The 121896-nt window shown below is 39.2% G+C and overlaps 1 protein-coding gene across 2 annotated transcripts; it reads left to right on the top strand.

The window, feature by feature from the left end:
- Positions 1-1174: 1174 nt before the first annotated feature.
- Positions 1175-82355, top strand: CEP192 (centrosomal protein 192). Of its 2 annotated transcripts, XM_086608548.1 has the most exons (44): positions 1175-1375; positions 2238-2360; positions 3946-4100; positions 5946-6013; positions 7091-7220; positions 8620-8774; positions 11215-11355; positions 11608-11941; positions 12267-12404; positions 14834-14898; positions 14980-15171; positions 17456-17579; positions 19545-19675; positions 21531-22566; positions 22677-22803; positions 24277-24448; positions 29020-29920; positions 33447-33595; positions 35410-35640; positions 37871-37996; positions 38960-39103; positions 39306-39369; positions 39915-40054; positions 40179-40271; positions 44428-44543; positions 46669-46845; positions 48696-48786; positions 49800-49976; positions 50538-50798; positions 51016-51134; positions 53169-53278; positions 56168-56309; positions 59829-59986; positions 60343-60466; positions 63619-63724; positions 65141-65181; positions 65239-65345; positions 67012-67091; positions 67985-68080; positions 69621-69740; positions 73539-73660; positions 74572-74695; positions 75157-75215; positions 82020-82355. In XM_086608548.1, exons 1-44 carry the CDS (start codon positions 1206-1208, stop codon positions 82156-82158), a joined length of 7578 nt encoding a protein of 2525 aa, XP_086464674.1. In that variant the 5' UTR covers positions 1175-1205; the 3' UTR covers positions 82159-82355. The 2 variants fall into 2 exon arrangements, with proteins under 2 accessions (XP_086464674.1, XP_086464673.1); XM_086608547.1 differs by having other exon boundaries at positions 5946-5992; positions 59817-59986; positions 65141-65345.
- Positions 82356-121896: the final 39541 nt, after the last annotated feature.

Here is a 121896-nt window from a genome sequence, read left to right as displayed (position 1 = left end):
AGCGCCCCGCCGGCGGGCGGGGTGGGCGGTGCCGCGCGGCCCTCGCCCAATCAGCATCCTCCTCTCTCGGCGCCCCGCCCCCCGCTCCTTTTTTCCCCCGCCTCCTGTCGTGCCCCGCCGGCCAATCGCCGGTTCTGGTTGGGGCTCGTCTATTGGCTGGCGGCGCGGCGCGGGCGGCAGGGGGAAGCGGGAAGCGCGCGCGGGTTCGGGAAAGTTTGGGAGGCGAGCGGCGGCGCCGCGCACGCGCTCCTCGCCGGGGGTTGGTCTACGGGCTGGCGGCGGCGGCTGCGGCTGCGGTCGTTTCTACGGCGCGCCGGGTGAGCCGGTGGGGCCCGCCCGCCCTCTGAGGGGCGCTGCGCGGCGGAGCGGCGTGGGCGGGGCAAGGCAGGGCAGGGCAGGGCAGTGCGGCGGGCGCGGGACGGCGCGTACGGAGGGCGCCGGAGTTTGAAGTTTTGGCGGTTGGGCCGCGGTTCCTCCCTCCCTCCCTCCCTCTCCTCTCCTGTCCTCTCAGGCGAGTAGCGGCGGGACGGTTGGGAGCGTGGTCCCCTCGGTCGTGGTCGCGGCAGCTCCGGGAAGGGCAGCGCCGATCCCCATCCCTTTGGGGAAAAGGAGTCGCTGGCGTCGTAGCGCCGCTTCCTGTCCCGGCGGAGCCGCCGTGCCGCGCTCGGACCGCGGCGGGTGGTGGGGTGGAGGTGGTGGTGCCTGCACGGAGTGCTGGGGTGGGGTGAGGCCCGGGCCGTCCGTGTTGAGATCGGCAGCGTTAGGCTGTAGCCTGCCGAGCAGCGGCCCGAGAGGGTCGCGTCCCGGAGTTCCCAGCTCCCCAGGTGCTCGCTGCCGTGGAAATGGAGGAAGGCTGTCTTAGTCCAAGCAGCTTTACAGGCTAAATATAGGTTGGCACGTCTTGCGGCGTCGGTACTCTCGCTTGCAGGAGTGCTGCTCTTTTTAGAAAGCCCAAGAAGGCTGTAAAACTCTGTGGCCCCCAAAAGGATTGTGGGAGAGGACTGGAAGTAATTTTTGAGCACGTTTGTGGACCAGGTGTTGTGATTGCCAAAGAATATTGGCTGTGATGCATAAGTAACGCATTTTTGACAGCATTACTGTGACTTGTGTAACTGCATAGTTGTTTTGTTCCTGCTCTCAGATGCTGCTGGACCAGGGCTGATCGTGTTGCCAGGCAGAGTGCTATTTTAAGCAACTTGTGCAGGATGATGGAAGACTTCAGAAATATTGCCGATGAGACATTTCCAAGCTTCTTGGGCCATTCGTTGAGTAGCAATGCAAGCGTTGTTTTTGAAAATGTTACTCTTTCCTCAAACCCTGGCTTACCTGTTGCGGCTTCAACTGTTGCCAGGAGTAAAATGATCTGTGACAACAGGTGAGACTATCAGTTAATGCTACTTAATAATATAAAAAAACAGTTGACTGGTTTGAAACATTTAACTTTGGAGAGGAAATTTTTTTTTGAAAGATTATTTGGTAGACAATAAAACTGTGTGCTAATCAGCAGCGTACTAATTAGCCAGCACACATAGGACTGATTGTATTGGAGAAGAAAAATCTGCATTAAATTCATAACTCATAAATACTTAACTTTTACTAAATTACCCTTTAAAAGAATAGTTTAGCTTTTGGACTGATAACAATCAAATTTCTTTTAACTCAGCTGTTCAGCTTAGTGTACTTGAGTTTGAAGTCATATAGAGAATAATATATTTTTTACATGTGTGTTCTCTTAGCTCTATTAACTGCTTATTTAATTTATCTGAATCTGGCTCATTTTAGAAAGAGTAGCGTAAGAACTAATGTTATGGGTACGAATTAAAATTTAACAGATTTATAATGATTTGTTCAGTGAGGAGTGTAGAACAAAGAGTAACAATTAGAAGTCTTTGCTCACTTATCTGCTGTCCTGTGACTCAACAAGAAGTAAGATCAGACTTTTGTGCTCTGTCTTTCCAGAACTGTGCGTTTCAAGTGAGGCAGCACTAGCCACTAAAAATGACGGTGTGATATTTCTCTAAAGAGCTACAGAAGACTAGAGAGGATCATTCTGGGTGCATATGTGTACCTGTAACTACAGAACAGCTAGAAAATGCCAAAATATTCAAATAATTGAACTTGTAGGAGATGAGTGGCCATCAATATGGTTTTATTTTTTCCAATTCTTTGGAAAACAGGAGAGGGTGTGTATTAGAATTATTCTGCTGTGTGTTTTTTTTTCCTCCTCACCTTTACAGGCTTTCTGATACCTGCGCATCCTATTTAGAAGGGAAGCATTCACCTCTGTCAGGATCTTCTCACAGTAGTCAGTCAGATCCTGAGCCAATGGGGAGACTTCCTCTCAGCTTTTGTGGTGACATGTAAGTGAGATGGTTAAAATCTAATTCTGTCCTAAAATTCACATACCAGTAAGTAGTGTGTAGATTTACATATACTATAAGCTAATTATGGAATACTTCAGGATTGAATTGCCCCCCTCAGCAGCGGCTTTTACCACTGGCTTTTTGATGGCAGTAACCGGAGAGGTCAGCTGTGCGTTAGCCTTTTAACTTAGTGTTTGGCAACCTGGACAGCTTTTCCTACTGAAACAACTCCATGTCTTCTGAAGAAGGATACTGGCAGGCTATGTGGAAGCAATGTGCAATGCTACCACTTAGCCTGTACAGCCCTACGTGAACAACATTGTTTAATTGACTAATTTGGCTTCATGTACATAACAGGAATGAATCTTTAGAAGTGTTTGTGGTTTGTTTTTTTTTTTTAAGCTATGATGTTTCGTTGTCACACAAATCAAAACTTTCCTAAGCATGATTAATTAATTGACTTGAATCTGGCTTGTATTTACCTAGTTCATGTTACATAGTCTAGAATTAAGCTGATGTATCTGGTTCGTGTTGTGTGTGAGTAATAGTTTACAGTGATTTAAGTCTGTTCCAAGTAAGTATCATGCAGTTTGGGTACAGAAATTTATATTAAATTTAGCTTCCTTGTAGCCTCAGTGATTGCTATTTCTTAGGAAATAACTAGTGTTAGTGAAATAATTTAGAGAGCATTAATAAGTGGTGGAAGTGTTGGAAGCTGTTGGATAGGTCAGTCTAACCAAGGTCAAATTTGTTCCTGTTGTTGCGACAGAAACTGCAATGTGCATCTTTCTCACTGATAAAATTGCCCGGTAGTCAATATGTCCCTAAAAAAACAAAGAAGATAAGATTTAAAAGGAGTCAGTGTCTTCACTGTGCTGAAGTAAGAAAAATACAAAACATAAAATAATTGCATTTTAGACTTTCAAATGTTAGTTTTATTTAGATATCTAAAATATTAAGGCAAAAATATGGTTCATTTCACTCAATGTGGAAATTTTAACATCTTATGTGATTAGCTTATCTGCCTGTGTTGAAGTCCTGTGAAACCAGAAGTGAAAAATAACTTTCCTGCAGAGTTATAAAAGCTGTTATTTAACAGAACTGTGTGAAATTTCAGTAAGTCGTGTTCTTTATGACTTAGTCCCTAATTTAATGTTACAAAAGGCACGCTGATATTGTGGACTTAAGAAAGTCTTGTCTAGGGTTTGACTTGCTCCAAATGGATCATGGAACTTACGTGGAATAGACCCTTTCCCTCTTACTCTTTTCCCTTTTTTCAGAAATGAAAGAGAAAAGAACAGACAGAAAAAAGTAGAGAGGCATATGTTACATTAAATTTCACTAGTTGTTTCGTAGTTTGGATTGTGAAACTGAAGCCCTTGTAATCTTGATATTTATTCCTTTATTGTAATAGGTCTGTAGAATCTATGTTAATGGGAACAGCTGACTTCCTAGAGACAGAGGAATTAGGATTGGAGAATTTATTGAATCTTTATTTAGAGAGATATTGTATGCTAATGTTGATCTATATATTTCAGAGTGTGTTGTTTTTTTTTTTTTACTGAAATAATTCTCTTTCTAGGGAAGTTGCTACACAAGTTAAAGAACCTCAGGCACCTTCTGTTAGTTTGAAAGAATCCCACTCAGCATACGGAGAGCAAGCTCAGAATGTCATTGAGCATTCAAATCGCAGTCAAGATACCTTGCATGAGGTATTGCGACTTGAACGATTGGAAGGTATTAAAATTTAAGAAAAATTGTGTACTTATTCTGGGTGTAATTAGCTTTTTATGCTATAGATGTCTTCTCCTGACCTTTTCACTGTTTTATGGCATAGTGTAAAAGGGTTTCGAAAAAGAATCTCTTTGACTTAAACAAACTAAAACCACAGAAAGCTTATGGTTGACATTGCTTTCTGTGTTTTCAGTTTAGTTTTCAGTTTTTGACATTAGATTTCTGCCTGACGTACAAAGCTAGACAAGAAGCTGATGAAAATAATGTTTGCTATGAAATACCGTAATTAGAATGTTAGTAGTAGGAATCTGAATTAATTTCAGAAACTTGTAGAAAAAGTGTATGTAGGTTGTTTTCTATGCCTTCTCTTTCAGTAGGTGTAAGTCTATGAGATGATATTTTAACTGTCTCTTTTCTTGACCTATTCCAACCTGTAATAGGTGATCTTTAACTGCAATTATAGAAGGTAGAAACCTGCTTTTCTAGTGAGGTGATGCATGAAGAAGTAGTTTGGAATACTTGCTGCGAAAACTATGCTTTTTTGAAATATGAATACAATAGTGGAAGCAAAATAATATGCTGTAAATTATTTTAAAAGCATGACTCTTGGTATTAAACTGTTTTGGGTTTTTTTGCTAATGCCAGTCCTGTGATTAAATTCTGGTCATTCCTTAAAATTCAGTAAATTTTCTTAGTAAGTATATACTTCTAGTCATTACCCTTTTCTAAACTTTATCTGAATATTTGCATAGATTTTCATGAGATAAGGATTAACTGTTTAATAGAGAACATGTTCAACTAGAAAGTATGATGGTTTGTAATATAAATAGACCCTTATAAAACACACTTCTAACAGTGAAATGTTGACTTTAGTCACTTACTGTAGTATTGAGGAAGTAGCAGTAACTATGGGAACAAAAATAATGATGCTTTGAAAAACTGAGACTTGATCATGCCTGACCATATTTAGTTAATTAGTTTTATCTTGTTTATTCAAGGTTTAGGGTTCTAGTCCAGAAATTGCCTTTTATTCCCATCTATTATTTAAGAATTATAAACCTTTTTTGCTAAAATTTGCATGTGCATGTCTAAGATGTTCTCTGTCTTGTGGGACTTGCACAAGATATAACACGAAGACAAGTGGAAGCTGCTTACAAGAGGTCCAAAAAAGAATTGGCCCAATAGCTGAAATGCAACAATGGAACAGAACACTTGTTCTTACTTCCGCTAATGGGACCTGGGACTCTGTCGTGGGTTAGGCCGCTCCGGCAGCCGAACCCTACACAGTTGCTCACTCCCCCTCCCCCACCCCCAGGGATGAGGGAGAGAATTAAAGGAGAAACGGGAAACCTGTGGGTTGAGATAAGAACAATTTAATACAGATAAGTACTACACAGTGTAGATGCTCACCACCCCCTCTTATCCGAAGCCAGTCTTGTCCTGAAGCTGCAATCCCGGATGAACGTGAGGCCCCGAATAAAACCAAAACACGGAGCTCTTCTAGCTGCTAAAAAGAAGAGCTAACTCTGTCCCAGCTAAAACCAGGACAGACTCCTTAATTTTTTGCCCTGCCTTATGTAAGTCCTCAAGGCAGTAATTGTCTTTCATAATTTTTATGGTTCTAGCCCTGATGAAGCCCTGGCTTTTTAATTATTCCCAGATACTTTTGATCATGTTATAAGAACATGTAAACTTTGGTATTGTGATAACAGGTGTGTTTCAGGGTTATTTCTATGGTGTATGCCGAACCTTCAAGAGGCTCAGTCTGCTGTCTTATAGAATAGTTAGCACTTAGTATAACACAAGAACGTAATAAAATACTGATTACACTACATTCTTTTGTTCCAGATTTGTCAACCGGAATACGTCTTCTTCCAGACAGTAAGAATAACAAGGTGAAAACTTTTCTAAATACAGTGAAAGTGAAAATGTTCTAATATTAATTGTACTAGACTTAATTCTGTGAGAAGAGGAGGGAGGGAATTGAACCGTTTTATTGTGTTATGTTGTATATCCATTAAGTTTGTGACAGTACTAGTATCCTTTTGGCAGATCACTTAACATAATTAGTACCATGGGAGCATGACTCCACTTGATCTTTCTCAGTTGTGAAAATCGTTGTTCACTCCTAGTCTCTGCTGTCTCATAGTTCTGTATCTGTGTAAGGACCTTACATTTTATCCCAATTGTAGTTTAGCTTAGTGAAAAGCCTTTGAAGAACATTTTGGAAAGCTTTTGGAGTAAACAATATCAACCTGATTTGACTTGCCCCTGTACTCATTAATTACTTTGAGGGATGTTAGTTCAGATGACATCTTCAGTGTCCTCCATATTAAAAACTGCACCATTTGTAAGAACACAATATTCCTGCTGCCTCTATATTTTTTTTGTTTTGTTTTTTTGGGTATCTGTCCCCAAGCTAGCAAACAGCTGCAGGTATTGACAGGCAGGGCTATGCTTCAACTGCTTTTATTTACTGTGTTAGAGAAGCTGACAGTTATGGGCACAGAGATACAAGGCACACAGGAGTGGGAGAACTTTTGGACCTTATAGAAAATAAAAAAAACCCAAAAGGTTTATCTGAGTGTATGATTTCTGAAGAAGCACTGTTTTAGCAGCACAGGAAACTATTGAGAGTTGTCTTTGTACTTTTTAAGTTGGGATTGCAGCTTAATGAATGGGGGGACAATTTTTTCAACTGTAAACTCTTTAATGCAATTGTTCAGTATTTTATTTTTGAGGGTATTTAAGTTTGGTGCCATTCAGATGCTTTTTGCCTTGTTGCCCTTTATGGTCCCTGTATTTCTTGCGTTTATCTGTTCTGGAAGCTAGCAGGCAAAGTCCATTGGAACTAGAATGTTTGTGGGGATAAGTAGGAAAAAATAAGGAAGAGTTTTGGAATACTATCTACCTCATTAACTGTTTATTATTCACTGAATTTATACAATAGCTAGTAACTCCTAGAAACATTTCTATATGGATGCTTTTCACAGGCTGATCCATCTGAACCTTCTGAAAAGCTGATAGAAGGTGAAATCTTAAGTGATGATCTTAGCAATAGCCTTTCAAGTTTCTTGGAAAATGAGAAACTCTCATCTCTTGCAAGCTCAGAAGATTCCACTGGTAAGTGTATTTATAACTCTGAGTAGTTGAGTCTGGAATTCTGAAACAATGCTAACGCATACTTGAGAGGAAAGGTATTGTTTTACTGAGATATTTAATCTAGGATTATGCTTGATCCAAAACTACTATTAGGAATATTAAAGAAAACTGCGTTCATTGGGAAACTGGCTGTTTTAAAATTGTAATAGGAGTAGGTGGCTATGCAATTTGTCAGAGAAAATCACAATTGGAAGTTTAATCTAAACAAATTAAACAACAGTCCTCAGTTACTATGAATCCAAAATAGAGATAGAGATGTGGACAGTCATTTAATAAAGTGGAAACCCCAGCTACAGCTTCAATTTAGATTAATAGAGAGAAACTTTTATAATGAAGAACATATCCGTGCAGTTAGAATTAACTTTTACTTAAGTTTGAGTTCTTTATAGATGTCACACATGCATGGTGACACCCAAGTCGGAAGTCTAGTTTACCTGTAGGGATAAAAATGAAAGCTTGAGTTCTGTATAGCTGAACAAGAGTTTTGAAACTTCTGTGCCCTTCCAGTGGCTGCTGCTGAAGGACAAACATGCTCTTCTTTATTAATGCAGTTGACTTTGCACATAATGCGAAGGATGACAGAGTGTGTCCTCAGATGCACCAAAAATGAGGAAGGCAGAGTGATAAAGAGGTATACTGTTATCTTGAGATCAAGCAGCCCTGCATTCAAGTAGGGTTACTGAACAAACAGGATGCTTTTTCCTGGAAATAATAAAAAGTAAAGATGTCAGACTTCTTGGTGTATGTTTTACAGTCGTTTTAAGAGTGCATTTAACCATGCCCTAAAAAGCTGATAGATGTTTGGGTCTTTAAAAACAAACAGAAGCCCTGTAAACTCTCATCTTCTGCCAGCCCCCACAAATTAAAAAAAAAAAGCCCAAACCAAGAAAAATTATGTCTTGGAAAACTTCTCACTTGGCAAATAGGAATAGTACTGTTCTTAGTAATAGCACTCAACATTTTTTTCTGTTGAAATATAGAACTGTGCTTCAGTCGCTTTCTGTGAAGTTTGAAAAATGTTACATGTATACATACCCATAAATTAAAAGTAAAATATGATTTGCTAGTTGAAATGTGTGATGTATAGATCATTTGAAAGAAGATGAGTCACTTGATGGCCTAGGAGTTAACATGCTAGCTTATAGTCATCTTATTTTGCTGTATATCACTAGTCATGGAGTAATACAATTACACATTTCTGTGACCCAGTTATTTTAAGGGAAAAACAGGATAATTCTGTTCTGTGTGATTGTATTGTGAGACTCTAGGTATTAAAAATTATGGAGTTGCTCTGATATTATGCCAGGTGATATAAAATGTCCGTGAAAGATGAATACGTTATCTTCTTCTGTTTCTATAGATGATGATATCGATGATGAAGAGTTCTTTGATAACCAACTGGAAGCTTATTTTGAGCAGCTGATACAACCAGAAATGATAAGAGGAGACACCAACATACAGAACCTCTCAGAATGCTGCGCCGCGCTGAAGCTTTCCGAAAATGGCTTATTTCCAGTAGGTTTAAAGTTCCAAGCTTAGCATGCCCAGTGGCCCTTAAACATGGTGGAATCGTTGAGGGTTATTTGCCAGAGTGAACTAGGTTTTATTTCTTTCCTGACAAACCTGAATACTGTCCAACAGGTAGCCTGTACAGCAAAGGATTCCCTTTAAATTTAAAGATAGTAAATACAGCTCTAAACTAAAAACAAAGCAATTTGAGTGAGCTTCTGACTTTTTCTGTTCCCCCTGCAACAATTTCCTTGGAAAAAAAAAAAGAGAAAAGGAAGAAGCTAGGTATCTATTTCTGTATTTATTTTCCTGTTCCTTGTAGTGCTGAGCTAGTAGCTGATTCATCTGCTTGTTACAAAAGGTCTTACTATTTATGAGATAAGGTGGGATTAGGTAAGTCACTGGCTGTCCCAAGAGACACTTGTCAGGAAGGCTTGAAGCAAAGCTGAAGGGTTTCCTACTATGATGTTGTCTTTATTGAAGTCTCCATTAAGGTTTCTCACCCCTTTCTAACCCTGCTCTTAACACTCCTCTTCGTCCTATGCATAGCCTTTTCCTTTCTCCTGGTAAGCAGCTCTGATAGACAACCATGTGCAGTCAATTCTATTAATTGGTCTTGCAAAGGGAAAAAAACCCAAACCAACAAAACCCTGAACTCCTAAGACTGAATTTCTGTCCCTTCTCTGGGATGATGGAGACTTGTCCTCAGAGAAATCCTGCAATAACTGATACAGCATCAGTAGTATTTCCTGAAGAGGGACTTTTTCTGCTGGACTACTTAATACTGCATTTCTTAATCCTTATTACAAAAGTAAAAATTGCTTTTAGAGTTTTGGATTGTTTATGGTAGTTCTGACCTTATCGTACCTCTGTGGCATTCTCTTGAATGCTTTAAGGTATGAATGTTTCTTATGTACCTTGCTTCCCTTCTAACCTTCCTAGTGGTGGTTTTTAGTGTCAGAGATGGTAAGGTGTTTATAGATAAGCATTTGAGAACCTCTCAAGTCCACTAAGGGAAATTATATCATTGGTAACTAAATAGAAGTTTCTACTGATACCATTGTCTTGTGATGTCATGATTTTGATTTTGATTTCCAGCCTCTGAATGCAAAGAAAACTAATGCCCCTAAAATGCTTGCTTTACGCTGTCCTCTTCAGACCCAGCAAGCTGGTCAGCTGAACTGGAACTGAGGCCATTTTTCAATCTGTCTTGTAACTTGCCTGTAATATCCAGGAGATGGGCCTGTTGTCTGTGTAGGAATTGCTTAATTTTAATCTGATGGTTCTGTGACAAAACTACTTTCAGTGGTTTAATTTGTTGCTATTCTTAATCAGTCTTACAGTTTTAACTGCAACAAGATTTAAAGAACTGAATGGAATTTTCTTTGAAGACATTGATTAAACTTGTTGAAAAGAAATTTAATTCACTCCCGACAAAAGATTCTCTCTTATTTTTTGTTTCTGTCAATATTAAGGTAACAAGCTGGCACTTATTTTCTATCATACAACTAGTTTATAAAATCTTTTTGATCACTGGCTTATTATCTTGGATAGCAATCTTCAAGGTTTTATTAAGTGTATAGTATCAGAGACTTATTTTTCCAGAAGAGTAATTAAGTCTCTTAATTAAGTAGTCAGTGTGTGAAAGGTAAGGGTGGAGCAGCAACTGGCTGACGGGTGGTTTATCTTTGAGCAGCGGTTGGCTCCGTTACAAACAGAGTGCCAGGGATTAACTGCCTTTCCATTTTCTTGGCTTTGCAATGATGGATGTGATCCTGGCAGTTGCATGCTTGACCAGAATGGGAAAGTGTGATTGATTTAAACAGCTAAATGAACTGTAGCTTCTGAAATTTCCCAACTGATGTTAGAGTTTTCAAGCTGTAGGAACTGATATGTTGACCCTGTAAAAGTGGTCTACATAGGCTGCCAGTTGCTGATCTGCAGCTGTATGTGAAGAAAAGAGGAGGTGGTTGTTTGAAGAGTTAGGGTAACACAGTTCTGCTCTCTGACCTCAGGCCTTCTCTACTTCTGTAAGGTGTTCCGACTTCACTGCCATTGTAGATAGGCAGTGGGGTCGGTACAACAGGTTCTGAGTTGGGTTTGGAGTCCTTATCCAGCAGTGGGTCAATCAGAATGGGAAGAGGAGTAGCATGGTGCCCTTGTTAAAGGGAATGAAAGGATGTAGTAGGAATAAGAAGAGATCCTCCATCTTCTTGCTTTATATGCCCTTGGAGGCAGATGCATGGATTGGCATAACCAGGAACTGTTGTCCTTGGTGGTGCTGGCGCTAGCAGCTAGAGATGCCTCTGACGGTGGCACATGAGTGAACAAAGTACAATAATCTCTTTACCAGAGAATTTTTTAACATTGTAGAAACAAGTGTAGTGTTATTTTTTTTCCTTCGATATATCTGTTCTAGCGTAACATATATTTTATTTTTTAAAAGGAGAACTTTCAGGTTCCTGACGCTTACCAGGCTGTGACAGGAGTAGACTCAGGAAATGTTAGTGATGAAGATTCACAAAATCAAGGGATAACTGGATGTTCTGTTCAAAGAGAAATGCTGCCCAGAACAGTACAGCAGCTGGTATGAAATTTTCATTTAAATTTCTGTTTATCATATAGAGTAAGACTGTAGTAGATGTCAGTGCATTTGAAAACTTGTTAGAGATTGAACTAACAACCCAAACTTCCTTTACAAAAAATTAATAACAATGCTTTGTTTTCAGATATATTTTTCAAACATAGTTAACTTGGACTATTTTGTATCTAGAACTACTAGCACGAACAGTTAACAACTGTACTTCTGACACTTTAAAAATGATTGTTGTTTTCTAAGAATTCCATGACTACTGGAGATGTGATAGATTCCACTGCTGCTGAGTTGCAATTAGATTCATTATATCTTCAGTGCATGGACAGTCATAAAGCTGATGTATCGGATGTACTTCCAAAGCAAGAAATACAGTCCTCTGAGTGTCAGGATGCTTCTTCTGATGCAGAAGTACTACACACAGCAGGAGGATTTTTGGGGCACTACGCAACTTCTGAAGTTCTTAGTGCAAATGGTCCTCAAACAGATGCAACCGAATGTGAAGTCGCTCTTGCTGATGCTTACCTGTCTCCGACTGCAGACAGCTCTGAAAACATAAGTTCAGCTACAACAGACAAAGGTAGGTTGTTTTAGATGTAAACCATCTGTACAATTGTGACCAGGTTCCGTTGCATGGCAAAGAAATAAAATTTTAAGCTATGCGTTTTTCTTCAGTTGCGCAAGTTGGTAATAAAAATGTAGCATGAATAAGTTTTGACTTTTTTTTTTAAATTCTGACTGTTGTATATTGCACTTAAGAGTTGTTATTTGATGATGAAACTAGTTTAAACCTGCAGTTGCAGCAACTTAATCTATGGTTTTTTAACTCCTCAATCTAAACTTAAGAGAGTTTGCATGTTTCTTTTTATTTTAATCAACAGTACAGCGTTTGATGTATCTTTCAGGTGATTTACCACACAGTGTTGTCTATCAAAATGAAGAGGGCAAATGGGTGACTGATCTTGCGTATTATACTTCATTTGATGAAGAACAAGATTTAAATCTGTCTGAAGATAAAATAAATGAGGAGTTCATTACTGGATGTATGTAATCTTTCTCCTTTTTAGATAGCTGTTGTTATCTGTAGTAGTGTTAAGTAAACTTTCTTCTTTTTTTTTTTTTCCCACTTCGACGAATGAGTATTTGGTGTTGCAAAGCCTTGAGGCTTTGGATACTACAAATTATTTGAAAGCTGATGTCGATGGTAGCCTATAATGATATTATCATTAGTTGTAGTTGATAGCTTCTTTCCATGCTTCCTACTCTTCCCATGAGTCTTTTGTTTTGTTTCAAAAAGCATTCTAACATATGTCACTGGTTCCTGTTGTATGAGCAAAAGTAACTCCTGTAGCTATCATTTCCACCATTTTTCTTTTGGACTTTAATTATTGTTATTTGCTCTTTCAAGAAGAGGAAACAGTAGTTATTCTGGGTTGCGTGATGGTTATAAGACAGGAAATAACTAAGCACTAAGCTTCTACAAAATCAACTAGAATCTGAAAAGAGCTGCTGAATTCACTAGCTGGTGATTTTTTTTGTGGCCCACTTGGGAACATCTTGATGCTGAAAAATGGTAGTGGTACTGAAAAATGTTGGAGCTTATTGAGGGGCTTTACTGGACTGTCATCTTCTAACAAATTCCAGGCTTTTTGAATGTTTGTTTACTTAAATTTGTTTTCCTTCAGCTGTCTCAGACTTATCTTCATGAGAGCCTGTGTTTATCACACAGGCTTGGATAACATGCATGTAGTACTGTAGACAAATCAGTTCCGTAGCACCAAAATGTCATCTGTTTGACTAGACAGAGTCAAGCAATATGTGCAACAGTATTTCTCCTAGTCCCTTCTAGTTTCTTAAGTTGACGTATGGATGCGCTAATGTGTTCTGAAGAAATCTACAGTCCACTCAGGGTTCCTCTTTCTTTCAGAGAGAATGCTCTATATGTTGCTGTGTAGAATTGTTTATTTTGAATAAGTGATTAAACAGGGTTGATTAGTGGTTTTCTGCTGAAACAAGCAAATATCATCCAGTTTGGTAGAAACTTCCCTATCTACTATGTCAGTAAAGCAGAGCTTCTCCATTATTTTCCAAACACCGGGATATTTCAGACACTTTACTGCATCTCAGACCCTTGAGTGACTAGAATATTTGATTGTTGTAAATTTTTCTGAGGCTGTTTAGCTTTTTCCCCACCTGATGGGTTTTTAAAGGAATTCTGCTTTAGGGCTGATTGGTTTACCTGTTCACATGGTAGAAGTCATGCTTATGGAGTCAATGTGGCTAGCATTTTTCTGGCTGCTCGTTTCCCTGTCTGTTTGCAATGCTCAGGTGTGATGTTTGACAGCTGAGAGATTTTATTTGTAGGGACAGGAAGGAAATACTACATCTGACATGTGAGTCTCGTTCATGACATATCTGTCTCTATCAGTAAACTGTGCACACTGTATTCTTGTATAGAATAGTGCAGGATTGCCCACTTGACAGATTTGGTGCTTCAGGAAGTCTTTAGAAAGCTGTATGGCTTCTACAGAGGGTTAAGGAAGAACTGGTATTGACTTAAAGTTCAACTGGATGTCACAATGTGTCATTGGTAGTGCTAGGTTGCTTTTATGAAACACAGTTGGATTGCTCAATAAAGGTGTATTCCAACTTTGTTTCTTTCATCAGAGTGTATACTGTGACTTCCCATAAGTAATTTTATGGGCAACAGCTGTATTCACTTTACAAGTTTGTGTCTGTTCTAAACATATTTCCCCATTTCCCCTGTGTCCTCTATGATTGGGGATGCTGTGTGTACAAGGCCATGTATTTTCTAAGTTTTGGTGGGCTGAATGATAGACTTACCTTGAAACGAGGTGGTAGAGCAATGTCTCTTTATCAGCAGTTTTTCACATCATTTCGGTGAAGATACTGTAAGTGTTCATTGCTCTGTAAATAGTAATTGTGAAAATAACATAAGCATTCGAATTTAAAAGTAGTATTGATTTATTTGGCCTGTTAATTTGCACACGTATTTCATGAACAGGTGCAAACTAGTCTGTTTCTTTTGCTCCAATTCACAGGTACCACCTTGATGAAATTTTCAAAACCAAATGTAGTAAAAGTTTTGGTTTTTTGGAAGTAGCCATTTGATACTCAATGCCAGCTAGTATGGATAGCATAACCTGTGAAAAGTTAGTTTGATTTGAGGTTAAGGCCATAAGAGACTTTCTTTGTTCACCACTAAGTTAGCTAAATGCTGATTTTGCTCTGACTCCTAAAGTTACAGGGAGTACTCTTTTAAAACAAATTTCATAGGAACTTTTCACACCATAATGGGATGGAATAACTCCTAGTGTGTCCCGAACTGTCTCAGATGTAGAATTAAATATTGCATTATCTGTCCCTCAAAATGTAGTTGTGATGCAAAATAATAATGACAGCACTTAATAACTTAAACCTTATTTTAATAAACGTTCTCTTTGGTTTTAAGCTGAAGCAGCAGCTATGATTGCACAAGACCAGGAAGAGTTTGAAAAAGAACACAGACTTGTGCAGGTAACTGATTATCTCAACCTAAACGGAATAGTTCTCTAATTTATTTGCAAGTTACAACTTCTGAAATGTCTTTGTCTGCAGACAGGAAAAGTAGACAGTCTAAATGCATCGGAATTAGCAGATACTTCATGGAAATCTGCCAATAGCTGCCTTCTGCTGAGAACATCTGATCTTGATAAAGATGCCAGTTATTTACGTTTGTCTTTGGGGGAGTTCTTTGGTCAGAGATCTGAAGCTCTTGGTTGTCTTGGTGGAGGCAGTGATGTGAAACGGGTATGTATCTTAATGTTAATATTAAGACACAAGGAAAGGACAAGAGCAATGACAGCTAGCACTACTTTGTTTTTTTATATTGCAACTAATTCCTTCTGAGAACTGCTTTTCTAATTTCACTTGGGAAGGTGTCCTGGTTTCAGCTGGGACGGAGTTAGTTCTTCTTTTTAGCAGCTAGAAGAGCCCTGTGTTTTGGTTTCAGTCTGAGACTCCTTACGAGAAAAATGCTGACAGCGCACTGATGTTTGTAGTTGGCCCTAAGACCTCAAGGACTTTTCAGCTGCCATGTTCCTGCCAGTGTGCAGGAACGCAACAGGATAGGGGGGAGCATGGCCAGGACAGAGGGGTCCATGACTCTCCTCATGATTTGAACTTAAATTTAGGATTGAGGGCCAAATTAGCCGAAGTATTCCATATCATGCAGTGTCATGCCCAGTATAAAAGTGAGGGACAGCCAGAAAGAAGGGCCTTTGCTCTTCTGGGGGCTCTCACTCTGGGACTCTCGGAGTGCTGTCTCTCGCTCTCTTTTTGGGTCTCTCACTCATCTGGGATTGCGGTGTCAGGACTTGTGTGTTTCAGAATCGTTAGTCCAGGACGGGCCTTGGTCAGTGGATGGTGAGCAATTACATTGTGCATCACTTGTTTGTATATATTATTATCATTATACATATATATATATTTTCATATATTATTATTAATAGTGTTAATTTGTTCTTATCTTCACCCACGGGTCTCCTTCCCTTTTCCCCTTTAATTATCTTCCCCATCCCTTGAGGGTGGGAGAGGGTGAGTGAGCAACTGTGTAGAGTTTAGTTGCCGGCTGGCCTAAACCACGACAGAAATTTCCTACACTTGGCAGATCTGGATTGGCTTTTGTTTCCCACTTGGAATTTCTGATGTGAAGGGCTGACTGGTGTTATTGATAAATCCTGATCTTCACCTTTTGGTCAGGAACTAATTATATGTAGGATTAGAGAGAGAAAAGTACGCCATATACAGGGTGCACGTTGGAGGTCCAAGCCAGTGATCCACATAGTAGTTGAAGAAAATGCTGGTTGGACAGGGGTATTTGAGCAGTGAGTGTATCTTTGAATGGTTGTTGGTAGTTCATGTGCTGTCTAGACAAATGCCCAACTTCAGTAAAAATGTATTAATCTAGACTCAAACTTACCAACATACTTCTGTATGCTTCTTGCATCTATCCGATACCTGTCTCTTTTCTGCTTTTGGTAGACCATATCTCATCTGTGTTGCAGACAAAAAAAAAAAAGCAGGGCAGTGTGTACAATGTGAGAAAGAAATCAAATATGCTTGTGTAATTCATTTGTGTCCTGATCAATTGGTAGAGTTGGCATGTTCTGTCCTGGTGCATTTAGAAGCTGGGCAGCAGAGCATGCCTCCAGGCAGAGATCACAGAATCATGGAATAGTTTGGGTTGGAAAGGACTTTAAAGATCATCTAGTTCCAACTCCCCTGCCATGGACAGGGTCACCCTCCACTACACCAGGTTGCTCAAAGCCTCTTCCAACCTGGCCTTGAAGACAGATAAGACGAGACATCCCCAGCTTCTCTAGGCAACCTGTTCCAGTGTTTCACCACCCTCAGAGTAATGATTTCTTGTTTGTATCTAATCGAAATCTGTCCTCTTTCAGTTTAAAGCCATTGCCCCTTGTCCTATCACCACATGCCCTTGCAAAAAGTCCCTCTCCAGCTTTCTTGTAGGCCCCCTTTAGGTACTGGAAGGCTGCTAGAAGGCCTCCCCTGAGCCTTCTTTTCTCCAGGCTGAACAACTTCAACTCTCAGCCTGTCTCCGTAGGAGAGGTGCTCCAGCCCTCGGGTCATCTTCGTGGCCCTCCTCTGGACCTGCTCCAACAGCTCCGTGTCCTTCCTGTGTTGGAGACTCCAGAGCTGAATGCAGTATTCCAGGTGGGGTCTCATGAGAGCTGAGTAGAGGGGCAGAATCACCTCCTTGACCTGCTGACCACGCTTCTTTGGATGCAGCCCAGGAGATGGTTGGCTTTCTGGGCTGCAAATATGATGAGATCATGTGTACTTTCTTTGGTTGAAGTGGTATAAATAAGTTGTTAGTTTAGTTCATGTATCTATTGGAAGTGTATGTATTTGGTTTAGACATTTGCAATGCTACGAGACATGGGTTGCTGCTCAGTAGTATGAGCCAAACACCAACTGGGGAGGCACTGTGGCTGAAACTGCTTTGCAAGCCTACTGGACTTATTTATTAATGATTAAATTTACTCATGCTGAGGTATTTTTTTTTTTATAGCCATCTTTTGGTTACTATATTACATCTCCAAAGAAGAGGCAACCTATTGCTTTGCTAAGGCAATCTGATTCATCAGGAGGTGACACCCGCCAAGAGATTTCGCAATTGTCTGAGGTATTTCCAGGTAATTAAAGAACAGAAGGGTCAGCCCTGGGCAGTGGTTACAACAGTATTTTAAAATTAATTGTATGTAGCTATTAAAGATTATTAGGAGTAATCTGTGGTGGAAAGACTCTAGTTTTCATTCACCAAATATTTTTTTTTTTTTGCTGTGAGCACCTGCCTCCCCCCGCCTTCCCCCTGAAAAAGACAGAACCTAAACACAAGAGAGAATATTGTAATACCAAGTACAACTCTAAATTGTCTTGGATATTTCAGCATTTCCTGATACTGGATAGCTACCAGAGTGTCTTGTAGCAATTAAAGTCTGTTCAGAGTTTTCCTTTTGGAAAAAGCTGTATAAATATGTTGCCAACAAACAAACAGCCCAGAAAATTGGTCTGTTTGCTCACATAGGTATAGAGGATATAGGGAAAGAAGGAAAACATTTTGAGTTATAGCTGGGCTGACAGTGTGTGCATAAAATATAGTCTACTTTTTTCCTTCCATCTTCAAAAAAAAAGTTACACTCCCATACTATCTGCTTAATTTAAAGTAATAATTCAGGAAATTTCTCCAAAATTTTATATGTAAAGATCACAGCATGCGTTTTGGTGTGTATATATGCCTATCAACTTAACAGGGTATGTTTAGGAAAGGGCGAGTGCCCTTTAAAGCATCTCTGCTGCTCTTGATAGAACTGTGGCAACACCAGTCTTGGGGAACCTGCTTGTACAGTCAGCGCAGTGAGTGAATAGAATACTTTTTTACCTTAGTGAAAAATATCCATTAAGGTTTTCTGGAGCCTGCTTCCCTGATACAGCTTTACAGCTGTAATTTTCCTCATGCTGGGACCTTGCAGATATGTTTAAAGGGTGTCTAATGGTTATTATATTTTTTAAAATCTAGTGTTAGTGTACTTAAATTCACTATACAATAGTGTGGATTTTTGTCAAAAAATACCAGGAATTCATTGAGTTAATGATCTCTATTCACTTAAGTTATACTTGTAGTTGTTGCTTTGAATAATAGAAAAATACTCTAATGTGTTCTGCAGTTCTTTTGGTAGGAGAGTTGCTATAAATGCTAGAGAAAGTATGTATTTGGGTCACTTTGTGACCAAGATACTAATAGTCATTACCATCTGATTTTCAGTAGTGCTGGCAATAATAACCTTTATTAGCAATACCAGTGTGCAATTCCTGCTTAAGGAGCAGCAGATAGAGAGGAAACTTGAGAGGAGCAACCTGAGGGGGATGTTACTTGAAATACGAAGTATATCCAAACTCCAGATATCTACTATAAGAACAAAAGTCAAAAGAAAACAAACACCTACCCCCCCCCCCAAAAAAAAACCAAACCAAAACAAAAGTGTGTGTTTGCTTCATGCTTGTTTTCTCACTGATCAAAGCAGATGTTTTTCCTTCAAGCAGGAACTCATTTGTTGAAATGGTAGCCTCTAGATCTTATATGAACAATATCTCCTAGTTTGGATTTGATCTCCTAATAAAGATTATTTGTGGTTTTGATGGTTTCAGAAACATACCTGTCCCTCCTAAACATAATTGTTCAAAATCACCAGTTCACTGATACCTTCCTCAGTCAAACCCTGTCTCCAGCACAAGAAAATTTGCTTTACTCAGATTTAACTCTTCTAGTTTTCTACTGGAGTTTGATCTATGTTCATGTTATCTTGCAAACAATGTTTTATGAAAAGGTTTGTTTAACTTATGCTAATATGATAAACTACCTGAAAACAAAATTTGAAGTGTATGAGCATGGTATTCTTAATGCCAGCTGATCTCGGGACTTGGATGTAAACTTTGAGTACTGTACGGGAAACAATTGATGCTTGTGGTGTCTGGATTTGTGCCATTTTGGCAGCTCTTTTTCTGTAGAGCTTTAAGGGAGCACGTGTATCCCAAGAATGCAGATGTTTAGACAATTTACTTATTGTAAATTAATTCCCTGTCTCTTTCTTTGGTCTTAGATGACACAGAAGCACAAATGAGAGAACATGCAAATTCTACCAGCTGTGAAGGTGCATGGCATAGGATGGATACTTCAGCTGGAATACATAAAAGCCTTAATGTAGAAGCTGCCTCCAAAAGTAAAGCAAAGGTATTTCTCTTGTATTTTTCTATTAAGTGCAACTGTGAACCCAAACAAAATTAATATAGCTCCAATTATTATTGTTTCTTTGAATATGGCTAAATTTGGACTTTCATATCATCTCACTGTTTTTTATATTGATTATTTAAATCCTAGCAGCCGTCACTGTTTGTTAGGATAGATCATTAGAATATCATGATCCTGTAGTGAGTCAGGTGTTACTGTCACCGTCTCATTTTCATTTTTTCCCTACTTCACTTTTGAACTTACTTGGTCTGTCAGCCCATAGTTTTTCAGATTCCTAGGCTACTGATGTTCTGCAATCAAGCTTCTGAATTTCAGCTGTCTTCCCCTTCTATTTTTTTAAATGAAACAATTTTGTCTTCAGCATGTGAATCAAGTCTTTTACTTGATAAAATTCAAAAATATTGATGCAGTGTAAGTCTGAAAGGGATGTATTTTCAGTTTGGTAATCCTAGACACCTACCTTTTCTGCCTTAATGGGTCGTGTTCTTTTTCTGATCAGATAGAACACGTACAGACCCATCCAGTTACAGTAGCAGCCCTTCTACATGATCATTGAGAGGAATCGGTAGCTAGCCAGTTTGACTTAATTTAGCTGATCAAATGATGAAGGCTGCAGACTTAAATACAGAAGGACTGGTTGGATTGCTCATCTGACTGTGTACTGTTATAATTTATCTTTCTTGTCTTCTTTCTAATTTATCCTTATCCCTATTGTTCTAGATACAAAATGAGTGATTTAAGGTTTTGATAATGTATATCCCAATTCTAATCTACACTGCTCTCAATTTGTACAAGTTTAGGTCACCCTCAGTCTGATATGAATGCTAAAATGTTCTCAAACACAGACAAGTCACAGAATGGTTGAGGTCAGAAGGCCCTCCTGGAGATCATCTAGTCCGTCTCTTCTTTTTCAAAGCCAGGTCAAATAGAGCAGGTTGATCAAGGTCCAGTCATGTTTTCAGTATCTCCAAGGATGGAGACTCTTTAGCATCTCTGATTCCTCTCTGAGCAACCTGTTCTGGGGTTTGATCATGTTGACATTTAAAATCTTTTTTTATGTTTAAATAGAATTTCCTGTGTTTAAAATTGTGCCCGTTGCCTCTTTTCTTTTCACTGGATACCTTAGAGAATAGTCTGGGTCCATCTTCTCCACTCCTACCTGGCACTCTCCTCTCCCTATCGAGCATTTATACACATGGATAAAATTTCCTCTTGAGCCTTGTCTTCTTGAGGCTAAACAATTCCAGCTTTCTCCTCATATGACAGTTACTCCAAGTTCTTACTCATGTTTGTGAGATTGTGGTCTAGACATAACTGTCTACTTATTCCATGCCCTTTGCTAAGAATAGCCAATGTGAAAACTACGGAAGAAATCAGAGTTGAGTGATAGAGAAAACTGTAGAAATAGCTTTGTCTTCCCCTTATAGAGAAGCAAATGGTTTAAAGTCAATTGGGAAGATACTGTGTATTTGGTCATGGTAGTTTCTTTTCTGCTGTGTTTGTTCTTGATGGCATTTTACTCTCAGTTCTTCCAACTGAATTAAAACATTTTAGGATTTTAAAAGTTTTATAGGAACTAAGGCTTCATTTATTTAATCTTTTGAAAAAAATTTTTAGAGTAGACTTAAAAAATCAGTACAGTGAGAATTGCACCTATTGCAGTATTTCTTCTTGACAGTTGATTAAATATGTGACAAGTAGAAATGTTAATATATTACCGTATACCGAAATGCAAAATTATTTAAGAAAACCCCACCCAAACCACAAAAACACAAAACCCAGAACACTAAACAAAAAATTCTTGATTTGGTGCTTAACTCATTTTGGTTTGTTGTAGGATGTAATTCATAAAGACAAGTTTGAAGACGGCTTATCTAATCATTCTGACTCTGTCCTGAGTATTAGCACAATTGCCTCTGCTATTGCTAATGCTTCCTCCAGTGCTGATCCTTCCCAGCTAGCTGCTATGATGATGGCACTCTCTAATAAAAGAACATGTTTCCTTCCTGGAATTGATAAAGAGGTGGAACTCTCTGCTAATCAGGTACTATCCAGCAATGTGGAAAATAGTGCATTTGATATGGAAAAATACCTCAAAAAAACAGATGAGCTTGGACATGAAAGTGACTATGAGAGTATTGTGAAACATGAAGCATCTGTCCAGAACCTTTTGCCTGAATCCTTTTTACTGGGTAAAAATAAAAATAAAAATAAGGATACTTTTGCAGAAGACTTGATAAATAATCATAGCAAGCAGCAGAAAATAGAGAAGCAGTTTCTGGATTATTTTAATGAAGAAAATGATATTCAGAATTTCTCTAGTCTGTCTGGTGCTCTCAACCATGAAGATGCAACTGCAAATGTTAAATATTCAGAAAAGTTGTCAGATTTAGTAAATAGTAAACATTTAGAGTCAGCGAATGCTGATCTTAGATCAGATATGCATAATACCCAAACCTCACCTACTGGAAAAGAAGCACAGATGTGTGGAATTCCTCTAGCAGCAAAAATGGAAGTGGCACAGAGAAGTCCGCTTGCTTACCAGACCAATGTTCTCACTAGTAGATGCTGTATCAAGGAAGACACAGAAACAGTAGATCAAGCAACAAATGCTGTTCTTGAACCACATAATGATTTGGTGGAAAGAAGTACAGGAAACACCCTGTCACTCAGCAACTTAAAACCTGCCAAGCAATCTAGTGAACACATCTCAGTATGTCCTACAAAAGCAAAGCCTGTGCAGAAATTGAACATTGAAAAGAAGCAAAATGCAAAAGCAGAGAAGAGAGACAAAGATGCAAGTACTGCTTGTGATGGGAATGCAAAACACGTAACTTTTGAGAACCTCTCCCCAACTTCCCAGAATAGTACTGGTGAGTATATCTATATAAATGTCATCAGTTGTTGAAAAGGCTTTTCTTGACAGTAGATTTATTCCCTGTGCTTAAATAAATACTGTTATTAAATTCTGTTTATTTGCCAGAGCATAAACCCATTCTACCTGAATGTGACTTGCAACCTCTAGAGGATGAGCAGTATAGCTTCAGACCTTCAACTTCACCACTAATCCACTCTTCTCCTAGTGAGACTTCTGGAACAGCATTTTCAGGGTAAATTTCTTGGTGCAGGTTATAAGAATTATTAATGCTTCATGAGGATTTTTGAGGCATCAAGTTTTAGTTTGAAGGCTGTACTTGATCTCACTTTGTAGAAAATCTTTATTAGGCTAAGACTTCATTCTTAGACAAAGCTTTCTGTTTGCTTTTATTACATGCATGGGGAAGCAGTCTTAAGCAATTGTTAACTTATTTTCCTCAGTGGCCTGATGAGACACAAAAGCTGGATAGGAACTTTGCTGTTTCTGCTCAGGATTATCCAGTAGTGCAAGAATACAATATATGCAACCTGTTAGCTAGTCATATACCTCAGATGCCTAAAACTTTGTGTTGGTGGAGCTGTAAAATCCCATATTTATCAATTGTTGTTCTAGTGTAACATCATCTTTTTTTTTCTAGTGTTGTTCATCTTTTACAGATCTATTTAGTTGGGGGTTATGATGTTAATTATGTGGTAACAAAGCTTCACATTGTATAGACCAATGAAGATGTGTTTTTTTTTTTAAACTTAGAAGTATTTCACTCAGTTTGGTTCTCTGATTCATACCACTGCTTGTTTTGAGAGAGCAAGGGTAGAAATATTTGTACTGCTTTTGACCACATGATGTTTTGAAACTGACTTGTGTCTGAGACTTAAGGCTTTCTTAGCAACTGGAAAGGGCAATGTTTTTAAACGAGCTCCCATAACAATAAGTGTTATATAAACTATATAATTACAGCTAAGTTGATTGCGTAGTCTTAAACTTACAAACATGGCCAGTGGCCAATGGCTAAACATGTTCTCATGAATAGAGGTGGCAACTGGTTTCTTTGCTGTAGCTTTTAAGTTCACCGTTTGATATTTAACTACAGTTATTGTGTTGTACATGATATTAGAATTACAGGCTGTCTGGCATTTTTCAGAAGTTAAAATATGTAGAAGTGTGTGTATTTTTGCAAGTGTGTTATATAGACATTAGGATTTCCAATTAAAATTGTAAGTGTCTTTAATTATTTTCACATTGTCTCTTCTTGTTTGACCAAGTGGTGAGGGATTCTGTGTTTTCAGGTGTGTGAAATGAGGAGAATCACAGCAATGAGTGTAGGAAATACTAATATATGGTGCCTGGGATGTTGAATGATTTCATTTGGCATTCTTCCATCTAGTTAGATACAAGTATATTGATTCACTTTTTTCCTTTTAGTAAGTTGTGTTGTTTCTGTGACCTTAGTGTCTGAGTTCAATTGTGGAACTCTGATGCTTTGCCTTACAGATTTATATCTGATGAAAATGAGTTTTATATATGTCAAAGCCAGAACTTGTAAAGATTAATTGAGAGCTGATTTCTTATTTCCACTGACTGTACTAAACAATGTCTAAGTAAGTTGGTTTTTAGAATAGTATAGCTAATGTGTGGCATTGATTTTTCTTGAGGGCAGCATTAGAAATATATTCTAATACTGACGTACTTCGAATCTGTTTTTCAGGTCTGAAATTGACTTTACTTGCCCATCACGTTATCAGGAATCTTCTTGCAAGGAGAGTGTGCTACCTCAGTCGGTTTACTCAAGTCCTAGCATGAGCAGATTAACATATGTCTCTGCATCTGACAGCACCCTTAAGAACACAGCTGTAATACATAATCCGGAGACATACTGGGTAAGAAAATCTTGAACTGTAAATATATCTTAATTCCCTTTTTTAAAAAAAAAACAACCAACCAAACAAAACAGCACCTTTCCCTCACCCCCATACTAAACTCTTAAATGGTCAAAATAATGCTAAATTAAAAAAGCCTTAAGGGTTTTGGACCAGTTTAGGACATGCTGTGCATTGGGAAAAGGTATTCTGCTTCTCTCCTGTTCCTGAGTTTCAGAAATTTGAATTCTGAAATAGATTGTGTTAAATTCACAAACCTTAATGAGTGTAAACATAGGAAAACATTCAAAGAACTGTTGACTTTTTCAAAGTTAGAGTTGGTGTATTTTTCTCCTTTGAATGTTTTTTTTTTTCTTTTTTCCCCCTCAATTGCCTGTTAGGTCATTCTGTTCTTGGAATGCAGTGCAATATTCCAGTAGTAGTTTGTAGGATCTATACCTGCTTTCATCACCCTTGAGACTCCATTTCTGCTCAGCTTCAGCTATTAGAAGAATATTTTTTTTTTTTCCTGGAGAAATGTTTATAAATACATATTTTAGCTTTAGGTTCCTTTTTCAGGACTGAAGCTATCATTTTCTACCTCTGACAGTCATTCTGACTGTTCTTACCACTTAAGCAAAGAGTGTGCCCTGAGAGTGAAACTTTTGTTCAGACTTGCAGTCTTATGCTGATTAAGATAATTGACATTCTTTTATCTAAATCCATGAGTTCCTTGGAGTCTGGAATCTTTCTGTTATGCCTCCCACCTTCCAAAGTGTGTGGAAATGTGTATGGAACTTCAAAAAACAAACAAACAAAAGCTGAAAAACCTCTCTGACTCATCCATACCTGTGTAAATCTGAGTGGTTATGTTTATTTTGTAATGTCTTTACCAGTTGTGGATTCCTCTAACACAGGAAATAGAAATGGTCTCTACTATGGATTTTTTTTCTCCGTTTGCAGAGGATGAGGCTTTTCGGGACTGGTGACTAGTGAAACCTTAGTGAAGCCTCCTCTTCCTTCTGTAGGAACACCAGCAGCAATGTTCCTTCGTGCTCAAAGCATCAGGAAGTGTGTGTTCTGACCTATAGCTTGTTTTGTTCTATGTCTAATTGCTCAAGTTACTTGGAGAATATCTGTTCTTTTCCATCTTGATGTGTCCAGTGGGAATTGCAGTCCTGTAGGAAGGAACCCAAGGGCAAATTTAAATGAGTATTTGCTTGCAGTCAGTGCTGTCTTAGTATCAGCTCTTGAGTCTATTTCATGTTCAAAATGCGTATGCTTCTAGACTCCTGTCATCTCATGCAAATGGGTGGCTTTTGGTGCTTTGCTGTAACTGACTACATGCTAGTTTGCCCCTTGTGTCTTGAAGAGATGTTATGATTTAGTAGTCTTTGTTCTCCAGGGTAGTTTAGCAAGGAGATCCTCAAGTACTTTGCCAAAATTTTACATTTATATTATGAGTATGTTTATAAGTCTCATTTATAAGGCTGCAGTGTTAATTTATTCCTTTAGGATAGTAATCTCTTATACTGAGGGAGAGAGACCAAGGGATCTTCATTTCATTTGTAATGTTAAAAGCCACTTTAATGTCTCTTGCCTGAAGGTTCTTGCAGACAACAAGAATGTTTGTATTGGTGTTATCTTCAGATTTGAATACTTCCTGTAGCACAACCTATTTAACCAGTGGTGCTCTCTCCTTTTAACACTAGGATCAGGTTGTCAAAGGTGCATGATTTTTTTGTTTTGTTTTAATTTCTTGTTTGGTTGATTTGGGCTGGTGAGCCATCTCACCTCAGGCAGCCCTTTTTAAAGGCTTATAACTTGTAGCTTACTTCTCTACAGCAATCTGAACAGCTACTTTATTGTTTTTTTCCATTCTTTTGCATGCCTTTCCCTGCTTCCCAAGTCCTATTTACTTAAGCTGAACAATTGCTTTATACCGTAGATACTCTTCATCCTTCTATGTAGCTCTCTTGTTCTTGTGTCAGTTCTCTAGGTACACCTGTCCTGAGCTGATGTTTGATTGCTTTGACACCACGCTGTCTAGTTTTGGTTTTGAAACTTTTAAAAATTGTTTTGAAACTCGATTTTTGAAAATGGAATCTGTGATCTGGATGTACTTCACAAGAAAAAAATTAAAGAACATTTTAGTTTTTCAGATTGGTAAGGGAAGTACCTGGAGTTCCATCCACTGTATTATGGAGACTGCCAAGTATGATTCCAGTTGTGGGAGGAATGGTCAATCTCCCATGGTCAGTCCTCCTCCACGGATTAGTGCCAATGCTATTGTTAGTAGCTATGAACAGTTTGAGAGGATGTAATCACTTCTGCTCTTGACAGTTAACCCAATAGGAGATTCCTTGAAACACATTTGCGTGTATGCATATTTATGGCTCGTACTTTTTTTCTCCTGGTTTGATTTCAAAGTACAAAAATTCCAAGACTCTGAGGATAAAGTGTGCTCATTCCACCTGCACCATGCACACCTGCCAAAATGGAAGGTCTTTGGGCTTGAAAGATTTCTTTGTATGAGTGCACGAAGGAAGTGTTTGTATCAATGTGTTTTTTCATCAATGATTTGGTTCAAGACCACTGAGCTTTTTAGTTTTTAGTTAGTTTAGTTTTTTTTAGTTTCTATCTTAAAAAGCTGGCAAGTATGTATCTAGTGATGTGTTGTGGTTGTGGTTTTTTTTTTTTAAAACAACAAAAATACATCTGCGGTGATGTTACTGTAACTTACTGCTTCTAGGTCCTTAGCTTTTACTAAGAACCCGAAGTACAGATTTGATACCTAACCATATCTGCTTTTTGTTAGTGGACTCTTAATTCCTGGGGATTCTTGTTTCTTAGAAGACACTTAGACCTTAGTAAGCACCTTTGCATTCAAGCAAGTTGTAAAGAATAGAGAGAAATAACCTGTGCCACACTTGGATGCTGTTATTTAGGTTCGATCCTATCAGAAATAGGATTGATTAGGATTGATTGTACGAAAAATAGTGTGGCCAGCAGGACTAGGGAAGTGATTGTCTCCCTGTACTTGGCACTGGTGAGGCCACACCTCGAATACTGTGTCTGTTTTTGGGCCCACACTACAAGACAGACATTGAGGTGCTGGAGTGTGCCCAAAGAAGGGAGACGAAGCTGATGAAGTATCTAGAGCACGAGTCTTCTGAGGAGCAGCTGAGGGAACTGGGGTTGTTTAGCCTGGAGAAAAGGAGGCTGAGGGGAGACCTTGTCACTCTCTACAACTACCTGAAAGGAGGTTGTAGCCATGTGAGTGTCAGTCTCTTCCTGAGTAACAAGTGATAGGACAAGAGCAAATAGCCTCAAGTTGTGCCAGGGAATGTATAGATTGTATATTAGGAAAAATTTCTTCATCAAAGGTTTGTCAAGCACTGGAACAGACTGCCTAGGGAAGTAGTTGAGTCACCATCCCTGGAGGTGTTTAAAAGACTGTAGATGTGGTGCTTAGGGACATGGTTTAGTGACAGACTTAGCAGTGTTAGATTGACAGTTGGACTCAATGATCTTAAAGATGTTTTCCAGACTAAATGGTTCTGATTCATGCACTTTTAAACATGAAAATCTTTGTGGTATTGGATCCAAACACAATAAATAAGAAAATTCACTGCAGGTCTCTGATTTTTAGAATAATAATGTGAACCTGTCAGTGAGTTTAGGAATCTGCTCCATTAGGGTTTTTTTCATAGTATGGTTACTTTCTCACAGAATGACTTTATAAAATCATAGAAAGTAAAATATTTTTAGCTCTATGGAAGCTCTCTTAGTCGGTGGTAACCTCAGAGAGCAGAGCATTCTTGTGGTTTTAATGCCTAGTGTGGTAGGTTGACCCTAACTGCTGACTAGTCCCCCTCTGGCAATTGCTCGCTCACACCCCACAGTGGGATGGAGGAGAGAATTGGAAGGGCAAAAGAGTCAGGTAGGGGATTGGTGAGTTGAAATAAAGACAGTTTGATAAGTCAAGGGGAAGGAGAGGAGGGGAAAGTGATGCAAAAGCAATCACTTGCTACCAGCAGACTGATGCCCAGCCAGTCTCCAGGCAACAGCTACTTTGGAAAAATTCCCTCACAGTTTTATTGCTGAAGATGATATTACACGGTATGAATTCTCTCTTTGGTCAGTTGACATCAGCTGTCCTGACTGTGTCCCCTCCCTACCTCTTGCCCACCCCCAGCCTACTCTCTGGAGTGACAGAGTGAGAAATGTAGGCAGCCTTGATGCTCTGCAAACACTGCTCAGCGATAGCCAAAGCACTGGGGTGTTATCAACATTGTTTTGGTCACAAATCTAAAAATACAGCACCTTTACAGAGAAAACTAACTCCATCCCAGCCAGACCCAGTACACCTAGCTTGAAATGTGACTTTAGACAGCAAACAGGTTGAAATCACAGATTTACTTTTTCAATGTGAGGAGCAGCAGATGTTACAAAAGCAAAACTTAAGACAAGACTTGACAAACTTGATTATTTATGTTGGATGACAGTACCAGTATTAAGGCTGTCTTGTTTTATGTACCCGATTTGCTTTTCCAAGATTTGTAATACTGCGTATTTTATTTCTTTACTAGAGTGAAAATGCTTGTGAACTGAGCACAACAATAATTCGAGCCAGCCCAACTCCTTTGCAGGAACATACAAATGAAAATCTAGAAGACCACTCATGTCAAAGAAATAGAAAAGAAACTCTGCTTAGTATTGACCAAAAAACAGAAGAAAATGAACTTGCAGGTCTTAAAAGAAAGCTCGATGATGTACTGGGTCAAGAACTCTCCAAAGAAGGTTTTCCAAAGAATGAAAAGCAGCTTGCATCTATTCCTTCAAATGTAGCAGCAAATGATAAAGAGCTAGACCATGTTAAATCAGCTTTACCAAGTAAATTCTGCGTCTTTCAGCCGCTTTCTGTTAATGTTGATGCACAAGAAGTGTGGCAGGATCAAATAAGCAAAGCACAGAGACAAGGATTACCATCCTTGAATGCGTTACCCATGTATCCTGGATTGAGTGCTTATATGCCATTCATTCAAAACTCATCTGGTGAACAATATGTTCCTATTTCAAGCTTTAAATCTCATGTCACTACCTCTGAGAGTCAAGCAATTTCTTCTTCTGTTCCCACGTTGCTTACAGGACGTTCTCTTGCAACGACTCCGTTTGCACAACAGCATCTGGGAAATATACCATTTACTGGAAATACAGTTTTGTCTCAGTTTCATGGCTGCAACTCTGCGGGTTTTGGTCTTCCAGCAGGGCTTCCTTCTTCTGGTATCCCAGCAGGACATGTTGAGAATCCACTTATGGTGGGAATTCCTTTAGGTCCAAATATTGGTCCTGGCTCTTTGGGTGCAGCTTCACTTTATAATCCACATTCTACTTCCTGGAACAAGAATATCTTAAATGTAAAATCATGTACTGGACAACCTCTTGGAGCTGGTAGAAACGAGTGGGAATTGCCAAAGTCACCTGGTATTGGTAAGTGTGTTTTTTAGAGTGTGTTTAAAATACAACTGTGGACAACAATAGTGATAATATTTTACAACAATAATATATTACAACAATAGTAATTAATGATGCTAATATAGCAAATAAATTTAAGATGATTTAAAGTGTAACCACAATTATTCTTCATGCAAGCTTTTTTATTTTAAAAAAAGATATTAGTAATTTCCCTGATTTAATGATGATCTCTGGATACAATGTCTATTCTTATAGTCACCTTAATGGTCTTAAAAGGAATTTTCCATAATCTAGAAGAATTTCAGCATTCAGTGGTTTCATTTTTGTTTAAAGGATCTAGAACTGTCTTTCATAGGAGGAAGAGAAATGCTAGCTGGAGTTCATGTTAGGCAAGACAAGTCATGCTCTGGAAATTCAGTTGTATTTTATCTGGAAAGTAAATGACACTTCTCCAGCCTAACTTGGTATTAGCAGTCAGTTAAGACAAAAAGTCCAAGGAGGAGAGTGGAGGGCTTAAGCTGTTTTCTGGTTATGAAGGGGAAAGACAAGCTGCCAAGTTCCTTCTGTACTTTGTTCTATTGCTCTGTATCTTGACTGACTTCTAAATCTAAGCAATGCAAATTAGCATTTCATTTTAAAGACTTCTTTTAACCTATGATATCTTTAGTTGTTTTTGGCTATACTTTTTTCTTGATAATTCTTTCAGACAAAATGATAAGCTAGTAGGGTTGAAGATTTGAATTTGTGACAGTTTATAGGTTATTAGGTTATAATAACCCGGGATATGGAGAAGGCTGAGGTTCTCAATGACTTCTTTGCCTCAGTCTTCACTGGCAAGAGCTCCAGCTGCATGGCGCAAGTTACAGAAGGCAAAGGGAGAGACTGTGAGAATGAAGAACCGCCCACTGTAGGAGAAGATCAGGTTTGAGACCATCTTAAGAACCTGAAGATGGACAAGTCCATGGGACCAGACGAGGTGCATCTGCGGGTCCTGAGGGAACTGGCAGATGAAGTTGCTAAGCCACTATCCATCATATTTCAGAAGTTGTGGCCATCTGGTGAAGTTCCCACTGACTGGAAAAGGGGAAATATAGCCCCCGTCTTGAAAAAGCGGAAAAAAAGACCGAGGGAACTACAGGCCAGTCAGTCTCACCTCTGTGCCCAACAAGATCATGGAACAGATCCTCCTGGCGACTATGCTAAGGCACATAGAAAATAAGGAGGTGATTGGTGACAGCCAACATGGCTTCACTAAGGGCAAATCCTGCCTGACTAATTTGGTGGCCTTCTATGATGAGGTTACAGCATTGATGAATAGGGGAAGAGCAACTGACATCATCTACCTGGACTTATCCAAAGCATTTGATACTGTCCCACATGACATCCTTGTCTCTAAACTGGAAAGACATGGTTTTGATGGATGGACCACTTGATGGATAAGGAACTGGCTGGATGGTCGCACTCAGAGTTGTGGTCAACGGTTCAATGTCCAAGTGGAGGCCAGTGACGAGTGGTGTTCCTCATGGGTCAGTACTGGGACCAGTGCTATTTAACATCTTTGTTGGAGACATGGACAGTGGGATCGAGTGCACCCTCAGCAAGTTTGCAGATGACACCAAGTTGTGTGGTGTTGTGGACACGCTGGAGGGAAGGGATGCCATCCAGAGGGACCTTGACAGGCTGGAGAGGTGGGCCTGTGAGAACCTCATAAAGTTGGGGCAATCCCAAGCACAAGTCCAGGCTGGGCAGAGAATGGATTGAGAGCAGCCCTGAGGAAAAGGACTTGGGAGTGCTGGTGGATGAGAAGCTCAACATGAGCCTGGCAGCTCAACAATGTGTGCTGGCAGCCCAGAAAGCAAATCATATCCTGGGCTGTATCAAAAGAAGTGTGGCCAGCAGGTCAAGGGAGAGGTGATTCTGCCCCTCTACTCAGCTCTCGTGAGACTCCACCTGGAATACTGCATTCAGCTCTGGAGTCTCCAACACAAGAAGGACATGGAGCTACTGGAACGAGTCCAGAGGAGGGCCATGAAGATGATCAGAGGGCTGGAGCACCTCTGCTATGAAGACAGGCTGAGAGAGTTGGGGCTGTTCAGCCTGGAGAAGAGAAGGCTCTGGGATGATCTTGGAGCAGCTTTCCAGTACCTAAAGGGAGCCTACAGGAAGACTGGAGAGGGACTTTTTACAAGGGCATGTAGTGATAGGACAAGGGGCAATGGCTTTAAACTGAAAGAGGGCAGATTTCGATTAGATGTAAAGAAGAAATTTTTCTCTCATAGGGTGGTGTGAGGCACAGGTTGCCCAGAGAAGTTGTGGCTGCCCCGTCCCTGGAAGTGTTCAAGGCCAGGCTGGATGAGGCTTTGGGCAACCTGGTGTAGCGGAGGGTGTCCCTGGCCATCGCAGGGGGGTTGGAACTAGATGATGTTTGAGGTCCCTTCCAACCCTAACCATGCTATGATTCTAATAATTTAGAACAATCAATAAACAGAAAATCATAATCTTGTTTGTTCAAATTTTGCTATTTTAAAATGAACTATTTTACCCTTTGCCTGTTATTAATATACAGAATTTCTAGGGTTTGGTACCTGTTTTTGAACCCTGACTATCTGTGTAGTCTAAACTTGATTTTTTGCAAACTTCGGTTTTTGAACTTAATTTCCAGTGATGCTAGTCTTGGTTTGTATTTTCACCTTCATACTTGTGCTAAATTTCTTTTTTGGAGGGGAATAAGAGTGTGTGGCTTTAAAATAAAGCTTGTTGCTCAAGTAACGAAAACTACTTCAGGTGATTATGTGTGTCTGGGAGAGGTCAGATTTTTAATTCGATATGAGTACCCGTTAGTGGGTTTCTGGATGTAGTGAAGATTGTTTCTTCGTGTGCCAGAGAACTCTTATCTCTATTAGAGTTTTGAGTTGACGTAATGTTGCAATTTCTCTGAAAGAGTTATTTTGAATATTTTTAGATGTAAGAACTTCCTGGAAGTAAAATACTTGCAGCAGGATGTCTTTTTGATTTAGTGATAACTTTTGATGACTGCACTTCTACAGCAAAAATCTATTCTAGGAGTACTGGGTGTTTTCTATAGCTAAAAATGCCTGAACGCCTTTTTAAGTATCAGTTATACTCTGGTGAAAAAAAAAGATTTTCCTTTTGGTTGGTGTAAGTATTCTAAAGATGTTGTAATACTGATATTCGCATTTTCTGACTTGGGCTGGTACTGATTAAATGATGAACACTGAGTATTTTATATCAGGTGTATGTATATAGCTTGTGAGTTAGTGTCTGCATGGAATGCTATTTCCCTAAGTGTTTTTGTTTGTGACCGTAGAACTCCAAGTAAAATGCAAGTTAGAAACCGTTGATTGGAATTCTGAGTATCAGGCTTGCGGAAAACATTCTTATGAAAACTGGAGGAGTCAAACATTTCCTTGCCGTAACAAAGCATTTGTCAAATGAGTTTATAAACTTGGCATGGTGGAAGCCTGAGTGCTGATTTGCTTCTGGGTACTTGGAGCTAACAGGAGCATATTTTCTTCCAAAGGACATGTCAAAGTACCAGAAGAATTGAAGTTCCCTAACGCCTGTTGTGTGGGAATTGCATCTCAGACGGTTCTTAGCATTTTTAATCCAACTGAACGGTGGTTGCAGGTCAGCATTGGAATACTCAGTGTTTCAGTTAACGGGGAAAAGGTAAGAGATTTTTTTTAATAAAGCTATAGGAATAATACTGCAATCTTGCCAGATGTCATATGTAAAATTAGAGCCCTCTGTACAGATTTGTAGTTTTTCCCGATTTTTAGAGTTAACATGCACAAAAGCAGTGCTGCCCTCTTTCAGCCAGGCCACCTGACTTATTCCAACAAGTAGGCGTAGGGAGGTAAACGCCACATGATGGGATTGACTCGTGGATTCGTTTTGTGTGCGTAAAGTGTGGTAGGTTTGAATTCCCTGCTTACTCATTCCCACCTTTGTATGCAAGAAGTCAGGCCTAGAAAAGAAAGCATCCGCACTGAGGACTGTTACTACTGAAACATTTTGTGCAGTTTGCTCCCATTTTTCTTGACATCAGGAGATGTTATGTGACAGAGAATGAGAAATATTTGGAGCAGACTTCAAGCTAGGCTGGTTGTTCTGTGGGTTGTAGGCCATAGATTGGGCATCTTGCACTTCAGTTTTGTGAAATTCTATCTGCTTCAGTCATCACAGTAATAGTTCCAGAGGTAAAAGATCTCCAGAACATGAGAATGAGTTAGAGTAAACATCAATCAGTATAATTTAATTTCCTTTACTGATGAATACTCCTAGTAGAGAAGAATATTGTAACAGAATAAACATATACTTGAGTTTCTGGCAGTTTGATGCTTGGGAACTTTTGAACTAGATGTTATTTCTGTTTTTACTAGTTTTTGATGGACTGCTCTTTATCTAGTTAATCTTTTGAAATTGTGTAGTGTGATCCACAGTTCGGTTCAGTTGCAGATTCTATGCACTACTGGCTTTTTTCCTTGTTTTTTTAAATCTGATTCTTGCTGCTTTTGTTTGGTCCTTATCACTGAGAATTAATGGACAATAATTCACTTTATAAATTGCTGCTCTTAAGTCCTATAAATCCTTATCATATCCCTCCTTAGGTATATTTTTCCAGCAGATGTAGCATGTGTCTTTCCAGGAGCATGACTTCTGGTTTTGCTCTTGTTTTCTCTGAATATCTCCTCTTTTAAAACCACCAAACCACAATTCTGTGTTTGTGTATATATACACATGTATATGAGAGTTAAGATTTCTTACGTGTTTTTCTAGTTACTCAGTATCTTGGGGCAGCTTTTCACACCTGAAAGTCTGCTGTACCTACTTTTTTGATGAAATTACTTTACATTAGACAGTCTCATTTACAATTGTTTCCATGAATAAATATACATGTTTGTGTGCTACACAATGTAATTAAAGACTTTTTTCAGTCAAGTTAACTGAGATACACTGAGTATGTCTGTCACTCCTGCTTGAAGATTATTTATGAGTACGTTCACAACAGAAACTTCAAGGCATCTACACTAAGATTTACTGGTGACCTCCATCCACTGACCTTTCCATTACTCTTCCACAATACCTTTTCCTCCCAGCTTTGATGTCAGGAAGCACTAAGTAGAGTTTGCTTTGCTTATTTATTTTTGCTGCAGTTCTTTCTCAAAAATCAGAGTTTTATTTATGAATTCACTTTCAAATATAATAAATATTTTAATCTTAGTGTTAATTTTTCACTAGATGCTGGAAAGAAACCTCAGCAACTTTCAGGCTTATGTATCTAACTCTTTAAATTAAAAGAAAATGCCTACAGTTGAGTGAGATCAAGTGGGACATGAATATGAAAATGCAGTAATTAATATTGAGCAAAAATATATACAAAATGTCTGTGTTCAGCAGTGGTGCCAGATAAATGTGGTATTTGGAAAGAAGCTGTCCTTGGCAAGAGGCCTGTTGAAAATGACAGAGGTTTTGTTTTTCAGATGGATCCTGTGAATTATCAGTGTCTGGTTTTCAAGAACAAAACCATCGTAGGATCCTATTCTACCAATGATCTGAAAATACTCTTCTTACCTTGTCATTCGGGGATATTTCAGTGTATTCTCAATGTTTCATCTTGGCCAGTTTCTGCAGATGCCGAGACAATTGTTCAGGCAGAAGCTTTGGCAAGTAGGGTAGTTCTGACAGCAGTTGCTGAGAATCCTAATTTAGAGGTAAGTAGCTGCATATGGTGGTTTTTTTTTCTTTTTTTGGTTGGGATTTTACGAATAGTTTAATGATGCTGGAAAAATATAGAAATGCAAAGGCGTTCCTCAAAGGAACCTGGGATTTCTTATTTTTGGAGAGGGGAGCGAATATAGGAAAATGTTTATGAGAATTTTATGTAACTATCTGGGACGTTTTAGTTGTGGAAAAGCACATAGCTGGAAATGAAGAGTTATTATGCAACTATCTGAAAAGAAGAAATTAAAAGGTATTGTTTTTTCATTATTAAAATTATGGATGAGATCTTAAACATCTAATGCATCCAAGTGCAAAGTCCTGCACGTGAGTCAGGGCAATCCCAAGCATAAGTACAGGCTGGGCGGAGAATGGATTGAGAGCAGCCCTGAGGAGAAGGACTTGGGAGTGCTGGTGGATGAGAAGCTCAACATGAGCCAGCAATGTGCACTGGCAGCCCAGAAAGCAAATCGTATCCTGGGCTGTATTAAAAGCAGCATGGCCAACAGGTCGAGGGAAGTGATTCTGCCCCTCTACTCAGCTCTCGTGAGACCCCACCTGGAATACTACATTCAGCTCTGGAGTCCCCAACATAAGAAGGACATGGAGCTGCTGGAGCGGGTCCAGAGGAGGGCCACGAGGATGATCCGAGGGCTGGAGCACCTCTCCTATGAAGCCAGGCTGAGAGAGTTGGGGCTGTTCATCCTGGAGAAGAGAAGACTCTGGGGTGATCTTACTGCAGCCTTCTAGTACTTAAAGAGGGCCTACAAGAAAGCTGGAGAGGGACTTTTTACAAAGGCATGTAGTGATAGGACAAGGGGCAATGGCTTTAAACTGAAAGAGGACAGATTTCGATTAGATGTAAGGAAGAAATTTTTCACTCAGAGGGTGGTGAGGCACTGGCTCAGGTTGCCCAGCGAAGTTGTGGCTGCCCCATCCCTGGAGGTGTTCAAGGCCAGGTTGGATGAGGCTTTGGGCAACCTGGTGTAGTGGAGGGTTTCCCTGGCCATGGCAGGGGGGTTGGAACTAGATGATGTTTGAGGTCCCTTCCAACCCTAACCATTCTATGATTCTTTCTAAGTATCTGCTATGTTGGGTACCATTGGGTATTAAAATATCACAAAAAGCATTTGTTTCCAATTGTAAGGATTTCTTTTTCTTTTTATATCAGTGGGCGTTTTCTTGGTTTCATGCTACTTTCAGCTTATTTATGATTCTAGAAAATATTTTCTTACTTTAAACTCATTGAAAATTAAAAGTAAGCGGATGTATAAAGTGCTTTGTATTGTGTCTTGTCATGAAGAACAACCACATGAGAGACAAGTGTGACATTAACAATTAAATCTGGCTTTATGTAGTCCTAAATTTAAGAGTATGGACAGGCAAAAATGGGCTTGATGGTGCTTTTGGAGGTTATCGAACAAAATACGTGGTAGTCTGTTGTTACTGATAAAAGTAAAATTTTCAGTCATTAACCACAGCTAATATTTAAGGTGGACTGTTAACTTGCTTTGAGCTAAGTACATTTTTTACAGTAATGATATTCTGGTTGAATACATGTGAATGGATGTAATTTTTTTTTAATGCTTCTTCTATAAATTATAATTTAATTTTTAATGCGTAGTTTTAGACGTAGTTTGGCAAAATCCATTATTCTCCATGTTCTTCATGGTATAGTTTATTCAGACTTGCTTCATATTTAAATTAAAATTAAACCCTATGCTATATCTGCGTGTCTTATGTTCCTGAGATTGGAAAAAGTACCAAATAAAAGCTGTATTTTGCTGCAGATCATGACACTTAAGTGTTTTTATGCTAACAAAATTAACTACTACTTAGTTATTTTCTTAACTTTTAACTTGCTAAAATGACATTTCAACAATATATCTAAACCTGACATTTCTTACTTGCTAGCAATAATCATAGTTTAATTTTTATTTTAAATTAACCAAAATAATTTGGTTGTGTACTGGATTTTGGTTGGTAAATATTGCACTAAGATTGGCTTAATTGTTTGAGGCAAAATACGTGGGAGATAGCCAACTGAATGTAACTGCTTTTGATAGCTAAGGAAACATGTTTCTTAGACTCCTAGCCCTGGTAGGAGGTGTGTAGTGTATGTGGGTATAGCATTAAGAGGATGGAATAGGTGATTTTCTGGTGCTTTTGTGTGGTATTTTGGAGATTTTCCTGCCTTTAAGTTCTGCTTTGCCTTAAAAACAGGTGGAAACAGGAAAAAAAGATTATCTGGATTTTGGTGACTTGACTTGTGGCAGTTGGAAGGCTCTACCACTAAAACTTACCAACAAAACCCATGCTTTTGTGCCAATTAGGCTTATTATTAATGCTGTAAGTACAGTAAACTTCCTGTATGTGAAAGTTAGCTTCTTGTGATACTGAATTTTAATACTGAAATATTTTGCTATATAACATTAAGAAACATACCCTGGACACTAGATGAAAGATTCCTAAGGGATGTTTGGTTAGTCAGGAAATAAACTTGTTTTACAGGGTGGTAATCTGATTCAAATTAATGGTACCAAGAAAAGTACTTCTGGAATAGGTGTGGGGTTTTGTTTAGTGGGTTTTTGTTGTGTTGTGGGTTTTTTTTGTGTGTGTTTTTTTCTTTAATTTTTTTTTTTTACAGCCCAGCCATGGACTGTTGCCTCATTTGAGAGCCCAGGGCAGCAGATAGCAAAAGGGTTGTTACCTAATCCTTCCCTCTGAAAAGATGGAGACATATTCCACTGTTCAAACAAGCAGCCAAACTTGCTTCACATCAAGTTTAACATATTGTCTCTTCCTCTGCAGGAAGAGCAGCACTCTTTACTCTAAACACTTTGTCTCCCACTAAACAATAATAGACTGTATTACAGGCTACAGTATGCTCCTCTGCATCTCTGTGGCCATGCAAATTATAAAATTTTGGCTAGACTGGCTGCTGTTTTGTGCTGTGGGAAGAGCTGGTCTTGTTTCCTTATGTGGGGGGGACAAGAAAGAACTGACCTTACATTGATTGGATCAGGTCATCTTGGTGACTCATGAGATCTGATCTTGAACAGCCAAACTTCTTGGAGGCTTAAACTAAGCAGTTCCAACTTGTCTCCTTTTACTGCAGAAGAGTTTCTCTCTCTATTTTGAGAAGGTTTGCTGGACTATCACGTACCAACTGAAACTACAGGCTAATCTTGGATTGTTTTTTCCAAACTGCTTAGATCATTCAGAACATGCCTTGTATTTCTCAGCTTTGTTGGCATTATTGTTAGTGACAGTAAGAGATTTAGTATTTTTAATACTTTATTTGTTTGACAGAATGCAGTAGCTTGGCGTTGCTTCACATTTTCCAAAGAACCAGTTAATCCTTCTAATGAACAATCGCTTCAAATGGATACAGTTTCTCAGATAGCAGCTCCGTCAGTTGTAAATCATGTGATACATGCGAGCTATGATGGGCAAGTGAGTAGTTTGTAGTTGACTGATTCTTCCTGTAACTTGCTGTCAGAAATGATGATTCTGAATATCTGGATTGACAGTAATGATATTTTGGGGACTCTACCTCTGTTTGAGTAGTAGAGTTTTGTTGCTATTTTGTTTTTTTTTTCTCTTCAGTAATTCTCTTCCCCCTCCATTAAGATTAGTCAACCAATTTATTTTTCAGGATCCTGAAGCTTTAACAGTTTGGGTTCTGTTCCATGCACCTAAGAAACAAATTTCTTGTTCAGGTATAGCAATTTGATTTTCATTTCAATTAAAACAAATTTGACTTTTTGTCTTAATCTTAGATGTTAGCAGGGGTATTCATACTTCAGTATCTAGCTGCACAAAGTGGTTGTCTACTGTAAGATGTGTGGAATTTGCTTTACTCCTTTTGCTGAGGGAATTACATCATCACTTAAGAAAACATTGCACTAGTTGTAAAATAGATAAGAAATTTGAAGAAACCGCTTGAATTTTTCTGACTTCCTAAACAGGAAATAGTATGTATATCAACTAGGCTGGCTAGTATGTTAGGTTGTGTTTTTTTGTTTGCGTTAGGGACAGTTTCAGCCACATTTGACAAAGATAAAAATCTTAAATAAGATCCTGTGAGCCTTTAAAAGAAAAAAAAAAAAGTGTTGCCAGGGTAATGGGGAGAGTTTCTGTTAATATCACCACAACATTAATATGTTAAGATTAGACAGTAGCTAAAGCGAAACACGCATCCATAGGAATGGCCGTTACTGCTAGCAGACTTGTTTGCATTTGTTACTCATTGAGTTGTTCCTAGATTCCTTGGGTCCAGCAGATGAATTCTTGGCAAGAGTCGATGTGGAGGTGGATAGTCCAGGACCTAGCAGTGTAATTAAAAGTATACCTCTGCGAGCAAGAGCTGGAACAGCAAGGATACATGCTCCAAAGGACTTACAGGTTTGCATGTATTTACAAAGTGTGTTTTAGTAACAGTTTACCTCTCCTAGCCTACTTCTGTTGTAACGTTTGGTTTTATTATTATGTGTATATATACATACACATAAGCTTCTTTGTTTTCCAGACAATATATCTGTCTACTAGTGTGGGTTCAACAGCCAAACAGCAGCTGCCATTGAAAAATGCTGGAAACATTGGTGTATATTTGAAAGTTAAGGTAGGTTGGCTCCTCCCTCTTGAAGTCATAAGTTTTGTTCTGTTAATGTTGTATTGAAGCTAAAGCTGAGCCTTAGGATCCTTAACTTAACTCTGTGGTTTGACAAAAGGTTTACAAGCTTACATAGGGAATGTGAAGCGCAGGTTATTGTTTCCTCTAGCCTTCCAGTTGTGGGCAGCAACATTGGAAGAAACAGATGGACCCAGTCCATGGCTCTGTGGCTGGTGTCACTGCCACAATTTTGGATTTTTTGTTAACTGAATGCCCTACACAGCATGGGGCTTGCTGGCATCAAATGGGATTCATCTTTCTTAAAGGAGGAAGACGGTTTTTGCTCACAAGCTAGTGAGGCTCATTGATAGACCTTTAAACTAGACTTGAAGGGTGAACGGGATAATATCAGGCTTGCCTGTGACAAGCTGTGGGATGACATGCCAAGGTTAGAGGGACAGAGTGCTAGCTAGGGCCCTCAGCCTGTTGCTTTGAGACAAGTTGGCTACACTGGAGCACACTTGAAGTCTTACAGAGATGAGCCAGGGGCTCCTGAGGTGGTAGGAGACAACTGGGAAACAATGGTGATATACTTCAAAGGAATTAAGAGGTGTTCCTCTAAGAAGGAGACACAGCTAACAGCCCAGCTAAGTGCCACTACACCAATGCACACAGTGTGGGCAACAAACAGGAGCTGGAAGCCACTGTGCTGCTAGAAGGCTATGGCTGAGTTGCTATTACTGAAACTTGGTGAGATGAATCCCATGACTGGAGTGTGGCTATTGATGGCTACAGGCTGTTCAGACGGGACAGCTGAGGAAGGAGGGGCGGAGGTGCTGCTCTCTATGTCAAAAAATGGGTAGAGTGTGAAGAGCTGTCTCTGAAGAATAGCCACGATGAGGTTGAAAGCTTGTGGGTAAGAATTAGAGACCGAGGCAACAAAGGGAACCTTGTGGTTGGTGTCTACTACAGGCCATCAGATCAAGGGGAGCCTATTGACGAAGCCTTCTTGCTCTAGCTGCAGGAGGCATCGCACTCGCTGGCTCTTGTCCTGCTGGGGGACTTCAACCGCCTTGACATATGCTGGAAAAGTAGAGCACAGTGAGCTGTAGGTTATCCAGGAGCCTCCTGGAGCGCATTGAGGTTAATTTCTTAACCAGGTAATAGACAGCCTTACCAGAGGGAATGTGATACTGGACCTGATGGTCACCAATGCAAGTGAGCTAATTGGTAATATCAAGATTGGAGGCAGCCTGAGCTGCAGTGATCATGCACTGGTGAAGTTTACAGCCCTGAGGGATACGGGTCAGGCAAAAAGTAAAGTCAGGACCCTGAATTTTAGGAAGTGAGCTTCCATCTCTCCAAGGAATTAGTCAATGGGACCCCCTGGGAAACTGCCCTCAGAGCCAAGGGAGGGGAACAGGGCTGGCTAATCTTGATCCCCACGTGTAAGAAACCAGGCAAGGAAGGCAGGAGACTGGCATGGCTGAGTCGAGACCTGCTGTTCAAACTAAAGGACAAGAAGGAAATGCACAGGCAGTGGAAGCAGGGACAGCTATCCTGGGAAGAGTATAGGGACACTGCTGGGCTGTGTAGGGATCGGGTCAGGAAGGCCAAGGAGTGGATGGAGCTGAACTTGGCAAGGGAGACACAGAGTCATAAGAAGAGCTTCTACAAGTCTGTCAGCCAGAAAAGGAAGGTCAAAGAATGTGTACTCCCCCAATGAACATGACTGGCAAACTGGTAACAACGGAGATGGAGAAGGCTGAGGTACTCAACAACACTTTTTGCCTCAGTCTTCACTGGCAGCTACTCTTCCCACACCTCTCGAGTGGACAGACTGAAAGGCAGGGACTGGAGGACCAAAGTCCCTCCCGCTGTAAGAGAAGATCAAGTTTGTGACCACTTGAGGAACCTGAACGTACATAAGTCTATGGGATCCGACCAGATGCATCCCAGAGTCCTGAGGGAATTGGCTGATGTAGTTGCCAAGCCACTCTCCGTGATACTTGAAAAGTCCCGGCAGTCGGGTGAAGTCCCTGGTGACTGGAAAAAAGGAAACGTTGCACCCATTTTTGAAAAAGGTAGAAAGGAGTCCCCTGGGAACCACCGACCTGTCAGCCTCCCCTCTGTGCCTGGGAAGGTCATGGAACAGGTCCTCCTAGAAGCTGTGCTAAGGCACATATTGGACAGGGAGGTGATACAAGACAGCCAGCATGGCTTCAGCAAGAGTGAGTCCTGCCTGACCAACCTAGTGGCCTTCTGTGATGGGATGACTGCATCAGTGGACAAGAGAAGAGCTATGGATGTCATCTCTCTGGACTTCTGTAAGGCCTTTGACACAGTCCCACACAACATCCTTCTCTCTAAACTGGAGACATATGGACATATGAGTGGACCATTTGGTGGAATTGGTTGGATGGTTGCATCTAGAGGGTAGTGGTCAACAGCTCAATGTCCAGATGGAGATCTGTGACAAGTGGTGTCCCTCAGAGGTCCGTATTGGGACCAATACTGTTTAGTATCTTCATCAATGACACAGTGGGATTGAGTGCACCCTCAGCAAGTTTTTGCAGACAACACCAAGCTGAGTGGTGCGTTTGACATGCCTGAGGGACACGATGCCATCCAGAGGGACCTGGACTAGCTTCGGAAGTGGGCCCATGTGAACCTCCTGAGGTTCAACAAGGCCAAGTGCAAGGTCCTGCTCCTGGGTCAGGGCAACTCCCAGTATCAATGCAGGCTGGGAGATGATGGGATTGAGAGCAGCCCTCAGGAAAAGGACTTGAGGTTACTGGTGGAGGACAAGCTGAACATGAGCCGGCAGCGTGTGCTCACAGCCCAGGAAGCCAATTGTATGCAGGCTGCATCAAAAGAAGAGTGGCCAGCAGGTTGAGGGAGGTGATTCTGCCCCTCTGCTCCATGCTGGTGAGACCCCACCTGGAGTACTGGGTCCATCTTGGGAGTCTTCAGCACAGGAAAGACATGGAGCTGTTGAAGTGGGTCCAGAGGATGGCCACAAAGATGATCAGAGAGATGGAACACCTCTGCTATGAGGACGGGCCTGAGAGAGTTAAGATTTTTCAGACTGGAGAAGAAAAGGCTGCAGGGAGACCTTACTGAGGCCTGTAAGAAAGATGGGGACAAACTTTTTAGCAGGGCCTGTTGTGATAGGGCAGGGGGGTTGGGCTAGATGACCTTTAAAGGTCTCTTCCAACACAAATTATTTTATGATTATGTGATTATATAAAGAGAATGAGTGATAGCAAAGAGATTAGCTCATGTTATTGGAAAAAGCATATGGGAATTTTGTTGCTCAGGTTCAATTCTGTTAATAAAACTATGTTTGTTAAAATAATTTTTAACAAATAGATTTTTAACAAGTATGTAGAAATATGTAAAAGTAATGAATCCTATGCTGCACAGAATTAATTAGCTAGTGGAATAAAGCCCTTTTAGAGAAATGTGGAATTAATATCATTGGGAAACATCTTTATTTTCTAACAAAGCTACATTAGTTTTTGATGGACCTGTTGCCAACTCAAGCATGAAGTGAGTTCTTTGAGATACATCAGCTGTTTACTTGAGTTTAATTTTCTTGAAAATCCTTGGAAAGTATAGTCCCAGACTGAAAGGTAGCATTTCAAAGTCAATAGAAGGAGCAGTCAGTCTCCTTTTACTTAAAAAAATAAAATAAAAATTGAGGGTTGTGAGCCCATCTTTCTTGGAGCACTGGCCATGGAAATAGGATGTATGACTAGTATCACAAATGGCACATAACGGGGTGATACTGGATACTAATTGATACCAGTAATGGTTGGTACTACCGTTGAGACTAGTGATTGATGTTACTTCACTAGTGGTGTACTGTTGCCATGTGGTACTTACTGTTAAATTCTTCGAAGCTCTTTGTGGCTCCTTCAGTGTTGTATACACAGTTGATGTCTTAAGATGCCTCTTTTAGAGGTATTTATACTATACTGTCCAACTTTTTAGATGACTTTAATGCAGGGTTATGGGAGGGTTCTGAAGATGCCGGGTGCATTTGAATTGTCTGTACTGCATAAACAGCAGATGCACAACCAAATTGTATTATATGTTGTAAAAATGCTTATTCCCTTAAAATAAGTAACCAACCCTCCCTTTTCCCCTTGCCCACCTTCAGACATCTAATCAGGACAGCTGCTTTGCTGTTGAACCTGAGGATCTTTTCCTTCTTCCTGGAGAAGAAAGAGAAGTGACTGTCCTGTTTTTTCCAAAAAACGTAACAACTACAGAAAGGTAACATAACTAATTTCACGCTACCTGTTTTAAACAGCTACTTTTGACCTTGAAGTCATGAGCAAATTGAAAGTTTTACCCACAAGGGTAACTTTGACTTCAGTTGTTTTCATGAGAGTCCTTATTCATTACAAAGTAGATTTTTTGCTAGAGTTCACCTGTTCCATAGATTCCCTGTCTCTTTTGCTGTACCTAGCTTAATAAGTAGCTAACATTTCCCATCACAGATCAACAGATGTCCCTAGACTTATTTAGTGTAAATAAATGGTGAAGCCCTTTATAAGGTGCTTATTTCTAAAGTACGGCAAAGCTTTACAATACTTCTCTTCAGCAGCTCCTTCAATTGCTTCTCTTTTCTTCACTCCACTGGGACAAGAGAAATGTTACTTCTATATTACATATGAAAAAACTCAAGCGCAGCTCAGGATCAAAAAGTATTCATTAATTTTGGCTGCCATAATCAAATAGAAGTTCAGCTGTAAATCCTGTACAACACTGATGTGCATGTTCCACTTGCAGATGTAAGCATTCCTATTTTTGCACATTAGCACCTGTTGAACTTCATTTAGTGAAATAGACATGATTGGTTCAGGTGACCATTCTGGTGTCATGTAAGAGTTTTTTTGCCAATGCCAGGAGTCAGACTCGCTTCTCCAGACCAGCTTTTCCTCTTTTGTTACACGTTTTCCAGTTTCTGCTGTAACAGAGCAAGAACAGATAAAGGAATCTGTCCAAAATACGTTCAGCTTCACTGTCTAGCTTAACTGGGCCTACCCAGTGCACTAAATTAAACAATTAGAAGTTCTGTGCTAATGACAGTGTGATGCTAATGGATGGGCATGCAAAATGATTAATCATTGCTTTCTTGTGGCTTTATGTGTAACTGCTTTGCTTTACAGGCTCAAGGTACTCAGTAAGGTTGGAAACTTTGCAGTCCACTTGCAAATGCTGCCGAAATACTAATAAACTAACTAAACCAAGTAACAAGAGTTCATGTTCCTTACTGATGGGATGCTGAGCTCTATCAGTAGGCATCATAGGAATTCAGTGACAGCTAGAGTGGAGGTTCTTGAGTTTCATTCCTGGCTCTAAGTGAGTCTGTGCTATAACAAATGTTTCAGCCTAATTTTTAAAAGCTTGATTTCCTTCATACCTTATGCCTTTTTTCCTATCTCTTTTTTTCCTGTTTTCTTTTTCTGATTGTTTTTTCTCTCGTTCCCTGTATCGCTAGTTAGATATTTCCAATCTATACTTCCTTCCTTGTATACTTTAGCCTTTTGTTTTCTTTCTCTGTTGGCTTCTGTCTCTTAGTTAGGCAGCACTTTCTTGTTCCTGGTTCCTCTTCTGTATGTGTTTTTTTTTTTTGTGTGTCTAGTTTCTGCTCTGTTTTCTTTACTGGTTAGGTCCAGCTTTCCTATTCGTTATTAGCCCAGTTCTTTCCACTTCATTATTTGAATCTGTATTCCTGATGCTCTCATTCACCTGTTTCTCTGCTCTGCCTGAAGAAGGCAATAGTCACCTGCCCTGTGCTTGTGTCCTATAGGGCAGAGACCGTATCATGAAAAGCCAGCTGTAGGTGGTCTGGTTCCCTGCCTGTGGGCCCAGTGTTCTTTCTCACAGCAATCGTGGGAAACAAAGTGAGGAAAAAATCTTGAGTTTGTGGATAGAACACAAGTGTTGTTAACAGGACTCAGAGTTTAATTTTGACCCTCCTGGGTATCTCACACTTGCAAAACTTCATTGATGTTTCATAGGTATTTAAGTGCATCTTTCTAATGCATATAGAGACAGGCAGACTTTGTTTCTCTCCAAAATTAGCCTGTCAAAATAATCAGAAGTTATGGGCAAAAAATAATTTGCCTCGCTGTAGTCTCTGAAATACTTATCTGAACCATTTCCAGATGAAATAGTTCAGAAGATTGCTTGAGGTGCATGTGGCATGCATATTTACAAACCAAAGGATTTGAATTTTGCTATGCCTAAAGCTGGCCTTTGTAATAAAATAAAACTATTTGTTTTTTTCTCTTAAGAAGATAGTTTAAAAAGCTGTATTAATAATTTTTTTTCCCCCGGTTATATTTTGTTTTCATTGGCTGATCTTATTCTTATTTCTTTCTTTCTGAAGTACTTTGAAAATCCTTGTGCTGCCCTCTGGACCTCAGTATGAAGTGGTGATAAAAGGAGAGGTGGAGTCCGAGGAAAACAGACCTGTGTCTACAGCTGCTGGCTGCTCAGACATTCCCCCCATTCTCTCCAACAAGCAGTTCATTGCCTGGGGAGGAGTAACACTTGGAGCATCAGTGTAAGTATAAGCTGGGCAGCAGTTCATATAGAATATCCAGTTGAGTATTTTATATTGCACTTATTTGAAGTAAAACTTCTTTACTGTCCCTAATCTACAGGTGATAAGCTAAGCTGTTTTGTGACCCAAGTGAGAGAAGCAGTATACTACAATTATTTTTTTGTGCAAGAAATTTCGGGAAACAAACTATGATCTTATTTGAGCTTTTTGTATTCTTCAGGACTCTTTAGTTATTATTAGAATAATATCTGATTCTGTAAGATTAGTGTGTTATGTAAGTAGAAACGTTGTGGAAATTATTTTCCAAGCCAGTTAATGGAAAAATTCTATTGGTTCTTTTGACACTGGCCCCTTGCTAGAAATAAATCTCTATGCTTGTTTTTCTTCAGTTCATCCATTAAGACTAGAAGAATCCAGTCTGGCAATGTAATTTGACCATCTGAATAGCACAGGCTATTTGGACTTCCCTGAATTAATTTATTTTAATTTGATTATGTTCCAGTGTGAAAACTTTCAGTGATGGAGAATCCATTGCAACCCTAATCATGATTACTTTACCTTTCAGACTAGCTCTTGTCTGAAATTTTTTAGTTTCAAGTTTACAACTTCAGTATTCCATGATTTAGTGAAACTGTTCGTAATTGTCTAGATATATCGTTCTTCTTTTGTATGTAAAGGCTGCAAGTTTTGCAGATCTCTGGACTTCTAGTAAGTATTATTTTTAGGGACTAATCCACTGTTGTTTTGATACTGAACTTTTTGAGCAGTTCTAGTAGTGTTCCGGGTTGTTTAAAAGTGATTAATTTGTGTAGCCAAGAACTTTCTAGTGGCTATATTCCAATTTTTCTGTTTTGTTAGGATAGTGTGTCTCTAACATAGTAGTTTTGGCTGTTTGGTGTTTGGGAATCACTTTCTCTTCTCTGTATGCTGCTACCTTTTTACTTTCTGTTCCTCTTGAAAAATAGTTTTGATTCACCGTTATTCTTAGGAAGCTGAAATTATTTTTAAAATTTTTGTTCCAACAGAGTACAAAACAATGTCTGCCACTGAAAACTGGAGAGGGGCTTTGCTCTATCTCTCCATCCTTCTCTTTGATTCTAACTCTATGATCTTTCTTCTTCATGTTTTTACCAGTTTTAGGGATTGTCACATCCTCTGTGATTGTTTTTTGACTTGTTAAAATGACAAATATACTCACTCTTCTACTGCAGAGGTTTCTTTCCTCTGTCAAGGAAGGATCTGAGAACCAGAAGCCTGGTCAATGCCAGGAAATATCAGAGAGAAAAAAATTTACTTTGTGATCAACCTGATGCTGCCAAGGGGCCATAACTTTCTGTGCTACTATCATGTTGAAAAGTACATGAAAAGGAGAAGTTATCCTTAATTCTTTTTAACTGTTGCAGTGGATTTAGGCCACACTACTCGCAAGTCTCTGTTTCTGCATAACTCAAATGGCTCTAGATAATCTAATTATAACTATGTTTTAAAGTGGTTTTTTTTAAGGCATTTTTGTATTGACAAAATTGCTGCTTGCTTTAAATGTTCAGGCTGTTCACCTGAATTTCAGAAAAGCTGTGTGTGTATATATATTCTTTTTTTTTGTGGGGTGGAGGTTGTTTTGCTGTCTAAGGATTGATGTGTAATGGTGTATAGTATTGCAAGGTCTGTAGGTTTCAGAACACAGAAGTACTTTGTAGCTAATGTATTCTCTTGTACCAAGAGGTGACTTTCTTTTTCAAATTAAATTACTTCAGAATTGACTATCCCTTTTTCCTTGTTTCCTGTATGAATACACATATGCAGTTAACTTACATTTGCTGTAAAATATAAGTAAACTTCATATTTTTCAGCCAGCAGAAATTAACTCTAAGAAATGACTCTTTATCTGTGACTCAGCATTTAAGACTGTTGATAAGAGGCCAGGATCAAGACTGCTTTCAGGTAACCGTCATGAATATTTCTCTTTAGTATTTATGACAACTATCAGGATACATTTGTAATAAAAATGTCTTTTCCCTGAAGGGTGGTTCCTTTATAAATGTCAGTGACTAGCAGGCTGTGTATTTGTTTTGAGACTGTCAAGATGGACATGGAGAGAGCTTAAGCTACACTGGCCACCTTAGGAAGACTTGAAACCATAACAGTGCTGCAGGAAGCTGGAGCTCAGTTTACAGCTCTTTAAGCTGCTGTAGCACAACAGAGTCCCTTGGAGAGGGACTTTTTACAAGGGCATGTAGTGATAGGACAAGGGGCAATGGCTTTAAACTGAAAGAGGGCAGATTTAGATTAGATGTAAGGAAGAAATTTTTCACTCAGAGGGTGGTGAGGCAGTGGCACAGGTTGCCCAGAGAAGTTGTGGCTGCCCCATCCCTGGAAGTGTTCAAGGCCAGGTTGGATGAGGCTTTGGGCAACTGGTGTAGTGGAGGGTTTCCCTGGCCATGGCAGAGGGGTTGGAACTAGATGATCTTTCAGGTCCCTTCCAACCCTAACCATTCTATGATTCTATGATTCAATACCTGGTGGATTAAACAGTGCTTCTTGCAGGAGGGATTCCAGACCTTGCTCCAGGGAACTCAGTGTGCATGAGGGAGGGAGAAAAGAAAAACTGGAATTAACTTTTCGGAATTACCATAACTAGATTTTTTTTGTTATGTAATTCATATACTTTTGTATTTCCTTTTTTCCTCAGATATTCAGATCTGATATCTGAAATCTTCAACTAAGAGAGAATTAATATAGTGCTGGTTAAGTTCAGCCTTCCTATATTGTGGATTGAAAGCAAAAAACTCTGGTCTAAAATGAGATGCATTGATATGCTTATTGTGGGAATATAAATGATTTTGAAGTTGTATCTTTTCTATTACGTATTAAGCATTGCAACCTTAAACATGTGCCATTGTCAACCGAGTTATTCCTGTTGTAATCACTCACTTCTGATGTCTTCGTTTTTATAGCTGCAAAGTATATTTGGATCAGAAGAACGCTTAACTAGTAATTGGGAACTCAAAATCCGTCCCAAAGAAGATACTAACATATACTTGATGTTTACACCCACTCGAATAACTTGCTTCTTTGCAAAACTGGAAATCAAACAGCTGGGGATTCGATCACAGCCAGGAATTAAGTTTACTGTAAGAGTCCCAACTTAACTTCTAATAATTTTAAACATACATTTTTCATAATTATTTAAAATTTAGCACTGAATAGCTGTTTCTATTGAAAAACTGAAACTTTTCAAGATATACACTATGCATATCTGTATACTTATTAAAGATTGTACGGACACTACATTTTAGTTTGAACATTAGTCTCAGTTTTGCTTGTTCTTTTTTCCCTTGAGAAGGAAGAAGAAAGATTTTTCTGTACTGTGTTAAAAGTAGACTGAGATTTTTAACTCTAGAACCGTCAGAAAAATCTGAACTTGTCTTGTTTTATAGGTAGGCCTTAAATTAATTTTCAGCAGAAATTGAAAAAGGTTGAGTAAACCTTTCTTATTTCTTGTTAAGTCTTTTCGGTTCACATTTTAAGCATTTTCAAGTTCACATTTTAAGCATTTTCATTTGTCTTTCTATGACTCTTTGTAATAGTTTACCATAGTTGTACAGAAGTTTTACTAAGAAGCTTTCTTTTAATTACTGTACTATGTTTTTTTTGTGGTGTTTTTTTATTCTTTTTCTTTCCCCTGCCCCTAGATACCATTATCTGGATATGGAGGAACAAGCAATGTAACTTTAGAAAATGTTAAAAAACTGTCAGATAGTTACATGGTAACACTGGGTGGATTATTGCCTGCAAGATTAAGGAAAACTTCTTTCCGCATAAGAAATACGGGTTCTCGGGCTGCCTATGTTAAAGCACTGTGCTTTGCAAACCTGCAGACAAAAACAGTTATGGATCCTCGGGTGATGATGGTATCTCCAGAGAAGTTTGTCCTAAGAGAAGGAACACACAAAGTAAGTATGATACCTGATTCTGAGAAAGTTTTATTAATTTAAATTAAAACAAATGTGATCAATGAGACTGTCTGACTAGTTCTCTGTTAAAATCTCACTTAACTTGTGTTAAATCTGATTTCACTTGTATTGCAATATTTATTGATTCATATCCTAAACGTTAGTACTAACAATAAGATTTTTTTTTCCTGAATATGTTGTCTATTTATTTTATCAGGTGATTACTATAACATGGAATCCACTGGAAAAGGAAAAGGGCTTCCATAAAACAAAAACATTGCTATCAACAGTATTGTTTTTTTGTGGAGATGAAGTTTCTAGGCAGCAGTATCGTAGGTAAGATGTACGTTGACACGTATTTAATAAAAGATTAAAACTAGAGATGTATGCTACCATGAGTATGTTTTTAACATGCTTCCAAAACTAGCAAGAACAAACCAAAGGGCATTGATGATATGGAGAGATCTAGTAAGTCTTGCGTCTGGTAGGTTGTTTCCTGGGCATTTGGCTTGTTTATTTGTGGTTTTGTTTACATACAGTAGCTACAATCGTAGTTAAAGGTTTTGTTTTCTTTTTACATTCTTGAATGTTTTTGTGTTGGGTTTTGGGGATAATTTTTTTTGTATTGGAGGAAAGTGTTTTTCTATCTTAATATCTGTCTTTCCAATATGTGTATAGCTTTAATTTTTAAAGAAAAGTCTCATGAAAGGAGTAGTACTGAAATTCTCTAGTATTAGTTTTTGAAAAAGATTCGCATCTTGGTCTGCTGAATTTTGTTGACAAAGACAGTGTTTGAATAGATGTGCATGTGAGAGAAATAACATCAGCGTATGCTGGTAACGCACTGATGAAATTAGTAGAATATGTCTTACTGACCTTAAATAGAGCGCATGTTACTCTGCATTTCAATTTGCTTAGCTCAAATGCACACAAGTGGCATAGTCTGCTTTTAATGACATAAGTGGCACTTTTGACTTGTGCTGTTTGTGATGTATAGTGATAATGCAAAATGTTAAGAATAGACAGAGCACTAAGATGCTCATGATCACCATTCAGTGCAAAATTTCAGAATGGCAGTATTTCACTATTGCTTTTAAATGTGGTTGCCTGAAACTTTATGAAAGTAATTGTTATCCAAATGAAGTATTAAACATAGCTGAATTTAATTGTGTGACTTTGAATAAAAAGCTAATGGAATAGCTACATTTGTAACCTTCTTGGTAGGAAATTGGCTTACGTTAGATATCTTGGAAGACGCTTGTTACTGATTTTTGTATGAACTCTTTTGTCTGAGGCGATGCTTGCTATCATTGATTCCTTCTCAAAGGGCACAAATACTTAAGTAAAAGTTTGATCTACTGATCAACAGCAAACCCATTGGGAAGCTTGATAAACCTATATGGTTAGTGTTGGAAACTTTATTCAGACTCTGGACATAGGTACATGAGTGAAATTATTTGCTGATGATTTTATTAGTCAGCAAGTATGGCATTTATTTCTTGAACATGGTGGTCTAGTTGGTTGTTTCTTGATATGAGCTTCTCTGAAGTCTCCCTTGATAATTTGAAAGAGATGCCTATTTCTTGAAATGACTGAGCACTGTAAGCCACTTGAACTCCGTTCTAGTAATTGTGTACTAGAATGAGAACATGATTTGGGGCATAGGGACAGGAATGTGAAATGAGTAATCTGCCTAGTCTGCCAACTTGCGGCTCAAGTTCTTTACTCCAAAAATATACACAGTCAGCAGCCTGGTAGGTAGCTTAGAGCTGAGAGTTAGTGCTGAGGTATGCTTTCCACCTCTGTGGCTCTGACACTATCTGAGTGCCAGGTTTCCTCTTACTGACCTGTAGCTTCCCATTTTTCCCAGGACTATTTATATCCCTATGCCTCCTAGTCTTTTCTGTCCTGTTGGCAGTCATACTCCTTGGCTCCATGTTCCTGCTGTGGGCTGGCGTCTGCTGCCACTCTGCCATTGACTAGTCAATTTTTCCCCTCAAAAGGCTTTCACTCGTGACCAAAATAGCATTCTCCTGCTTCCTGTGGTGATTGAAAAATCACTGAGATGCCTGATGTTCTTACCAGAAATCTAGGTAGGTGTGACTGACAGCAGAGAACAAGTGTCTTGGAAAGGCCAGTGTATGGTAGCCATTATTTCAGTGGTTCCTTTTACTGTGCAGCAGTAGAGCACATATTTCTTTAACCATTTTAGAATTAGAAAATATTTCCATTTTAAATGAATGCTCACAGATTTGAGCTTGGTGTAATCAATAAGTGAAAGTTATGCTGGATTCTTACCAATCTTTTCAAGTTATCATTTCCAATACTTTGTGTAGTTTAGTGACTCTTGTTTCTTTATCTCTTTAACAGAGCTATGATGTATGAACCTGAGGTAGAAAAACACATAATCCCAGAAAAGAGTTTATTGAGAAACATTGTATTTGATGAAGAATTTCAAGGGGAGCAGCTTGTGACAGAAGGTAAGCCTATGACTTGCTGAAAGAAAAATGTAATACTTGTTTTCAGGTGGAAAAATGTGCTTTTAGACTTGACTCTTAGTTATTTTTCCACTACTTGTTTTTGATAAATGGACAAGCAAAACTCTCAATTTGGATGGAACTTGTTGATTCTTTCATTCAATGCCTATCTATTTAAACAACATATTGTAGTTTTCTCCTAGCAAAATGAAACCCCAGTCTGAATGTTATAGAGTTAAAAATGCTTAGTTTATTTGGAGAGTTTTTACCTTATTAATAATTGAGAAAGATTCAGTTTCTCATACGCAGGTATATCTTATATTTGAAATTGAGAGGCAGACAAGTTTGCTGACATGAAAATACATATTTCCCTTCCCAGATTAAATAACTTCATAATTTTTTTGTACTTCTGCTTGTGTTAGCAAGGAACTTATTGAAAAAGAATGCAATATATTGTAAAGATGTCCTTAAAAAACCCCAACAAACCCAAACCCCCTTAAAAAAAAACCACAAACCACCAAAAATCCAAACAAACCAACTCACCCCTCCCAAAAATGTTCTGTGGAACCCCGTTTCTTCAACTAGCTCTATTCATATATGGAATGATTCTACTGTTCTCGGCTACTACACCTGAGTAAATATTGTAGTCTGATTATTTCCCTATAGATCGTATGTTGTCTTTACTTGGAAAAGTAAAGATTGTTGATCGTTCCGCTTGCTTGAGGTGAAATCCTGGTGAAGATAAGATACGTGCATTCTGGAGTATGCTTTGAAGTTGTTAAGCCAGTGTTAGACCCTGAACATCCTTGATTATCTCTTATTGCCTTGTTACTAGAGTTTTGCTAATGATAGCTTATTTTTTTTTCTTTCTGTAGAAAATAAGGCCTATTGCTTGCATCTTAATGTTTTTCTGTCTCTTTTTGAGAGTGTACTTTCCTGAATTTGTGAAATACAGCTTATTGTCCTATTTGATCACAATTGGTTTATTTACGCAAATACTTTGCGGGAATTAATAGTAGTAACTAGAACTATGAAATCTGGTGTGTGGGTTTTTTTTACTTTCTGTAAGAAAAGTCTGTAAGAAACTGTCTTTTAGGTGAAAAGCTACTTATTTTTTCAACATCTAAATGCTTTTTTACTTTTTAGCCTCTTTAACAGTCTTTAATGAAAGAGATGATGCTAAAAAAAAGCTCAAAGAGCAGAATATCTTGGCTATAAGAATTGCTTTTAGTGTAAAGTTATATCCCTAGACTGTTTTGTTTGGACTCAATTTTTCATTGCCTTAATCCACAGGGGTATTTGAAAAACCTATCTAGAAGTTACATATGAACGTTAGTATTTGAAATAGTTTGGTGTCAGTTTTTCACCAATCTGCTCACTTGATGCATCAGTGTGGTATGGTCCAGGGCCAGCAGCTGGAGGGATCCATGTTGTATGTATGTATGTTCCCCGTAATGAGCCTTCATCCTGATCAGTCAGAGAGGGGAACAGGATGAGGCCACTGGTGCCATTTGTGTTTCCCTGAGTGTTGAGTGTTTCTGCCTGGATTGGTCTGTGTGGCTGCCTGTGTGGAGGTAACCAAATCAGTAACCAAATTCAGCTGCTCCCTAGCACTAATGTGGTGTGCTGCACTAATGGAACATATTTTATATACTGGTGTAAGCATCTAGTTGCCAAGGTATGCTTCAATTACTAATTGAACAGGGACAGTGGTTGTTGATATTTAACATCTAGCAACTTTTCATTCTAAAGCAATCTGAAATGTTTTGTGACTTATGAGAGTGGAAGCATGGACAGGTAGCCTGGGAAGAATACAGAGCAATTGTCCGAGCAACCAGAGATCAGGTTAGGAAAGCTAAAGCCCTGAGAGTGTTAAATCTGGCCAGGGACATCAAGGGCAACAAGAAAAACTTCTATAGATATGTCAGTGATAAAAAGAGATCTAGGGAAAACATAGGCCCTCTCCGGAAGGAAACGGGGCACCTGGCTACCTGGGATATGGAGAAGGCTGAGTTACTCAATGACTTCTTTGTCTCTGTCTTCACTGGCAAGAGCTCCAGCTGCACAACCCAAGTCACAGAAGGCAAAGGGAGGGACTGTGAGAATGAAGAACCGCCCACTGTAGGAGAAGATCAGGTTTGAGACCATCTAAAGAACCTGAAGGTGGACAAGTCATAGAATCGTAGAATGGTTAGGGTTGGAAGGGACCTCGAAGATCATCTAGTTCCAGCCCCCCTGCCATGGTTGGTTGTAGAAGCTATATACAAATATTAAAAATTCTTCCTAGTATCTACTGTGCAGCAAAGGAAATAAGGGTTGGATCAAATGTATCTTGTATGAGAGATGTTCGCTTCATTTTGTCTATTCAACATGAAATGGCTCAAAGCAAGGGAGAAAACCTTGACTTTAATAATAAACATTTTGATTAAACATTTTATTTTAAATCATTCTCTGATAGTCCTGACCTTTTGTACATTTACAGATATAATGAATTAAATAATGATATATTAGATTGAACAGACTGAGTAATTGAAAAATAACTTCTCTCAAGTTGAACCTTTGTGAAGCCTTATGAATGTAGTGGTTGTCTTTGTCAGGGCAGAAAAAAGCAAAACTTTAATTTGGCGTAGAATTGGATTAGTATATACTATTTGTATAAAGGTGGAAAATATCTCTCTTAAAAAGGTAAAATCGACATGTATTTAGATTTGTGTTACATCTCATGTTAATGTTGATATGTGCCTGATAACTGAACTTGTAGTAAGTATTTTTTTGAATTATGTAGGTTCTTAGCCGACAGATTATTAACTAGGTCTATATCCCAAATCTGTTGTGTAATTTCTGAGTATTATAGATTTAGAATTAGAATTGTTCTGTTACTCTCATTTTTAGTATGTGATATCCCACGGGGGACAAATGATATCCATCTCTTCTATGCAAATATGCGAAAGGTTATCCTTTCTGTGGTTGGATATTCCACTTTTGATTGCGATGGATTTCAGCAGTCTCCTGGATGTCATCTGGAATTGAACAGGTAATGTAACTGTAGGATAACTGTCAAGTAACACCTGACTGAAATGCATCTCCTTTCACTTAAAATCGTGAAGATTTTAATGTCAGTGGTGAAAATTGACTTGCTTTACAAGTGAAAGAGCTGGCTCTGTAATGAGAATGGCTCCAATGAATATCTAGGTGGCTCTTCTCACTGTTTTTCTCTATGTAGTCTGTTTAAACTGTTACAATAACTTTTAAACTGTTCCCTCAACTGGCATAATTCACTTGATCTGCAGCTTCCTATTCTTCAACTGAAGAAACTATTCTTGTTTCCATAGGCACTTTCAAATTGCATTTGTTGTTATAGTTCAGTAGGACTAAGCCACTTCATTCCTTGTAATGAATTCTTGATATCTGTGATGGAAATAGAGATATATTACAAAGGTTTAGTGGCCTTTCCTTTGTCCAGCCCGTACGCCAGCCTTTCCATGTAGTGTGTACTGTATTCATCAAAAAAATGATCGGTGCTGAGGCTATCCACTCCCTCGAATGAAGTGGCCCATTTCTGGGAGGATTTCTTTGGAGGACTGTTAGAGACCTGACCTTCAAAATGGACCTGTCACTTTTATTTATGCAGGTTGCTGTAGCATTTGGAGCCCTGAAAAGGGAAAGAAAAATAGAAATTCTATTTAAGTCCTACTTACTAAGATAGATGAGTTAACATTAACACTATAAGGAAAATATTTGCATAGGTTGTTGTTGTGGTTTTAGGCTGATCCAGCAACTAAAACTCACACAGTCTCTCCTTCTTCAGTAAAGTAGAGAGGAGAGAAAAAAAAAAAAAACAAAGGGACTGAGGGTTGAGACAAGAACAGAGGGAGCACCCACCAACCATGGTCCTGGGCAAAACAGGCAGAGCTTTTCTCAAAGCAAAACAGTTTATTAATGATTGCTTAGAAGGACAAAGGGAAACAAAAAAACTGATTACTTGAGAGGACAGAAAGAAACAAAACCAGATCTTAAAACCGACACCTTCCCCCCCGCTTTGCTTTTCCTCCCGGCTCTACCTCCTCCCCCCAGCAGCACAGGGGGCAGGGACTGGGGGAGTGCAGGTCAGTTCATTCCGTGCTGTTACTGCTGCTTCTTTCTTAAAGGAGGAGGAGTCCTTACACCCTTTTCCCCTGCTCCAATGGATCCCCTACCCATGAGGAAAAATCCACAAACTTCTCCAACGTGAGTCCAGCCCACTGGAAACAATCCTTCCCCACAGATTGCTCCGGTGTGGGCTTTACCACAGTCTCGGGTACTTAGGGAGCTGTAGCCACTCGCTCCAGCGTGGGTCGTCACGAAGACTCCAGATGCCTCTCTGCCTTGTCGTGCACCCCAACACGACCATCCTCAGGCTCAGGCATCTTCTCCCCACGGGCTGCGAGTGGGTCTCTGCTCCACCGAGGCCGTCCTGGTTGCAGGGGGGCCGCCTGCCATCTCACCATCAGCCGCAGGGGAAACTCGGCTCCGGCACACCTCCTCCCGCTCCATCCTCACTGACCTGCTGTCGATGCGGCTGTTTCTCTCAGATCTCAGTCCTCTCCAGGTGAACTCAGCCCAGTGGGCACCCCGGGAGTGGGGTGCCCCCGAGTTCCCCAGCTGGCTCCGCCGCCGCTATTCTCCGTGGGCGGTGCCGGCCCGACGCAGGCAGCTGCCCGGCCAGGAGCCAGGGAGCGGGGGCAGTGCCCTCCTCCCTTCTCTGCTCGATCCTGGGTGAAGCACCTTTTCTGGTTCCTTTGTCCTGACTTAAATAGGGCAATTCGCAGAGGCGCCCTATTGGCTCAACCCCGAGGGGGATGGGAGTCTGATCTGGTGGCCAGAACTAAGCCTAACCCGGTTCCAAAACCGGGGAGGTCGCAGGGAGCAAAACCCCTCTCCTGCCACCAGAACCACCCCCCCTCCACATCAAACCATGACAGTTGTTTCTTGAGTCTGCGTGTTTTTTCTTCTCAAGATCCTGTTACATAGGTGAAGAAAGGGTTCTGTCTAGTCCTGTTGCGTTTAACATGTGTAGGTGTTGTCCTGGAATTGCTTGTACCTGTTGAATTCCAGATGCTGAATGCTTTGGAACACTTGACAGACTTATCAATAGCAATGCGTTTGTCAGGCATAGTGGGATTGGGAAGCTGGAAACAAATATCTGCAGCGGCAAGCAGGATAATTCCTCTTATTTGATGGTTGTAATTTGTTTGTTTTTTCCACTTCTTATAGATTTGAATATCTTATCACTTCTTCTAGATTTGAATTTATTCCCTGGCTAAGCATCATGAGGATCTTCATTTTCTGAGTAGACCTGTAATTCTTAGGAGATATCCGAATGTGTTAACTACTAATCTGACTGTTAGGAAATTCCATGTCAAGGAATATGTGAATTGGTTTACTTCCTGGTTTCATTGCTATTTTTAGGGATGAGTTCTCAAACGTACTAGTTCAGCTGTCCTGAACTGAGTCAGGAGTCTCAGAAGCATTAAAAGTAGAAGCAGAAATAATAGGAAGAAGAGCCGTATGTTTGCACAAATTATATGGAGCAAAAGTTATCTGTTTTTCCTGTAACTGTTAATTTCTGCTTTTATTTTATTATTTAAAATCAAACTTGTTGTGAGTAAGCTTTTAATTTAAGAGAATATGCTGAAACCTAAAGTAACAGCTTCACAGCTTTTGTATATAAGCTTATCTGCCATGTATTTTACAAGCAAAGATGTGAAATGCTAGGCCATGGAGAGGAAAGGATTGGAGCATCTGTCTTGCAGGGATAGGTGGAGAGCTGGATTTGTTTAGTCTTCAGCAGAGAAGGCTTGAGTGGATGGGGCCAGGGAGGGAATCTTATCAATGTGAATAAATACTGACAGAAGAGTAAAGAAGAGGAAGCCAGAGTCTTCCTAGAAGTGTCCAGTGACAGGATAAGAGGCAATGGACACAAACTGAAATGCAAGAAACTCGATTTAAACATGAGGAGAAAAAACCTTTGCTGGTGAGGGTGGTCAGGCACTTGAAGAGATTGCCCAGAGAGGTTGTAGAGTTTCCATCTGTGGAGAAATTCAAAACCCGACTGGACAATGTCCTGAGCAACCTGCTGTAGCTGACCCTGCTTTGAGCTGGAGTGTTCAACTAGGTGATCTCCAGAAGTCCCTCCTGACCTCCAGTATTCTGTGATTCTGTGAAGCACAGTCTGCATGGCCTTATGTCTCTCTTTCATGCCTTCTTAATTTGAATAAAATATATATGTAAAAAGCATTTCACTTCATTATCACCTGAAGATCATTTGTCTATTTTGGTACCTTCCATTCTAAATGGTACCTTCCACTTCTAAACATTGTGTGAAAAAGCTGTGTCATGATATAGCTACTAAATTGATTTTCTTTATTAATAACGGAGAATTGAATTAAATTGAAGGTACATGTAAAGAACACTATTTCAGTATTAAATTTTAAGAAATAGTAAGAGTAGACTATTATAGTTACTCATAAGTAATTTTCTATTACTACTTTTGATAATACAATTTTATTTTCAGATTTGAGAACGCTGACAGAAATATCAATGCAACTTTGGATGTTCTTCCTGTTAAAGGACCTCAGGGTCCTCCATTACCTGTAAAAACTGATGATCTGGTCACTCAACAGACTTGGACTGTTAAGCCTGAACACTTGACTTTGACATCTCCTTCTATTAGTAAGTATTTTTTTAAATGAATAAAATAACCATTCTAGTATTAAAATAACTGTACTGCATACTATGTTTGTAATCATTTTGTGTTTGTAGGTGTGGCTTGGCCAATAATCTTGCTGCAGTAGCGTTGCATCTAAACAATAAACTTGTTTTGCCTGTGGTTTTGGTTAAATTGTCAGAGGTAGTGTACTCTGTGTGTGTATATGTATGATATGCACTGCATAGCATAAAGATTTTAAAGCATTGTGAAGGTAAAAATAGGGCAGAAAATGTTTTATCTTAGTTGTTGTGTCTCTGAATCTTGGGCACTTCTGTGGATTTTTGTATACGTTAGCTTTTATAGTTTTTTTGTATTACAGGTGGGACAGCGGATACTGGACATGCACAGATTGTCAATAATTCTAGTAGGACATTGACATTTGAGCTTTCATGGCCAGCTCACTGCCTTACTATAACCCCACAACATGGAATTATTGAACCAGAGTAAGTTTCTTTTCGTAGGTTCCTTTACATGTGGAAGTGTAGTGAGGCTTTGGAGGAATTTATTTTTAGTTAGTTTAGGAATTTAGTTAATTTAGGAATTTTAGTTTTAGTTAGCTTGTAGGAGTTTATTTTAGTTTGTTTAGGCTATACCCTGAACCTAACTAAAATAGTCTTTTTGTCAGCGAACATGCAAATTAGCTTTTATATTTTAGGACCTTATCTTTTTCTTATTCTGTATAAGGGGGAATGTTCTTCTGCCACCTACAAAGTTACCTGGAGGCCAGGAGTTTTCTATGCCTGGAAATACTATTATTCTTGCATAATTTTCCAGGAGCTGGATGGTCAACAAAGCTGAAGTTTTAAAAATCATCTTTCACAATAGTTTTTTATTTAAAAAAGACCTGTGTGTTTAGAAAGAAAAAAGACTTCCCTCTTCCCTGAAAGAAACAAAAAAATAACCCCAAAATACCAGTTCTTATAGAATGCTTCTCTTCTAGGAACTTAGCATTTTCTTTTACAAATGTGCTGGTATTCATCAGAACTTGATTTGTGAGTGGGTTGTGTGTGGGGTTTTTTTTGTATTCTGACAAAACTGTTTTTTGCCACTCAACTCTGGCTTTGGAATAATTTACCAGGAGGGGACAGGCTCACTGATGTCAGTGAAGTCTTTCACAATAAAATATCTGGAAGATCTGACCGTTTCTCATTTCTGAATTTTTTTTGTAAGGTCAGTTCAGAAAGACTTTTAAGACCCTATTACTCAACTATTCTCATCTTCAAAAAAAGAAAAAAAGTCTCATGTTCCACACAAAAAAGTTTTGTTTTCTGAGTTTTATTTAAGTAGTTGCTTCAACTTTGTAGATGTTTTCTCAAAGTAGGTCCTTTCTTTTCAGTCCTGCACTACTGTGCAAGATGTGATACATTTAAACACTTAATTCCATGTTCATATAGATGTAAATTTTTGTATGTATTGCTAGGGAACTTTTTCATTGCTAATGAGAACAAAATAAAGAGGATTCTCTGGAAGGGCTAGGATATCTGCCACTCCTTGCAGGTTCAATCAGTGCCAAGAACAACAGTTTCAAAAAGAGATAACAATGAATAGCTTTCCAGTAGCTGTAAAAGTAAGGACATCTTGAGTGTCTCATACTGTAGACTCAGGACAGTTTGTGGAATGGTGTTGTAAAAAGAGGGAGTTGAAGGCCTTCTGCAAGCAATTTTCTTGCACTGCATAATTTTAAAATGTGTTCCCTTCCCTGGAAAACGATGAACGGAAGTCTTACATGCTGGGTCCAAGTAAGTAGTGTGGATCAAGAACAGAGGCCTGCAAGTAGGAAGCAGACCTGTGGGAACATCTGACTTAAGCGCAGCAAGCTATGCTTGCCCAGTTTTCTGCTTTTCATGACCATCTCCCTGCAGTGCCAAGAGCAGTCATCCTGTCAGGCCAGGAGCCAGCCAGAATCTCTTGTACTAAGCACTGTGATGAGTGGAGCTGACAGAATTCTTAAACTGATTTAGGCTAGGAAAGGAGAAGGTCTGATTTATCAATGATGGTGAAAGAAGGTCCTAAGACCAAGGACTGATTCTGCCATGCTAGAGCAAGCAGGCCACCCCATTTCACCTTGACTAAATCCTCTAAGTTCCGTGGAATGAGCTAAAGGCAACCTCTAACCTACCTGAATGTGGAATAATAAAGCCTGGAGTCCCAATGGAATTTGGTAGCATTACAAGAGATTTTCACATAGAGGTGAACTGAAACTAGCCTCTGGTATGTTGTTGTGCTACAGTGTTGGGAGTATTGATAAGTGCTGTGAATAGAATTGCGTTTTTGGAGCAGGGACTGTTGGAATCTCCAAAGGCTGCAAGAGCTGCCTTTGGAAAGTGTTTCTTCCCTGGGCTCTGCTACTTTCCATGGTAATGAAAGTACTGAGAGGTGATGTTTTCAGTTTGAATATGACTTTTCGGACAGACACACATGGTTTTTGACCCCATGCAAGTTGGATTTGCATGAGAAGTTTGCTGTGAACATCAAAAACAATCTAGTTGGAGCAAGGACAGTGGAATGGTTTGTGGTAACAGGTGGGGTGTGTGCTTAGTAAATCGTATTCTCACATACGCAGCTAGCTTGTAAATGAGAGAGAGAACCATGAGTGAAAAGATTCTGGAAAACTATGGAGATTCAAAAAAACCCCACAATTTTTAAAGGAAATATCGGTATCCTGGTTTAATATTTTTAGGGCGATTAACATCTGTTAGTTGAAGTTTGTAGAGATGGTCATATTGTGATGATGATTATGGAACTGACTTTCCTATGGGACTGATCTTGTTCCTACACTAAGCTTTCCAAATGCAAAGTGCTGCACTAATGACATCTTAAGCTAATTCTTCAGGTGTAGCTTGAGTGCATTTGCTGACATACAACCAATGACCTTTACTTCAGCGAACTTTTTTGTAGTCGTTTCTTAAATACTTCATTGCTTGCTTTCTCCCCTTCTTTATTTAAATGTCTCTAGTATGGAATATGGAACATTGTAAATCAGAATTTATGTTGTCACTGATCAAATTACTGTTTGATGCCAGAACTGCTTCAAGTGAGTTTAGACTTTTCAGTGTCCCCTACTCTAAATAACTATAGAAAGCATCGATAACATTGAAAGACTTTTCTCTTTTCCAAGATCATTTCTGCATGGGAGAAGGAAAGCAGACTGCTTCTCTAAAACTAGAATTAGTTTAAAAGATTCTTGTAATGCAATTTGTGCAGTGTACTTTGTTTGAACAGTACAGTTCCCTTGTTGACTAGTATGAAAGCTTATTTTTCTGAAACGTGTAGTTATGTCTGCTTTACATGGCCTGACTGATCGTGCGTATTAACAAGAGGAGGGATTTACACTTTCCCTGTGGCCCCTTATACAACCATCAATGACAAGTTTATAAAGTGTGTTAGGGTTAAGTTTCTGACTACTAAAGCTTGATAATATATTGGATGTCTAAATACCTTAAATTTAACTCTCTCTAGATTATCTTCACTTATTTACTGTCTTGAAAGTGCATCCTTTTTGTGGGGAGGGCGGGGGGGGGCGGGGCTAGTAAGATCTGTTGTAGATAGTTGTTCTAATATAAGGATCACACTCATTTTTTTTTTCTTTTGTTAGGAGCACTACACTGATTTTGGTGAGTCCTAATCCATCACTTGCCACAAAGCCTTCATTAATTCCTTGGAGTGGCCTAATCTATATCCATTGTGATAATAGGCAAAAGGTATGTGACTTACTCGAGAGCTGAGATTGCAACTGTTTATTTTGCTTTGCTGGATAAGGTCTCGTAATGTTTCTAAAACTTTTTAGGTATGAGACAGCAGTTCTGTCAACTTCCATTATGTTCTCTAATTTGTAAAGTTCTCATAAGAAAAAAAAATGTAGTTAAGATGCTGTTTTGCAAACTGAGATTCTTAGTTTATTCATCTCTGAAGAAACGCTATGATGTGAACTCTTAGACTGAATTGCCAACAAAATTGCATCTGTATACCCACCACTGCCTCACGCATCATTTTCTAGAAAAGCTAAATATATATATATATGTACACGTGCATATATAAATGTAGTCTATATAATATTTTAAAAGAAGTTCAAGGAGGTTATTGGATAAGTCTCCATAGCTGCGTTTGAGCTTCCTTACAGTAAACTTATGCATCTGGTCATCAAGTCTGTGATAAAGAATTTCTAGAACAAGTTCTTGTTCTTCATGCATTTTAATCCAAGACTGTTCTCTGATTAAATTAAGGCATATAAATGAAACTTATGAAACCAACAGTTTCTTCTTTCATCAGTGTAAAATCAGAAAGACTCCTTGGTGATCTCCCCTAGTGAAATAAACACCTGTTTTTTTATTTTTACAGCCAGTATGTATTTTGGGTTACTTGTAACAGTGCATGGAGAGAGAAATAAAAGACACTTAAAGGATAGAACAGAATATCTACCTACTTTCCTTCTTGATGGAGGAAGGTGAGGTATGATACAGAATTGGAAACTGCCTTAAAAAAACACTGGACAAACAGGGAAGTTGTTGAAAAGAGTGAGTTGAGAAGGAAAGGGAGACTGTGCACATAGTTAACTACCTTGCGTTCTGCAAGGATTTAAGAGAGGAAACCTACTAGGACAAATGTAGAGAATGTAGCCAAAACAAACAAGTTGTAAGAGACCTGGTAGTTGATAATGCTTCTGCCATTTCTTTGCTACCTATCCAATGAAGCAAAAAGCATACTAAGATTTTACTAGCATTAACTGAAGTTTTTAGAAGTATTGATTATGTAACAGAATTGAACATAAAGCTCTGTGTGAGACTGCCCTGTTCCCCATTCTCTGTGAGCAGAGAGTTGTCAATTAAACTTAACTTGTTTAAATTATTATTCCTATTGGATTAAAATGTCTAGATAGCAGATTTTTCAGTAAATTTTTTTGTTCTTCTAAATTAAACTTGTCCTAAAATCTTTAAACTTTGTGAACTGAAGTTAGAGAAGACCCAGTGATTTAATGTATGAAGCTCTTTCTCTGTTGGAATGTAAAGCTGAAAACATGAGCTCTTAACAGCTCAAGGAAATAGAGCTAAGTAGTTTGACTTGTTAATATGTCGATGTTCACTATTTAAATCTTTCTTTTTCTCCAAATTGTGAAAAAGTTTATTAAAGTGCGGATTCGAGAGGCAGTTACACAGAGTGTGTCTGGAGCAGACTTTCCGTCTAGAAGACATGATATATTTACTCCACAGTCTGAAAGCCCTGCTGTTCATGTGGCAAAACCTCTCTCAGCTCTTCCTCTAACAAAAATGGAAATAAAGAACAGAACCATTGTTTTTCCTAAAACAAGACCTGGCCAAAGCTCCGGTAATACTGTTTACTTAGTAAATGCAACATCTGTAGTATCTTGTGTTCAGAGTTTTTGTTTACTGTATTGCATGTTTGGGAACTCGAATGCCTTGACTTTGTTTTTGTTCTTTTATTCTGGGAAGTGTGGTTGACCAGTTCCCCTCTTCTGACTATAGCCACACTTTTTGCCATAGATAGGTTTGCATACAGACAAGTTGCTAATTTTGTAAGCAGCTGTTATGATTGCAACCATACTATGCCTGGTTAGGAGGACACCATGAGGTTACTGCATTTTGTTGAAGGTCTTTTGAGTCCATTTTTGCAGTATACTCATTCTCCTCATCTGTGTATGTGTCCCTAAAACGTGAGATAACTCTGTCTGCGTGTAGCAAAGAAAGAAATGTTCTTCCTTAAGGCAATAGGAATGTCAGCTAAGAGTCTGGCTTTCCTTATCTTGTACTTAATGATCGAGGAGAACACTGTTGATAATAGTCTCAAATCCTCAGTCTGTACTTTTAATTCCAGTAATGCTTAAAATTCTCCAAATTACTGTATGAAACTGTCATTCTGTTATCTAGATACAGATTTTTTTTTGGTAGTGCTTAGTTTCGTTTTCTAGGTAATGTCAATTATTTTCTTTTTAATGATTCACTGATGCTACATTTTTATTAAACAGATTTTAGAACTTTCAAGGCTTAATTCATCACTTATATCTGTTGGTTTTTTTTGCCACACTTAAAGAGGAGGGTAATGTAATACTCCTTTCCTTTCCTATTTTTATAAATGTCCTATATAATATATAGGCAGCTAAACTTCCTGAAGTGCTACTCTAGACTGAGATGATCTTGTGAAAGTCCTGTTGATTCTTGGCAGGAAACACATTTCAAGATGTGAAATATACTTATTGATACTGCCAAAATTGGGATTTTCTAATAATGTCAGTGAGTTGTTCTTTCTGCAAGTCAAGCATAACCTTTTTGTTGAGGTTTCATATATATGTATATATATACACACACATATATTTTTAATATACATATATATGTATCCTGAATAACAAATCCATACTAGGATGAGAACAGATTTTATTTGATGCGACTTTAGTTGATTTTGTCCCAAACAAGAATGCTGTCAATGTGTTTTACCTGAACAGTCTAATATCTTGGGAGGGACTTGGGTATCTTGTGGGGTTTTTTTGGTGTTTTTTTTTTGTACATTGGTATGTGAAGGTATCTGCCAAAAATCTGAATGCAATAAACTGAGACTGTTGGAGGTGATTTAGATCTCTGCTGTTTGTCATATTCTGCATTTATAAGAAGCTTCCTGCTACCAGCAATACGTTCACATAAAATCCCATTATATGCTTCAGGTTCTTTTAGAGGATTATCTATTATTGTTTTAGGATTATTGAGGCAAGATTTAGTTCTCACTTTGTTTCTTGTAAGCATCTTCAATGTGATTCTTCACTAGAAGACTTTACTTCCAAATTTCTTTTCTATAAGCTTTCAAGAATTTTAGGACATCATGCTTTGTTTGAGTCTGCTCTTGGAGTTGGCAACATGAGAACTGTTTCCCTTAACCTTCTGTGCCTCTCGAAACATAGTTTCTGTTTAAACTCTTTCCACTAAATATACTTGAATACTTGAACAAAGAAATGTAGTAAACTAGTCTGATGTTTCTATTCCAGAGAGTTACCTGGAAATAGAGAATAAAGGGGATGAAAATGTGAAGTGGCATTTGTCATCTTTTGCACCACCCTATGTTAAAGTGAGTGAATGCTTGCATTGACGATTTTATACAAATATCTTTTTTTTTTTTTCCTTCTCTCTCCCTTCATCCTCTCCAGAAAGAATATATATTTGAGCATGAACTCAGTTACAAAGTTGTTTTTTGCCTCTGTCCGTATCAGGGAAATGTTTTACTCCTTTTTTCATCTCTAATGTGCTCCCTGACTGTGAATCAATCAGTGCTCTGTGGGACAACTTCTGGTTCAGTTACTGGTTTATAGAGTTTGCTTGTGCTTATCTAGTATCATCATCCAGATTGTATTAAGTAGTCAAGCATGTATGAAAGATGTGTGTCTCTTTTGGCTTCAGAATGCTAGACTTGCCTTGTTTTGAGTCATGCTGCTGGAATTATGCTGTACATGCTATCTCTGCAGTTAATTTAAGTTGGGTCAGGGATGTTTGTATTACACTGCTGTCCCTGGTGCAATTACTGTAGCTGTACCATTGATATTTGTAAATGCTTCCCTATTTTTTTGATAGTCTGAAGTGCTGTGATGGACAGTTTGATTTTTGTGCCAGAATTATTGTGGTCTATTGTCACGAAATGATGAAAAATGGTTATGTAGCACTCTCAGCTGTAGTCCAGAAAACTGAGTGTGCCGTGTTCCAGCCAGTGCACCACCTCTAAACCGAAGTCAGTAGTCATGGTGACTGCATAGATGTTGTAGCAGTTTTAGTCTTTATTCATTTGCTTTTAGGGAGTTAATATTATTTGTGCATTTGAAAGCAGCTTGATTGGGTGTATTTTCTTCAGTCCTTTATAAGGATCATGTATGTGGGAGCGTATTGTGTGGTGGGTGGGTTTTGTTTGGGTTTTTTTATTATTTTTTTTTTCTCCCCCCTTCTGAAGCTGACTCATAACTTTATTTGCAGGATGTGGATGGATCTGGTTGTGTTTATAGGGTTACTTACTCCGCTTTCAGATGTTCCCGTGTTTCTGGTACTCTTGAAGCTTATGGAGAAGAGAAGGTAAACTGACATTTATAAATATTTCAAGCATATTATATTATCTCAGTTGTGAAATAGGATCTTACATGAGAAATTGTCTGAAATAACAGTTGAATTTTTGAAGCTGGTCATACTTTATATGATAATGATGAAATGTTGGCCTTCCAAAATTGGGTTCTGGGGTGTATCAGGTAGTCAGTACCTACTTACCACAGCTATTAGTGTCAGCTGAGCTGGTTCTAAGAATTCATGCAGTCCATAGTTTGATTTGACATGGTAGTGGTTTTTTTGGTTTTGTTTGTTTGGGGGTTTTGGGTGTTTTTTAAAGATAAATTATTCTAGAACAGAAGATTGTTTTAAAAGGTTTTGTAAAAATCCACAAGAAAATCGCAAATAATACTGAGTTCTTACAAAACTGGTGTGAGAACTGGTTTCCCTTCTTTAGAAGTAGTCTTGTCATACCAAGAACAGTTGTCATTTCTTAAAGTTGATTTCATTTGACTTACAGTTTTATTTCCTGGCCAGTAGAGGGTTTCATAACCACAATTATAAAGCACATCCAAAGACATACTTGAATGGGTTTCTATGGGGCTTTTGTCCCTCACCTTCTCCCTCAATTCTACTTTAGTTTTATCTGTTCATCTTCGTGGTTTATTATGACATTCCTTAACTACATTATTTCTGTGACTATGCAACTTGTAATCTATTTACAAGACCTAAAAAACGTACTCCTGTCCAGTTTCATAGTTATTTCATAATATTGAAAATCATTATTTGAATTCAAACAATTGTCTTTGCCTTAGCCGTGCTAGTTCAGGCCCACTTGAGTAACATTTACTTTAATGGCATGTCAGGCTGTTGGCTGGAGCTGATAAGGTACAGTGCTATCATGATTTGCTGTTTTTTTGCTATGGATATGATAATGTTTGACTAATTAGATATAGTTGTAGTATCTATTTTACTCTGCTGCTCCTCTTCTTTTTCTTCCCCCAACCTCAACTCTGAAAACAATGCAAGTTTACTCTTGAATTAACCTGGTACAGCACTGTATGGAGACAAGCCATTGTTACATAGGTGACCTTTAAGGATGATGAAATGCATAGCCTGCAAGTTGGTTTAAATTTCAGGCCTTCCAGTAATTCTAGCACAATGTGCTTACAGACTTGAAGCTGGAGGAATACGGTTTTTGACAGCTTAGCTGACAGGTGAAGGAAGGTATTGCTGCCTTTCAGTTGCTCATATTTCCCCTCCTGGTCCCCTTCCCCATTTTACTAATAGAAATAAGTGTGCAAGCACTTGCTGACTTTGCTTAAAGCAGATTAGCTGAACTGAAATTTTGTTCAAGATTGCTTGCACAACCTATTTCATTAGAACTTTCTGTTTTGTGGGCAAGGGAGGATGAGCTGTATTGGTTTCTGCAAGATCACCTATGTGGGGAATGTGTCTTCTGTAGTGTGTAGATTTTGTGCTGGCTTGACTGTAACTTTGTGTAGGTAAAACTGGGAAGAATGTATAGATTGTTCTAATAAGGTTCTGCAAAATTTTTCTCTTGTTTTGGTAGGTTGCTGTGATCTTTTTACCAAGAGATAAAGGGGATTACTCCCAGTTCTGGGACCTTGAGTGTCACCCAGTTGAAAAACCTAGTTGGAAACATAAATTAAGATTTCAGCTTTCTGGAGCAGTGAGTATATAAATGCTATAAACGCTGTCCTGAGCACAAATATTTGATAACATCTTTATTTTACTATACAGTACACTTTCTCATATGCACTGACGTATTCTGAAAAAAACTTGCTGATATTTTGGTTGGACTCAACTGTACTGTTTTTCTTATGTTACAAAAATAATTTTCACATCTTACCTATGTGATAATGTATTATCTTTTGCCATTTACGACATAATTTTATTTTGCTCAAAGAAAGCAGAGACAAACTTGCCTTCTGTGGTAGTTGTTTCTGTAGATGCAGAGTTGTTTGTATCAGACACAAGTGGATTGGTTTTATTTTTGTAAATAAATAGCGAAGTAACTGACCTTTGCTATAATATGTAACTTAATGCAATATTGGTATTTTCAAATATCCATATTGGAGATACGGATGTGTCTTTGATAGAATCTGTTTGAGTATTTTATCAGAGTAACAACATAGATGGGGGTGATTTTTGATACTTGTACGTGCGAGTGATTGGATTTGAGCTCTCCTTTGCTCCCCTCTTGTTCCTCAGCTCTAACTTTATGGTGAGGCTTGGAAGGAGGGATTTGGTGTTCTGTGCACTCTCTCCTTAACTTGCTTTTAATCCCTACGTCACCGTCTATACAAGAGGAGTCTACATAGGACAATGAATCTATTACTGTTAGGAAGGGTTCATTGTAATGATTAATTAAATGAGCTGAATGTGAAGAGCTTTGGACATTCAGTATTGTGCGATTGCTATGTATGCTTTGCTGTCCTTTCCAGAGAGTTTGACTTGATTTTTCTAAGAAGCCCAGACAAGGATTTTGGATCTTTCTTTAGAGTACCAAGCCTGTTTTTGTAGTAGGAACCTTACTTACGCTTTGTGCTGGGGTGCCTTACCTTTTATTTTGTAGGGTTCATGTTCTTCCTAGTAGTTAATTGTGTTGAAAAGGGTGCCTGTTAAAAAAGTGCACATTAAATGACTTCCAGTTTTGGCATGAAGAACGAGACCTGTGTAATGTTCGGTTTGGGAGGGTTTTTTATTCAGCTTTCATCTAATTCTTTGAACATAATTTTCGTTAAAATGAGGAAAACATCTATGTCATTTGTCTGTTTAAAGCTAGTTGAAATTGAGAGAAGAATGCTTTATCTGAAATCTAGAGTTTTGAAGAATTCTCTTAAAACGTGACTAGTTGTCAGAGTTGTGGAAGTCTTTGAGCAGCACAACGTGATATTCATGTTTGAGCTACTGTGTCAGATTTGTTCCTCTTGATTTTTTTCAAAGCTGTTAACAATTAGATCTTTCCAGCATCTCTTTGTGCAAATGGGAAAAAATTTGTAGAAAATACTTGAAATGTCATGATCATTTTGAAAAAGTGTTGAAAGGGAAATACTTTGTTTACCAACTAGCTAAGGAGCTACACATCTGTTTGGAAGAGAGGTCAGCACACAACCTTTGCTTAGATTGTTGCAGCTCTTCAATCAGATGCTCTTTTAGTCAAGAAGACAAGTCAGTTATAATCTGTTATGTCCTAGGCATCAAGAGTTTAGACTGTGTTACTACAACTTCGAAAAGGGCTTGGATCCTGCTGGGTTTGCTGAGACAGGGGGCTACGGCTCTGGTTAATGTGACTTTTGATAGAATGAAGTGGGAAGACTGACTGACTGTCACTCAGAGTGACTGAGTGATATTTATTTATAGCACCACTTCAAAAGAAATGAAAAATTTGGAAGAGCTCAGGAAAGAACTAAAAGAACAAGGTGAAGTTAGGAAAATCAGTGGCACTTAACACTTTCATTTTTTCCTGAAAAACCAATTAACTGTGACTTCAATTATTATCTGCATGCGTTTGCAGTCCCCACTGCTAGAAACCATAGTCAGAATATCACGTTTCCAGAACTGATCCCCGAGACAAAAGGAGGTGTTCTACACGTGCTTTGCAGCCCCAGCCTCTCAATACTGGCCATTCAAACTTGTTTTTTTCTTTTCCTGAGAACCATTTGTTAGGTGTTCTAAGATAACCGAGCTAAGAATGAGTATCACCATTGTGCACAGAAGACTTGGACTGGTATTTCGGTCTAATTATTGGTCCCTTCTGGGTGAAATGGGGAACTAGCAAGGACTCGCCAGAAGGCTGAGGCAGCACCTAAATTCTGATTGCTCCTTTAGCACGTAGAAAGTTGAGGATTACGTGAAGAATCCCGGCTGCTGTTTGAAGATGCTACAAATGTTAAGTGCATACCACTTTTTAATATACATGGTTTATGTACTTCAGCTGTGTAACCGCCTAACTTTTTTAATGTGTTGTTTTGCAGCAAACTGAGCTGAATTTCTTAACACAAAACATACTGCTAACTAAAAGTCCTGGTTTGATAATTATTATCAGCAGTACAGAGCTTGATCTTTTGGTATCCTGGAAGTGAGAGGAGGGAAAAATCTTTTTGAACTGTGTGAGCAAAATAATTTCAATTTTAAAGCAAAACAAATTTCTGTGCTCCTGAGGTTGCTTTGGAACAACAGCACTCAGTTGTAACTGGACCCATTTGGACAGAGTTAACATACAGCTTTCATTTAAAACAGGAAAAGTCAGTACAGGGTATGGTAAAGCGTGCAGTACTTTAAAATGCCCTTAGAAAGGCAGGAGAACTTCTGATCATTCTCTATAATGCGCCTTGTTCTCATGCAGTAAACTTGCCTTATTGATAAATTAGAATTTGAATGATGATACTGAGGCATGGCACTCATCATTTTTCACTACATGGAAAATCAAAAGCTCTTGAAAAAAAGACACACGTAGAAATCCTTTCTTGTCTTTATATATTGGGTTCTACTGTGGTTCATGGGTTATTTGCAACTGAAAAATATTCTATAAAATCAAGATTTTTTTTTTTGGCTGCTGCTATTTCTGACAGACTGATTAGCAGCTCTTTCAATAGAAGAAATGAATGTCTGAAAGACAAGTTTGTCATAGCAGCTCTATTGAAGAAGAATCTATTTTTTTAATCTTCCCTGCATAAGGGAATGAACTGCTTGTCTAAAACGTCAGTATCGTTTCAAAAATTGAGATAATGTTGTACGACCGTAAGTGTAGGAGGTTCTTTTGGTTCTTTAACTTAGTTTAAGATGTTGTGACCCAAGGGGCTCTAAACAGTATCTGGCTAGATTTGTTAAACAATGCAGAACTTGGCTATTTGGTGAAGCATTCCCTTAGAGTGATCTGGTCTCCTTATGTTAGAATACACTGAATAGAGGTCCTGACTGTGGTGAATATTTTGGCTGATTTCTGAATGTAACAACTTGCAATGCATTATCAGATTCTGTTTCTCTTGGAGAGACCTTTCTTTGAGAAGGATAATACAAAATACATTTCGTAATACAAAATTATTACAAAGTTTTTTGCTGTTGTGAAAATTCAAACTGTAATTATGACTTACACTGGCCTTCTTTCTGAGCAGTTGTTTAGCCAACTGCTGTTCTTGAGGCGTATGGGCAGAATATCTGTAGAGGAATTGTTTTCTGTTTTGGCTTTTAGTAAAATCTTGGTTGCTAGCAGCCCTCTTGAGATTCCACTTCCACTGATAGTGTGTTGTGAACTGGCTTGTAACAAAGTATTCATAAGACACAGCCTGTTAAAATATTCCTCCTAAATCATTGCTTCTGTCTCAATGGTCCAGACTCTACTGTTCCTGAAAGATTATACTTTAAATAAAAAGTCTGGGATAGGGTAAGGGAAATGACTTGTGTACTTGAATACTTAAATGCTTTTGAATATGAAGTTTAAAGGCTTCTCTATTTTTACCAATAGGGTACTAAAACAGAAAATGAAACTTCAATTGTGAAAGCTTCTGCAAGTGCCCTCACAAAAACTGAGCTTCCAGTTATACCAGAAGTGAAGACTTACCCTGAAGGATGTACAATTAAAGCAGGGTATGTATGAACAAAACTTGAAATGAGGGCATCTGCAGCTGGGTAAAAGGGAAGGAAAAAACCCAGCAACCCAAGCCCACAACCAAAACCTTTTTGACCATTAGAACATCTGTGTGGTGGAACAGGCTGTGCAGTCTCTGCCTGTGAAAGTTTTTGGGATCTGACTGGACAAAGCCCTGAGCAGCCTGATCTGTACTCACAGCTGACCCTGACTGGAGCAAGAGGTTGAACTAGAGACCTCCTGAGTCTCTTCTGACCTGAATTCTCATGATTCTATGTTAAAGAGTAAACAGCTGCAAAAAAACAGACTTGCCCAACCTCTTAATGGCTTTGTATTGTTCAGTCTCCCATGCTTTTTCTTTTCAATTGGGTTTCTGAGTTGCCTAACCATGATTTGCTGTTGTAAATGAACTGGTATCAGCAGTAGAATCTTGTGTGTACTTTTTGTATACTCCGCTTTTGAAGACTCCGTGGAACTGTAAAGTCACTTCTGAGAATACCACTGTACTGCATGTCTGAACCTTGCTGTTCTTCAGTCTTAAGTTGTTTTCCAGTTTTTTTAATATGGGATGATGTGAATATGGCAGAGGAGTAAAATGTTTTAGTTAAACATGGCATCTCTGAGAAGAGTCTAGTTCTCTAGTAAAGCATATGGGGCAAAAAATCAGATTGTGAAAGTGTGTATAAGTAAATGTACATATATTTATGTCACAGTGATGCTTTTGTTATTCTTTCTGGCTAAAATGTATTGCCTATAAAATTTAAGGTGAGAAAGTTGATGCCTTCAGTATCTTTCAATTTTTCCTGATTTAGTTTCAGAAAATGCACTTGTTATTTTGAAGTATGCAATCAATATATCTGGACCGTGTAAGTAGGAAATCTTAATACCTTAAATCCCTTTTTCAAATCAGACAAAATACGATAACTCGAGGGGTATATGCACCAGAAGACCTGTACAATTTTCCTCCAACTAGAGTTGGGGAATCATGCACGTTAAAGGTCAACTTGCGGAATAATTCCTTTACAACACACTTGGTAAGTTTGACAGAATTTATTTTTAAACACATTTTCAATGTCCTTCCAACAGTTTAACTGCACTGTTTTTTTTTACTCTTGACAGAAAATTGCAATAGTACAAGTCTTAGTTTGTTAGTTTCAAAAGTAAATGTTATATTTGAAGAATTATGGTCTCTTGTAATTTTTTCTTTTGTCTGTCTGAATCATTGAGTGTATTTGTAACATATTCGCAACTGAAAAAAAAACAGATCATAGTTTGCATAGATTTGTTATTATCCTGATTTATTTTTTAACTTCATTGAAATATTGAAATGTGAATTTTTCTTGCTATGCACGAACGTGGGCATGCTTTATTTTTAAACTTTAGGTCTGTGTAAAGCTGTATTTGTAAGTAACCTGATTGATCTTAAGCATGTCATAAATTGAATATGATAGGCTTAGATATAGTGCGCTTTTAAGTGTTTTGTGTGAAATTGCAGCTGAAATTTGTAAGTCCCGGAGAGCCTTTCTACATCAAGCACTCGAAGTACTCGCTTAGGTGAGTAATGCATATGCTAACATTCTCTCCTAACAAAAAAACTAAACAAGTAATTCATCAAGATAAATATCTTCTCTATATGTACAGTACTAAAATGTAGATATAAATATCCAACATTCTGGCTGTCTAGTTAAAAGTGGTGTGGCTTTGTGTTTTTGTTGGTGTGGTTTTTATTTTTTTATTTTTTATTTTTTGCTAAGCTGTACTCTGTAATCTTGGTTAGAAGCAGAATAAGCCCACACAGTTATTTCTGCATCTGCCAATTTCTTCTCTGCAAATTGTTTCTAACAGTGCTGCTGCTTTTAATGCTAAGCCTAATGCTTCATTTAACTATTTGGCATGCTGTGCACAATCAAGTCATTCCTTCCATTTATGCTTTCTGCACAACAGACCAAGCAAATTGCCTTCATCATGCTTCTAATTTGACAAACCTGCAGAGCTGCGTCAAAGGTTCTCTGCAAATATAAGGTTTGAGCAGCCAGTTGGAATTGCCTGGTCATACCAACTATTTCAGCATATTACCTGCATAAAAGGAATTTTCACGTTGGTGATAACAATCCCTCAAAATAAACCCAGTCATCTTTAGAGTTCATTACAACAAGTATTTGACAGTCCTATTAGTCAGCTCTTCAAGAAGTATAGCATCTCATGTGCTCATCTGTAACAGTGGGATTGTCAGGAAGACAGAAATGCAACCATTTCATTAGAAGTCATACAGCATATATACTTAGTGTTTAAACAGTTTCCCATTTTAAAGATAAAATCCATCCTAATAAAGATGACTGACTAGATCTGTCTGAGGCTGTACAGCTGCAGACAAAGGACAGGATGACTTGATTGTCCCTGTAAAGAAAAGATGAGTAACTTCACTGGAAGACACTTAGATATTTCAAAAATATTCTCGAGGAATGCTTTAAAAGCTATTTGGTGTATTTTCTGAGAGATGATAAACTTGCTTTTATCTGAAGTAGAGTTAACAAGTTTAAAATTCAGTCTACCATTTCTAAAGGTTATCAACTGAATAACATTCTACAACCTTTTTTTTCTAGTAACTTTGGCTGTTTTTTCTTCAGTTGTAAATATTGGCCTTTCCTAGCCTTTTTAAAATTCATTTAACTGAAGTCAACATAGTTCTCTGAAGAAGCTCTCTCATTTAAAAGCATAAAGCAGAGAAGAATTACCTGACTTGGATAGATGCTTTTAAAAAAGTGTTAAAAGAACTTCTTTAAATGGCTTTTATTTGAGAACAGCATCAAGGAGTGTTTCAGGAAACTTATGTTAAATGTTTTCATCTAAACTAGGTTAACGGGACATCTTACAAAGTAATGCTCAAAAGTAATGGGATGAGAAGACTGTTTGCAGGAACTTGGAGTATTAGTCTGTAGAAATAGAAAGTATCACCTACCTATTCTTTTGGACCAAAAAGTGTCATGCAGTAAACATGATCTGTTGCACACTCTTCACTTTGAGGGCCAAATTTGAAAGCAATCCTTGGTAATCAATTAAATTTGGATAATGGAATTGCAAGTTTTTATTTGTATTTAATATCAGGAGTCTGACCTTTAGAAGCTGGTGTAGTGGCTTGTCAGTTCTTGTTCAATTGGTTATGTGATCACAAGTACCAATACTTAGCACCGCTGTTTTTTTACCACAGTTTCCTCAGTTGAAAATAGTAATGAGCTTTGTCAAACTACAGTATCTTGCAACAAAAACTGTACCAAAAAAAAACCAACAAACTAATCTTCACCAAATATCTTAAAGCGTATCTTTTGGTTTTTAACCACAGAGATTTCGTTTAGCTAATATTATAAGTCCCCGAAAGATGGGTGGGAACAAATTCTTTTCTGGAATTCGCATTCAAAAGAGGAGTTCTATTTGTGGACGGAGTAGAATTTTTTTAACTGCAGAGAGTACCTTTAACAAGATGACTCTTAAGTGATATAAACATATGGATGAAACATCAAAAAACCTTGTCTCTTTAAAAACCTTTGGCTAAGTTCTGTTGCTGGAAGGACTACCAGGTTATGCCTACTTAAAAAAAGCTTGAAAACTAAGGCGTTTCTATTGTGCTGCTTTCAGAGGCCATCTGAAAAAAGTTGATTACAGGGTAGTATGTATGTCAGATATTACTAAGAAGTAAAACTGGTTTTTGCTTGACTAATTATTTTTGTATCCAGTAGCCACCATTCTGGGTGTCAGAAGTCACTATTTGTTGACGATAGATCTGGTTACTATGGCTTAGATGCAGCTTACCCATAGTGTTCCTTTTAAACTTCCCTATTGCTGCTATTGTGTTTAGAAGACTACAGTATTATCATAGAATCATAGAAGAGTTTGGGTTGGAAGGGACCTCTAAGTCATTGAGTCCAACACCCCTGCAGTGAGCAGGGACATCTTTAACTCAATCAGATTGCTCAGAGCCCTGTGCAACCTGGCCTTGAATGTTTCCAGGGATGAGGCATGTACCACCTCTGGGCAACCTGTTCAGTGCCTCACCACTCTCATTGTAAAATATTCATTCCTGATGTCTAATCTAAATCTACCCTCTTTTAGTTTAAAATCATTAGCCTTTGTCTTATCACAACAGGCCCTGCTAGAAAGTTTGTCCCTCTCTTTCTTATAGGTCTCTTTTAAGTACTGAAAGGCTTCAGTAAAGTCTCCTCAAGCCTTCTCTTCTCAGGATGAACAACCCCAACTCTTTGAGCCTGTCCTCATAACAGAGGTGTTCCCTCTCTCTGATCATCTTTGTGGCGCTTTTCTGGACCCACTCCAATAGGTCCATGTCTTTCCTGTGCTGAAGACTCCCAAGATGGACCCAGTACTCCAGGTGGGGTCTCACCAGCGTGGAGCAGAGGGGCAGAATCACCTCCCTCAACCTGCTGGCCACTCTTCTTTTGATGCAGCCTGCATACAGTTGCCTTCCTGGGTTGTGAGCACATGTTGCTGGCTCATGTTCAGCTTGTCTTCCACCAGTAACCTCAAGTCCTTCTCCTGAGGGCTGCTCTCAATCCCATCATCTCCCAGCCTGCATTGATACTGGGAGTTGCCCTGACCCAGGAGCAGGACCTTGCACTTGGCCTTGTTGAACCACAGGAGGTTCACATGGGCCCACTTCTGAAGCTTGTTCAGGTCCCTCTGGATGGCATCCTGTCCCTCAGGCATGTCAAACGCACCACTCAGCTTGGTGTTGTCTGCAAAAACTTGCTCAGAGTGCGCCTGATCCCGCTATGTCATTGATGAAGATGCTAAATAGTACTGATCCCAATACGGACCTCTGAGGGACACCACTTGTCACAGATCTCCATCTGGACATTGAGCTGTTGACCACTACCCTCTGGATGTGATGATCCAATCAATTCCTCATCCACTGAACAGTCCACCCATCAAATCCATATGTCTCCAGTTTAGAGAGAAGGATGTTGTGTGGGACTGTGTCAAAGGCCTTACAGAAGTCCAGAGAGATGACATCCATAGCTCTTCCCTTGTCCACTGATGCAGTCATTCCATCACAGAAGGCCACTAGGTTGGTCAGGCAGGACTCACTCTTGCTGAAGCCATGCTGGCTGTCTTGTATCACCTCCCTGTCCAATATGTGCCTTAGCACAGCTTCTAGAAGGACCTGTTCCATGACCTTCCCAGGCACAGAGGGGAGGCTGACAGGTCGGTGGTTCCCAGGGGACTCCTTTCTACCTTTTTCAAAAATGGGTGCAACGTTTCCTTTTTTCCAGTCACCAGGGACTTCACCCGACTGCCGGGACTTTTCAAGTATCACGGAGAGTGGCTTGGCAACTACATCAGCCAATTCCCTCAGGACTCTGGGATGCATCTGGTCAGATCCCATAGATTTATGTACGTTCAGGTTCCTCAAGTGGTCACAAACTTGATCTTCTCTTACAGCGGGAGGGACTTTGGTCCTCCAGTCCCTGCCTTTCAGTCTGTCCACTCGAGAGGTGTGGGAAGAGTAGCTGCCAGTGAAGACTGAGGCAAAAAGTGTTGTTGAGTACCTCGGCCTTCTCCATCTCCGTTGTTACCAGTTTGCCAGTCATGTTCATTGGGGGAGTACACATTCTTTGACCTTCCTTTTCTGGCTGACAGACTTGTAGAAGCTCTTCTTATGACTCTGTGTCTCCTTTGCCAAGTTCAGCTCCATCCACTCCTTGGCCTTCCTGACCCGATCCCTACACAGCCCAGCAGTGTCCCTATACTCTTCCCAGGATAGCTGTCCCTGCTTCCACTGCCTGTGCATTTCCTTCTTGCCCTTTAGTTTGACCAGCAGGTCTCAACTCAGCCATGCCAGTCTCCTGCCTTCCTTGCCTGATTTCTTACACGTGGGAATCAAGAGCTCTGGTGCTCTATAGAAAGTGTCCTTAAACATCTGCCAACCCTGTTCCCCTCCCTTGGCCCTGAGGGCAGTCTCCCAGGGAATTCCATTGACTAACTCCTTGGACAGCTGGAATTTTACTTTCCTAAAATTCAGAGTCATGACTTTACTCTTTGCCTGACCCATATCCCTCAGGACTGCAAACTCCACTCATGTATTAGTTAGTCTGTAAAATGGCTTTCAGATCTACCTGACTTCTGAGAAATACCACTTGAAACTGATGCAATGACCTGTAAAGGTCATATAGTATTCATAGACTGAGTTGCAGGCATAGTGAAAAGTTTGAAGTAAAGTAAAACCTTTCATTAAGAAAAAAACCTGTTAACTGTAGGGGAATTCCGGTAGTCCTGGTGATGTTATTCCTGACTGGTTTCTGGCTACTGTACTTCAGAAAAATCCTCCGGGTTTCTTAATTTCTAAGAACATTTATGCTATGTAATAGCTGGAGTCTGAACTCTCCCATTTTCTTGGTTGAAGAAAATGAAAATAGCATCTTTCCCTTTGGATTAGGAAGCATAAGAATTCAAGCGTGGTGAGCCTCATCTAGCTTGTGGGAAATCAACTGACTGCTACAACACAAACTCTTAAGTCATGTCTGGCTAATTCTGCTTTTAGAGAGGATCTATAATGTGTATAACACCAACCAAATGGCCACCTGAATTTAGAGGTCAAATGGAATTGAATATAGAGAGGTCAAATGGAATTGCATATAGAAAGTGTGCTCTGCCTCAGTATTGCTGAGGTCATATAGGATGTATTCTGGAAATCGATTTTTTGACAGTCATGTATGGGCATCTCTTTAAAAGAGTGATACATGACTTACTGTTAAGTTTTTTTTATAGTATAGTTTTCATTTTGGTTATATTGTTCTTTTTGAGTAAGTGTTAGGATATGTAATGAAGCATACATATGTTACCTTGGAGATGATGATACGGACTTCTGCATTCCTCCTGACTTTCTACGGTATGCAGTTTCAGAGTCTATTCTTACTAAAACTTGTGTTTTCCAATATAATGCTTTTTTTACAGGTTCAATAGTCATACTGATGTTCTTCATTTATATTTTTTTTTTTTAAAATAAAGCTAAGTAAGTATCTTCATCTCATATATTATAGGTGGATAAGGAGACAGTGTGTGCCAGGTTTATCATGCAACACTCAGTAATCAAGTAGGAGACATGAAACCCTGATCAAGCTGTACTCCTTTGCTGTATTGTTGATTGTAGTTCAGTACTACATAATTAGTGCTTTGGTTTTTTTATTAAGCCCATTTAAAAAAATACAGTAGCATACCAGTCTTTATTCTGAAAGTGTGTACTCTAGTTACTTAACTGACCATGATCTGTTGAAAAAAACCACAACAAAACAAAACAAAGAGTCAAAAAACATTTGCTAGTTAAACTGTTTTAGCACTAAGGATGATAGTAGCACTAAACTGGGATTAGGCTTATATGTAGGGCCAATATTGTATTGTACAAATGTAGGAGAAGGGTAAGAGTACAGACTGATTATGACAGTTTGGATTAGTGTATTAAAAGTCAGGAATAAAATAAGAGAAAGTAGGGAAAATAAGCACATGCTAGAAAACGTTGGATAATACTAAGTACTGTTAAGGGAAGAAAACTGAAGCTACAGTAAAAGAAAACAAAGCAGTCTTCTTTCTTTGCCTTACTAAGTGGTTCTGCTCGTTTTTCCTTATTCCAATATGTGCTTGTTACTGTTACCTGTCTGTTAGTACTGGGTATTTCTGTTGCATGCCATGGAATCCAATAGGCTTCCACTCGGCATTTCCAGCCTGTTGCTTGTATAGCTTGTATTTTTTAAATACATTCAGTCTAGGCTTTTGACAATTAAGACAGCCACCCGTTATATTTGGTACGTTTTTATGCAGTCTGAATAGAAGAGGAATTATATAATCTGAAAAGGTGTAATGTAAAATCTGTAAAACACTGAGGATGGGTATATTGACTTGCAATGATTCAGCAAAATATTTCTTAATGTAGAGGAAGTAAGAAGTAATCGAAATTATTTTACTAGCTTCAAATTGGTAGAATTTCCAAGAGAATTGGAAATCTTAGTATGCTGGTCAGGTAACTCCCATAAGGGAAGAAACATAGTTACTTTAGTAAAATACAGTTTACACACTGTCAGTATTATTGCAAAGAGGCAGACCAAACTTATCCAGATAAACTATCAGCAATAAAGTATTGTGGTACTTGGTATAATCAGTAGGAAAGAATGACCTTTACAAGCAAAGTCCCTCAGAAGAATAACAGATAATCAAATCTGTAAAAATAAACTCCGTGATCCAGTGGATATCCAATATACTATATTGGTGAAAATCAAAACTAGACAAGAATTTCTCTGTCTGGTAGTATTTACTCGTTTATTAACAATGAATATGCACATAATTGCCTTTTTACAGATCCCATCATTACATCAATGTGCCAGTCCAATTCAAGCCAAAGGCAGAAGGAAAATTTGAAGGTCTCTTCGTTGTGCTGACGACCAAATATGGCTCAGTTAATATTCGGCTATGTGGTAAAGCTATTGCAAAAAAATAGTCGGAACAGTTTTATAACTGTTTATAATAATTTGTAACAGTTTATGCCATTTAAAATACTCAACGATTTGCTACTACATTTCTGTACTAACGTCCTACTTGTTTGGCCCTGTGATGCTGCTTTGATGGAAAGTCTTCTGTAAGATGAATTATAGTGCTTGTTTTACAAATCTGTTTTCACAGTAAAAACACTGAGAAAATAACGTTGTATGTTTTAAAGTTATCATGTTCTGTTTTATGTTTCTGCACTTTTGTTGAAAAGGGAAGTTTTCTATTTTTGCATTTGTTAGGAATAGCTACATACTGATATATTTTATTTTAAGCATTGTAAATACAGAAATAAAATTTATGTGTTAACGATTGATTGTACCTGATTTCTGTCTGTGGTTAGAGGATTCCTTGCTGTAGGTAAGGGATCAGACTGCCTACTCTTAGGCAGTGCTAGTTTTTCTGGGAGGTTTTGGGGAGGAGGGGGAAGGATTGCAGTACAGAATCTGACCTGTTAATAATATCATGTCTTTGGTAAAGCTGGGACCAGATTGATGACCTGGCAATCAGTCCTTAACTTTTTACATAGTTCAGTGTCAGGCATAAGCATTGTTTTTAACTCTAACAATGTGAGAACAGTGTAAATTAAACACGAGCAGTACTGCCTTCAGCCTCCAGAAGGATTCATCTAACCCAGTATTCTATCTGTAACAGTGGTGAAAAGATGTTGCTTTTTGAGAGATGTCATAAGCCTGGCTGCTGCCTTTTGGTTCACTTCCCCTTGTGTTTCCTCAGCATCTACTGTCATTGGAGGAGGGATGGGAGGTAGATTCCCACCTATCCCTTTTTTCCATTTATGGACCTGTTTGGATTTATCTTTTTGAACCCTTTTGACATCTTATTTCCACAATGTCATGTGGTAGCAAATTCTAAAAGTTCACTGTTTGCTCTTTTAACAGCAGTTATTTTTTGTATGATAAACTAGCTTCTTTCTAATTTTGTTGAGTTCTTCCCAGTCCTTATATTGTAGGATTCAGTGAACAACAATTCCGCCATCAGCTGACTCATTGTTGCCATGTCCTTTGTACCTTTTGGCTCTGTCTGCTATTTTATTTCTGTAGCATGGAGCTGTATGTCCGAAGTTGCCTTAAGCTAGAAATGTAGCTTTTTGACAGCGTAGTTCTGTCATAGCTTATGTACCTTATTCCTTTCTTCCAGTTAGTAGAAGTGTAAGTGAAATTCCTTTCAATATGAGATTGTTTGTTTAACTGCGTTTTAAAACAACTGAAATGTGAAAAAACTGGGAGGAAAAACCTGAAGTACCCAGTTCACTGCCTTTGGTACACGGCACCAGTATTATGTTAAAGTACAATAAAGCTGCCGTTTCTTCATAAAACCTCATTCCTCAGCAGTCTGGAAACAAGGAAGGGAAGATTTACTAAAAGAAATTAAAGCAGACATCAGAAGACTTGTCACCTCCTTATTCTTCCATCAACACATAAGGTCCTCTCTGCTAGATACTGTGACCATGTTCCTCTTGCCCTCTCTCTGCCAGATTTTACTTGCACATTTGCCTAGTTGATGCCCGTGTACTTCTCCTGAATGCAGAATTGGAATGGAGAGAATCTCCTGTCTGCTGCCTTACCTCAACAGGCTTGGCTGCTTCATTTGAGAAACACCTTAGTGTCCAAAAGCCTATGTTGGTTCAGTTTTAGATGCACAATCAGAAGTCTCTTCCAGAGCAGGAAAAAAGACTGTGCTCAGTGTCACTATCTTCAAAGCCTTTGCATTTTCTAGTTGAATATCTTCCAGCTGCCCTCTGTTGTAAAGTTGTCCTTGCCTCTTGCTAGTCTAAAATAATCCTTGTGACATGCAGGTAGTATGGACTTCAGGTCATTATCTCCAGCTGTTCTACAGATTATCTTTTGTTGCTTCGTTTCATGTGTAAATGTAGCTAAAGTCTTATTTATTGTTGGGAAGGCTTATGATTTGTTATACATGGAGTCATACTCACTATACATTTACTACTTAGTAGCTATTCTTGACCATCCGCTTATACCTGACATTTTAATAAGCTCTGCAATTTAGTCTTATGTGTTCAACTTTATGGTAGTCTTTTCTGAACCAGTTTCTGGAGGGATTGATTAACCTTTACCTTTTTCTCAAGGACCTTGGTTTCTCAGTAGAAATTGTCTTTAGATGACTGTCTGTTAATAAGGAAACTGGATCACTGAGGAGGAGGGATTGCTATCTGTTAATAAAAGTTACGTCATTTTGTACCTTTTACTATCCATTGGGACGTTTTCAGTAGCTATTTCCACAAGGTTAGATGACAATCCCTCCCGTGGAAAGATTCTTCATAACACTGGTTTCCATAAGGATACAATAACTCTTAGAACACATCCAAAATTTTTGTCAAAGACTGATTGTGATATCAGTTTATTCCAGATTATTTTACCTCTAAATTTCAATCTTACAGAATGAAAGCTTCCTGACTTTGATGCTGGACCAGCCTCTGTTCCTTCTATATTGGTAAGACAAATATCTTTAAAAGATGCCTTGTCTCTGTCTGTGCCTAAGGAGTTGAAACGGCTGTCAGTATTGTCTCAGAGAATTTCCCCCTAAATAGTGGTCTTTGTGAAAGAGCACCTTTGCATTGCAACAAGAAACCCCAATTTTGGATAATTGTTTATTTGGTCTAAGTTCAGGATTGTCTTTGCGTGCTGTTCCTATGATAGGGCTGCTGTCTGGGACTGTTCACACTTCTTTATGGGCTTGTCTTGAATTCTTGACAAGAACTGTGAGGAATGTTATGCGTTCTTTCCTATATTGCCACTTGGATTGGACATAAGGGAGGAAGAGGGCACAGAACAAGCTGCTATGGATACTCACTGCTGAACTGTGTTTGTGTATGTGTGTATACATGTGTAAATATATATATGGGTGAAACACAGCCTGAAGAATGAGTGTGAGCAAATGACCTGCACTTGTTATCCAAGGGAATCCTGCTTTGCAGGTGATGCTAAGTATTTTGGCATCTATTTGCAGCCCATTTTGCTTGGTTCACTTCTAATAACAATGATTTTGTTTGTAGTGTGAAGAGGAAGCTACAGGCTGGTAACTCAGTGACTGGACTCTGTGCCGGAGAACATCCCTAGAGCTCTTGTCCCAGCAGTTGCTGTGGCTGTCTGAATTATACTGCTATACTTGTGTTCGTAAGACAAATCAGTATGATTCCAGGTGATCTAAGAAGCATAGGTAATCTTTTAATATTTTAGCTCTTCTACTCCTTAGGCTCTTGTTTCACAAATGTTTAACAGAAGCTTCTATTAGTACTGCATGATGTGTAATTAACCTACCTGCTGAAGAATAAGTTGTGCGTTACTTTTTTCTTCTCCTCCCATCCTCCAATAATTTAAGTACCTCTATACAATTTTGGTATGGTTTCAACAGTCACTGGTGTATTTACAGTAATTACCATCTCTAAACATGGACCTTGTCATATATGGGCAAACCAAATTATCTGTAGGAAAAGATATGCTCCAGTGTGTGCAGTGCAAACTTGAAGACAGATTTTATTTTTTGTTTGTGAGGCAGAGAAAGTGAGGGAGAGGAAAGGAGTACTTGAGTGGAAGTCCAGGTCTTTGATATCATCAGGCCTGGGTGAAGTTTTCCCCCCCTGTAATGAAGGTGCAAGAGCTGGAGCATAGCAAATGTATTTTTACTTGCAAAGTGAGAACATCAGTGGGACTTCAGAAGTCTTGAGGAAGTCACTTCAAATTGCTCCCATTCCTAGTCCATAAAATGAGACTGCTTCCTTTTCCCATGGTTGCCTTATTTATTTAGTAAACTTTTGTAGTCAAGACAATCTTGCTTTGAGATGTCCAGTGCTTACTACGAAGAAGCCCTGATCTCTGTCTCTACCTCTTTTAGGGATACAGAAAAATACAACAATTCTGATCAATTTTCAAAGACTGCAAATTGGATTAAAAGTTTAAACCATGATACTTTGATGAAAGAATCAGAATTACGTTCGGGTATAATTCTCTCGTTTTGGTCATTGTCAGGTTTGAAACTTTTTTCAATTTTCTTCTGTTGTCGGATACAATCCGTTGTCTCAGACTGGGAAGACTGGCTCAAAAATCCCAAGCAGGCAAACTTAAAAGAAACCAAACCAACCAAACAAAAAAACCCTAACGATGTCTCTTTAACTATAGTAATCTTACTTGTTGGTTTTAAGACCGGTCAGAAAATTCAGAAATAAATTCTTTTTAAAAAATCATTAAGCGTCTAACACTGAGGATGTCTTTGTACCTGCTCAACCTAATTGGGATATTAGTAATCATAATTACTCAACAGCTTTGTAAAGTTTTCACATCATTGACTACAAATGGAGTTATAATACATTCCGTACACGTGCTTCAGTGTATTTTGTAGATTGTTGCCCTGGCATCTGAAACTAATTAGTGTTCAGAAAACCTAGTAAAGGTGCATATCAAGGCCTGGCTGTCTAGGAAATAATTTTGATCATATAAAAGGTTAAAATGGTAAAGAGAATTTTGTGAGGGTTTTTGGTGTATAAAGTAAGTTATTGAGGGCAGTGGTGGCTTTTTGAAGTAGAGTATTAAAGACTTTCGGGCATTTCTGTGGTAGGAATGCCTGTTAGGTGAAATGCTGGTATGCTCTTACTGTTATGATTTGTGAGGGAGTTGGAGGGGTACAGAGCTACCAGAGTTCACTATGAGGTTAGTAGGTAGTGTAACATATATGTGAAGTATGTTAGCTTTCTATATAGTAGCATGTTTGGTAATAAGAAAAGGCATTACAGGAACAGAAGTCCTTGTGAGCTAATGAAAGAGTGGGCATTTGACATAAGATCGGTTGTCCCTGGGACTGTAACTGAATATCCAGACTTTTATTCGCAGCTATCCTGTTCTAACTTCTTTTCCCCCCAAACTAGATAATAGTTAAATTCATGCCTTTCCACTTTCATTGTATAGCATAGATGATGAGTATGCATGTCTTATAATCAGTAAGACAGATATGAAATATGTGTGTGAAGAATCCACCTGTCTGCAGTGATTCCTCATACTCAGTAGGAAAGAGGACTATTGATAATTTTTCAAGTGATGATGTTTCCATCTTCCCAATTTTCTTACCAAACTTACCAGCTAGAATCTTTACTCTAGCTTCCCATTTGAAATTTGAGTTGGCATTAACAGCAGAAGAGATTTTTCTCAATGTGCTTATTAACATTAATGATTTTTTTTTCCTTGATGAAACACTGCATTAGTTCACTGATGCATCACGTGACATGGGATCTGCGTTACAGGTTCCTAGGCAGCGATAACTTACAGAATAAACAAGTATTGCAAGCTGGAATATGACAGATTAAAAAGCGGGTTTTCTTTAAACATTTTATTTATTTAAACTGTTCCTTAAACCTTTACAAAATTAATGTAATGTTGTGCTGAATCTATAGTAACAGCATGAACACCTTACTTGCAGCATAAGAAAGTTAAGATAGAAAATGAACAATTCGGCTTGCGTAACATACTGTTTGACCACAAAGCTTTCTAAGCATATCCTTCAAGCTCGCATGTTTTGTTTTTGCTGTATGATTGTCTGAGGAAACTCTTACGTGAGCAGTTTTTAGATGCAAAATCAGATGGATATAAAGCACTTAGATTAATTTTCTGTAAATATTATCTGATTATCTCTGAAAACTGGATGCCTGAGAGGCTCGTTTTGGCTGTAGACATTCCAATTTGAAAATGTTAGTTTGATTTCTGCCTTTTCTTTCTGACTCTGGAAATGTGTAATTTCTGAAGCTGCTCAAGAGCTCAAAACGATGCAACTAGATTGCCTGTTGTAAATACTCAGTATATTTAGAAAAATCTGCTTAATCCCTATTCCCAAAATTCTCATCTTTGTTTTTGTGGGGGGAAAAAAAGGAAGTCAGTGCTGACAAGATGAAGCTTTTAATGTAGAAATACCACTTGAAAACCTGGGATTTTTTTAAGTATAAGACACTTCGTAAGGCACTCTACCTTAATATTTTTCCTGATTAGTGTATTCATCACTGCTGTTGTATTAGCCAATTATTTGTAATACAGCTTCATGTCTTTATGGCTGAAAATGCTGAATTCTGAAATAGTTTGTGCTTGATTCCAGTGGCAGCTTGTTATCTGGGAATGACACTTTCAGGTATAGCTTTCCTCACAGGCTCTCATCTATTGCCACCTGCCTAAATCTGACAGTTGAGCACCAGCTGGGAGTTATGACCCGCAGAAACATAAAAGGGCTGGAGAGAGACAAAATGATCCATCAAGTCCTACTTGTAAGTTAGGTCTCCAAACATGCATTTTCTACTCTATAAATTCAAAATTAAAATACTAATGGGCGTTCTTTTGTATTCATCCAACAATTGGTTCATTAGGTAGGTATGTACAAAGAGGCTCTGCTTGTCAATGCCGTTTGGCTCTAAAAGGAGGAAAAATCGGTAGGGGTTAGGCTAGTCGTGAAATGCCCCCACCCCTTTTTTACCTTCCTTCCATGTTTGTTCTGTGAGGCTGGCGGTAGGTAATACTCATCCCGCATAGAGCTGGTTCTCATTGTGAGTATTCTGTCACTAGTCACAGCTGTCAGGTATGTCAGTCATGGAGTATTGTGGTGGTGTCAGAGACATAATCAGAGAGATTAGGTGGACACAAAGAGCTCTGAATGAGGTGGTAATTGCGTTCAGGGGGAAAAGGGAGTTAAAGAAAGAAACTTTCCTTTCTCACAAGATCCATTAAAGAGGTGACAGCTAATATATTAAAGCTGGAACAAGATAATTGTGGTAAGAATCTTTGTGTGTTCTCCCTAAAATGCAATGTGCTCACAATAAATATTCAAATGCTTATTTTGTGTTGTGAATACCAGATAACCATTTACAGTGAAATGCAACCTCTTTCAAAAAGTTCAAATTCACTGCCAAGAATGTTCTAGGAATAGTTATAAAACTCAAAAGGAATATTGGTGCTATACTGAATCACAAAAATGCCATCTTATGAAAGCTTCTTTGCAGGAATTTTCTTCAAGTTGGTCTAAGCAATGGAAAAGAAATACCGAGGTGCCAGCCATGGGCCGTGCTCGTCCAGACTTTACTTGCTTTGAGTACTGCTTTGAATAGTACCTCTCTCCTCTTCTTTTTTTTTTCTTTTTCCTTTCTTTTTTTCCTTTTGTTTTTCCTTTTTTTTTTTTAAACTACTTGAGTATCTGTTTACATTACACTTGTGCTGTATTAATGCCAAGCTTCAGAATTGCTACTTACCTGCAGAATCTAGGAAGGAATTCCCTTTCCCTTCCCTCTCTGGGCCTCTGAAAGGGTTTGTTGGTTTGTTTGTTTTGTTTTGTTTTTTCTCTGTTCTCATTTTCCTCCTTCCCTTCTTCTGGAGCACTGAAGATTGCTACAAGTGTACACACAAAGTTGACAGAGTATACTGGTGCTTTCTTTGGCAACAAAGTCTTTTAAGCACCTGGTCAGTGTGTCTTGCTTCTGGTCACTAGGTTTGGGGTTGGGTCCTCTGTCCCCTCCAGTCCAAATAGGGATAAATGTTTTGGTTTCCTCTTCATGGTTTGAACGTTTTCCTTTGTACCTCTGGGAGCTCTTTAAAATCTCAGTTATTGCAAGGACTTAGGAAACTATTGATGTCTGCTTTCTCCTGCTATTATGCTAGGGCTCACATATTACAGATTTTGGTCATTTAATGAGGGCCAATGGATTCCTAGCCAAATAGGATGCTAGGAAAAAACATCAACAGCTTTTGGGATATTATATATTAACAGAAGAGATGTTATGGAGACCTTCCTGAGTTAGAAATTAATTCCATGGCTGATTGCAATTGTAGAAGAATAAGCTTCTGTGACCAACACCATGTTCTTTATGATCCCAGTGAACAGCTACATTGATTCCCTGACATTGCACAGCTGCTGACATGTTGATTTCAGATTAACCATTCAATAACACTCCTGAGTATTCTTCACTGTCAGTGAGTATAAAACTTAGAAGTCATGAGTATAAAAGCTAAAAGCATCTACTAGTGGCAAAATCAGTCCCACAACAAATTTAAATACTATCAAACATCATCTATCCATTGTACTGCTTGCCATCAGAAAACATGAAAAACACGATTTCCTTTCGGTCTATTAACTTCTTGTTATCTTACTAGAATTTCAGTGTTGACTGAAGTAAAAATCCAGTCTGGCGATCTTTCCTCCCAGAACTCTCGCAGGTTTTGACGATGATTGTGTTATGTATGTGAAATGCCATATTAGACTCTATCGTGATAAATTTTTCATGTCTCCCTTAACATTCGGAATAATACTTTTCCATTTTCTTTCACAGCACCAAGTTCTAGTAAACCTTACAATGTAAAATCAGAAATTGGTGATAGCGAGATAATGGTGTTAGTCAGAAAATCTTACTTGACTGATTCTTCATATAAATGAAAGTAGTTTCACGTTTGTCAAGGTATTTATGGATGGCAGTGGCGGTTTTTCAACCCTTCTTTTCTTGCTGGCTATTCTCATTGGTACTGCAGTGGGTTGAGAGGAGTCACCTCCAAAGACAGAGAAAGATTTGACACATTTCCATTGTAACAATCCTGCAAGTGCTTTTAGGACTGTTGAGCCACCATGTGTTGGTATAGTGGATTGATCACCTTGAGTCTTTTGATACAGGTAAATCACTCTGATGCAGGTTAATTCAGGCTGTGTTTGCAGAGGTTACTCTGATCCCTTTTTCAGACTACTATATGTTTGCAAAGAAACAATACCCAAAACCCTTTAGAGAATGAAAACCCATTCCTCTCTATTTACAGCATAGTATTTTTTTCTTTCAAGCTGGAAGCCTACAAAATAAGTCTTACATTTTCATCATAATCCTTTATGAGTTTCAAATCTATTTTTTAAGTTGGCAATTTTAAATGGTTCCTGGTGAGTAGAGCCCTGGTGAGCTTCAAAACCACACACAGTTTCAATGAAGCTGTGTGAACCTGCTTCAGAATCTCTGCAAGTTTTCCAAGCTTTTATACTCTCGTATGGTTTACAGACAAAAACCTACAGGGGTCCCATTTAAAGCCTCCTAGCAGCTAAAAGATAGAGGAAAAAATGGCTTTTAAAAAACCTGAAGTACCCTCTTATGAGTGCATTAAAAGCAATTTTGTTTGCTTTCCACTTTCAAAATGCTTCAAGCCGCCAAAGACGTGATGTTAGAAAATGACTCATGAGTACTAGAGAGAAACAGTCTTTGAAAGTTTGTTCATAGCAAAGGATGATAGCTAGGCAAGTGGGGTTTCTGTATTCAGAAGAAATACCTTGTGTCCTCATATTGCAGATATTTTTCTTTTTCAATAATCTGTTCAGATGTTCTTCACCTTTATCTTATAGGTTTTCAGCAATTGTGTGAAAATCAGCTCAGAACTTCTGTTTGTTTGTTCCTGTGCATGCTGTCAGCATTTGGAGACCAGGGCCTCCACGGAGAGGGAAGGGAATGCCAAAGCAATGAAGGTTTGTAATTTAACCCACGGGCATGTGTAAGATCCAAAGAGCAGGAAACATTTATTCCTTTCAGGTAAATCGAGGTGTGTCACCTTGTTGATTCTCTGAGAGTGTGTCCTGTAGGGTTTAGGAGCTTTTAGCATTGGGTTATGGTTGTGGTTTTTTGTGGTGGTTTTTTTTTTTAATTTTCATTGCGATGTCTGGTATTGGAGTAGTTTCTTGATTATTTTTTTTTCTCTGTGAGAAACATTGGGTGCAAAGGCAAAGTGTTAAAATGTCCTCCTCACTTTGATATTGATACAGCTCCTCAAAGTTTTTGCTCTCTCTTCCAGTGTAAATAAAGACCACAGTGTGGGGTAGATTTTCCTAAATTCAAGAATATTTGGACCTCGTGTTCTGTTCTAAGCCTCTCTTGAACAAGCATACTTTCCTTTCTAAATTGTTTTGCCAAGTGTTAGAGGATTCATTTAATGGAATATAGAGATGACCTGACAAATTTTAGTGAAATGTTTCTTTTCTAATGATTTAAACAGACGGTACTTGTAAGAATCTCTTACAAAACCATCCCTTTTGAAGGGTGATCTTGTGTACTTTATGGTTTCTTCTATGGAATAAACAGGAATTATGCATTAGGATCAGAGGGGCATTTCCCATAGTATGGTGCAATCTCAGTTTTATTGCAAGTAGGAATTCTGCAGATGTAGAAATATATATGTTGTTGTTATCTGAGTATAATTCTACAACACAGTTAAAAAACTATTTTTGTTTTTTTATAGTTGATTGTACTGGTGATTCCAGATAGTCCTTCTAAATGTAGCATATTTGATATGAAAAAACATGGAGGAAGTGGATTGAGAGCATTAACTTTTAATGGTTTTAGTTTTAAATTTTTAAACTTCACACAGCCTCTTAGCTTTCTTTCTAGAGTCGAAAAGAAGAAAGGAAAATTTTGATGCACTTAGTTGTTGACAATAGCTGAAAATGGAATAAATATTACAAGAATTACAGAACAAAAATAAATGAAAAGACAGAAGTGGTAACACAAAGTATCTAAGCTGTATTGTCCTTGTGACAAAACAGAAAGCAAGATGAGTGTGAACAGGATGTGAACATAACCTAAGATCATGAGATAAAGCTTCTTACCTGGTTTTAACTGTGAAAGCATGACCATAAGCTTAAACACTGTCTCTGGAAAGAATGCTGGCTTACAGACTAGCAACATAGTAATTTAAGAGGTTTAGTATTTTTGGAAATCAAGTAAATCAAATCATGGGATGGAATTTTCAAAGCATTTGCATACCGAGAACAACAATTGGTGCTTAATCTTGCCATTTAGTTGTATAAACCATTTAATGTACCCCAAAACTCTTTTGCTGGCCCTTCGTACCTGTGTATCTTTTCCTCGTTTCAAACAATACATGTTAGGAAGCTGGTGTATGTTATGAAGTAGTTTCAAAGCCTCTTCCACATGCTACATATTTCTTGCAGAGCCTCTAGAGTTTCTATGTACCTCTCTCTCTGTGGTCACCCCTGGAGTCCTCAGAGGAACTACTGTCGTTGCTCCAGGCATTTCTGTGTGGCCTAAGCCTGTTAGGATTTTCAGTACTGCTGTAAGAAAAGATGATGTTTGAGTTGAAAAAAAATCAACATCAAAACAAATGGAACAAAAAACTCCCACAGAAGAATTGAGGCTATTTCCCAGAACTGCTATAATAATACAGAATTATTTAAAAGAAGACTAATCACTAGCATTACCAGAAATTAAAACAGCTACACTGCCACGGTATAGTAGTCACCCTTTTAAGAAGGATCTAGGTAAGATACTTCTGCACTGCTTCAATAAAGATGTTATCATGGATCTTATTTTATGGCAGGGAGATTTTCATCCAGTCTTTTGTAGAAAGATGAATTTTATTTTGTGTAATTGTAAAAGCACGTTTATGAGTGTAGAACGAAATAGAAATTCACATACTGGAATGAAGCTTGCATTTGGAACATTAAAAATAAATTAAAACTTTTTTAATTTGGTGCAGTAGAGAATGAGACAACCAAGTGAAAAACGTTAACTTATTGAAGATAAGGAAGTTGCGAGGTCTTTTAAACAAAGATTTTGGGAAGAGACTTAGAATACTTCCAACACTTGGCTGTGCAGAATGTTGTTTGTGGATTAAGTAGATGATGCTAGCTTTAGCAACACAGATGAGTAATACACTAATAAATTTTTCTTGATTGTAGCAATATATAGTAAATAAGCTGCCTTTTAGAAGACAAAATTGTAGTTTAATGAAGTCATGTGCAGAAGTTACCATCTGGATATTGCTGTGCTTGCAGAAGAGGTAACTGTCCCTCAACTGCTTGTCACCATCTTTTCAGCTGGTGATTATCATCGTCTCAGATCTGTTTGTGTGTGTTGTTGTTTTCTAACTTGTCTGTCAAAATGAGTTAGGTTAGAAAGACATTTTCTTTTATTATTTTTTTTCTTAAGTTAACTTAGTTCACTTTGAAGGCAACAGATTGTGGAACATTTGTAGTAAGAGCCCCTCCAGCAGATAATCTCTAGCAGAAGGGTGATGACAGGCGGCTGGAGGTTGTAACCTCTTCTGAGCTGAGGAGTTTTTTTAAGACGCATTAGTTATTCCAAAACTTGGATGGAAGCCAGCATATCTGCTACAGGGGCGAGATCTTGGAGACACCCCTCACCCTGGAAAGCAGCAGCTTTCTGGCACCTCCACAGCCAGGAGCCACTCATGCTGCTAATCTGCTCCCTTCTACAGGCATGTGACTTAGAGCAGGACATCAGTATTTAGAGCCTATTCGGGTCAGAAAGACTGGAGTGGAAAGCAGGCCAGCTTGGAACAGTGATGCCAAGTATGAGGATACTTTTATCAGTTTGACTGAAGACCAGCCTACCTACAGGTGCTATTTTTTCTGAACTTCATGAGATAGGGTTGAGACCCAGATGCTCTTGTCCCCTAACAGCAACAAAAGGGAGAACAGCTGCTGCAGCAGTGACAACAGAGACTGTGTGGTCTGTTAATGCCCTGGAGTGCACTGCAGTTCTTGAAAACCTGTGTCCTGAGTAATCCAATTTATATATGCTGAAGTGGCAACAGGAAGGTTGTCCTAAGAAGCCTTTTTGTTAATTTGGTAGTGTGGGAGTTGCATGATGATTGCCTTGGGGAACAGTGGGCTTCATACGTTGCACTTTTGATGAGTAAAGCCCACACTGCTTGGTTAGGCAGATTCTTGTCATGTGAAAGACTCTTGTGTCAGAGAGTCCAGGCATGAAGAGGTGCACCTCTGCACCACCAGTTCTTGCTGACAAGTGAGTCTGTGAAAAAGATGGTATTCTACTTCTTAAACAGGAAGGGAAGCAGCCTGTGGTGAGATTAGCTTTTTATGAGCAGCAGTTTTCAACAGATCTGTAGGCAACGCAGAAATAAGTCACGTGCCCCACCTAAAACAACTAAGCTGATGCAGGTCAGTGTGCTAAAGCATTTGTTCTTCTAGATGCATGAGTTGAGGACTTTGAAGTGTGGGAGGCAGTACTTCCTTTCTGCAGAGGTAGAACTCCACAGTGCTTAGCCCAGTTAATGTCTGTATCTGAGGATATGAAACATCATGAATATTGATGACTAAAGGAGGTGAGTTTTGTTTCCCCTTGCCAAAAATTTGCCCTCCTCGATTATCCAGGGGTAGGATGAGGTCCATGTGCTGTGTTGATATGATAGGCCTAAGATCTAGCAGGTCAGGCTAATATATAGTCCCTCAAATGGGTCTTCCTGTTTGAAGATGAAGATGTGTTTATACTCAGTCTCAAAGTCTAAGCAGTCATGTCAAGAAAAGGAGATAAATTGCTCTGCCTGTAAAGTCAGGTATGTCAGTCACAAACTCTGAAACTAAAAAGGGAAACCCAATCTTTTAGATGAGATACAAGTGGAAGTGGTGGGAGTACAAGGGTAGGACTGCAATCCTGGGGCCACAGGAGTATGAGCTGAAGGAAAGCTGAAAAGTCTGTTCACCTCTTCTGGCATAGGAAGTGTTGATGTGCACCACTACATCCAAGTGAGAAAAGTAGAAGGGCCTGTGGTGGAGACAGTGTTTTACTTGGTCGCACTTTCTGTGGCGATTAGGGTATGGGCCTAATATTGTAACTCCATGTTACTGAAATCTCTGGCTTTAATCATTAGGAACAGTGTGTAATCACAAGGACTTCAGGCTTCTTGATGGGACTTACAGAACATGCTGGCCATTCAGTGTGGCATCCTTGCATCCAGATCAGTACTGCTATTTCAGCATCAAGCTTCTGTAGATTGTCAGTCTTGATAAATTGAAACTTTCAAAGCACTGAAGGGTAACACGTTTCTATTGTAGCTAACTCTTGTGATGTTTGTTTTAGAAATGACTCATGTCATTTCAAGTACTCATGTCAGTTTAAGAGTAAGCGTTAAGTTGCTGAAACTACTTACTGGGATGCATCTGAAGGAAAGGATTTTTCTTTCATACAGCTATTGTATGTAATCATCTCTTACTCACTTCTTTGTTTAGAACTCTGGAAGGAAGAATGACTTGGAAGAAAGTCACTAGCTCAAAAACTGTATTAAGAGTGGTAATATCTATTACGACAGAGAAATTTATTTTTTGTATGACCACAATGTTTTCTTCTTGAAAAAAAATCAACTACAGTAATACCATTTTCTTCCTGAATTGTGCCTTGCTGTGATTTACAAATCTAAACAATTTTTCATCAAAAACCTGCAATGTCTTTGCAGAATGTAAAGATGATCATGCAGCAGAAAATATCAACACCAACTATTCAAATAAACAGGTATTCAGGAAGGTGCAACTGAATGTTCCTGGCTAAAAAACATCTTTAATCCCTTCCTGAGATGGAATTTTGCAAGGCAACTGGAAGGCAACTGATCGTAAAAGGCTTATTATGAGGCTGAGACATTGTTGGGGCTGGATACTCTTTGAATGGCATCTCAAGGTCAGCCTAGCCGTGTGCTGATTTTGCTTTCTTTCTCATTCTTAGGGAATAGCTAAATGACACACATTCTTCTTCCTGTTGATGAGGTAAATTGTAAACATCCCTCTAGACTCCCAGATTCACCTTCTAGAGCAATCTGTCTCAGCTGTGGCAATGCAAAGTTTCTTTCACACAATTAATGGGACAATTATATCAGAATGATGAGATCATGCCTTTTGCGGAAAAGAATAGAGATCTTTCATGAACAAAGAGAGCTTTATTTAAATCTTTGAAAATAAAGCACCATTTATTCAGTGAAAGTGGGTGACTGCTACAATTTGGGTAGGCACAGCATGGCATGAAGGTGAACTCATTCTGTAGAGAGGTAGGTCGATCTTTGGGGTGGTTGTCTCAGAACAAAATAAGCAAAGTTTGGGTTTTTTTTTCCTGCTTGCACCAACTAGTAGAGTAGTGTGCAGGCAGTTCTAATATTGCCTAAGAAAACCTAAGACTGTTGAAAGTAATTTCATTTGTTTGATAAATAAAGGTAGAAAACCAAGCCGTCTTGATCTTTACCAGTCCTTTTAATGTAGGTAGATATCGTGCATGAAAATCAAACTGTAGTGGTGGACAGCTCTGTACTTTGGGAAACTGCTGTGACTCAAACTGATCCTGAGTTATGAGCCATAGCCAAACAGAAACATGGAAAATATTTCCACTCTTGATTGTTCAGGCTTACATGTTTGTACGAGAGAAAACCCAATGACATTGCTAAGAGAAATACACGAGTCTGAGATATTTTTACAACTCTTTCTTCGAGCTGCAGAGCATATTTTTTCTTTAAAAAAGTAATCCAATGAATACTAATTTTAGTCTGACTTTTGACACTGTTCTAAATGACATCTGGATTTCATATAAAATCATATGTCTGGTACAAAGCTGAGACTGCCCACTGGCAAATAAATTCCTATGCTCACGTAATTCACTTTAAGAACAGACAAATGACAGTTATACTGACACCGAAGCGGTTTGGGTTTTATTTCTGGTGGCAGATGTGATTCTGACATTCCTGGAGGCTTCTTTAAATGAACTCGTCACCTAGCCTGTGCCTGAATCCGTGCAGTTAACTACCAAGTAGAGTCTATACCAGTTCGTAGCAGGTCTTGTGGATGGGGAGAAGTCTCCTGGATATTGCTATAACCCTCGCTGTGTCAGCGAGCGATCTGTGAATGCAGAGAGGCCCAGTAGGTGAGAAGGGTCACTTGGAGCCCCTTCCAGCAGCAGCTGTGCAGCCTCTGGCCGAATGCCCCATGCAACTGTTCAAACGCTCCGAGCGCTGGTGTTCCCTGCCAAGACTTCCATGCTGCTGTTGGGCTGCGGTGCCAGGAATGGGGTTGAACAGAACAATATCTTCTTTGCTCTGCTGCCTTGCCCATAGCAGAAGGGCAGATATTTGGAAGGAGAAAGGGCTTGGAGATAACATCGTGTTTGTTTCCCTGGGGAGGCTTTGAGGTCTCTGCGTGGCCTCGCTGCTTGTGGTGTAATTCAAGTTTCGATGTTGCTCCTCTCTCATGCTTTAAGGATAACAAATGGAGTACAGCAGAGAAATAAATAAATAGCACCGTAAAAACAAGGATTAAACAAAAACAAACACGAAGAAGATAGCTCTTATATCTGTGAGCAGGAGCAGTCTTTCAGTTGTCGTGTTTTGAAGCAATACAGTTTGGGATAGTTGTGTACTGAAAAGCTGTTAATGGCATAGCTACAAATGAACCATAACCAGGCATTTATTTGCCTATGTACGCACGCTGGTGAAAAGTCACAAGTTTGAGCAAACAAAGAGGTTATTTCATACATTTGTCATCTTGCCAGAAAGAGGTATCTTGAAGAAGTGAAATTTTCTGGAAACAATGTAACTTAGATTGGCATATGATATAGGTGTGGCTGTATTTTATAAAAATGTTGCCACTCTCTGATATAACATAAGTGCATGTATATTGTGAATATACATACATGAATAACCTGTTGGTCTCTAATTCCTCATTCTAAGTAAATTACTCCAAGTCAGCTGTTCTACATTAACTGCCTGCATGCAAATTGTTATTGTCAGGTATTAACTGCCTGCATGCAAATTGTTATTGTCAGGTCAACAGAGCTAATTCAAAGCCATTTATTTTCTTGGTTAAAGACCAACTTCTTTTGCATGCGTTGCTGGGGCAGTGTATGCATTTCATAGAAAATAACTGAAGATTAACTGATTTGTAGTAAATTTGACATCCTTGCTTAACTTGTGACAATTTGCTCATGAATTCCTGCTGTTACATTGTGGCATAGTGAATATGATGCTAAACAAGAGCAATATGTTAATCTGCACAAGTGAGGCAGAGCTTCTACCAAGGGGAACTTCTTTCCATATGTACTCCTGATTAATCCTTTCGGCAGTCTCCATTCTATGCAATGAAGGGAAAACTACTGTAGAAATGATAACATGTAATGATATAAAATGAATAAAAATAGAGGTTAATGCCACAGTGTAAATTGACTCATATTTCTGCAAATGATGATATTGTATCAGAAGAATTTCTGAAGTTGCATTAATCTGCAATAGGAGTTATTCAGTGTTAGGATTATCATAGAATCATAGAATGGTTTGGATTGGAAGAGACCTTAAAGATCTAGTTCCAGCTCCCTTCCTATTGGCAGGGACACCTTCCACTACATCAGGTTGCACAAAGCCTCATCCAACATGGCCTTGAACACTTCCAGGGATGAGGCATCCACAACTTCTCTGGGCAACCTGTTCCAGTTCCTAACCACCCTCAGAGTGAAGAATTTATTTTTTAGATCTAATTGAAATCTCCTCTCTTTCAGTTTAAAGCCATTGCCCCTTGTCCTATCACTACACGCCCTTGCAAAAAGTAATGATGATATAGAGCTTTGGAGTTAAAATTTTGAGATGTAGAAACATTTTTTTTCACAAGTTTTGACTATATTTTTTTAGTGGTGTCTTGTTTAAAGTAGTTCATCTGTCAGTGAAGAGTGCTGTGGATGCCAGTCTAAGAAATAGTCAGTTAAAGGAAAAAGACGTAAAAATCTATCATTTGTATGTATTTGTATGTATTTTACATTCTTGCAATTTGTTATATTGATGCTAAAACAACTGGTAAAGATCTTTTTTAACAGCCTTTTTTAATATTGGTCTCTGTTCTTGGTGTCTGCGAGGTATGTTAAAATCTGTGTAGCCTGCTTTTAAATAAATGGGCAACTAGAGAAGTATCTGAGAGAAGAGACAGCAAATTATTGGAGGAACTCCTGTTAATACAGTCATACAGATCTCAGCATTAGAGAATGGTTTGTCTTTTTTTCAAGCTGTTTGTGATCTAGTGGTTGGAGTTTGAATGCAGGAATGAATTCTGCCACTCAGCCTTCTCTGTAGTTGTTTTCTTGTCTATAGAATAGGAATAATGCTTGTGTACGTCTGGGTTGGTGAGATTGAACTGATTAGTGACAACAAAATGCTTTGAGAGCCTTTAATGGAAGGCATTAAACAACTGTATCCTATGCAGATTTTCCATATTAAAAATATATTACAGATAACCTGCAAAAGTGGTGGGGAGGATAAAAAAAAAGTCACTAGGATACATTTAACATGAAAGAGCAGAGAGGCAGTTCCTAAGATCCCTTTGGAAGGAGTAAGCTAGAAGGGAATAATACACAATCTTATTGGCAGTGTTTCTGTAAGCAATTGTAGAAACATTTTTCCAGACAAGAAAAAACGCATTTGGTCACAGCAGCAGATGAAGCAAAGCAGGCCTACATACGGTCAGCAGCAGGTTCCACTTGTTCTCATTCTGGATAATGCAGGTAGCCGATTCAGTGGGCGGTGTTAGCCTGGGATGCCTGAAGGTGATGGAGAGTTGCCTTTTGGGCATGACAAACACTCAGCTACTACTCGTACCACAATATATGCAATTTAAATAGTGTAATCTGTCCAGCCCATTTGCCTTCATTTTAATTGTCTTCCATCATAGTAAAGCCTTCAGATTTTTCAATGCTACATTAATAGAAAGGCTTTAATTTAAAAGAAGCCTTAAAGCAGAGAGGAAAAAAAAAAGGAGAAAGAGAAAAGGAGAAGTTGTAGTAAGGGGACACTGGGAACTTCTCAGAGTTCTCCAGCTTTGTCCTTGGGGAGAGTTGAAGGGCAGAACTAAAAGAAATTTATTGCAATGTAGGGTTCTTAAAATGAAGGCAATTATATTTTAAAGTTTAAGCATTGACCAGGTGCTCTGTACTGTACCAGAGGCATGGCGTAGATGATCCTTATCGCAAAAAATTAGGGATTTTTTTTTTTTAAGTGTGTAAATAGAAAGATAGAATTATTCTGTGAAGCCCTAAGGAAGAAGAATAGAGTAGCTTTTAAACACATGTGGATGTGTCAATTTATTGGGAAGGATTTGAAAGCTAGGAGTATGGGCAGCTGAATAGGAATGATTATATTAGTGAACAGAAAAGACAGAAGCTTGTAGATTGTAATACTGATTCTCCCATTACGGTTAAGCATAAGATGATGGTGCTGTTATTGATAATGAGTTCTATTATGCATCCTTCTCATGATTTCCCTCTTTTCACGTAAGACTATCCAAAGTTTTGGGGATTTTGGGTCATGGCTTCATTTGAGTACTAGATGGGCACAGCATTCTATATTGAATACTTTTTCTAAGGTTGTGTGTGTGCGTGTGTCTGTATGTGTAAAATGAGTCTGATCCTGGTCCTGCTGAAGTCAGTGGGATTTCTGACGTGGACCTGAAAAGAGTTAGGATCTTGCCCAACGATATATGGTAATTCTTTCATTTAAAAGTGCTTTGCAAACTAATTACTTCCCTCACAACTAACTAACCAGTACAGTAGGTCTGGTAGCTAAAAAGTAATTCTGGCTATGTTTTCGGAGAAAAAGGGGGTTTTGGTAGTACTTGAAAAATCAAAAATTGTTGAATGACAAGTAGTGAATACTACTTTGTGGTCCAGTAGGCAGAATGCTGTAGAATAAACCAAGAGAATTTGGATCAGTTTCTGATTCTGCCTGTTCTCATAGTATAGTCTTAAGGCAAATCATATTTCTTTTATGACTTAGATTCTCTCTGTATCATGGAGATACTAAGAAGGCTTGTCCTCCAACACAAATCAATCTGAGACTTGGGAATGAAAATGAAAACATCTTTGGGAAATTTTCTTATAAACGAGAATCTTGTATCTTTCATATGGCAAAGACTTTGTTTTGCAAAGCAGAAAATACACCTATTTGTAAATTGTTAATAACAGCGTACATCCTGTTTATTAATTCATCTGCTAAATTACTGAAGCAGTGTCCTAAGGGTGTTAGTACTGTGAGAGAGTTTGGAAGTAGCATTTCATTATCATTATTAATCTGCATAGTGGAGGCTTCCCCCCAATCTGAAAAATTTACTGACTAATTTGCAAAGCAGATAAACGGATGTGAAAGCATATGGAAGTTACTAAATATCTTTCTATTTTAATGTAGTAGTGCTATTGACATTTCAGCAAACTAGACAGTTTGTTATTTGAAATACTTAGAAGTCAGAGAATCAATTCAGAACTGTAGTTGCCATTTTTATTTTAAAGCAATGCTGTGAAAAAGAAAAATTCAGTTTCAGGTTAGGTTCCGTTCTTTCAATCTATGCTGCCTCATAAGACACTTGGTATATCCATAAGGATCTGCTAACTCCAAGAAAGATGGTTTGAGGTTCATTTATATAAGAACAGCAGCCAGATTAAGACAAGAATTTGTTTCTTATCTGATGATCAAATATTATCTCATTGCTATATAATTATTGACTCTGTATAATAAGATGTGGATACAGAGCTCCATTTTGAGTGCTGTTCAGTCATCCAGCCCCTCTTAACAGGGAATGTAATTTCTCTCTTTATTATGGTGCACATGTGGTATTTGATAGCTTATGTGATACAACCTGATTCCAGTCTGTTTCTGTTGGTTCCTTGCAGAGGGTTTGCACATCCTGTCTGTCTTGGCTGATTTATCAGAAGCTAAAGGTAGACCTGGCAACCTGATCTATGCTCGTTCCCAGTGGAGTGTTTTTGCATTAGGTCGTCTTTTCGGAAAAAGAGCAGAGTGTTACTGCTGTTACAGTTTGGAGAGTCTTGGGGTGCCGGTTCTCTTAGCTGTGTGTCAGTTGTCTAAATTCTGAGACAGTAAGAGCAGCCAGAGCTTTTCATCCGCTGTTTTTTACAAGCTCCAAATTCACTGGTGCGTTGGTGCTGTCTTCCAGAAATGTCATTGTGACCAACAGTACGGTTTTTGAAATTTCAACAAGAGATACAGAATGTACATCCAACTGAGGTTTGTCACGCCTCTCTCAAGCTCTTAGATTACTTACTGTGTATGGTAGCTGGGAGAGCTCCAGTCTGGACTCAGCTGATTGCAGTCTCTACAGTACTTTGTCTGATGATGTCCTCTCCAAGTCTTTGTTGTTGAGAACAAAGAAATGCATGCTCTGTAGTGGTACATTATTGTTAAAACCTGAGGATGCAATCCAGATACTCATAGTGCTCACTAAGTTTGCAGTCTGACATTACATTTTATTTAGCGTTGAAAACCTTTTTAGTTATGTCCATCAGGACAAGAAAACCAAAACATCTCTTAAGATTTGTGTGATTTTTTGTATCTAGAACTGAGATTGACATCTAGTGGAGGGGCCTGCAGGTGTGTGGGTAGAATTGGCAGATGAAAAACATGTTGCAGAATGAGAGTGTGCGTGTGTGCGTATGCCCCCATGAACAACAAACGAGCTGGAGTCTAATTTCAGTGAATGACTAGAACAAAAGAGAATTTTGTACAACAGCAAAATGTTACAAGTAATCTTTCTTGTGCTGTCTTCCTTACATCCTTGCATTCTTTTCCCCCCTGCCATTGCTTTAATACCTACCACCTACTGAAGAAGGCATACAAAGAGGTCCTTTTCTGTGACGGTGCAGTCACTGGAGTGACACAATTGCACGGGACTGTAATACGCTGTTGGAAATACAGTCTGGGCCCCGGAACCCTGTGTATGTGGTCAGGGGCCCAACAGGTCCACCTGTGCACATCTGCGTGGGCACTGAGGTGCGTGTCGAGACCTTGCACCTGCTCTTGAAGCTCAGTGCAGGTCAAGGCCTCCGTCCCCCTACAACGGAAACATTAGAATTTGCATTAAGATCTTGAACCACTTTGGAAAATTTCAGAATCTTTTATTAAAACGCTTGACAGACCTTTTTCTTTTGAAATGGCCAAAAATATTACAGCAAGTTTGTGGTATGTTTTTTGTCTGTTACTAATTTTTGAAATTCGGAGATTTGATTGCTTGCCATTGGTTCCATAAATCATCTAATATAGAAATTTTCTTCCCTGCGGTACTCTTGTTAGTCTAATCAGGAAGGAGAGGGGAAGACCTTGAAAGGAATTACCTTCTTGGGAATCATCCAAGAGAAAGAATACAACTTCCTGGCTTTAGTGAGAGAGAATTGTTGCCTCTTCATTGTAATGTCTTCCCTCACTAGGTTCTGCCATGATAAAAAACCAAAACAACAACAACAACAACAAAACCCCAAACCACTAAAACCCAGCCCCCCACACTCCAGGAGCTTTGACTGAGCAGTGTCTTTTGGAAGTTTGCATATTGAAGATTTTTCTGTCCCTGCGTCCTGCAGGTGGAGGTTGCCAGTGAGGCTGCAGTGTTTTTTTGTGAAACAGCAGCAGGTTAGGATTATGAGCAGCGCTTATCTGCTTGTGGTGGACAACTAGGAGATGAATCTGGATGACCTGTTGGGTAAAAAACTCTACCAAATACTCTTCTAACTAGTTTTAGGTGTTGTGTTTTAGCTGTAGCATGCTTTTACGTGTAGTTTAGTAAGACTGGCTAATTACATATGCCCATATGTTATTTGGCTGTGTTCTTACTGCGGTTTGAATGTTTTTCATTTCTTCCTCCTTGTTCTCTCAGTGTAACAGATAATAGGAATCAGTAATACTTGAAATACACTGATCTGTGGCTTCCTGGTGGGAAACAAGATGAGTCACCAGTAACTCAAACCAACAGCAATTATGTCCCTGGATTCAAATTTGCTACTCTCAGTCTAATTGTTTAAGTACTTGCTTTCTCAACTGACTTCTTCCTTAGCAGTGTGACACATCTTGCGGACTGCAGGACTGGGAAGGAAGAGGTGATGGCGTATGTAACGAGCCCAGAGAAGGGGCCCTACCAGTGATGATGGATACAGACACTCAGACCACGTGCTTCACCAGGCTGAGTTTCTCCTGCCATATCGACAGCACAATTGGGTCAAGTATTTATTATAGAGTCAGCAGAGAACCTGTCTCCCAAGTTGCCTTGGTTCTTGCATTGGTGTTCTGGACACGGCAGGAGTGAGTGGCTGCTCCTGTGATTAAGCGACACCCTTAGGAACGCAGCATCATGCTGCCTACCAGTACCATTGAAGTCATTTTTATTATCCGATGAATGATAAGGTAGTAAAAAAAAATAATTAAAAAAACCCAACAGTCCAAATATTAACTATATCATTACTAGGCTTAGAGAGGAGGATAAAGAAAAGAATGAAAACCATATGCAGATCTGCCTATTATCTTAAATCAGTTATAAGAACTTTCTCTTATGTGTTCAGGAAACAGGATGCCTATGCAACCTCACGGATACGAAAACCCAGTATTGTGATTCTGTGATTATTGCTTTCACTGAAGAGATGTTTGTTTTTTGATGGGGTTTTTATTTGTTTGTTTGTGGTTTTTAAAGGTAAGTTTCTTCATATAACCAAACTCTCTCTGGGATTCTCTTTAGAGTGAAACCTGTGTACAGCTCCAGGATCTCCTATGATTGTTAATTTTATCAGGGAGTAAATGTTAACACTCCTCTTAGACTGTCTCTTTTTAAGCTTCAGAAATACTGACATTCTTCAGACATGTTTAAGCAGAGCCAGACACTGAACAGAACTCGTAATGGTAATTTTGGTGATTAAAGGGTAAAGGAATTTATATATCTGAGAAATTGCTGTCCTCTGGCAGGTGCCAGTGTATTACATTGCAGATTGTCTATTCCAGGGATATCTTGGATAGGAACGAGAGGACGAGCAGTATTGAGTGCTGTCTGTGTTTCACTTTCCAGACATGGATCAATATATACATAGCGCTTTCTGAGCATGTCTGTGAGTCTATGCCTTTTCACTGTTTTTTACTGTCCTCCTTCTACATGCCCAAAATATCCCAAATTGCTGTCAGGCAAATTTTTCCACTCGAGAGGTATTGTGTAGAAATAGTTCATTACTTGATAGGTGATTTTTTTTTTTTTTATGCTTTACATAGTTTTCCATGGGTTAGGGATATTCCTCTGCACTTGACAAGAATCTCTGTCAGAAGTGAATGATTTCTTGTTTTCCTTGAGAAGTCATTGAAGGGAAGAGAGCTGAAGCATGTAAGACTCATTTGTTTTGAAGCATATACAGATTAGAATCATAGAATCATAGAATGGTTATAGTTGGAAGGGACCTCAAAGATCATCTAGTTCCAACCCCCCTGCCATGGGCAGGGAAAACCTCCACTACACCAGGTTGCCCAAAGCCTCATCCAACCTGGCCTTGAACACCTCCAGGGATGGAGCATCCACAACTTCTCTGGGCAACCTGTTCCAGTGCCTCACCACCCTCTGAGTGAAAAATTTCTTCCTTACATCTAATCTAAATCTCCCCTCTTTCAGTTTAAATCCATTGCTCCTTGTCCTGTCACTACATGCCCTTGTAAAAAGTCCCTCTCCAGCTTTCCTGTAGGCCCCCTTTAAGTACTGGAAGGCTGCAATAAGATCACCCCGGAGCCTTCTCTTCTCCAGGCTGAACAGCCCCAACTCTCTCAGCCTGGCTTCATTACCGGGGCGCTCTTGGAAATGGAACACTTGAGTCTTGATGGCTAACTGATGTAGAGCAAACTTGAAATGGAGGTTCTCCCAATTTGTCAGATTATAAATCTATTATAAATTATTATATTATTAAAATATTAATATTATAAATACCAATTTATGGATTATAAATGGTTGATTATGGTGATTATTAACCCTGTGACCTTTTGATGATTTTTGCAACTTTCAGGACAAGTAGCCCCATTATGTCATCTGGATTACAGGAAGCTCTTCTTTCCTATATTGTCTGATGTTCTTTTGGCTCCTTGTGTCTTAATCCAAAATATGTTTGCTAAATTCATCCTTCACTGCTGATCTGACTGCTTCTCTGTTTTGGAACTATTCCACTGGTTCCCTGTTTCCCGTCACATCCGGTGACCTACAGCGCACAAACTGCAGGCCATCACTTCCATGAGCTCATAGCTTGACCCTCTCAATTCTGGCTTGGCAGATTCTTGGCACCTTCAAGTAGAGTTGCATCTTCCTTCCAGTGTGCAACTAGGGAGAGGTGAGGCAAGACAAGGAACAAACTACACTTAAAAAGCATGTCTGAGTTAAAAGTGCACGTGCTTAAAATTAGCAGCCTTTACAATTCATCATGTTATCTGCTTCCCAATATTTCTTCTCCTATTCAGGTACAACTGGGAAAGGAAGAGTCTTCAGAACGCATCATGGGTGGGACTGTGGACTGAGGCCAATGATCTGAGTTAACATAAATAGGATTTTTTTTTTTCTGTGGGAATGGTGTGCATAAGGGGTGATTATATGTTTAAATGTAATATTTTGTTACGCTTGTTCCTAACTGGTTTGGGCATAGCTGAGATTAAGGTGGCCATTTTACTTCCCGAAGGATATTTAGAGAGAGAGAGAGGAGGAGAGTGAGGGCGAGGTGAAGTCTGACGGCTTTGTGCGGAACGGTGTTCCTGGATCCGAACTGGACAGTGTGTGCAAGTGAGCACAGGCAGGGCAGGAGCCTGCTTTGGGTTCGTGCCTGCTGGGCTGCCACCAGAACGGGGTTTTCCTGTCTTGCAACATTTTTTTGAAATGTCAAAAAATTTCTCATTCTGCAGGGGACAAAGTGTACTTTTTTTTTTTTTTTACGGTCCTGTCCCTAACACAGAGAGGTGCCGAGGCAGGGGCCGCCTCCGGGCCCGTGGGAGCCCGCTCGGCCCTGGGCGCGGCGGGGCTGCCCCTGCGGACGGTCCCCGCTCTCCGGGCGGGGGTGGCGGAGGGGCGCGGGCGGGCCGGGGGCCGCCTCCTCGCTGCAAGTTCCCCTCGACCCGTGTCCCTCTCCCCGCCGCCGGGGCCTTGCGGCGAACCGGCCGAGCGTCACGGGAGCGGCGGGCCTTTCCCACACAGCCGGCGGCAGCTCCTCGAAGGAGACGCTCCGCCGTAGTTTAGACGCCCCCCGCCCTACCCTCACGCCGGCGGTGCCCGGCCCCGCCGCCGCGCACATCCGCCCGGCAGGTGTCAGTGTGGGCTGCGGGGCCGGGCGGCAGCGCTGAGGGGAGGGAGCGCCGCTGCCCCTCCCCCGCTCCCTCCCTCCCTCCCTCCTCCTCCTCCCCCCCCCGCCGGGGGCCCCCGCGCCCGTCCGCCAGAGCCAGACTTGCTGCAGACAGGCGGCAGCCAGCGGAGCGGGCAGGGCGCGGGGGGGCGGGAGGAGGCGGAGGAGAGGCTGGGGATGAGTTGGAGGCAGGCACAGCCTCAGCGCACGGAGAGAGGCTGCCGGAGACAGGCAGGGGGAGGCGGCGAGGCGCCCCGTCCGCTCCGGAGGAGGCCAGCCCGGCGCGGGGGCGAGCGGCAGGGGCCGGGGGGAGGTGAGTGCGTGCGGCCGGCTGTCCGCTGCGACGGGGCCGGGGGCGGGCGGGGGCGGCCGCGGCGGAAAGTGCCGGGGAAAGTGCGGGGAGGCCCGAGTCGAAGGTCTGGGAGCGTGCGAGGGACGAGGCGGCGACGGCTGCCGGGGGAGGGGGACCGGCGGCCCCCGCCCGCCCTCCCTCCCGCGGCAGGGGGTGCCCGTGGAGCCGCCGCCGGGGCCGGGCTGAGCGCGTCCCTCCGCGCCCGCCCCTCACCTGCCCCCCAGGTGCCGCGGAGGATGTTTGCTGAGGGGGTGTCGAGCGGCGCCGGGCGCAGCGGTGACAGGTAGCGGCGGCAGCGGGGGGCGGCCTGGGCGCCGGGGAGCCCCGCCGCCGCTGGCGGTCACCGCCGCGCTGCTCCGCCGGGCCGGGGGAGAAGCCGCACCGGCAGCCCGGCGAGCAGAGCAGCGGGGCTCGGCGGGGGAAGCGGAGGCGAGCGGCACGTCCTCTCCGGCTGCTCCGAAGTAAACGCTTCCAGCTCCGCCTGGCCGCTCACCTCGCCCGGGACCGGCGTGGTGCGGCTCGGCGGGCGGTGTCCTGCCCGGCCCCGCCGGAGGGAGCCTCACGGGGATGGCTGCGCCTGGAGAAGGCGGCGGGCGCCCGGCTCCAAGCGGGCAACTTTTACAGGAAGGAGAAGCAGCGGTGTGGCTACCGGGCTCACGCGCAAGTGACCTATATTTGATGAAGTGCCTTCTCTATTAAAAAAAAAAAAAAGTTTATTAGTAGAAGTCCAGCTTTGCCCGTCTGTATCTGATGCCTGCTTGCATCGTTCTTACTGAATATATGTGCACCCCAAATTTCTGAATGGTGTGTCAGGTTTTCCATCGTATAGGTGGGTAGGCAGTCATGCGTAGGTTACGATTTGATACTTGCTGAAGAGGCAAACGCACTGCTGTGTATGGGTTTAAGTTGACTGAAGAACAAACAGGAAGCAGGCAAAATGCAAAAGTAACTTTCGTTAGATCTTAACTGAACACCTAGAATGATAAAGGTTTTAGTGTGACTTTTTTCTTTATTGTTCAGAACCTTTTCTAGTAGCAAGCAATGGTTGTGCAAGAGAACAGAAATCTGGTGAATAATTTCATATGGCACTAGAAATAGTGTTTGGTGTTGTAAAACTTTATTGATCTAAGACATGGATATCGTCTTGTCAGGAAGGAAAACTCCACTAAGAGGTTTGTCTGTTCTTACAAACAACTCCTGCATTAAAATGCTTGTGGACTGGAAAGGTGAAGTGCATAACATGAAGAACAAAACGTTTGCATCGTCGTACATCTGAGACTAGCCAAAAAGGCAGGGAGTTTGTGCTGGTAAGAAAGCCTGAGAGGCAATTACTGGTAGGCATAGATGAGGTAAGAACATAGATGCTGCGTAAGTGTGGTAATGTTCCTCTCTGGAACATCCTTCTGGAACATCCTTCTGTGTTTCTGGATGAAACACCCCTCTGTTTTCATCCTTCAACCCCTGAGTATGTAGATTAGACAAAACTTTTATTCTGCCTTCCAGTTTCGTTTCTAGGGTAATGTTTGGGGAAATCTACTCCTTGCAACAGTTGGGAGTTGTTTAAATAACGCATGATGCACTGTTGAGTAGAGTTGAATAACTGTGCGTGTGGTGCACACGTGTATGGTTCCACTAATGAGAATATAAATATTATGGTTTCGTGACTGTAAATAAAAGGGGAAATTTTGCTGGAAAACCAGTGCACTAATGGGAAGCAGTCCAATCAACATCCCCTTGTCCATTTTACCTGAAATAGTGATGGTACTCTGAACATCTACATCTGTACTGGTGTTTCAGCACCAGCTATCAAGTTACTGTGATACACAAAGCGACCAGCTTGAGGAAAACTTAAATTGGAATGCATCAACTATATGCAGTTATGTAGCGAAGTAAAAATAGATCTTTTTATATATTCTGTGTTTATAGCAGCATATTTGGTTCTGACTCTTAGGTATGTGAAGATCGTTGTTGCATACACATAAGGCATATCAGTATTCTCCAGTAAATTCAGATGCCTGTGCGGGACTAAATGATGATAAATGTATAAGGCAGAATGAGTTAACGATGTGAGACGGTATATTTCAGACCATTGGTTTATGTTAATTGAAACATTACAGGCACTAGGCAGCGTTTGACTGATGAAGTTTGAATTCAGTCTTCATCTTAGACTTGCTATAAGAAAACTTGTGGAAACAGAAAGAAGTTTGGATTCGAGATTGAGACATGATTGTGTTAATTTTAGTGAGATTAAAACTATTGAACAGTAGCTTAACCTGAGAATTTAGAACTAACCTGTCACTTTTTTATTTTTGAGTAGATAAGATGCAGTTTTCTTAGTATAGGAGGACGTTTAAGGTGAGACTTGAAAAGATGAGCCGTTATTTTTCCGTGCAATGGAGACACCATGTCTTTTTTTTTTTGCAGGGGGAGAGAGAGAAGTTTTCTCTCTGATTTTCTTGACCAAAATTTACTATTTTTCACAGCTGCCTTACAGCACTCTTATCTAGTGGCTGCTGTCTTTCCACCAAGAACTGGCTGTATTTGAGTAGCATTGTCTAAAATAATTTGAAGTACTTTTAGGGTGTGATGTGCCAGAAAGAAGTAAATGATTATTGAAATGATAGAAAGGTATCTTAAGAGTAATTTGACTCAGTCTAATCTCTAAGAGAAATGAAGTGTTAAAAAGTGCATGCTTGCTTACCAACTCTTGCATCAGCAGGAACGGTTGTTGCATTTAACTTGTGCGTGGTCTTGGAAAAGTTTTTTTCTGTCTGGAGTTTCTAATGGCTTAAAACAGCTCTTTGCAAGTGAATTGCCAGTTACGGAATACAAATACTTCTAGGAGTTTAGAGATGGAATTTTTCTGCAGATTGGTTCTGTGGTAACCGTGAAATTCTTCAATGGCACCAAGCTAGTATCAGCTGCTCGTTAAAAGCACCGATGCCAGAACAGTGGTGCATCAGTTGCTGGGAATCCAACCCTGTAGTGAAATGATTCATACATGTACATTTTCTTTTCTCAGTTGACAGCTATTTTTAAGAATAGCCGTCTTGCCTCGAAGGTTGATATCTAAGCAAAGGCAGCCTAGATAGCTAAAAATTTATTTCCCACCAAACATAATCTGACTTTTGCCAGACTTTAATATGTACACTAAAACATTTAAATTGAATTTATTTTAATTGATTCTTATTAAATCTCTGGCGCTAACTGGTCATTATAAAGGGATTGTGACATTTTGGAGCTGCTGTCAGGAAGTCAGCAATCCTTTGCTCAAACCAAAATGATGAGTTTGAAGTGTCAGTTTGAAGCAATTTCTAATAATAAATGACAGCAGATTACTTGTGTAACTTCTTGAAATGAATAGGATTGTCTAGGTATGTAAGTCTGCAGAAACAGTCTGAGAACGAAATAACGACACGTTCGTCCAGTGTACTTTTAACTTTTTCTATGTGTTGCACAGGCGTCATGTTCTAGTGGAGGAAAGCTGTTTTGTTGACCTTTTGTTTTTTTTCATTGTGTTCTTCTGAACTTTGTAGTTGAAAGAGAAATAGAAGTTCTTTGTATTAGAGAGAGGTTTTATTTGCTTACTTCTGAGACTGTCAGTAGAGTAATAGTAACTATAAGGGGACTGCAGGAGAAAGAATGCTTGCAGGTGAACAAGAGTGACAACAACGTTACAGTGTGTTGGTATTTCATGCTGGCAAAATGTCTCTGTATTCATCATCTATATTTATCTAATCTATGCATTTCAGTAGCGTATGCCTTGATTTAGCATATTTGGAATATGCTAAATGTAGATGCGTTTTACTAAACGCTTTTTCTTGTTGTTTAGTTAAGCAATGGAAATTTGCAAGTACTCATATCACCATTCATTATCGCTCAGCATAATAATAGGTAAATTTAATCTTCCTGATTAAGATTATTTTGGTCACAAGAGACAAGGGAATGAAAATGAATCATTTTCTTGATGCCGTGCTGTTTCTGTGTTGTTCATATCTGCCTTTCTTTTCTCTAAAATCCTACTGCAGACAGCACTGACCTTTTAAACTGCGTTTGGATGATCTTGCTCTGCATCAAACTTTTCTTTCAGATAGGAGACACAAATTAAGAAGAATCTAAATGCAATTTCTTTTCTTATTGCCAGTGGAGAGCTTTCCTAGATTTGAAGTAAGTTTTCTTTGTGCCAAATGGTTGACTTTTCTAGAATAAAATCTCTGTAGAGTATGCAGAAAGTCCTCTGGTTAATATATTGGCATTCCCAGAACCCACTAAAACTTAGGCAGATTGCCAGACACCACTTAATGAGGATGCCGAATGTCTGGCGCAAATCTGCATGAAAACCAGCAAAGAAGCTGGGGATGGAAGTGCATGTGGTGGAGAGAGGGCTGGGAAAAGGACACATCCACACCCATAATTTATTTTTCATCTCTGCATTTTGCAGAGAAACTGATCAGAAATCCTTACTACTGGATTTTGAAATCTCTCTGGGCACAAGAGTCTGGGTGCTCCAAACTCAGGTGGCTGTGTTCTCATAGGAATATAGTTTTATTATCAAAGTAATTTATCAGTTAGGGAGGTAAGTTTTTGAGGAGAACACCACATGAGGATGGGAAATGATAGTGATTTTATGTTTTATTATCTGCTAAAACTGAAAAGCATTTGAAAATGGTTCTAGACAATTTAGGGGACAATGCGAGTCAGTGATTGCCAGCACCCACATGGAAAGGCTGTTAAAGTTACATGGCAGGGATAAATAAAACTGCTGCTGCTAGAACACTGCTGCTCAGCATAAACCTGTGGTGTGTGGCTCCGCCTGATGCCACTGTGCTTAGGCTTTGCTGCATGTTAAGTAGAAGTGCAGGTGTAATAGACTTTCTGGTTGATGGCTAGATAACTGTTAAAAATATTAGTCATATGCCAAGCTGAAGTATTTTTCCATCAGATTGCTGTCAGAAACAGAATGTATCGTTTTGTGTTGAATCAAATGTTTAGTGTTAAAGGTTGCAACTGATTAAGCAAACAGGTATATTCTGAACTGAACATTACTTCAGACATTTAAACCACAAACATTTTCAGTGTTTTTTTCCCAGGCTTTAGTCTCTCCTCCACCCAGCCAAAAAAACGTTGTAGTCCTATGTAGACAAATTTATAAATAGACATTTGGTTGATAGGCATGACTGAAAATATTTTTTTTAATCCAAAAAGAATTCTAATAGAAGGGTGGTTGTTTTTATTTTTTTGCACATGGCTGAATTCAGAAATGTGTGTGCTTGTTTCTTGCTTTTCAGTGTAGGTTTCAGTTGTGTATTTTACAGTTTTGGAGGACTATTCCTCTTCAGAGGAATTTTACTCACTACAATAGTGGCACCTACTTGATGTGTACTTTTGGGTAGGACTGAATTGTAATCTAGATACTCCTGTTTGGTTTCACTGAGATGAGATGATAAATGAAAATATTAAAGTCATTGAACTTTAATGCTGGTTGCAGTGGAAAAAAGGACAAGTGTATTTTGACAGTTGCATGGGGATCTTTGCAAAGTTTTATCTGTGTTGACACTGACTCCTAGCTGCCTACAGGACAGGGAAAAGAAGTGGTGAGAGTGGTGGACATTGCACTCGCATTTTTAAACTAGCATGTGTTTAGGATTAGTTCTAAAAGACAGGACAGTATCTCCTAGAAAAGACAGACTGCACAAATGCTGCACGTGAGAATGGGGTGGGTTGATAAAGAGTCTGTAGGAATTGCATTGTGTTTGCATCTCCTAGTGCTCTATTTTCCATGCTAAATACTCTGGTACCCTTTTTGTTGAAAATGAAAACTGATAACAAATCTGCTTTTGAAAAAACGTAGTCAGAATATTGAACTTGCTACTGCCTGTAAAGGACAAACTTAGAGATTTCCATTCTTTTTGTATCCAGTATTTCGTTCTGTTCGTATTTCTGAAGTTGTCTGTAAGAGATGTACTGGCTTTTAGGGAAGATGTGCTTTTTTGAATGTTTATATGATAAATATGTTGAGGCTTGAACGATTCTACCGTAACGTTTGGCCACTGAGTCTGTTTAAGTTGTGACTTTAGTGGACAGTACAAAATTCTGTTAAGAGTTCCTATTAGAACAAATGTTAATGCTTAATAAAGTAGAATCTGGACTCTCTTCCATGTTGAGAGAGGGCTGGAAAACAGTGTTTTCTTCTGGATGAATCCTGGTTTTTACTCAGAATTATAAAATAAGAGTTGACTCATATGCCTAGTAATATCCAGCATATGCCAGTATAAGGCTACTGTGCTTTCTGTTTAATTTTCAGTACTTGCAAGCATCTTCAAACAGTACTCTCTTTTTTGAAAACAACTTCCACTCTTCTTGATTCCAAAGATTATTAGAAGGAAGACATGTGATTCTTTTTTAATTATATTTTTATGTTGTATAGCTGAGCCTGTTATTTTGGTTTCTCACACCTGTAACCTACGTGTTCTCCATTTCATAGAGGGAAAGGAGGGGGCAGTCTGTGACTGAGATATGAAGCAATCTCTTTAACAACCTTCCTCTTCCACTGAGACTTTCATGAAATTTTTACTGTGTGTTAATTAAGAGTGATCCATTATTACTTTAGTCTTGTAAACACCTTTAAACATTCCATTAAGTGTTAATGACACATGAAGCAAGAATTAATACGAATTTGTTAGTCCTGTATCTAGTAGGGATGTACTGTATGTAATAGTCTAAATGTAGCAGTATTTCTTAAACTATTGTGTGTAAATGGTGTTGCTTAATTTTCTGCTTTTGCTTAAGCATTAGTTATTGAGTCAAGTGATACTAATTTGTAGAGGGTATTTTGGCCTGTATTGTATAGAATTTCAGCTGGATGGTTGCCATGGTTTGCTTGGCATTTTCATAAGACAAAAGTGAGTTGCCTGGCTTCTGCCCTATGGGTCAGAGTTGAACAGCATAGCAGAAGGTGTGGGAGAGAAGATGTAAGGAACGCTTATAAATAACCTAACTTAATCTCCATAGCTGTTGAACTGACGCCTTCTGTGAAATACCAAATTGGTGTGTGTTCTTCTCTTACAATTTCACCTTAATAGATGACCAGTCTTGTAGGTTGATGAAACTGAACATTTGTAAAAATATCATAGGATCATAGAATGGTTTGGATTGGAAAGGACCTCAAAGATCATCTAGTTCCAACCCCCCTGCTCTGGGCAGGGACACCTTCCACTACATCAGGTTTCTCAAAGCTCCATCCAACCTGACCTTGAACACTTCCAGGGATGGGGCTTCCACAACTTCTCTGGGCAACCCGTTCCAGTGCCTCACCACCCTCAGAGGGAAGAATTTCTTCCTTATATCTAATCTAAATCTGCCCTCTTTCAGTTTAAATCCATTGCCCCTTGTCCTATCGCTACATGCCTTTGTAAAAAGTCCCTGGTACTGGAAGGCTGCTAGAAGGTCTCTCTGTAGCCTTCTCTTCTCCAGGCTGAACAACTCCAGCTCTCTCAGCCTGTCTTCATAGGAGAGGTGCTCCAGCCCTCTCATCATCTTTGTGGCCCTCTTCATATGTGCAGGTAAGATACAATACTCCTAAACTAAAGGTTGCACCTGGTCATATAAAAGCTAGACTTGGGCTGACTAATAGCCTTTGTTGGGCAGTGCAGTTCATGTGTAGGTGTTTTGTTTTACAAAAAGTTTGTATTGTGTATAATTCCTCACCAATATTGTATGGGAAGTGGAAGTGGAGAGGGAGGGGTCTCGATAAATATTTCCAGCCCGGATGTTTTCTGTGTTTGTCACCCTTTTACATTTCTCTTACTGTTTTAATAACATTCCTAGCAAGTTTTTAGAAATGACACATTTGAGATTAACTTTTTGCAAGCGCTCAATTTTCACTTAAAATGCCTTAAATGATGAGTTATCCTTATTTAATTGGGAAGTCTAACATGTGATCCAGTCAAAGCAGTTTGCATAATGTTGAATGCAGGTACTGTTTGGTGCCTACTTTCATATAGCTTATAAAAATAAAAAAAAAATTAAAAAGCTACCATCTGTTGATGAACAGAAATACTGCCAATGTTTGTCAAATGTATGCTTTATCTGACCTGTTCTACTTAGCACCTTATGGCAAAGCTTTTTCATCAAAGCACTTTACAAATATCTTTATTCTTAGAGTGGCTTATTAGATTGATGGCAACGGTGGTACCACTTTTTAATGTAGGGATTAATGTACCAAGGATTAGGGAGATAAACATCTCTTTATTTGCAAGAGGAAGTCACCTGCAGTGGATACAGAGATGAAGATTCTAATTCACAACAGTAGATGAAAATCACGGTTCTGTTCTAATGATCTTTACAGCTTTTTGATGAAAATGACTGGAATAATGAAAAGTTTTTACAACAGAAAGCTCCAATAATCTGTGTAGGTTGGTCTCCTTTTTTCATAGATGGTGGCTGGGCAAGGACCTAAATTTCAAAAAAGAAATAACACAATATTGATGCATATTAGTGCTGGTAATGCACAATAATCAGCTAAGAAGCATTTGGCTCATGTTTCTTTTCAGTTTTGTTTGAAATTACCTAAAAACATAGCAAACCAAGAGGAATTAAAAGAAATAAGAGAGGAAAAAGAGGACCTCTGTGGGTTGTAGAGTAAGAGTTAGGTATGTGAAATACTCTGAAAATGTCTTTTGAAACAGTGAGTTCTCTCTTCAGATGAATATGCAACCAGCAACAGTCTCTGCCTTTTCCCATTCCCTGTTTTCCCCTGGATGTTGTTAGAGGTTGGAGATAAAAGCCTTTAACCATGTCTACATGGAGACACCAAAGCAAATCACTTGAAGTGTCAAGTCAAGATGTATATGTTGAAGTATGTGAAACTTGTGTGTGAATGCTGTGTTGAATACAGAGCAGACGTATATATTTAGCTCAAATCAATCAAAGGTCATTTTACATCTGAAGGAGAACATCGTTCAGAACAAGTGAAATTACAGTGATCTAAACCCATCTGTGTATGAATTAGAGCCTCTTGACATAGATGTTTACCATGCTTTACCTTTGGCATTTTATACTGTGCTTGATTTATCTCAACTTTTCTCCATGTTTCTTATTATTGATCAGTTTTCATGATGCTGCCATTAAGAGGCATCTTAGATGGAGCTAATTGCAAACTTTCAAGTGAACATAATTTAGTCAGAAAATGGGAGTTTGTTGAACTTGAGATGTTTCGTTACAAATATTTTAGATTGGACAGGCTTTTGATGAAATCAAAATAAGACACATCTCTTTGATTCCTGGTGAACTGTGTTTTGGCCGGAGACCTGGTGTTTTCGGGGTACTGGGAATGAAGCTAAACTGCCAAGGATCCTACTTTTTGACCAGGAACACTGTGTTTCTAGGAACATGTGGTTTCCTTGGACAGCCTGCGTGAGAAGTCTGCTGCAAAATCAGAGACTGAAGAAATCCCTGTGGACCCATCTCACATTTGGGGACCTGCAGTGATCCTCTGGATCTACATACTGAAATGGTCCGTTCTCTAAAAAGTAAAACTAAGAAAAAAATCTGTTCTGTTTGACAGCTGTAAAACTGACGCCTTCAGTTGGTAGGAAATTAGGAGACTCTTGGGGTTTGTCTGCTTTGAGACAAGTTAATAGTATTGGAAAATATCTTGCAGCCCAGAAACTGGCTAATTCTAGTCTGAGCTGTGTTTTGTTATGCTTTCGTGGGTGCCAGTTAATATCTGTCTGCCCCTTCCGTTTCAATCTGGAGTTCATCTGAAGGAGTACCTCAGGAGAAGCCAAGCCTCTGTTACCAAAAGGCTTTACTTTACCTTTTGTCACGCCAGCCCTGACGAGAGAGATTTGCAAGTTGCACTTCCCTATATCTTGCATAGGAAGACTTACATAAGGGAAAGAACATCCTAACGATTTTGTGTTTCGAGAGGTTAAAATGATGATGAGGGGTATATGTGTCAGGGTTCTGGGAAAAAAGGGAGATAGTTGTCGTCTTTTTTTCTGTTTTTGTCCAGCTGAGCTTGTCTCCCAGAGGGACAGTTGTATTGCAGAGAAGAGGAACTGTCCAGTTGAAGTAGTTGCAGCGTATATAGCTCGAAATTCTGTTCTACCTACACCCTGTTGTAAGCGACCCTTACAAAATTGAAACTTTTCCTGGACATTCCTCTTGAGGTCTGTGATGTGATGGAGATAGAGATTGTATTATTTCTTCAAAGGGGAAAAGGATACCCTTGTCTCTTTATTTATAAACATTCTATTTTATAAGATGATTCAAGGATTGTTGTATTTTCTCTATAAGAAAAACCTTCTGAAATTTCAATTGATCGAGAAGATAAAAGCCACACTAAAAGCTGTGAATGGAAACTTGGGAGCAACGCTGATTTCATTTAAATTGTTGCATGGTTGAAGGCACTGAAAGTACAATTGTCCATGTAGAAAATGAAGAGACAAATGAGTTATGATCTCTTAGCTGTTGTACATTTAGCTGACTCTTTCAAGATGTTTGCATACTTGTTAAGTTTATGGCCACTCCAGGAGAGGCAGATAAATTTTAGCAGCTTAAGCATCTGCCTGAATCATGAATGTACGGATTTCCAAACATATTTCCGGGGTCAGTGAGTTGCTTTGGTTTTGAAATGGAAAAGTTTTGTTACAGAGTTATAATCTCAAAGATCTAACTTTCTTGGTTTACATGGTGTAGCAGATATTAGACACAAGAGAAAATATGTAATAAATCATCTTCCTGCTATCTTGAGCCTTATGTTTGGGTGAAGGAGAAGAGTAAAATTCTTACTGAATGCTAAGGATAGTCTTTTTTCACAGTGTAAAAATGTCAAGTGAATATTTTTTTTCCCCTGTTTCTGACCTTGATGTGTAATATATGCTGTAGTCCCCTCATGTACTTGAGATGTTCTCAGGTGTCCCTGACACCTACCAAAAAACAAAAGCTGTATGCAACTGTTCCTGTTATCTCATGTATCTGCTCGTTTTCCTGTTGCTCCTGTAGCTAGACATCTCTCTGTCTCTTTTTTTGGTAGTCCTTTAGGATACAGACATTTCAGAGACGTCATGCATCTGTAATGTCTGAATGGCTTCCTCTTTTTTCCTTTCCCCTTCCACCCTAATCAAGAAATTCCAGATGGAAGCTCTTTGGTGTCAGTAACAGCTGCACAGCAGAGAATTTTTTGCATCCTCAGAGCTGTAATATTGGTAACTCCATATATGTAGTTATGATATACATTTACATTAAGGATCTTCCGGTCCTTAAGTTTCCTCAAGGCTCTTCTAATGATCCTTGATACAGCATTTTCCTATATTTTCTGTTCCTGGTTAGAAGTAGCTCCCTTCAACAGAAAGAAGTTAAGATACTCTATTGTAAACTTAATTTTTAGGAAGTCTGAATATTTCAGAGCCCTGTGTTGTGATTCAAAAATTGTGCTCCCTTCTTTCATCTCTAGGGTTTATAATAAGGTGTCAGCAATGATCTAGTCCATCTGGGAGCTTGCATCAATGCTTGGGAGAGCCATATGTGTCTGCCTCAAACAAGGCTATAGAAAAGTGTTCCACTAGCAACCAAGATGTCATCCATCTGCTAGACAATCCTGTAGCTAGTTAGCTTAATGACGTATTTATTTGACTAGATGTTTCTGCGCAGCAGACTCCAGCTTTCCTCCCTGTTCAAATTAATACGAAAAACTCTGTGCTCTGAAGAAAAAAAACCCTGCCCATTCTGGAGAATGTCAGGAAGTTTGTGGCTCGACGGGTTCGATCTATTTATCTGCTTCAGGATATTGCACTCCCAAATTCCGAGTGAGTGCATTGTTAGGAGATCGCTCCAGCCTTCCGGTGCAGGGAGCCCGTGCAGTGCAGGTGTCTGGGTGGCAGAGGGATCAACAGACTAGACAGGTGACCTGGGTGACCTTAGATGCATGTAGAAATCCAATCATGCTGCTGCTACTTTAGGGTATTATTTTAGCACACGGAGCTGTGTGAGGATTTCCTCCTGCAGCAGTCAGAGCTGGAATTGTCATAGTAAACATTTTACACAGCTACAGGGAATAAACTAGGTGATTATTTCTCTTGCTTGCTTTAACAGAAACATTTATTCAAGATTAAGGAGTTTGCAGTCTTCAACATACACCTTCTAGATATTTGTGTTCTCAGATGGCCCTGCAGTCAGAGCTCCAGGAATTGTGCTGGAAATGCACTGTGGGAAGAGAAGCCCTGTGAACTTCAGATACTGCTCGTTCTTACTGTGGTAACGTAGAGCACATTGGGACTGACTGTCATCGATATTTTTTTTTTTCCCAGCCGCTCTATCTACTGTTTATTTTTAGTCCAAAGAGGCTAAGTCACTGTTGCAAATTCTAGGCTGATCTGATTTCTAATCTGTCTGTGAGTCAGAGTTGAGTTGAGAAGGGGGCAAAACAACAGGAGAAAATGCAAATCTAGATGAGAAAAATGTTTTATGTTAATGGCAATGATATTAATCTGTGTTGAGGCAATCTGGTGAATTTAATGTGGAAAACTGCATATGTGCATTCAGACAAACTACTGTGCAGTCGGGTCCATTGGTAAATCTTCCTTTGTATCTTGCAAGGGAGTTTATATGCAGCTTCACATTGATTTCAGCAGGAATTGAAAGACCATCTCAGCTTTTTCTGAATACAGCTGTTGGTGTGATTGGAGCTGACACAGTGCTATCAACTGAGTTTGGTAGATTTTACCTGACAGTCATTGTTTAAAGATCAGTGGATGTGGATAAAAATACTTAGTGAATTTGAAGAAAAAAACAGTAGTCTATGCAGGTCCTAAATACAGCTGAGAAATAGATCCTGAATAAGGCACAGAAAAAAATTTGTTTCTTGGCTGTACACTAGAGGCCTCTCTTCTTACAGGTGTAAAACGTTTTTTGGTGGGTGTAGTAGCAGCTCTAAGCTGAAAAAGTAGGTGAAAGTAAAATCAGGACAATTCCATCGAGTGTAGAGTTGTCCAGGCAAAACAGAGATTGAAGAGGTGAACTGTGCTTGCTTCATCTTCTAGTGATGCAAAGAGAACTGTAGAATAATTCAAGTCAGAAGGGACCTTCTGGAGTTCATCTAGTCCAACTTACAGTAATAGAACTAAGGCTTTTCTGAAGAAGTACTCTTGAACCTAGAAATTCGTTGTGTAGATCTTAATTTGCAAAACTTGGTCTTTTTTTTGTATGTTTTGAATTGCTTGTGTTTGGGCAGCAGTGCAGTAAAGGTGAAGTGGAGAAAAACAAAGTATGAAAAAAGACAACCTTAATTCTAAGGATTCTGAGTAAGTGCCAAAAAAGAGCAAAGTTGACACAAACTCCTGTTGCAAGTGGGGAGGGACTTACTGTCTTGTGAGTGGCTGGAAGCTGTTGCATGTGTTTGAAGTAAT

Source organism: Tauraco erythrolophus, chromosome 3 (genome assembly GCF_009769465.1).
Source record: "Tauraco erythrolophus isolate bTauEry1 chromosome 3, bTauEry1.pri, whole genome shotgun sequence".
Lineage (NCBI taxonomy): Eukaryota > Metazoa > Chordata > Aves > Musophagiformes > Musophagidae > Tauraco > Tauraco erythrolophus.
The sequence above is the reverse complement of the archived record's forward strand: the minus strand, read 5'-3'. Positions and strand labels throughout refer to the sequence as shown.

Coding starts and splice junctions, on each gene's coding strand:
- CEP192 (XM_086608547.1), top strand. CDS start 1,206: ATGATGGAAGACTTCAGAAATATTGCCGATGAGACATTTCCAAGCTTC. Junction 4,101..5,945: donor GCGACTTGAACGATTGGAAG/GTATTAAAATTT, acceptor CTTTTGTTCCAG/ATTTGTCAACCGGAATACGT. Junction 75,216..82,019: donor CACTCGAAGTACTCGCTTAG/GTGAGTAATGCA, acceptor GCCTTTTTACAG/ATCCCATCATTACATCAATG.